This window comes from Centruroides sculpturatus, unplaced genomic scaffold, assembly GCF_000671375.1.
Source record: "Centruroides sculpturatus isolate CEXI.00-Female unplaced genomic scaffold, Cexi_2.0 scaffold252, whole genome shotgun sequence".
In the NCBI taxonomy this organism is placed as follows: Eukaryota; Metazoa; Arthropoda; class Arachnida; order Scorpiones; family Buthidae; genus Centruroides; species Centruroides sculpturatus.
In genome coordinates this window covers 526,270-670,448 of record NW_019384463.1, presented here as the reverse complement: position 1 = coordinate 670,448, position 144,179 = coordinate 526,270, and the positions used below count along the sequence as shown (strand labels likewise).

Genomic DNA, 144,179 nt, shown 5'->3' with positions numbered 1-144,179 from the left:
ATTGCAGTTCTGACTACAATGCACAGAATGTAATGAGGTTTCTCTTGATTTAAATGTAATTCAATGAATATATATTTCCTACTGATTTTTAGTTCTGAAATCAATAATCTTATGCATAATATCAATAAATCATCTGTAGTTTTGCACAGCGCTTTTTTTGTCATAGAATGCAATGGAACGACGTTCCAACACTTTTTTTCAATATATATTAAAAGTTTTAAGAGAATTTTTGAAAATTGACATTTGGTCTGCGTTGAATCTCTCTAAATCGGCAACAAAATTGTTAAGACAGTCCTGCTCCTGCTTGTGTGCCAAATCTTGTGTACGATGCATGTAATATATTTTTAACAATGAGTTGAGTGTTTTACCTCTTTTTTTCCCCCCCAAAAAAGCACTGGTCTTGCATTAAATCATGTCATTACCTTTCCTTTTACTGCCCACAGAGCATAAAATGTGAAAAACTAAAAAGTATAATAATAAAACGCATCATTGTGTCTCATCGTATACTTTTTAATACATACATTTAAATTCTTTAGATCCTTTAGAATTTATGCTTAAGAAGAATTTACCATAAGCGAAATGCAATTCTGAATTACTTTACAAATTTATAATTGATGACAACCATTAAAATAGTTAAGGCATCAGCCTACTAATATGGGACTCACAATTATATCTGGGTGGGAAAACTCAGGAATTTTTAATGGGTGGTCTGTCCCAAATATGTTAAACTTATTCCTCACCATTGTTTGCTCCATTGTAAGTCTGATCAAACTGATTATGGGCATAGAAAAAGATTTATTTAGTGTCCAGTGTGAAGAGAGTCAAAAATAAAAAGAAAAGTTGAAATTTTGGTATATATTTTTAATGTAACTGAAAATTTTATTTGGAATTATTAATATTGCCATTATCAAATTTAATAGTTTTGATATGGTATAATCACTGACAAATATTTTAGCTATTACAATCTGAAAATGATTGAATGACACAAACTTCTTCATTTTTATTTAATTAATTTTGTAATTTTTATAGTTGCATTTTATAATTTACTGTTTTTTTTTTGTTTTTTTACTTTAAGCTTTTTATTGCTAAAGAGTTTGGTGCTGCTGGATTAATTTTATTTCCTTATCAAGGAATATTAAATGCATCAATTAATAGTTCTGCAACAAAAGATGATCAAGTGCATTCTGGCCGTTGTAGTGAATTACTTCATATCAAAGAAATATCATATGAAGGTACAGTTAATTTTAATATTAGTTACTTAAATTGTAAATTATGACTTAAAAAGTGTGACAAAACTCAAACATAGAAATAAGAATAAGGTTTATCTTTTTTAACTGTTCAGCAAAAAAGAAAAATAAGTATAAATTATTATTATTGGTATCATTTTCAATAATAGTGCAAGAATGATAAGCATAATTAAAGAGCAGGTATTTTAACCACTCTGCAGAAAGGACTATTGGGAAAATCACAATTAAATTTGATATATATATACTTGTCTTGAGCATTTGGTTTTGATTTTTGAGAAAAATTTCCTTATTGTATACTGGCACGATGAAGTGACCGTTTAACCAACACTTGGCAAGTTTTCCATTTTTATTTAGTTAGAATATCCCTTATTTAGTTAGAATATAGGGATATTCTAACTAAATAAAGATGGAAAACTTTGCCAAGTGTTGGTTAAACGGTCACTTCATCATGCCAGTATACAATACATAAATAACAACACGGTTTCAATAACAACAAAAATTTCCTATTTGTCTTTGGATGACGATATATAGAGACACTACCATTGTGGCATAAAGTTAAGAGTGGGAACTCTTGGATTTGAAAAAAATAATAATAACTTGTTAATTTAATTACACATAAAAAGTATTTTAAAATAACAGGGTGTTAATTTTCACAAGTGACATACAGACTGGAAATTTTGTCTGTTAAATCCAAAGTTTATTAGATCGAGGTCCGTTAAATTGAATTTCTACTGTAATTAAAAAAACTAAACGTGCATTATAATTATTTGTGTGTGAAGACTGTTGTTTACATTATTTTCACATTTTTGTTAATTTTAAAATGAAATATTTGTATAGCATTTACAATTTTGAAAATAACTCAGGTTTGTTATATACATATAAATTTTATCATGTTAAATATAAATTTATTTATCTATTCTATAGAAGATGGGCAACTTAAGACATCTTTTCAGATGATTCCGGTTTTTCTTATTTCATTTGAAGATGCTACTAATTTTTTAAGGTAAAAGATATAATAAGTATTATTTTTAATATTTTACTCATAAATAAATTACAATACAATAATTTGATTTAGTTGTACATTCATAATAGTATACCAGTGTATAAGCTGAATTTCTAATCCTGAAAAAAATCTCTCCAAAACTTTGGGAGATTATTTTTCCACGATTAGAAATTCAGCTTATACACTAGTATAAACAGTATATAAATATTAGTTTATATCGTAATATATGTTATTGTGTTAATTGAGCCTATATAAAACAAAACTAATATGTATATAAAAATCAGTGTGCAAAAAATACACAAATTAACCAACAGTTTTTAATTGTTAATTGAAAAACTGAATTTTCATTTAAACAAATTGCATAGATTCTTATAAGATTTCCTTGAAGAGCAGAACTATAAATTTTCATGTGTGTGTCAAGATGTGTGTACAAAAAAAAAATCTATTACTGAAGGGTATAAGATTAATTTAAACATAGAAAAATATCATTAACAAATAAATTTTAACATCAAAACATTATTTTAATAATTAGTTTTTGGGGTTAACATTGTTTTAAAATATTGATAATTATGTAAATACAGGTAACCCCCGTATAACACGGCACTTCTATAGCACAGATTCACTCTAACACGGTTAGAGAATTGGTACCATCCCCCATATAACACGGCACTTTTATAGCACGGATTCACTCTGACACGGTTCGAGAATTGGGTAAAACCCTCGTACAACAGGAAATGTAATAAACTTTTACATACTTAAGTACTAATAGTTCACGAAAATTATTATTTTTGTGAACTATTAGTACTTAAGTATGTAAATTTTCTCTTCTCGCCTTCTGTCGATACACATGGTCCTTCTCGAAACTTGTTTCAATGTTGCCAGATCGCGACGCTTCTGCTTCTGATGTTGCCGAATGTTTTTCCCTTATTCCATACTTGCTTTATTCTTCATAAGTGCTTAGCACCATGTAAGGAAATTTATAAAGACCTTTTAACTAGAAGCAAGCAATCTAAAATTACATACTTTTTGCAAAAGGTAAGCATGGATCTGAAAATAATGCAGAAAAATGCTCAGAGGATAAGGATAACTTACCAAAAAGAAAATGCTCTTGGTTAATTAATAGTGTTTTTAGTGATGATGAAGAAAACATTGTTTAATTTATATTAATATGTATCACTTAAAAAAATTTTAATGAAGATAATTATCTTGATTATGAAAATATACTAGCATGTTTTTTTAATTTTTGGAACCTAACCCTCCTTTTCGTATTAATTCTTTGTTTCGTATAACACGGATTCGCATAACACGGCAATTTTTTGGAACGTAACTACCGTGTTATACGGGGGTTACCTGTAAAATATTTTTTTAAACACCTATTATTTATTTAATACAAATATACTTTATTACATGTTTGTAGAATATTAAATGCTTATTGTTAAGACCTATTATTTATTTTACAAGGAAAAAAAGGCTCTGTATAAAAAATATGAATTCAATAGCTTTCATACAGCTTTACAATTATTTCTGTTGTAAAATAAAGCATTTGGTAATAAATATAAAATTACTTATTTCAGACAAATGGTGGGGCCAAAGTTTCCTGATAATTGGATAATTAATGATACATTTTCTTATAAACTTGGACCAGGATTTGAAAATAAGAACAAGTAAGTAAAATAATAAATAAAACAAATTTAATAAATTGAGCAAAGTGAGAAAAATATTAATTTTAAAAAGAAAATTTAACATTTAAATAAATCAAGAAGATAATTAAATTAACCAAATTTTTTCCATATTCAATGAATATTAATTAATTAAGATAAATTGTGAGGAAATTTAAAAATTTAACAAAATTATTTAACAAGTTCAATAATTTTTTATAAACTAAGAAAAAAATGTTTTTAAAGTATGAAGAGTCTAATATTTTATAGCTTACACTCATTTTTAAGAATGCCAAAACAATTAAATTAATTTTATTTATATACAATATCACACTAGTGGCTGAGAAAGTTAAGTATCTCAGTTTGTTTTATCATATTTGACAATTTTTATATTTATTATATTTAAATAAATCTTATTAGTTCATGAAATAATAAATTAAACTAAATATTCATGATCAAAGAAATGGGAATTTAATTTCAGAAGTAAAAAATCCAGCAACATTTAAAATTTTGGTATCGCCATCAGTTATGATATTTTATTTTAAAAATGTTTTATATTTTTAATTATTATAAAATGGCAAAAACCTTAATTTTGAGGGTAGGGAAGGGTTTTATAAAATATTATAAATACTAATAATGAGTACATCATCATTCATAAGTCCAACCGTACTTGAGATATGACATACAACCCCCCTTTATTTCTCCAACCCCGCGACCTTTAACCACCGAAATTTAATATCATCGTTCTCCTTAATACACAAAACTTCCTGAGAAATTTAAGAAATTTTCAACAAAAAGAAAAACACACAGGAATTGTCAAGCTTCAGAGAGGGCAAACAAAATCCTGCCCACTATACACATTTACCTACAGACATACATTCATACATACAGAAAAAAATCCCCAAAAAAATTTCTTCACATTTCAAGGTCCCGAGGCCATAAATGCAAAAATCTTGGGGGGTCATTTTTTTGACTGATTGCCATACTTTCCCTCTGTTATATTGATATATAACGGAGCCAGGGAAGTAAAAATACTTTTTAAAAAATAAATATAAGTTACTAAATTTTTTCAGCATTTGGAAGATGTACAGGTACTTTGTCATAAACATCATATATTTTAGCTGCTCTTTAAATATATTACATTGTTTTTTTACATATTGTTTTATTATAATTTAGCTTATAATGAATAAACCATTAACATGTAATAAATCAGATTTTTTTTAAAATAAAAGAATAAAACTGGAAATTAAAATTGAAAATGACAGAAATCAAACTGATTATATTATTATTGGAAAAATTTTTGGAGGAAGAGAAACAGGTAACAAGAATTAAATGAATAAATCATTAGTATTAAATATTAAAATATTATGTTTATTAAAAATATTTCTTAATTTTTATTTAAGATCGATCAGTGATGATAGGAATGTCAAAACAGTTTGGACAATTAAGAGGAATTTCTACTTTATTAGAAATTGCACGCATCTTTGGAAACTCAATAAAGAATGGTGAGTTTTAAAAATTATATCAGTAAATTTTTATTCTAAAGTGTGACTAAATATTACTTATCAATTAAAATTATTGAAATTAGTTTGTATAATGACGTAATATTTTAAATTTTCCATCAGCTAATTAAACAATTAAAAACAATATGCTTAAGAAATTCTTAGAATCACAACTATATATGGAAAAAAGTTATTGAGATAAGAGTTTAATACTTTCCAATTTGTGATTTTAAAATTTTAGACTGTAATCAATAATGTTTTTAAACATTTCAAAAGGAAATGTTTAAAAAAAGATCATTAATTGAGGCATTTGATAGAAATAACATGTCTAAGATTACTTTGGTCCCTTACTTGTTTGTTAATTTTTTTGATTTTCTTGAGTGGGTTTCATGGTTGGTTGTTTTCTCCCATAAAACAAGTGACACACATTTTCCATTATTCTTTACTAATTTGTTAACATACATTACTAAATAGTGTTAATTTTGAACATGGTCTCTATAAAATGCATTCAACTTTGTGTAAAAGAATTTTTTACTAAAACAATATGGATTCTTTTAATAATAAGGGTGAAATTAAAAACAAATGGGAAAGAAAACACCTCATAATCCAAGTTTTTGGAAAGATAATGAAAGAAACTGGAAAGAAAAATTTAGGGAAGTCTTTCATAGGAAAGGAGGTTTCTGGAAAGGAATTAAGAGAAAGTAAATTAAAGCTTGTTGTAAAAAGAAATTCTTCTATTTATTTCTTGAATGGGACATTACAGTATGCATATTTGACTGTAATATTTCTTTCCTTTAAAGTTTATTTGTACATTAACCAATTTCAATAATTTTTGTTAAGTTTGAAAATAAAAAATAAATTAAATAGAGTTATTTTGAACATAATTACATATTTAAAATTATTTCATAAAAATCTTGTTAGCATACATCTTAAACTTTTCACATTACTTATTCAGAAAAATATCAATTTTAACTTTGTTAAATATATTCTATTACACTACTTATAAAAAATTTTAGTTAATTAAAAAAAGTTATATTAATCTTGTCATCATCTTTAGAAAATAAATGGAATAATTAATTACGCATGTTTTAATTAACTGATGACAAATGAAAGAGCAGTATTTTTATCTTTTATCCATTTTTTATCCATCCATGTTGTTATTACATTCTTCTTGGGAGTTTGGAAACTGGTTCATTATTTCAGGCTTTTTACGTTTGAGCCTTTTCCCAAAGGAATCGGGTCTACATATCACTTCTCTTGGCAAAGTATACATTCTTCTTAATTGAAGTTTTTAGACTATTTACAAAAAATTAAAATTTTTCGACTCTATCTTTTAAATCCCTTATTGTTGTTGTTAAGTTCCATCGAGTCGTCGTCGACTCCTGGTGACTTCATGGACAAGTCTTCTCCATCTTGATCTTTCCCTTGTTGTTTCTCGTAGCTCCTCCAGCTTCATTTCTGTGACTTTTTCTATTTCTTCTATCCATCTTATCCGTTGCCTTCCCCTCTTCCTTCTACTTTCCACTTTTCCCAGCATAATAGTCTTCTCTAGGGAAACTTCTTTACGCATCACATGTCCAAAGTAGGTCAATTTTTGTTTTAAGATTCTTGACTCTAAGGAGAAGCTTGGCTTCACCACCTTCTAAATCCCTTATACACCACCACAGAAGTAACAGTTTTAAAAATTGCTTTTGAAGAAAACTTCTAATCAATGAAGAAAACGCTTCTAAAACAGGTAAAAATTGGTAGAAAAAGTCCACAAAGTTAAAAAAGATCAAGTGCCAGCCTTTTCTTTTAGGTTCTGACACTTTTTACATTAAAACCATGATGAATTCTTCATACCATCTTATTTTATCCACTTTTAAACTGCTTCTGGCCCTCTAGTGGTAGTTACGAGTAATCCACATTATTTGCATACAGTTACAATTTTCGTGATAACTCAGGATATATTTTTTCTTTTTAATTTTTCTTCTTTTTTTTTTTAACTTTGTGGACTTTTTCTACCAATTTTTACCTGTTTTAGAAGCGTTTTCTTCATTAGAAGTTTTCTTCAAAAGCAATTTTTAAAACTGTTACTTCTGTGGTGGTGTATAAGGGATTTAAAAGATAGATTCAAAAAATTTTAATTTTTTGTAAATAGTCTAAAAACTTCAATTAAGAAGAAAAAATATATCCTGAGTTATCACGAAAATTGTAAAAGTATACATTGTCATTTGAGTCAACAGTCTGTATATTTCTAATATACATTCATTTAAAAGAGAAAATATTACTTAGTATATACAGACTATTATACAGTACATAGATATTACATAACTAGCCATTTAGGACATTCCAATTCTTAACACTGACTGAACACTGACCTTGACGTTCGTTAAGTCTTTTTTTTTTTATTTCAACGTTGAAGTTGCGCTGTTTTCAACACTGACTCAGCACACTCAGCACTCAACAGATATGGTGACTGTTATTTTCCAATGAATTATGGGTAATTGGTATGACAATTGAATGAAATCCATCTTGCTGAGAATGGAATTATGGGAACTAAGCACTTCATACTTGAAGTTGGAACGCTGCTGATGACATCAAATTGTTGGTTTCAACACTCAACACTTGTGTTGAAAATTGGAATGTCCCGATTGCGTCTGTTGTCTTTTGTGTTCATATTTCTTATTTAAATCAGGTATTTGGACTAACAAAAGGTCAAGAACCATTCCATATGATTGAAAAAATCTTGCTGTTTTTGTTGTACAGATACTACAGACAAAAATTGCTGACAGACCAAGTAACTTGTGTTTGAATGGGTTATAGTGTTGTTTATATATCTATTGGCCTTCTAATAAAGAACTCAAAACTCTGCACTTTGTCTAAGTGAGGCTTAGCTTAATCATACAACCATCAATTAATAATGTTTAATCCCAACAATAACATTTAACTTTTCATTAACAATTTTCTAAATTATTTACTGCCCATTAGGAGAAGTTATAGTGTCTTTGTCCATTTAATGCTAAGAGTATATGTTCCTTTCTATTCTTCTCTTGCTATGTCTCTAAATTAAAACACTTTTTTTAATCTTAAAATGTTAAAATGTAATTATTTTATCGAGAAGAAATTAACTTTATTACAGAACATAATATTTAAATAATTTTGTTTAATAAAAATCTGTAATTTAATTTTAAATTTTATAGGAAGAAGACCTAGAAGAAATATCTTATTTTGTGTATGGGGTTTTTCTGATATAGAATCCTTTAGCTTTTACAAATGGATAATAGTAAGCATTGCTATTAAATTTTTAATAAAAATTTTATATTTTTAAATGTCATATAATAATATATAAAGTATATAAATGTAACATCTAGTAACTGAGTGGCTTAAATAACTAATTTTTATGGCTCTCAAACCCGCTTTTCTTGTGGATGGGTGTCAAAATGTGTTTCTGACATGGAACCTTGCATTAAATCCATTGTCNAATTTATAAAAATTTTATATTTTTTAATGTCAAATTTTAATATTTTAAAACTTTATTAACACTTTGATCATTATAATTATTTTTTTCTACTAAATATTAGATATAATTATTATATATATAGTTTGGAAAATATTTTAATAATGATAAAAATGATTACATTTGTTGAAAATGTTCATATTCTATAGCATTAATGTTATAATATGGTATCATTTATTCAACTGTGCTTATGATATTTTTATTAATGTACAATTGCATAATATAGTGAAAATCAATGTTGAAATTTTGTATGTTTAGAAATAAACGAATGAATATAAAAGTATATTTATAAATATTTGAGGAGCTTAGCGGAAAAATGGCATATTACAAAATGCAAAATTACAAAATAATGAGTTATTAACAAATTTGGATTTGTGCATCATTGATCCATCTTCTAAGAAATTTTTATGGTTCAGATGCATGCCCCGTAGGTTGTATAAATCATTAATAATACATTGCATATTAAATTTTTGTTGAATTCATCCTCAAATCTTCCTTTTTTTTCAAAAATTCGTAATGTGATATATGCCATTTTTCCACCAAGTGTCTCAATTTTAATAAACAAAACTGTTTATTTTTATTTCAGGAGAATCATAAGAAGTTAGAAGGTGAATTAGTTTCATATATAGATGTGTCATCTTTAAAATCTCCCAAAATAACAAGTTCACCATTACTGTATGAAAAAGTTTTAAATATTATAAATAAAGTAAGAGAATTTTTTTATATTTACACTGTTCAGAATTTCAGTACAGTAATACCTCGACTTACGCTACCCCGACTTACGCGAACCCGGAGTTACGCTATTTTCAAATCTCGTCGATTCCTCTTTTGTTTGAGCGCTACGCAACTCTCAATTACTCACTCCCCCCACACTATTGTTCGGCTTACATGTTCGGACGTGTCGCGCAGAATCGACATATAGCTACAATTTATTTTGTGTTATTTATTTCTGTATTTGTTATATTTACGGAGATTCGAGAGACTCTATGTGGTGATTTCTTGTAACCGTGAACGAATCAAAAGACGAGATAAGATTAACGAGAACATTTATTAGCTTACATACATCCGACTTGAATTTTACACAAATTGTGAAATTATACCCCGACTTACGCTGTTATCGCTCGGTCCCACCTATCGCGTAAGTTCGGGGTATTACTGTACATTATTTAAAATGTATACTTTGATTATCTGGGTAATGTGGACCAATGCTAGCTTGGATAACTAAAAACACAGATAAAATGAATATCTATGGCCATTTCAGCTTTAAAATTGAAAATATAAAAGATTTATATAGTAGCACTTTTAAGCTACTTTTTATACCTTATGTAAGAACAACATTTTTTTTACGTTATTTATTCTACAGCTTAAATATATAATAGTTTTAAGAATAACATGTATAACAACCTGATGCAAATAATATTGCCAAATGACACTCAGGATCAGTGGTGCACTCGGGATTTAATTTTGGGGAGCCAAGTTGAATAGATAAAAAATTTTTTAATACAAATTGAATAAAATTCCGGCCTTATGTGACTACTTATTCGCAAGTAGTTTAGAAATAGAAGACACCACAGAATATAACTAAAAAAATTAATTTAATTACTAGAAAATTTTCCAAAAACCTTTTCCTGTTTGTTTTCTAGTTTTCTTGCAGGATGCCAGGGCCCTAGGCCCCCTCTGTGTGCACCATTACTTTGAATTATCTAAATTAATTAACTAAGTAATAGCTCTGAAAACAAAGATGATACATTTGAATACAGGAGTGCCTCATACTTCATACAGTAGACCCCCCTATAACATGGGTTCATACAAGACAGATTTGTATAACACGGCGTCAGAATTGTGATAGTGTTCTTATAACTCACTAAAAGAGGCTCATATAACATGGTAAAAGAATGAGACAGATTGTCATGGCCAACTTGTGTCTCGACAGGATTGGTCGAATCTGGACCAATAGTGGACATTGCACAAACCATTGAGTTTAAACGAGCAACAGACCTACAAAAAACATTTATTATTCAATAGCCATAAAAGTTATATTTCTATTAATGAAAGTCTCCAAAGTTCAGCAAATTTTTCGCAGAAAGAATAACTTATCAGGAAACGCGCGTCTGCCGTTTGATGAGCCACTCTGTGACGAAAACAAGCTTAAGCAATGGCGTCTTCGAACGGTGCGCACTCAGTAAGTAATGCTATAATTTTTTGTTTATAGCATAGTTTATATGGATTATTCTCAAAAATTTATACATGTTTTGGAAATGTTGAGTCAAATTAGTCTAGAATTGATTAATTTTATGGAAGAAAACCTTTCAAACAGCCATACCCCCCTAAACTGCACAAGTGCCGGGCTATGAACGGCTCATGTATTTGTAAAATCTAAGTGATTCATACAACACGGAATGTATCTACCGTGTTATAGGGGTTCTACTGTATTTAATTCACTCCAGGAGCTGTTTGAACTCTGAATTGTTCAAAGTCCAAATCAATTTAACCCATTGGAAATAATGGAAAGCGAATTAATCTATTCTCAGACCCTAAACAATACACCTTTCAATAAACATAAACAGCAAATACACATAATTTAAGGTAAAAATAACACAATTAAATGCTATGAATAATAACTTAAACCATGAACACAATAAATAAAATACATAACTACTGTATAATAAAATAAAAATTGCATTTATTGGTCACACACTGGCAACTGTGGCATCTTAAACATGGCCATCAGATCTCCACATGTGTACTGCTTTCTTGCTTTGTGGTAAGTTCCTTTTACACCTCAATCATCAATACTACAACCTTCAAAGATAGGATTATATATATGATCAAACATATAAAAAGTAAAGAGAAAAAAGCAATGAAAACATATGAGCATGTTGTGCATCCAAGCGTGAGAGATAACTTGGATTCACAACAGATGATGTTTATGCAGCAAGTACATTTTTCACTGTATTTTCAAATGTAAAATCAGCATTTGAAATCTGAAATGTTCAAAGTTAGAATCATTTAAAGTATGAGGTACCATTTGTACATATCAAAAAACGTTCGAATTGTATAAATATAATGTAAATATTATATAAATTGTTTCATTTATATATTAACACCAAGAAATTGTATTTTAAAACCATTGAACTAGTTCTGTTATCTTGGAATACTTTTCATGACATAATATCAAATTAAATTCATACTTTTTAAACTCTTATGCTTATATTTCAATAATAACTATAAAAATATTCCCTGAGATATATTGGAGTGTCTTTACAGCTGCATACTTATATAAAGAAATGTTGTCAATGGTCATATTTTTATATCACTTTGTCATAAAATCTGTTTTCTTTATAAATTATAATTTAAAAATACAGCTAATGAGACAAATTTTTCTATTTATGATGATAATATATTTATAAATTAGTTTTATTCTTAAAGATATCCAAAATAAACAAAATAACAAAAGAAAAAAATTCAAGATGGCTGAAGAAGATTAATGATGATATACCAGAGTAAGTGTAAAATTTTATTTAATTAATGTTTTAATATTTAAAGTTAGGCCCTAATTATAGTTTATATAAAGACTAAATGTTCGTGAAATCTACAGTTAAGGTTTATACATAAATTAAATTAATATTTCTATTTAATTTTTTATTTTAATCAAACTTATTTTTAAAATAATTTTGCATTTATATTCAAAATTATTTGTCGAAAGCAATGTCATAGCATATTTATATTAGAGTATATTTGCTGGTATATTTTTGAATGTTTTGTTGGTGTTATTTAAAAAAAAATTAAAAACTTTTGTGTGCGCTTGTACTTGAGCAGCATCATGAATTATCTTTTTGTCAACTGTTTTTCTAATCTTTTACTTGCAATTAGTCATACCAAAGTATCCACGATGTAACTGATGCATTTAACTAATTGTATAATTGTAATAGTTTTTCTTATCAAGGGCAAATGCTTAAAATATTTGGTTAGATTTACCTTAGGTAGCCAACATGGTCGCGCTTCCGACGGGACTCCTCCCAGACGGGAGCTGCTGGCAGGCCGCTGAGTGACAAACGTCACTAGTTATTGATTCACAATAGTTCTTGAACAAAATAAAAAAAAAAAAGGGAAACGTCTACTAAAAATGTAGCTAATCTAACCGAAACAAACCTAACCGAAGCGCCGCCATTTTGGTTACCTAAAGTAAATTTGGCCCAAACAATAAGTAAATGTAATAATAGAACAGAAAAATTTACAATGTTGCAGTTATTTTTCTTTCAGTCCTGAAAAACAGTAAGAAGGGTTTTTTTCCTTGCTCATTATGGGTGTGACCAGGTCCGAATATACTATTCTATTGTAGCCAGGTTATTAATGACTTGACATATCTTTGCCAAGATATGCCATGTCATTTCATAAGTGGTTTTACCTGACCAACCATGAAAATTTTCAGAATGATTTCCATATTAATATATTGATGTACTGATGGTTGAGGTAGCAAAGGCAATAATTATCTTATATAATAAAATATCAATAATTAAATATTCATGCAGTGCATTATTTGATATATTGAATTTTAATAAAATTATTACTATTATAATTACTAAAATTTATGTGTAATTTTTGTATTTTTTTTTTGTAGAAATTGCATTGAAGGAAATAGTTTTGATCCACTTTATTTTAAATTTGGAATTTCAACTATTCATTTTAAATTCAACTGGAATTTGGTAAGTTCAAATTTTATATTTCATAATAAAAATATATTTAATTAAATTATACTCAAAATTTTTAAATCTATGTTTGATATCTTTAAAAATTATTATTATTATTATTATTTAATGATTTTTTTGTAAATATAAAAAATGCATCTTAGACTTTCAGTATAAATTATTACCTGAAGCAGCTCTATAAATTAGGTTGAAAATGTAAGCAGAAAAGATTAAATGTTTGCTGGAAGTCTAAGGTATTTTTTTTTTTATTATTATTTGAGATTTTATCCAGTTTTTGTAATTTATAATTTTTTGTATAAAATAATGCTTTTATTTAAAATTACATTAAATATTATATACTGATTTTTTTTTTGAATATATAAATAAATTTCTAATCTATCATTTTAAATGTTTATTGATTTTACATTAAACTCATTTAAAGAAATAATGAACATTCTTAATTTCTTTGTGTAACTAAAATTAAATGCTTCTTCAATGAATGAATGTTGTTTGGAAGGAAAAAGTTCAAAATAAATAAACATATTCAAACAAAGAAATTAATTTTTAAAGACTGAACCGAGTTTCAGAAACATTGTTTCATGTTTTCTTAATTAAAAGTTGTATAAGTTCTCTGTTGCAAAAGTTATACAACTTTTAAAAACTTGTTTGAAAAGTAGTGGTAATTAATCCAATGGAGCTGATAGGATATTTCAATTCCTATCAGCACCATTCATTTTACAACACATCCTAGAAAGGATGTGCCAGACTTTCATCTTGGCTCCTAGTAGATAGACTCTTCAGATCATTAATAATCTGAAAACTACATTTTGGCATGCTATTTTAATAATTTAACCATTCAAAATGACTGTAGCTTTAGAACTGTAAATGCTAACCATATCATGGCAGGTGATGTTAAATCTAACACTGCAACCAGATTAGAAATTGAACAAAACACTCAGAAGCTATACCCGAAAGCATTACCTATTGGATTCTGTTAAAAATGCAAATAATAAATTGTTTTTACTTAAATATTTTTATTTTGAAATAATAAGATACTGTAAAAAAACATCTGGAATTATGTTTACCGTGAGTTTTTCCAATCAAATTCATTTTGTTTGACAATGAGTTATATTCAAAAACAACCAGGTTTTTGAATTGAAGACACCCTGAAACAATGCTTAGATTTGATTTTACATAAACAGTTTTAATGCAATAAATCAAAGGCCTAAACATCTAAAGGCCTGATTTTTGATTAAAACCGAACAATTGCCAAATTATATCAGGCAATTAATATAGCCTGATATAATCCAAAAATCATTTGGCTTTAATACTAGTTAATCCCGTAACAGTATTGTAAGAGTTCATTTACCAAGTTTCATATAAGAGCTAATTAATCTAATTAGACATTTAATGGAAAAACCATACTGAAGAGAGTTAAATGATCCCAAAAACATTAAATGGCAATTTATGAAATAGAGATGTTTGACAAACCGTTGTTTTGGCTAATTAGTTTTTATAGAAAAAACTTAGCAAACAATATATCATCTTTTTTATATTTTTATAGAATTAGGAAATTAAATAAATGAAATTTATAACCATAGTCAAAAGAATATATGTTTTTAGTTCTTATTTGTTTAAAAGAAGTAAGTAGCAAAAAAAAAGAAGGATGAGATCATATTTATTTTATTTTCTTATAAAATTATATATTAATGTACACATATATGCCTTTTAATTTTCAATTAAAAATTAAGAAATTCAAAAACAATTTTATGATTTTATTTCCTTCTGTTATTGAATTCATGTAACAAAAATCAAGAAGTTCCTCTTGATTTTTAATGATAAAATGATTGTGTATTTTAAAATATTAGACAAAATTATTACAGAGAGAAAAACATTAAGCAATTTTACTATTGTCAAGTGTTTCTGTTTTGAATATTTAATGGCTTTAAGTGCTTTAAACTTGTAACTGCCTCATTATTTTTCTTTAATTATGAAAATGTTGTGATTTTAATATAAAATCTGTGTTGTAGAAAACTTATCCTTATATTGGTTGTTTGCTCATAGTTATAGATTTGTACAGGTATTGGCACAGTAGCTAAACAAGCTGCAGTTTAGGAACTGTGCTATGAGTCTATTATGGTGAACATGTGGATGAACAATACAATACAAGGTTGTACACAATAAAATATTTTATTAACTGTTCATGCAGTTCTATATACACTAGATTCTTTGGGATCCTAACTATGCAACACCAATATATATATAAGATTTTTCTTTGATAGATCTTTGTATGAATAAAGGAGGGTGACACGTTTTCGTGACAATGGTTTTTTCCTGTTGAGATATCTTCCCGAAATATTATAACTAACTTAAACTATCTTAAACTAACTTATATTCTAAAGGAGAATTAGAGAAGGAAAGGATGAAATGAGATGTAAGAACAATAAGAAAAGAAAAGAATGCTGGTGGGATACCCGGGTTTTTCCTTTGTTTGATCTTCACTCTTCTCAAAACGAGGACTTGCACCGAATTCACTTCTCACCATCTTTTTCTCTATCTCAGATCTGATGATTCCTAAGTATTCAGCAAACTTTCAATTTTAATGTCTGTCTATTTCATTCGTTTCCCTGCAGATGATCCAAGATCTCTACGTCTCACTCAGCGACGACACCTTAACCTTTTTCTTTTTCCATCTGCTTCTTCTGAACGCTAGCTCAAGTATGCTTATCTCTCTCCCCGACTCACCTCAGGGTTTTTACATACTATTGTTTTTTGGTGTAAGTTCTCCGAAAACATGTTACCACCAGCAGGAAGGAAAGACCATTAGAAAGTTCGAGAAAAAGATATAGAACAAAAGACTAGGAAAACTTAATATTAGGCTTAACACTAAAGACATATACAAAATTATGGTGTATCACCACACTATACCTTAGAACTTCACACTTCTACACGTATCATTATTTGGTGGAGGGAAAAGGCCTGTTATGTTATAGCTTAGTCTTAAGTCTAGTCCTACATGTGTATAGTTAATCTTAGATGGAATTTATCACCTAAAGATCCATCGCAATTGCTGTTGTTGAATAGGAATGTTAAAGAGGTCCCTAAAGAGTTAGAATTTCAGAATTCAATGCTAAGCATATGCAAACTCCATCTAAGACTAAACATCTATGAGAATAATAGTAAACAAATTATTTACTCACTCTAAATTGTAACTAATGAAGAGAAGAATGGAGCACCAAATCAATATATTTTCTTTTTTTAGGCTGTAGAGAGAGAGGAGAATTATCTAAAATATGTTAATTTTAATTGATTATTTTCATATTATTATTTAATCTTGTAACATTTTCAAAATTGTTATTCTAAATATTGTATTACATTTTTTATTAAATATTATTTTGTAGTATAATGTGATATCGGGACAGATTTTGTTAGAAACAATTCAATCATTATCTGACGATTCAGTCCTTTCTTTTACTTATGAAGAATACATTTCTTATTTTAAAAATGCAACACATTATCTCAAGAAGCAATATAAAAATTTTTTTAAAGAAAATGGAATAGCATTAAGTGAGTGTGCTAAATAATAACTTATTTTAAATCATTTATAAATTGTTTAAATATGTTTCATTCTTTAATTAATTTTTTAAGATTCCCTTGAATTGGCTATTAAAGAATTTGTTCAAGTAGAAGAAATATTTATGAAAAATTTAAAAGTTAACTCTAAAAAGTAAGAACATTAAATTAATATATATTTGTTATTTATTTTTTAGAGCATATGTAATTGATTTAAACTTGATTTAAATTTTTATACCTACAAAAATCTAGGAATAGTAGGTCTTTAATACATATAGTAGACTTGGAAAATCTATAGGAAAATATCCTTTGAGAAATATTAAGATAATAATACAGTATATGCTGTTATATAGAAACAAGAAGAACTACAAGTATTAATTTTGAAAGTATGTAAATGAATAAAATTGAATGGAATAAGACTGTTAAAAAATTTCTAAATTAAAATTCTATTAAAATAGATGGCTTGGTCTTGTATGGGAAGTACCATGTGGGAGGCCATAGTCTATGACTGACTGAAAGTTAGCAAAAATATAGAATGGAGAGTTTGTTTAGAAGATATGATCTGGAAATTTTTCCACAGAATTCCTCCACACATAGTCAATCCCTTGGTAGTTTTGTTTATGTGGTGCTTGAAGATAAGTTTATTGTCGGAAGATGATACCAAGATCACTGACGTTATCAACAATAGCCAGATTATCATTATTTATTTTAAAAACAAAGTTATAGTTAGTTCTAATTAGCAGGAAATATATTGAAACAGTTTTATTGATGATAATTCTTAAGTTAAACTTCTGTAGATTGTGTGTCAAAGTATCAAGAATGTATTTTAAAGTGGGTGGGTTATTATTTATCTTGATGTCATCTGCATAAGTGATTGTAAGAGAGTAGATGTATTAATAATATCATTAATATAAACTATTAACAAGATACTACTAAGGATGGAGCCCTGTTGGATGCCTGAAAGGGGTAAAAAGTTCTAAAAAAGATATGCATTAATTCTAATTATGTATTGTTTTTAGTAGATAGTAGTTATTAAGTCAAGGTGTTATCATGGGATTCAGAATTAACAGATTATTGTGAGGTGGGGTAAAAAATCAGAGTCAATATTTAAAAACTTATATTCAGAAAATAAAGAAATAACATTACATATAGTTCTCTATTTTTTTTTTTTGATAGAGAATTAGGCAGATTTAGAATGAAATTTAAGGTTAGACATGTGAAATTTAGAGGACTTTTGAATAGACAGGAAAATAAAAAAAAGGACACCAAAAGAGAATCAAAGTTTCTACATGAGAGCAGAAGGGCTATATAGATATTCTGGGAAGATTAGGGAAATACTTAATAACAACCAGTTAGTGAGAAGGAAGGGGCATCAAGGAATTGAGTGATGAATTCCTGATGGCAAGCTTAGTTTAACTTAAAAAAAGGACTGTATTTGTTAAAGACACTGGAGAGAGAAAAAGTTACATTATTTATTTATTTAGAAATTAAATATACTTTAAACAGAAATTGTTTTTAGCCCTAGGTATGATTAAATTAATTAAAATATCTATAACCGTGAGGCAGATAATAGTAAGGGCTTATCACACTAATGATACGTGTGTAATACTTTAAACAGTTTATATATAAAAAGCAAATTAATATAATTATGATAAAATGAATTATATATAAAACCCAATACATGTTAATAATCAAACGATACAGCTGGATTTGTATTGAACTATAATACAGCTAATTCATCGTTAAGATAATAAATAATTTACACCAGAAATTGGCAGTCAAGCTGTCATCTCTCATATTAAATTTATCATTAGAAATATATAAATTTTAATTTAGAATATTCTGGAAGAAGAGATCAGCTTGGAGTAGGACTTGAACCCACAACTCCAGTCTATTGTGCCAGATGCATCATCAGTTATGCCAATATTATAGTCTAATAAGAATCCAGCTATATATTTTACTGTAAATTTAAATTATAAACTTGTAAAATATTCTATTTCAATTGTATTTAAATTAGAAATTTACTCCTTTTTAGATTATAAATTTACTATTTATTACTAGTTCTATTCAGATCAAAATAATTATAAAAAAACTGTATTAAGTTAATGTATCCGAGATGGAATTTCTATGACTTTAGCATCATCTGAAATGACCACAACTTAAGAATATAATATAAAAGATGTAGATTCAAGGATTAAAAGAAACATTTTTTATAATTATTCTAATAAATATATTGTATATAAATTATTTTAATATTAAAATAATTCCAAAACTTTTTCTTGCACATATATTTTCATTAATATGATAAAACTTAAATTGATAATAATTTATTTCTAATAGTTCTGATGAAATAAGAAGTATTAATGATATATTAATGAAGACTGAAAGGACAATGATCGGTTTTAATCATTTTCCACTAAGAAATGACTATAGGTAAGATGTGTTTTATTTATTAAATAATTAATTTAATATATATATATATATTTAAACAATTTTAGTTATCTGTATTAATTGTTAACAATGTATTAATTGATTTCTGAAGAAAGTCTTGACTGTATGTTTAGTAATTGGCTTAAATTATCATATAAAAATAACTGAATGGCTCTTACTAAGAATATTTTATATTTAAATTTGAAAATAGAATTTAATTCCAAACAATTTTAAATATGCTGAAAAGTTATGAAGAAAAAGTTGAAGGTTTCTTAAAAATTTCTTTAAAAGATAAAAAATTTTTTGGCTCAGACAAATCTTATTTTAAAATAAATATTATGTTAATATTAAGCCAGCTCCACATGTTCAGTATTTGCTGATTGTTAAACAATTGTCTATTTGTCCCTTTGGCAAATTGATTTGGCAAAATATACCAACAAGGAGTGGGAAATGGCAAATACTTCATATTAGTCATAAGTAAATCATATGCATTACTTGGTACTAGCCAGATGTTTACTCAGCATTTAGCAAATATTGAATGTGTGTGGCATTATCTAAGGAATTATGCCATGTTATTTTATTGTTTTTAAAGAAAAATTGAAAGTTTTATGGATTTGTAATTTTCAGATTTGATAAAAATTAGAAAATGAATTGATTATGTTGATATTCTATCATTTGGCCTTCATTCGAAATCATATTTCAGATTCAGTCTCCAATTAGTTTTAGAGTTCATTCAGACTGCTTAGTCCTGATCTAAATTAATGAATGTGGCTAGTATAATATTAAAAATATAAATCATTAATCACCTTATAATTAAATTATAATTATTAAATTTAATATGAGATGGTGTCTAACGCCTTGTCTAGTCCTACATGTGTATAGTTAATCTTAGATGGAATTTATCACCTAAAGATCCATCGCAATTGCTGTTGTTGAATAGGAATGTTAAAGAGGTCCCTAAAGAGTTAGAATTTCAGAANAGTGAATGAGTTAATTATGCTTTCTATTTGCAAAACTCCTCAACCTTAACACAAAATAAGAAAAAAAGTGAATTTTTAAGAAATTTGCGGGATTTCCCGGGATAAGAAAAATTTCCCGGGATATTTCCCGGGTTAAAAAAACAACCGGGATCCCGGAATCCCGTTTCAGAAACCCTAATAAACATCTACTGAAACCCAATGCTTAGCAAATAGACACCTACGATTGCCATAAATAATCGGGCTATAATTTGGAAATATTAATTATGAATTACGAATACATTTGGCACTAGAGGGGGGTGTTAAGCGTCATCTCATATTAAATTTAACAATTATAATAACTGCATAACTGGCAACGCATCCGCATGGTAAGTGGGAGTTGCGGGTTCGAGTCCCGCTTCGGGCCATTTCTTTTCTTCCAGTTTATTTTAAATTAATTAATTAAATATTATAATTATTAAATTTAATATGAGATGGTGTCTAACGCCTTCCTCTAAGGACAAATTAATCAGTAATTCAAATTATCATCACTGAAATATAGCCCGATAGTATATGGCAGTTGGTATGCTCATTTATGCTCATAATTAGCAACGTTTTAGATTTATATAGTTATGTTTCCTGAAAAATAATTTAAAACATAAATGTATTTAATCATATCGATATTCCAGTGATTTCAGAAAAGGAAAATAAAAACAAAGACCTTTTATTTAATATTGTAATAAATCTGAAGATTCAAAATATACTGAGCATTTATCTTCAGAGATGTTTTAAGGATATAATAAAAGTTTAATACTGACGACAGACTCTGAAGATGAGTTTATAAACTCAAAAAAAAGTAAAGAATGAATTATTACGATGACAATGTAACCAATGATGTGCTAATGCCTTATGTCCGCAAACAGTCATTCTCTGAAGATGACATGTTTGTAGTAGACGATGAAAAGATCAATAATATATTTGTTTACAGCTATAGAATACTTGAAGTTATTAGAATATAAATCTGTATGTTTTTCATCTTTCAGTGTAAAAAATTATCATCAAATTCCAGTTTTTAAAACTTATTTAAATATATCAGAGTTAATTTTGAAAAACAAGTATTAGAATCATTACATATTGATGACTAAAAATTTTAAAATCTAATAAATCTAATCAATAAAAATATTTCAAATATATATGATCATTGACATACCAATAAAAATCTGTTAAAAATTAATTTACAACAGAGAAATTCTATGAAATAATATATAAAGTATATAAATGTAACATCTAGTAACTGAGTGGCTTAAATAACTAATTTTTATGGCTCTCAAACCCGCTTTTCTTGTGGATGGGTGTCAAAATGTGTTTCTGACATGGAACCTTGCATTAAATCCATTGTCCCGCAATATGTTTCTTATAGTTTTATCTCGAAAAACTCAAATTTAAATGTTTTTAAACTTCGTAAAACTTTCTGTTATTTGCTCGAGATATCACAAAATTATTTTAATTTATAATTCGGGGATAAACTCCAAAAAAGAGGACATATTAATGCTCGGCTTGAGATGCTACAGACAGAGGACAGAGTGCTGAAAAGATGGACATCTGGCCACCTTAATTTCTAACGTCTTAGAATAATTATACTAAAAATTTGAATTTTAAGTTTATTCTGTTCATCTGGAAAACTAGATATATGGTTAATATCCTGGTTCTAGATTGAATAATGAGGAAGTCAATTTTGTTTGTTTGAAAATATTTAACTTTATCAAATTAAATTTTTATATATTTATGTCTTTTCTGCTAAAAACCTGCTTTCTAATATACTTAATGTAATATTTTTCCAGACATATATTGTTTGGGACAAATATATCCAATATTTGTAACGTAATCAGTTTTCCTGGAATAGACAATTTGTATTTTGAAAGTAAAATTAAACCTGGAAAGTCTTTTCAAGATGATATAACAAAACACATTGCTACAATTGCATTTCACATTGAAAGCCTCGCAAAAATATTACATGGAGGTTTGTGGTACATGTCTTTCGTTGAGATGTGACAAGGTAAGTTATGATTAAAATTATATAAATTAAAAAATATTAATTAAATAAATTGCTTTTTGTAATTTTAAAGATGATATTAAGCATATTAATAGTAAATCAAATTCAAATTTACACTAAAAGACAGAATACACGCAAAACACTATAATTGCTCTTTTTACTATTGATAATTAATTTTTATAGCAGTATCTAATGGTGAATTCATATACAGAAATGTTGCAATGGGTTCTTGGAAACTGTGACGCTAAATAAAATGACATGTAACAAAACCTATTTTATCACAAGCTAATTGACAGAAACAAGATATAATTCAGTTAATATTATTCAATTGGATTATGTTCGCAACCTCCAGCATTTATTTCTCACCTCATGCTTTTAGAATCAGTTTTACCATTTATAAATAAAATTTGACAATAATAATTGTATACGATTTCAAATGTGCTTATATCTCCTCATTGATATTAATTGAGGACTCGCTGTATACTAAGGCTTCAATTATATGATCTACAAAATGAAAATTTCATAAAATCAAGATGAAATTATCTTTATATTTTATTAATCATCCATTTCTAGGAATTGTGAGGCTAATTTGATTTACAGTCGACCCCCTTATAACACGGGTTCCTATAGTTCGGATTCCTATATGATGGCGGTATCCGTACAAACATGGTAAAAAAAACTCCTATAATTCGGTAAAACGTCATTGGGCAGTCGAATTACTTTCCGCCGTCCAGCACCACGCTACGGAGAGTTTAGGCGGGTAAATTGAGTTTACTATCGTCTGTACAGTATGTAAATTAGGTACTGTAAGTCTAATACAGCACTAATTTTATACATTTCTTGTGAAAGAAACATTTCTTATTCAACGGCCATAAAAATTATTTATATTAATGATGTCTCCAAAGTTCAACGAAGTTTTCGCAGAAAAATAACTTATCAGAAATCGCGGCCGCCGTTTGGTGCGCTGCTCCGCGACGAAAACAAGCTTAAGCAATGGCGACGTCGAACGGTGCACACTCGGTAAGTAATCCTACAATTTTTTGTTTATAGCATAGTTTATATGGATTATTCCCAAAAAAAATATACGTATTTTGGAAATGTTGAGTCGAATTAGTCTAGGAATTGATTAATTTTATGGAAGAAAACCTTTCAAACAGCCGTAGTCCGTAAAGTGCATACGTGCCGGGCTGTGATTTGCAAGGACTCGTACAAAATGGATTCATAAAGAACGGAACGTGTCTACCGTGTTATAGGGGGGGTCGACTGTACTTATCAGCTACCGTCAAATTAAAATCATGTGCAAATAATGATACTGTATATCTATTAGAGACTAATTGTGACATGACGACATCCAAGCTTTGACATCCTGGATTTTGCTGAAATTTTAATACATTTTAGTACACCTCTTTCACCAATGCATGCGCAATAATGTAACTGATCCCAATGAGCAGTAGTTTATGAGAAATCATTGTTTAAACTTTTCCATGTGCATTATATATCAAGTTCTATTAATTAATTGTAATGAGTAGACCTGGACCAGTGAGTAAAGCATCAGGCTCAACATTGTGGTCCTGCTTTTTTCTAATTTTTCTGAAGTGTGCAGTCTAGTGAATTATTAGAAAATATATTTGGTCTAAAAATACTGCTTTGTAATGATTAAATCACTTATATATTTTTAAACCAACAACTGTAAGAAAAATATTGATTCACTATTCACAGTTGCATTAGTGGAAGGAGTGTATTAATAATTTCATCAAAATCCAGGTTATTTTAGGCCACGTTAATGTAAGGCAGCGAAGTGACCTATACTTCATGCAGATGACAAAGTGTCAGCATTCCTGTAATCGATATAATGCTATCTACTGTAGTCTTTGTAGTTTTCTAAAGCTTCTAAGTATACACGATTCTTGCCGGATTTACAAGGTGTCTTTTTATTTATTGCTTAGTCTTATTCAGTTTTTCACAATTATATCACATTGCTTTGGATTAGGATATCATTTCCTATTGCTAATTCATGTTGATTGATTCCATTGTGAGTTATGCTCTCTTGTAATGATGTTGAGACTTAATGAACTGAAGCCTTGTGCAGGTAAATTACTTTAATTGGGATCCAATAAATATACGTAAACATATGAAAGTTACCTACTTACATACAATCTAAGAAAATAAAATAACTTTTAATAATAATTTATATAGAGATCTTTAAATAAGTGTTAGAAATATATTATTTTAATATGATTCTAATATTTATTACAGAATGAAATAATTTATAACCAAGATTTCAAAAGTGAAGATCTGCTTAAAGTATGTTCGTCACTTTGTCGCAAAAAAAAAATCTAAGATTAATTTTTATACTTTAAGAACAACTTTTATATACTTAAACATATTTTACACAATAATAAATAAATATTTTTAAGAAACATCTCATTTATTTGTAAATTAATTTTGGAAAATATCATTCGTTAATATATTTTATTATCGATATGACTATTGCTTAATATTTTACAATTAAGAACTTACAAACATATTATTATCATTTGTAATTAACTTGATATTGATAGAAATATTTATGTACAGTATTAAGACTTTTATATAAATATTTTTATAATTTATTGTCTGTCTTTACTTAATTTCCGCTAAATAACAGCAGCCGAGTTCTGCTTTCTGGGCGTTTCATGAACGATTCAAACATTCATATTTGTGTTGCAGAATAAATATAAATGATTCTAAACCAAGTTAAAAGAACTTTAATTTACTAAAAGTTATTTTTTATACTGGTCTTCCACATTTCCGTAAACAATATTAGTTCAGAACATCAGTCGATCACTAATTTTCTGGTACTTCATGGTCCAGCACCTCTGTTAATCTAAATAGAATTATACAAGGGTACTTAAAATTCCCATGACTGCAGACTAGTTTATTAAAATGGACACAAATGATATTCCATGTACTATACATTCACTTGAATTATCTACACTGCAGTTGTCAATTTCTCTCTACTTTGTGTGACTTTCTCTCATTTTACTTTGAAACTATAGCTATTGTTATGTGTACTAAAAAGGATATAATTGGTAGGAATATTGAATGTAAGTATGATTTCACATTTAATATATGTTTAATTCAAATTTTTAAAAGTCTACAGTGCATTAGAGACATTAGACATACATAAGTATGGTCCAGTAAATACCGTTTATTATTATTTACCTCAATTGGTTTTGAAAAAACCATTTATCTGGCAAGGACTTACAATTAGTAAACGCATCATAATTAAATTATCAGTTTGCTTGAATGATTTCAATGGCGCAATTAATTTGCTCTCATACAAATTCTTAATTAATCACGCAATTCCAGTAGCTTGACCAGATCTGACAAAAGCAGGATCCAATTTAATATGAATCGTTACGCATTTTAATAAATTAATACTTATATATAATGGATTATAATAAACATAGACTATATAAATTACTAAATCAGTAATTAACTCCACAATTAAATTATTTTTTTATATTTAACATTTCCATTACAAAGAGGAGAGGGCGTCTAATCTTCTCTCTGCTTACACCAATGGGTAATTTCTATTTAAAGTGAAGAGGACTTCTCGAAATCCTCTTCACTTTAAAATAATTGGATTGAATTATCTTTTAAAAAGTTTCTTCCAAATTTAAAAACATTGAGTTTGAATAATGTATGAAATGTGCCGAATGTAGTTATTAATATTAGTTTTATTTTTATAGTAAGTTGCTGCAATAATGCTAAATTCATCCACACATAAATTAATTATCTTGTTAGCCTATACTTTGCACTTATTCCTGGCATATAAAGTAAAAAAACACTACAACTTTTTTCATACTGTGTTTAGGAAAATTGACTTCATTGTATCAATACAATTTTTTTCTTCTTGTGTACAACAATTATCTTTAATACATTGAAAAATAAAAACAGGTGAGAAATTTTGTTTGTTTATAGTACATTTCTACTTTAATATCCTGCAAAATTTTAGAGTTTTTTAAATCCTTAATTCTTTTTCTAATCTAATACACTGACCCCATTGTTTTCCCATTAAATGACCCAAATTCGAACAATGATATATTATTATTTAGGCCATTTCATGGAAAAATTTCATGTCCTAATGATAAAATTATCAATCAAATTACATAGTCATCATGAAATTTTTTTTCTTTCTTTCTTTTTATAATAAAGAAATGTATCATTTCATCCCAAGTATAACAGAACTTTGAGAGATACTTGTAACTATAGGGCCCATTCTTATAGTACCTTAACGCTGGAAATTAACAAAAGTATAAGCACATACATTATAATACACGTCGGTAAGTAAGATTTTTAAAATTCGGAAGTACAACCTATCGAAAATTCGATATATCAATACATACACCTGTCAAAACATCTCGATTTTCAGTACTTTGATGGAGTGTTCACTTAGGAAACTTCCCAATCATCGTTCATCTGTTTGACAGTTATTATTGATTTTTTTTTTCCAAAGAGAAAACAAAGTTTCCGCTTCGATTTGTTTCTAATTTTAGAATTTTGAGAGTTCTAACGCAAAATTCGAGGTCTTTTATGGCGAACTGGCCCCTATTTAGTTGTTACTAACGTGAGTAGGGGGGATTTTGGGGGATTTGTGTCGTGACTATTCACTAAAATATCTTTCTGAATAATCTCTTCCTGAAGAATGTCAAAACTCCCATAAAAATGAAGAAATCCTGAAAATAATGAGGACCAAAGCTCGATCCTTACCATCGTTTTCAGAAGGATCAAAGATCAAAATCACTAATTTTATATTCTTTACCTTTGACCCTCTCGGAATACACTTTTATACCTTTGATTTCCCCTTATTTTTGGCTCTTCCCCCGTGGAACAGAGGGCCTTTTTCAAACCCATTTTAAATTAGGCCGGGCCCACTCTTAATTTTTCGATTGCTTTATTTTATTTTATTTTTTTCTAAAAAAAATCAAACTTATTTATAATAAAACATTATTATATTTAGAAAGTGTTAGTCGGCCCGTATACGTTTCTTCGCAGTTGTCTCTAGTGTAATCCACAAGGACGAGAATTATGGAGAAAGTAAAATTCTAAGTAATTTTTTTTCCTATATTATTATTAATTAAAAAGATATATTTCTAAATAAGTGTTGTGCGTGGGAAAACATACTTTTACTATTAGGTGACACGTGCATAAACACGTGCTTTTCACGGATAACTGGACACAATACATTAGGATCATTAGATGAATAATAGTATCTCGAATGACTTGCAAATTTTTATTACTGTAACATACATACAAAAAGAAAAAAGAAACAAATATTAAATAAAAGGATTTCCTGTTGTTATACAAGGAAATTTTAATACACGATACGAAAAAAATGTGAGAATTCCGAGAAAATATGTGGGTGTGTACGGTAGATCATAAGGTAACTTATAACGTACAGCGTAACTACTGTATATTTATAGATATTTTGCAATAAACTGCAATACATCACGTAAAAAAATCATTTCTATACGGGAATTTTAATCTTTAAACTGTTGACTGACTTTTGAGCCATCTTGTGTATCGACAAGATTTACCTTTGGAAGATATTCAATCTTTACAATGGTTTAACTGACTTTTGGGCTTCTTCGTTAATTATAATAACTTTGAAAATCATAAAAAAATCCTCCCTACTTTTTAATTTAATTTAATTTAAGGGAAAAAAAATTAACGAGTGTTTTCTTAAATTAAATTAAAATCCTTAAGTTACGTAATGTTGGATTTATGCCAATTTAAATTAAGGATTGTCCGTCAACGTTCCTGGTTCACTCCGCCTAAAAGGAACGGTGGGAAATGTCCGGCTGACGTCACACGAGCTATATAAAAGCGCTCGTGTTGCATCTGTCTTCAGACTAGGAGCCATGAGTAAGAGGAACTTCTACGAATTTAGCGCTAGATTATTGAACGGAGAAACTGTTAATTTCTCACAATACCGTGGGAAAGTGGTCCTGATCGAAAATGTAGCATCCCTATGAGGTACAACTGTACGGGATTATACCCAAATGAACGAACTTCTCGATAAATTCGGGGATAAGTTAGAAATTTTGGGTTTCCCGTGCAATCAGTTTGGTCATCAGGTGAGCCATTCTTTTTTTTAAGTTTAAAAATAAACAGTTTTGTGTTAAGGATACGTCGAATAAGTAAACAAATTTATATTATATTTTAAGTCTATTATTTAGGAATATGATTCAACGACCTTTGAGGTTATTCTACATAACAATATATTTAATTTCGTGACTCTAAGAATACATTTATTCGATTTCTTGAATAAATTTCGTTTCCACAAATGCGAAATATTGCGGAGTACGCGTATTATTATCGATTTTACTTTATTTAGAACGTGTGAAAGGTAAGTTACTTCGTGACCTAGTTATGCAGTGTGACTTCTTATCGACGGAGGGATGGGATATATTTCATCCTGATAATTATTTTATCGTTAAGTATCGGAGCCAGTAGCTTAACTTAAGTAGAACTGATATTAGAGAGAACCGAATAAGAACGTGAACCCCCCCACACCATTGTGAATGTATTTAGCAACAAGCTCTGTACTTGAAGAGTAAATATATAAGTGTGACGTTAGTGTATGGTTTATAAAGCATTACCACCTTTCATTTACAAAGATAAAGCTCTCTCTGGTCAGAGCGTTGTCTTCTTAGATCGCTTCTATTAGACTAAATGCTAACAGATGCAGTTTTCTTTTGTCCTTATCCAATATCCATTATCCTTTTTGAATCAAATTCCTAAATACCATTCGGATGACACTCGAATCGAACTCTTGAACTCCATTCGGGAGTTCAAGAGTTAGATTCGAGTGTCATCCGACTTGTAGTGTGTCAATTGTCTTGAACTCCATTCGGGAGTTCAAGACAATTGACACACTACAAGTCTGATTATAGAGTTCAAGATTTAAATTGAAAACTTAATGTATATATTTTTTAATTTCAATCTTTAAAGGAAAATGGAAGCAAGGAAGAGATTACGAATTCCTTAAAATACGTGCGACCCGGTAACGGCTTCGAGACCAAAGTCACTCTGTTCGAAAAAGTCGATGTGAACGGATCAAGCACTCATCCCGTCTATCAATTTCTTAAAAGAGCACTTCCACATCCCAGTGACGATTCCGAATCTTTGATGTCCAATCCACTCTTCATCACGTGGTCACCCGTATGCCGTAATGACATCAGCTGGAATTTCGAAAAGTTTCTTATAAGCAAGGACGGAACACCTTTCCGTAGATACAGCAGAAATTATTTGACTAGCGATATTGCTAGTGACATACAATTGCTTCTGAAGTAAGATTTCTTTTTCTTTTTTTGGAAAATCGATTTCGATTATCGGAATGGTCCGAAACTCGAAATGATATCAAGACCAAAAATTTCTGGGTTTTGATTGATGACACCCGAGAAGGACCCGACGATAATTTCGATCGATTATTTTCAAAAAAATTATGTGAAATAAATGATTATTTTTATTAGAAAATAAAAACTTAGATGGTGATTTTATGCTTGTGTCGTCTTGTTGATGCGCTCGTTCACCTTGACCTAATTGCCTGGGGATGAAATTTCGAAAGAGCTGTTTGTTGAGGAAGAGTTTACACGTAATTTTATATACACTGCACTTTGAACTTGGATAGTATATCGTACAATTCAGTGTAATGTATTCGTTACTAACTTGCAATACGAATACGATAAGCATGTAAATTTATAACGGTCTTGATCTCTATAAGACAGTTATAAATTTACACTTTGGATATAAAAGACAGGGAGGGTTTCTCAACCTTTTTAAACACAAGAATCAACAAAAGGCCTGAAAAAATTCTACGGAGAACTAACAAATTACGTAGGACTAATTTTTTAACGCGTGTGGGTATTACCAACATTTGTGACATACTGTGCCATTTATTATATAATAAATCTAAAGGTATGTTTGGAATACACGCGACTGAATACTAAATACTCGACTGAAGGCGTGGATAGTGTCTCGAAGGCCAATTTTGACCTCCCAAACCTACAACAACCTCCCAGATGGTTCCCCTCGGTTATTGTCCTCCAAAGTGAAACGAGGTTAATGAATATACACGAATACAAAAAATAACAATTCGACATCCTTAATGACATCATTGTAAACTGTGTCTGCCTGAAAAGACTATTGTGAGGTCTGTGCGGAGGTGGAGATTGACATACTCGATCCCCATTCACCCGAATATTAAAGAGAACGGTCGCGGCTTCAATTAGGTCAGCGACAATTCTCAATGGTTTTTAATACAATTATATTTTTAATGTTTTAGAATTAAATTCACAGTATTAATAAATAAGACGTGTAACTTCCTGTTTGCATAAATTGTTATTTTATTTATTGTAGTAAATGCTACGCAATTTCTTTTAGTTATTTTTTAAGTGGCGGCCGATAAAAGTTTACACCCGGATGGCAAATACCCTTGGCCGCGCCCCCGAATTCGGGGATGCTAAAATATAGTTACAGCATCACTTGTGTTTAAATAAATGAAATTATACACGAGGAATTATTTAAAATTATTATTTTTGCGGCCAATTACGTTAATTACGTCATTTCGGCAATAAAAAACATAAATTAAGTTACTTTGGTGGCAATAAACGTAACTTACGTAACTTTGGAAGCCATTAGCGTCTGTTATGTCACTACAAATTTCTATACTACATGTGAGAATAATGATGTAAAATATGTACAGTAGTACCTCAGAATACGAAATTACAGTCGACCCCCTATAACACTATTGATAATTCCGTTTTATAAGAATTCCGTGTTGTACGAGTCACTTAGATTTTACAAATACATGAGCCGCGCACAGAACGGCACACGTATTTGTAAAATCTAAGTGGCTCGTACAACACGGAATTCTTATAAAACGGAATTATCAATAGTGTTATAGGGGGTCGACTGTAATCCCGTTCCGAAACTGAGATCGTATCACGAAAATGTCGTAAGGTGAATCGTTTATCCCCATACGATTACATATATAATATTATTATTTGGTTTTATATAACAGAGGGAAAGTGTAGCGCTCGGTCAAAAAAATAACCCTTCCCAAATTTTTACATTTTTGGAATCGGGACACCTCGAAATTTCGAGATATGCAAAAGATTCGAGGTTTTTTTCTATATGTGTGGATGTTAGACTGTGTGTGGGGGAGACATGATTTTGTTCACCCTGTTTGAAGCCTAATAATTTCTGTGGTCAGAATCGGAGTCAGTTATTAAGCGTCAAAGTGGTTGAACTAAATCGTGTCCCCATGCACATTCTAACATCTTAGGCAACAACATCTTAACGGGTTTTACTGTACTATTATAAAATGACAAAAAAGTTTACTTTGAGGGTAGAGACGAGTTTTATTTATTTACTTTTTTAATTTTGAACGCTAATAACGAGTAAAATATTCATTAAGACATATGACACATGATCCCTTTTATGTCTTCACCCTGTCGATCTTTAATTAAGAACCAAAATTTAATAGTATTAATGCCCATTTATACGCGAGCTACAGTGCCACATTTTGTTTTTTAAACTTTACCCATTCCGAGATATTAAACAAAGAAATTAAACAAATTAGATGCCAACACGCGCGCGAATTTTCCCCCTGTTGTTGACTTTTTTGAGAGGTTTGGGAGGTCTCCAAACGTGTAAATTTGCAAGAAAAAAAGTAGGAGGGTCAAATTTGACGCGATTCCAATACTTTTCCGTTTTATATACATAACAAATTGGGAAGTAAAAAGTAGTCGGGGTCGGCGGATTTTTTGACAACTCCGACTCCGATTAAAACACCGAATTCTTTGCAAAAGGAATAAGTTATCGGGAACACGCCGGAGATGAGTAGTCACGTGACCGAAATAGCACCGACAAATGTCACGTGACACGCTTCGTACGCGTCCGATGTGATGCTCCGCGACGAAAACAAGCTTAAGCAATGGCGTCTTCGAACGGGTACACTCGATAAGTATTCCGACAATTTTTTCTTCATAGCATATTTTATATCGATCAAATCCAACATATTATATACGTTTTTTGGAAATATTCGAGTGAAGTTAGTCTAGATTTGATTAATTTTATGGAAGAAAACCTCTCAAATAGCCGTACCCCCTAATCAGCACTAGTGCCACTTTTTTAAAAAAACATTGCTTGTATTACATTCATTTATATATTTTAATTAATATGTTTTCATTTTAGAGAATTATTAAGTTTTAGTTTTAAAGTTATATTCATTTCTTTGGATTTTCCNCAATGGAGGTATTTTTTTTTCTAATTTCAAAAAGAACAAACCTTTTCAATGAAAGCTGTTGAACAATATGCCATATCAAGATTTTCAAAAAGTTTATAATTTTATTTACAAGCTGACGAATAAGTTAGGCAAGATCTTGAACAGGATTTTAATCAGGGCTGTGGAGTCGGTAGATTTTTACGCGACTCCACAGCCCTGGCAGGGCTGTAGGTGAAGGGCCTAGATGATATCTTTTAATTTATATTAGTATAGATAAAACATCTGTAGGTTTGATTAGTGGTAAACATTCTGGGGATCATAAAGATGCTACAGTTAAAATTTGGTAACGATTGGTTCAGTAGTTTTCACGGTTAGTGGTCACAAACGAAAAATGCATTGTCTCTTTATATAGTAATAAAATAATATAGATATACATATAGAAATATAATATAGATATAGATTTTTCAAAATACGTTTAAATAATTAAAAATATTCGCGATAAATGGCAGGTCATTATTCTTAATAAAAACATGATAATTATTTTTATAAAATATAAATGACTATTTTAAACAAAAGATGGCGCTGTAGGGAATTCAAACTTGCATAGAACTGAACTGTACTGTCTTCTTTCGTATATAAAGATTTTATATTTCTTTTTATAAATGTTTCAAATGCCTTATTTTTTTAACAAACGCCATGCAAGTTACGATATGTTTGTATTAAATTATATAAAAAACGTTTTTAATCATATTATTATCAATGCGGAATTGGCTCTATAATTATAATAATTACGTGTCGTTGTTATTTTGTTAGAATGTTAGCGAGTTTCTTAATAAAAATAAATTTTATTTACGATTTTTTCGAAGTACGTTTAAATATTTCTAAATATTTGCGATAGATGGCGGGACATTATAATTTTTGATAATTCATTTTATAAAATACTAGCTTACCCGTTGCGCATTGCTGCCATCTCAGAAAAAAGGAAATTCAAGCAAACTCGTTATGATAAAATTCAATTTACATTTTATCATTTTTATTGAAAATTATTATTATTATTATTNACGTAAAATATATTTAAGAGTTTACAACCACTGTGCTGGGTGAGACGTTGTTGAAACAAAAAAAGTTATGCATTTCATCACGTACATAAACAGTGTCGTAATTCAAGTGCAAATAAGCAAATTCGTAAAATTTTTGTTTATTTTGAACAATCCGGATAATCGAAAATCCGGATAATAGAGGTCCGGATAATCGAGGTTCTACTGTATATATATATACCGATGTATTTAATTAATTTGTATTTCTTTAGTAACAGTGTAATATTTTCAGTATTAAATAATCAAAATTTCAAATTCACTTAATTTGTTACGATACAGTAAATAATAATTTATCATCTATTAAATTATATTTTTTCATATTAGGTCCAATATGGATTTCTACAACTCAGTAGTAACATGACAGATTATTTATATTCACTAGGAAGTTTGAAGTCTGCTGACATGTATTATGATTATCGTAAAGGTATTTTAAATGGCCTAATCTCTCGTGTCGTAAACAAAATTGTATAATATTTATTTATGAATTTATAGAATACAATTAATTAATATTAAATATTGCACGTGTGGAAGTATTCAAAAAGAGAATATTTCGAAAGCATTTATTATAACTCGGAAAATAACAGTAAAAGGCATGCATAAATGCAAGGGGACTTAGGTTTACCATTGGTTTAAAAGTTTATAGTTTAAAAGTTTGCCATAATTTATACATTAGTGTACAGTGGCACATATCAATTACACCCTAATAAGATATTTATTTAATAATTTCGATAGTGATACCCAACCTATAACAAGTAATTATTAAGGCATTATAATTTTTGCATTTGTATATATTTTATAGTTTTATTTTTACAAAAGTTGGATAAACTGTGCGATAAACATTTCTAATTATCCACAACCGTCAGGCAGATCTGATTAGCCCGCACAATTATCTGCCTACTAATGTAGAATATTATATTGTAGAATATATAACTGTTAAGTTTAGTTGTAACATGTCAGGTGTGTGGATGTCAGCAAGTGGTGATGGACAGTCCACAGCTTGGTCACACGTGTCAGGTGGGTGAGGTAACAGTATCCCCAAGAATGTGGGGGAGATTGTCCCCCCTAGAGAGGGAGAAATGGTGAGAGAGGGAAAATTTGTGCGCTTCCCTTTTTGGGTGTGTGTAGAGTCAGTGTGGTGTGTGGCTGGTCAAGAACCAGTATTGTAATACCAATAATTGTGGGGTGCCCGAGTGTTGCTCGATTGTGGAGTGCCAGAGAGTCACTCGCTGATTTGGAGACATTAAAGTGTCATTGTATTGTTATTGTTACAAAGGAAGCGTGTACTGTGTTCTTTTAGACCGTGTAAACGGGAACATTTCATACCACCATCATCACAACATCAATTTTGTATACAACAATAATAATCAATAAATTTTTTTAATAGATTAAACAGTATGAAAATAAATATAGGAACTATTCTACTCTCAGCACTGGGGTGAAATCGACGGGTATGTAAATATGAAAATAAAGTGGAAGGTAAAACATGCTCCAAATACTTGTAGAAATTTTGCTGAACTTGTGAGGTATATTAATCCTAATATGCTAAGAATTAAAATAAAACATTCGTAAAGATTTATTAAAATTTTTAATGTTTGAAGTCTACACCTCACGGTTGTGGATAATTTAATTAATATACTGTAGTTTTATTTTGACTTCAACCTTCTATCCTTCCCTTCCTGTTTCTTTGTCCTATTGTTTTTCTTGTGTGGAATGTTCCTTTTCGAAAATGTTTTCTTTATTTGGTCATTGAGAGTATCCTAGAACAAAGGAAGGGTGTGCCACGCCTTAGGGGATGATTAAGAGGGGAGAGGGCAGATGGGATTCGGACTCGAGGTGAGAGGCTGGTGATAGGAGCTTTCTGGTGCGTTTTTATTAAGTTTTGGTAAAAGGATAAACTTTTACCAATAATAATTATAAAATTGTATCTGAAGCAATGAAAATAGAATCAGACGTTGATATCAATAAACTTCTTCACATATGTACCCCAAATATTTACCTCTAACCAGTCTGCTAGTGTCCTAGTAATAGTTATGAGTAGTCTTACAAATCTTTTATAAAATTCTTGTACACTTATACATGTTTTTAAATCATATAAAGTGTCTAATAACTGTATTATAACATATAACTGTATAATAAAGTAAATAAATAAATAAACTAAAAAACATTTACTTTTTTATATAATTTATATCAAAAATTTAAGAAAAGTGAATACATTTATCTATTTCTATAACAATTATAACCTGGAAAGTAATTACATAGCTATTTGGTTTCAAAATTTAACTGAATACAATATAACAATTGTTAGTAACAATTTATAACAATTGTTAGTAATAATTATAGATTATAGGTATTTACATTTAAATACCCGTAAATATATGGTAATATAGTAATATACCCGTAATATAGTGTGGCTACACGCCATATTTAAATCGTATATTTTATATATATTTTTTGCTTCACCTCTGTCTGTCCTATTTGTTTATCCTTACTGTAATGTTCTCGTTTTTCCATTGACTTTGGTGTGTGGGTGGACTAACCTGAGAAGCAATGAAACGTTCTCGTTTTCCATTGACTTTGGTGTGTGGGTGGACTAACCTGAGAAGCAATGAAAGGAAGGCAGCTCTGAGAGGAGGGGTTGTTTACCCTGACTGGAATGTTCTCGTTTTTCCCTGGGCTTTTGGGGGATGTGAGTGGACTAAATGGAGAAGAGGGGAGGACTGGGAGGAGAAAACCCGAAGGAGAGAGCGAGAGGAAGTCTTCCCAGTAGGTTTAGCATCGTATGGTCGAGACGAGAACTTTGGAAGGGAGAAAGAAAAGGAACTTAATTGAGAGGAACCAGACGGATCGACCCTTTGGACTAATATCTTAAAGAGAAACAAAAAGGGAGCTAATCAGTCTCCAACCCGATGAGGAACCTCATCCACGAGCCCACACAAGCAGCATACATCATCAAGTTTTGGGTACCCTCTTTCCTTATTCCTTACTTTCATTTTCTAAATCTTCGAATAAGCCAGCTCTGTTCAATAGTTTTAAGTAGTAATAGGAACCTAGTATTAAGATAATCTTAAGTAATCGGATAATCGGGTCGGATAAAGGACTACGCGCGTGCAATCTTTGTCGGGAGACCATATTGTGCGGTGCCCGAATAATTAACTGTGTGGATTATTCGGTGGGAGTAGCATTGTTGGTATCCTTAGAAACCTGTATCTTAAAGAGCGAGTAAATAAAATAATTGTGTTTCATTTTATCTACTAATATTGTAATATAGTCTACTAATAACACTTGTTAGTTTTTATTGCTTTTTTCAAGGTCAATTGATGACTGTTTAATGATTCAAGCAGCATTCCTAGTCTATGAATTTATCAAACAAAAAGATTGCACTTAAGCTCATAAGTGTTATTTAAAATTTACTTTAAAATTAATCTTTTATTAAAGTTTTATTCTACATAGCTTAGAAATGTTTGTTTTAAACATGTAAGTAGAGTTCTGCTACTCATTAGCAACCCTCCCCATAAACTCCACATCTGTAATGGTCAAGAATTTGGAGAACTGAGGTGGTCACTAAAAGGGAGATGGGGAGCTAAAAGTTAAATTACTATGTCCCTTGTGTGCCATGCCATGTCTGCTTTTGTTCCAAATAGTTTACCTTATTTGGTAATGTTAAATTGCTAGCCTATAACAAAGAAAGGGTGTGAACCTTTTAGAAATTGAATAGGAGGAAAAGGCAGACAGGATTCAGACCACCAAGTGAAATTGTGGTGATACAAGCATTCTGGTGCGTTTTTAATTAATTTTTAAATTTAATTTAATTAAAAAAGAAGGAATTAATTTGTTATTTAAACTAATTTCAATTGTATTAGATTAACATTATAATTATCATAAGTTATATATTTTATTTTAGTTAAGTAGGAGGGGCATCAAAAATTGTTTCCATTTAAAATGAATTTTAAAAAATTATAAATTTCTAAAAATATTTTTGATTTAATTTCTGATTAAGATCTAATACTGTACTGATTGAAGTTTCATACATTTACTTTCAATTCAGACTATGATAAGATGCTATAATAGTACAGCCAGGGCCAGATTTAGGGATGTAAACAGGATACAGGGCACAGGTACATTGCATTTCCCTTCTGAAGTTTTTTATAAATATAAAGTTAAAAATTAAAGTTCTTTTTTATAAATAAAATATAAAGAAAGGTAATCTTTGTTTATTAGGAATGTATAGAAACAAAAATAGTCTACTACTGAAATAGTGTACTTACTACATAGAATTCTATGTATTTTTAGGCATTTGGGCCATTCATCATCCTGCCAGTGGTTATATTCAAGGAATGAATGATCTTGTAACGCCATTTATTGTTGTCTTTTTACACGAAGTTGTTTCTGCAGGTAATAAATAAATATTATCTAATATATTAAGAACTAATTCAGGAGCATAGTTAAATAAAATTGGATATCTTTTTAAAAATTTATCTTTATTTTATAAAATAATAATTATAAAATTGTATCTGAAGCAATGATAATAGAATTGGATGTTAATAAATATAATAGGTTGACTACTGGTGGACTCCTTGGACTTTGTGCAGTAACGATAGTTTGGATATTGCAGCTTATGCGCGCTATACGGAGTTGTTTGGAAGATAAAGTGGAAGGTAAGACATGCTCGAAATATTTGTAGAAATTTTGCTGAACTTGCGAGTTATATTAATCCTAATAAAACATTCGTAAAGATTTATTAAAATTTTTAGTTTTTGAAGTCTAGAACTTTGCTTGCTATTATATGGGTACTTTCACTAATCATATTGATAAAGTTACATAAGTATAAATTTTAAATAGATAATTAATGTAAGAAAAGTGAATACATTTATGCAGGGCCGTGCCGTGCTATGATGCAGCGAAATCAAAATATTATTTGAACCATTCAATAATTAAAAATTTTTACGCAACTCTTTTCGGTATTGCTCTTATGTTATTCCGATGTTGATGTATACTATTAATGATTTATCGCACGCCTCTGCTTAAGTGCTTTCGTTATCCTTTGATTTCGGTTTATGGTGCAAATGCATTGTTGGAGAGCGGCAGTCAAAAGGCTTTTGACAAGACAGCGCAAAGCTATTGTTTTTGTTTGTAATATACCGCGCGACTCTCTAAAAGCTGAGGTGGCAATTATCATAAAAGACAATTGCACGTGTAGCGTGTTGATAGTTCTGCTTTGACCTTAAATTATTTACAATATTTGGCTTTAACGTTAAGGCTGCTATACACCATACTACTATTTACACCATAGACTTCTATGCATACTTTTTTCCCGCGAGTTTTAATAGAATTTGTTGCCAATAAACATCAGTGGCGTAATAATAAACACAATGGCGTAGCGAACATAACTGCACCCGGGCCGCGACACTATATTGGTACCCCCTCCCCCTCCAGAAACAAATTTTGTTATTCTTGGAAACCATTAGGCTCCCCTCTGCCAGTGGCGCCCGGGGCAAGCTGCCAAGCTGCCCCCACCCTCTGCTGAGAGGTTTTCTTCATTTTTGGGCGATAGGAAATTCGGAAGTTCCTCAAGGCCAGGCAGTCAGTTTGTCTCTATAAGCAGTGAGTGTCTGTGCTTAAATCAGTGAATCAGATATATATCTGTATCAGTATAATATTTTTGTATTTTTACTAGTTCAGTTTTTTGTGTTTAAAAAGTAGATCAGGTAAGAGAATTATTATTTTTTACAGCAATTTAAGTTACTTATTATCATTGAAAAGGATTATGTTGTGACAATAAGAACTCGAATTAAAAAGTAGCATTTGCATGAACTGGGTATATATCAGGTGCGGAACGTGTGCCTGTGTGTGATAGAGAGTTATTTAGGTAATATTGGACTACTTTTAAATTCTGTATGTGATAATTTCCAAAAATTCCTTCTTAGCGTGCATTCTCGAGGCGCATCTTACTAAAACGCAGTCAAAAACGCAAAAAATTGATTAAAATCATTATTGAATTTTAATAGAATAAATCTTCAGTATTCAAAAAGAATTTTTATTTAATTACTTTGTATCCGAATACTGTTGTAGCCCTGAGAATTTTATTAACAGTCTCTGTAGCTAGTGGGGAAAGAAGTTTTTCCAAATTAAGATGAATAAAACGCTACTTAAGAAGTTCAATAAGCCAAACAAAACTTTGAAATCTATCATTGGCTGCCACTCTACATTACTATTCCCTAATTAATGAATTTGCTAAAGTTAGAAGGGTAAAACTGTAGTAGATTCTTGTAGTTGATACTTGATATCATTATTTTAAAGTAATTTTTATTTTCAAGATAAAAATACCATAGTTTAATAATAGCTTTGTAATTACAGGTTTGTTTAGTTCATATCAAGTCTGTTTAATTAAAATTATAAAATATTAGGTGTCATTATTATATAATGTATTTGATATTTTCAGTCTTTTTTATTTATTTATGCCTTTAATGATTTTAATAATTCAAGGGTGAACCAGGAGAGAGGGGGACCTCCAAGACCAGCTGGACCACCAGGGTTTGATGGAACAGTAGGTTTACCTGGAGAATCAGTAAGTTCAATGTTCAACTTTTTTTTTGAGAATATTATAAATTACACTTCATTTAAAATTATACTAATATGAATGATTCTATTAATCTACTATATATATAAAATTATTAATTATTACTATTATATGGTATGTTAATTATTACTAGCTGTATGTATATGTCTATCTTTAAGTATTTAGAAAAGAAAGAAATATAGTCAATAAATTTTTTCTTATGAATTCCAAATGTAAACTTAGACAATATTATCTAATGCAGATTTGATTTCATTAAAAGTTTTTTCAAAAAGTATCCTTAAATGTATAAAACATTAATATATTTATTGGCAAATGCTCATTTTTAAAATGTTTTAAGAAGTATCTTTAAGTATCATATTATAGTTTGAAGTTTGGGTTGTTAGAATACCAAATCAAACTGTACATTCAAACTATACATTCTGGAATAAATTTATTCCTTCTGTAGACAAGTTTTGAAGATGAAACTGAAAAGTTTTCAGAAATGTTAAAACAATAAAATTTGTTTATAAATAAAACATTAAAATAAAGCATCTTGCTGTTGTTTTAATAGATTTTACAATAGATTTTTTACATTATATTTATAAAAAGTTCAGAAGGGAAATGCAATGTAAAAAATCTATTGTAAAATCTATTAGCTATTTGGTTTCAAAATTTAATTGAATATAATATTTATAACAATTGTTAATAATAATTATAGATTAGATTATAGATTATTTCTTTAGTTCTTAATTATTATTAATTTCTTGGAACCTTTACAATAATCATAATACATGTCATTGGAATTTCAGATAAGAGATTGTATCTATACCAGTGTATCTTTAATCAGAAATCTAATTTTTAATATGTAGACTAGTATATACATTGGAATATAATGCCTCGCCAAATCATTAAATTCTCCATAAAGGTCCTTGCACTTATTTTAGGACTAATAACAGCTTACTAATTCTTTCTATATCTAATATTAAAAAATCAGCTCAGAGATTTAATCTGGATTCATTGTAAAAGAAAACTCCTTTTAATCTTGAGTATAATCACAATTTTGATCTTATTTCAGTATTTAAGATATACTTACCCGGTTTAAAACAAATCAAATCAGGTCTGTTCATTGATTTCTTATAACATAAAAATACATCAGAACCCATCTATGAAAATTTTATTAATATACTAATTAAAGTTTTGTGTCTTAATGTATACTAACAAGTTTTAAAAAATATACTCACCACGCCTTTGTTTAAATTTTTATTTATTTGGCAAAATGCGTGTGGTGATTATTAGTATTTTGATTTTATGTTCAGATGTTTGTGTTAAGATGAATTTATTCTTTTTAACTAGTCTGTAGTGTTTTTAATGTATTGACATAATAGTGAGGTTGCGGCCGAAGTTTTTAACGCAAAAATGTGAACGTCAGACGTTCAGCGCCACCATCCTGTAAGCATAGAAATTTGACAATGGCATTTGGAATGTTGAGCATGATTATGCTGATGTTCCGAACGCCATTGTCAAANACAAAAAAAGCCGAATTATTTAAAACAGGAGGAGGAAACCAATTCGTTCTAATAGGTTTCTTACGCTCTCTTTTGGCAAACGATATCGACATAGAAAGTCGTAATCGTCCAATTGTTCGAGGTCATTTCTTCTTGGAGAAATAATCCGCCGACTTCTTCGTTCCATACGATCTATATAATCTAAATATTTCAGATTTTCTAGCTCTCGGCTTCGTCTTCGTCGAATGTCGCCATTTTTCTCTGAAATAGACCGCTTTGCGCAGGCGTCAAACCTAGAGTTATCGTCTACTCGCCGATTTTCTAGAGTTAGAGTTAAAGTTAGGGTTATTGTGTTTGACTCGAGATTCGGAGTTGGTGAATACCAATTTACCAGTAACTCGAGAGTTAACCCTAACTCTAACTCTAACTCGTGTTGGTGAATACGGGGGTAAGTATCATATTATAGTTTGAAGTTTGGGTTGTTAGAATACCAAATCAAACTGTACATTCAAACTATACATTCTGGAATAAATTTATTCCTTCTGTAGACAAGTTTTGAAGATGAAACTGAAAAGTTTTCAGAAATGTTAAAACAATAAAATTTGTTTATAAATAAAACATTAAAATAAAGCATCTTGCTGTTGTTTTAATAGATTTTACAATAGATTTTTTACATTATATTTATAAAAAGTTCAGAAGGGAAATGCAATGTAAAAAATATATTGTAAAATCTATTAGCTATTTGGTTTCAAAATTTAATTGAATATAATATTTATAACAATTGTTAATAATAATTATAGATTAGATTATAGATTATTTCTTTAGTTCTTAATTATTATTAATTTCTTGGAACCTTTACAATAATCATAATACATGTCATTGGAATTTCAGATAAGAGATTGTATCTATACCAGTGTATCTTTAATCAGAAATCTAATTTTTAATATGTAGACTAGTATATACATTGGAATATAATGCCTCGCCAAATCATTAAATTCTCCATAAAGGTCCTTGCACTTATTTTAGGACTAATAACAGCTTACTAATTCTTTCTATATCTAATATTAAAAAATCAGCTCAGAGATTTAATCTGGATTCATTGTAAAAGAAAACTCCTTTTAATCTTGAGTATAATCACAATTTTGATCTTATTTCAGTATTTAAGATATACTTACCCGGTTTAAAACAAATCAAATCAGGTCTGTTCATTGATTTCTTATAACATAAAAATACATCAGAACCCATCTATGAAAATTTTATTAATATACTAATTAAAGTTTTGTGTCTTAATGTATACTAACAGTAAGTTTTAAAAAATATACTCACCACACCTTTCTTTAAATTTTTATTTATTTGACAAAATGCATGTGGTGGAGTTTTCCCGTAAATACATTAATTTTTATACAGTTTAATGTATTAAACTGTTTATAATGATTTTATTATTGTTTTGTGACTTTCTTTTAATATCACCGCAAACCCAGGTTGAGAAATGCTGTCATAAAGGAATGATTTGACATTTAATAAAAATACTTACTTGTATGGGGTTTACAAACAGATGAGTAAAAAGTCAATAATTATAAATAAATGAAAATATTTTAATAATTCATTATAATCAGTTTTGTTTATTAATTTAATAGTTAGACCGGAGTAATAGAAGAAAAGCCTGCGCCCCAAACAAAGTTGAAAAGCATATAAAAAGACCTAAGAATTCCTTCATGGTCTGGAATCAAATGTACCGGAAGAGTTTTTGTCAAAGATGGCCCCACTTGCCGAATACAGAAGTAAATTGATGGGTCAGAGCTGGAAACTCCTCTCGGAAGATGAGCGCCAGACATTTATAGAAAAGGCAAAAGAACTGCGTAAAGTGCATAAACTGAATTATCCAAGAAGTCCACCAATAGTCAGCCTACCCCGCCTGCCAAAGTTCCTTGCTCCCCAAAGAGTGCTAACATCAGCCTGCAAGATAATGGTGCCATGTTCATTCCGCAAGTGTCGGTCGCATCAGACAGAGGAGGCAGACTTTAAATTCATACATGAATTTTTGAAAGTGCAGTTTGAGAAGAGTATACTATATTATGTACTAGAATTATCAAAAGTGACTACTGATTTTTTTATAATAAAAAAAAAACAAACAATAGTGTTTATGACCTATTTCTTTCTACTCAAAGAGCACTAAAAGAGCATGGCTACACTGATCAATAAATGATGAAAGATAATATTTTATATTATATTACATTTTAAAATAATAATAGTGAAGATAAAAATTATTAAGAATTTCAATGGAGGTATTTTTTTTTCTAATTTCAAAAAGAACAAACCTTTTCAATGAAAGCTGTTGAACAATATGCCATATCAAGATTTTCAAAAAGTTTATAATTTTATTTACAAGCTGACGAATAAGTTAGGCAAGATCTTGAACAGGATTTTAATCAGGGCTGTAGGTGAAGGGCCTAGATGATATCTTTTAATTTATATTAGTATAGATAAAACATCTGTAGGTTTGATTAGTGGTAAACATTCTGGGGATCATAAAGATTATGGTAAAATTTGGTAACGATTGGTTCAGTAGTTTTCACGGTTAGTGGTCACAAACGAAAAATGCATTGTCTCTTTATATAGTAATAAAATAATATAGATATACATATAGAAATATAATATAGATATAGATTAGCAGACCTCGCCACGCGTTGTGGCTCAAAACGTATCTATTATAAATGTATAACACTTCCCCCCGTGGGAGTGGAAAATTTTTCGAAAAATTCCTCAGTGTACATTCTCTTGACGTACCCTATTAAAACGCAAAAAACCGCATCTAAAATAGTATAAATGGAAGTAGAGTTCTTTACGGTAAGCCTTAATCCTGTCCATCTCCCCCGGGGGAATTTCAAAGGATCGGTAGGAAAAAACGAACATTACACTTTTATTTATATAGATNACCCGGTTTAAAACAAATCAAATCAGGTCTGTTCATTGATTTCTTATAACATAAAAATACATCAGAACCCATCTATGAAAATTTTATTAATATACTAATTAAAGTTTTGTGTCTTAATGTATACTAACAGTAAGTTTTAAAAAATATACTCACCACACCTTTCTTTAAATTTTTATTTATTTGACAAAATGCATGTGGTGGAGTTTTCCCGTAAATACATTAATTTTTATACAGTTTAATGTATTAAACTGTTTATAATGATTTTATTATTGTTTTGTGACTTTCTTTTAATATCACCGCAAACCCAGGTTGAGAAATGCTGTCATAAAGGAATGATTTGACATTTAATAAAAATACTTACTTGTATGGGGTTTAGAAACAGATGAGTAAAAAGTCAATAATTATAAATAAATGAAAATATTTTAATAATTCATTATAATCAGTTTTGTTTATTAATTTAATAGTTAGACCGGAGTAATAGAAGAAAAGCCTGCGCCCCAAACAAAGTTGAAAAGCATATAAAAAGACCTAAGAATTCCTTCATGGTCTGGAATCAAATGTACCGGAAGAGTTTTTGTCAAAGATGGCCCCACTTGCCGAATACAGAAGTAAATTGATGGGTCAGAGCTGGAAACTCCTCTCGGAAGATGAGCGCCAGACATTTATAGAAAAGGCAAAAGAACTGCGTAAAGTGCATAAACTGAATTATCCAAGAAGTCCACCAATAGTCAGCCTACCCCGCCTGCCAAAGTTCCTTGCTCCCCAAAGAGTGCTAACATCAGCCTGCAAGATAATGGTGCCATGTTCATTCCGCAAGTGTCGGTCGCATCAGACAGAGGAGGCAGACTTTAAATTCATACATGAATTTTTGAAAGTGCAGTTTGAGAAGAGTATACTATATTATGTACTAGAATTATCAAAAGTGACTACTGATTTTTTTATAATAAAAAAAAAACAAACAATAGTGTTTATGACCTATTTCTTTCTACTCAAAGAGCACTAAAAGAGCATGGCTACACTGATCAATAAATGATGAAAGATAATATTTTATATTATATTACATTTTAAAATAATAATAGTGAAGATAAAAATTATTAAGAATTTCAATGGAGGTATTTTTTTTTCTAATTTCAAAAAGAACAAACCTTTTCAATGAAAGCTGTTGAACAATATGCCATATCAAGATTTTCAAAAAGTTTATAATTTTATTTACAAGCTGACGAATAAGTTAGGCAAGATCTTGAACAGGATTTTAATCAGGGCTGTAGGTGAAGGGCCTAGATGATATCTTTTAATTTATATTAGTATAGATAAAACATCTGTAGGTTTGATTAGTGGTAAACATTCTGGGGATCATAAAGATTATGGTAAAATTTGGTAACGATTGGTTCAGTAGTTTTCACGGTTAGTGGTCACAAACGAAAAATGCATTGTCTCTTTATATAGTAATAAAATAATATAGATATACATATAGAAATATAATATAGATATAGATTAGCAGACCTCGCCACGCGTTGTGGCTCAAAACGTATCTATTATAAATGTATAACACTTCCCCCCGTGGGAGTGGAAAATTTTTCGAAAAATTCCTCAGTGTACATTCTCTTGACGTACCCTATTAAAACGCAAAAAACCGCATCTAAAATAGTATAAATGGAAGTAGAGTTCTTTACGGTAAGCCTTAATCCTGTCCATCTCCCCCGGGGGAATTTCAAAGGATCGGTAGGAAAAAACGAACATTACACTTTTATTTATATAGATCAGGGTTTTTCAATCTGGGGGTCGCAAAGCCTTACACGGGGGTCGCGGGGCATCTTTAATTCCAAGTTTTTTTTTTTTTTTTTTTGCAAATTACACGTTTGGAGACTTCCCGAACCCCACAAAAAAGTCAATAAAAGGGGAAAAATTCGCGCGCGTGTGTTGGCGTCTAAATTGTTTAATTTCTTTATTTTCTGTTTTGACTTGTGAGATTAAACAATATCTCGGAATATGTAAAGTTTAAGAAACGAAATTTGGCACTGTAGTTCGCGTATAAAGGGGCATTAATACTATTAAATTTTGGTTCTTAATTAAAGGTCGACAGGGTAAAGACATAAAGGGGTCATGTGTCATATCTCTTAATGAATCTTTTGCATATCTCGAAATTTGGGAAAGATTTGACAGGTATAAGAACATCGCATACGATCGTTAAAGTTCTAAAATGACCTATAGCAAAAACAAAGTGCTAAATTACGAACGCACGGCTTATAGGTTTATTAAGTAGTTGGTGGCGATTTAAGCACCGATTGGCATTTATTTACAATTAAAAATGATTTGTATGTATTTAAATGCGAAATTATACCCCAACTTACGCGAATTCCCACCTATCGCGTAAGTTCGGGGTATTACTGTATTTTAAATGTTTGCTAAAAACGGAAAAATCAACAGTGTTATAGAGGGGTCGACTGGTAGTAAAGTTCAAATTAAAGTTCAGTGGTCGTCCAATACAGTTGGTGATATAATAACGTCTTTCCGTACATATTTTGCACACTATTTAGCCATTTCTACTAAGCAAAACGCCAATTTTTTAATTAATAATTAATTAAATTCATACTAAAACAAGTATTCTATTGTATGGGAATATAAGACTTTTGAGAAAGGGTTGACAGCGGATATTGCCACCAGGGCGGCGCGCGACTCCGGTGCCCCTAGAGTCCTCTATAAACAGAGTATGGTCAACTGGGGGTCAAAATATGATTGGATACTGCCGATCACGTGGTTTATGGACGCCATTATGAGGCCAGCTTCCTATCCGCTTATGACAAGCGAATGTCAATCAGCTATTTATTACGATAAATAACAGAATTGGAAACTTTATATACCAGGTCATTTCGATCTAATATAGATTCTAAACATCGAGTTAGTTCTTACTTTACTAAAATGCTCTGGACCAAAAAACAGGGCATAGAAACAATTGTGAGCGTATAGATCCGACCTTGGACCACAGTTATGCTACAAATTTATTTCCTATGACATATATGCAGCCTACTAAGGTATATTTATAATATAAATTTAAAATATCCTTATTAAATATTCTATTTTTTCTTATTGCATACTTTGTTTCTTTTTGAAGAAAATGGTGATGACTGTAAAAGCACGAATGGAGACGAAGATAATGAGACATCTGGTCCAGTATTTCGGGACTCCGGTAATCTCGTTAGCCAGCCACTGTCACCAAAATCAAAACAGATTAATGAACTGAAATCTCAATCGCATAATGCGTTACATAGAGTTAAAAGAGTGCAGAAAAGTAAGGAGGATCTCTACGAAGAGATAAGAAAATTAAAAGTCTAGAGTCAACACACAGAGTACAAACATAAAATTAATTTTCAATCCCGATCAAATGAAAACCCTTGGTAACGTGTCAACACGAGGAATAAAATGGCAAAATAATACGATAAGAAAGGCTCTGCAGTTAAAATCTGCTTGTGGAAGATCAGGCTATGAATAAACAATATTTAGTGATTATGGGTGACTTTCAGTGGCATGCCATGGCATTTGATGATAGGAAGCTGTGTTTCTATAAGAAGCTGACTTCCAGGGGCAATCAGTTAATTCTTTCTTTAATAATGTTTTCTTTTTCATTATATGATCTCGAGCTAAAACTTTTTTAAAATAAATTTTCAATATTGCAATTACATTCCGAATCGCTAGCCACGATATAAGGACTAAAATTAAAAAATAAAATTATAAAAACTTACTCGGTGAAATAAAACGAGTGGTGGATATACATACCTGGTACAAAACCTTCTTCAATTGTATGAATATACTTTTAAAGAAAATTATAATTAAATATGACTTTGTAATGAAACGTACATGAAAATAACATAAAATATTCGTTACTCTTTAAATCTTAATCAAATCTTAGTCAAATAGCTCCCTACGAGTGGAATCGGAGACGATCCTGCTAGGTGGGCGGCGTGTACTGTTTAAGTAATACAATAGAGCCTCGATTATCCGACCACCGCTTAACCGTCACCTCGGTTAACCGACCGTCCTAGTCGGCGAATTTCAAATGTTTGCTAGTGATGTGGCGCTACGATATTTGGCTATGTCTCGGCTACTTTAATATTATTTTTACGTGTTTTAGCTGGCAACACTGGATCGACCATGAAATGGAACCAGTATTTAAACGAGGCTTACTTTTCTAGTTTTTAACGATACAAGAGCGACAATTATTATTTTAAAAAATTTTTATTACGCTTAACATCGATGAAAATTCAACGTGAAGTAGGTTGATAGCGATATACTAATATACTAATTACATGGGATATAACAATATACTACACTAATAATGGATTTTTTCATATTTTTCGGTTATCCGACTTTTCAATTATCCGACCAACCCCAGTCCCCAATTGAGTCGGATAATCGAGGCTCTACTGTATTCGGCTCTTTCATCACGGTTTTGTTTACGTCCCGAATTCCCTAATCGCTTAATTATTTAACTACTTCTTAAGTAGAAATAAGTCGAAACCGGTTACTTTCTACTCGAATATTTGTAGTCTCGGGAAAAAATGGAAAGACAAATTTTTATGACAAACAGATACATAAATCGTAAATTAAAGGAAAATAAATTATAGAGCCTTTTCTGTACCTGGTGCATCTCTCTCATTCATTAAATTTAGTCGTAAGTGACGCTATCGAAGTAACGGTTAATTTTTTAACATTGTACAAGAATTGTACACGTTTTTTTCTAAATCCCCTTAGAGATGGGACATATCGCTGGTTTAACATTGAAATCAGCGAGTAATATAAAATCGGAGAGCGGAATAAAAATATCAAATATTTTAATGGATTTTTTAAACTTTCGTCAACTATACAGAACTATCGTAAAAACACACCGGTAAATTCTTATGGGTTGGGTTAAGTTATAACTCTACTCGTTATTCACGTAATTAGCCAAATATCTAGCGGGTGGGCGGGCGGCTAACAGTCCAGAACCGAATAGAATTGGAAGCGTTATATGTGTAGATCAACCCGAGGTCGTAGGCTTCCACCGTCTAAACCGGGTGAGGTTGGTGCTCTGTAAAGTGCATGCGCAAATCTGGCTTTTTGGAATCTGACAATACAGAGATTCAACTCCGCCACTAATATTTGAATATAAATAGCAATCTTATTTTTTTTTACGTGTAGTATAAAAATTTGTAATAAGATACATAATGTGATTATAATTGTGCGATTATTTTCATATAATTAAAATTAATGTGTATTTATTTTTTTAGAAAATACAAGGAAAGCGGCGCGTCCACCGCTTCTAATGACGGTACGCTACTGGTTTATCAATACTATGATGTTTGTCACTCATATACTCTCGATAGCGATCTGCCGCAAGAGCCGGTTTGAGGAATTTGAGGAAAATATGAAAACTCAGTTTTACGATTTAGATTTATACTTATGTGGCGACTGACTTTAGTTTATTTTTACACTTATAAACAAATGAGTTTCAATTGTTCGAAAATGAATATTAGTAACTGGTCCAGCAAGAGGATGCAACTTCTTCCTCGCAAGTTGCAACCTCCGGCTACGACACTGTCCACGCAGAAAATGATTGGAGCGAAACCTTTATAATCAACATCTATGGAACAATAGCTACTCCGTAGGCACAAGTTTCGTAATTGCAATTTAAAATCGGCATATAATCAGCATTATTTTAAAATGCCTTTAAACACCGATAACCCGTAGGTAAATCGCGCGAAAATACGGTACGTAACACTGCCCCACACAGACAAAAATTGGCTTCAGTAACACAAACTTAAGTCCGAGGTCAAAACATTCTACTGACACACCGGCAAAAACTTTTCCTTTTTTGCCGGTCCGTTGCGATAATTCGGATAGCTCATCTCTCTTTAAACACATCTAGACCACATGAGAGCGCTCTGGCACTCCACATTTCGTCACTTCCTGTGTTATTTGTCGTGGTCCGGTGGTTTTTACCCGCCTCTCTCCCGCCAGACCGCATGAGAGGAGACCGCATGAGAGGGTCGTGTCCAGTGGTTTGTACTTGCCTCTCTCCCGCCAGACCGCATGAGAGGATTTTTCCTGTGTTATTTTGTCTGAGAGGGTTTTTTCTACCTCCGCTTTCGGGCAATTTTATTGGTAAGTGGGATAGTTATATATCACTTGATTTAGTTTTTAAATTTCTTTCTAACTCTGCTTTCGGAATTCCTTTGTGTTTAAGTTTGTACGAGTTTTTGTTATCTGGTTGGGGCCTAATTGCGGGTCTGTCGTGTTTCTTTTGTGGTAGTGCTTTCACAAGCACTTTTATCCTTCTGAGAACTTTCTACAGTGTAAATCTCATTATTTTATTTCTTTTCGTTTGTATAATATAAGCGTTCTTGCTTTCGGTACAAACAAAGAAACTTTAGGTCTACGTTAACACGTGGTCGGTCTTACACGTGGTTGACCTTTCGCCCCCACCTGACCCTAATTCGGCAATTTCTTCGCTGTTTTTCGGGTCTAGTCTGGGCAGATCCTAGCGTTTACTCTTCATTATTTCATGTTATTTGTTACTTTTCGCTGGTTTTCTGGATAAGTAGGCTGCGGGCCGCTTTTCGGGCCGTCGTTCTCAGCCTCGTCAGTCCATCGTGATTGTTTTCTCAACCGCCTCTTTGGCTCGTGGTCATTTTGTTGTTTATCGGCTGGTCGGTATCCATTTTCTCCTTGTGGGCACTTCGCAATGGAGCCGTCTGAGTCAACCCCGAATTTAGATCTGCCTGTTACTTCATTCGAGGCTGATCGCCCCTTTGAGGACACTATCCTCAGCGAGGCGAGCCGGCATTTGAGAAGAATCATGGATCTCATTCCTGCGAAGTGGAAGAATGGCCCAAATTTGGAGGATCGGAAAGAAGTTAAGGATAGGGCGCTGCAATTACACTGTTGTGTTAGTCAAATGTACGGTGTCCTGCGCGAACTATGGGCTAGCCACACAGCTACTCAGGACCAGGAACCGGCAACTATGGAAAAATCCTACGCCCAAGCAGCGAGCGCGAATTTAAATGTAAGACCCAGTCGGGCCACAAAGACTATATCTGATTCACTTCGCACCAAGGTGCAAACCATGGGGGTTGGGGGTACCCATGCGGTCCTCTTGTACCCCACGGTTACAGACGAGGACAAGAGGCCAAACATGGACGAGGTTACGACCAAAATCATTGAGGAAATCAAACCAGAAAAGCTAAGGATAACAGTCAAAGCAATTAGAAAGGTTAAGGCAGACGGAGTGTGTGTTCGTGTTGGCAGCGAACAGGACGGTAAAGTACTGAAAGAGGCGATAGATGCCATTCCAGAATTACAACAAACTATCAACTGCAAAATTTCAGAAGGGAGAAGACCTAGGGTCATCCTCCTCAATGTCCCGAATTACATTGCGGAGGACGAGATAATCAAAATAATGGTAGAACAAAATAAGATCTGGGGCACCATGAAGCCTGAAGAAGTGACAGCGTCCTGTAAGATCAGTACAATTCTAAATCATGGAAGAATTAAAGAGAATTGTAGGAATATAGTACTATCTGTCACCCCTGGAGTAAGAAACGTGCTTGTACACCACAGACATATCTCCATGTCCTGGTCCACAATCTATGTTGACGACTTTATACCGGTGGTGAGATGCTTTCGATGCTGTGGTTTCGACCACTACGCACGTGACTGTTCAAACGACAGCAGATGCAGCCACTGTTCCAAAGGACATACCTACAAAGAATGTGACCGTCGGCAAAAAAATCCAACCTGTATTAACTGCAAAAAAGCAAATGAAAGTCTCCCAGAAAGTAAAAGATACTCTGTCCACCACAATGCATTCAGCATATACTGTCCAATACTTCAGCGACTGAAACAGCAGACGATCAATAAAACCAATTATGGCCTATAGTCAACTTACAAATATTAATCAGAATACCAACACCGACGGTCAACAGACCAGGGACTTCATCGACAACAACCACAACCATAAGGTCACAACTATCAAGATCCTGCAGCTGAATGCTCAGAAAAGTAAGGCAGCCAGCTCCCTACTTATCAAAACGGCAAACGACACCAACAGTGATATAATCACGATTCAAGAGCCCTATACGATTGGAAATATGATCGTCAGGTTTGGAAACTGGCGGGTCCTAGCGGGCCACAGCAACACCAGACCAAAGTGTGGAATTGTTGTTTGTAATGGCGAGCTGGACATCGCACTTATCCCTCACCTCTGTTCGGACAGGATCTGCACTGCAGTTATTCAGCAACCCAGGCCGATTTACATCATTAGTGCCTACTTTCCTCCGGACGATGAGGATGAGGAATGTATTAATGAGTTGGCTACCACAATCAGGAAAATTGATAGTAAAAACATTATTGTCTCTGGCGATCTCAATGCCAAATCGCCCATATGGTTCCACACTCGGGAGGACAAAAGAGGACGACTGGTGGCCGACCTCATGGATGCAGATGGCTTGATATCTACAAATATGACCACTCATCCTACCTTCCATACTCCATATGCAGAGGGATGGACTGATGTCTGCTTGGTGTCCACGGAACTTAGCCACCGCATCATAAATTGCGAAACCTTGTTGGTCACATCGGCCAGTGACCACCGTTATATTCTCACTCAGTTATCGGATTTTGTCACCCACATATATCCGACTAGGTACCGGGTCGTTCACACCAACTGGGAGCTATTTCGGGAGATCTTCGGTCAGCAATGGAGAAACCACAACTTCCCCCCTATTAAAACCCAGAAGAACCTAGACGACTATGCCAACTATATTACAGACGCAATATATTCAGCAAGGGAGCAGGCAATTATTACTACAAGGACCAGGAAAAAAATACCCACTGGTGGACCTAAAAATTAACCATCCTGAAAAAGAGGACCAACAAAACTCGTAAGAAAATGATTAGACCAACAACGAGGATGATAGAATCAAGTTACAGAAAGAATACAAAATCGCACTGAAAGACTATAAAAAGCACATTAACAAGACTAGGACCAAAGCATGGAGAGAATTTTGTAGCAAAAATAGCAATAACGGGCCATGGGATACCCCTTACTATGTAGTATACAAGAAAAGACCAAAACTAAACCTCCCGGATATTCTAACTTTGGACCAACCTGATAATGAGGAAATCCCTGACATTGAAAACAACATCAAGGAGATTTTGGACTACCACTTCCCAATGGATCTTACCGAGGACGATACACCAATCCATCAGAGCATACGAAACGAGTGTAGGGACTTTCCAACTACCAACAATGACAAGCTATTCTCTTTTCGAGAGGTGGAGAAAGCAGTTATGTCTCTTACGAATAAAAAAGCACCAGGGTTGGATGGTGTCACACCGGAAATGGCAAAGGAGGCATTCAAGGCGATTCCAATGGCCATAGTTCACCTCTTCAACAAGTGCCTGGAAACAGGCCTATTTCCCAGTAATTGGAAAGTGGGAAACATCAAACTGATCCCAAAAGAGGATACACCGTCCAAGCCTAGTCATTACAGACCAATAAGCCTTCTCCCAGTACTGGGGAAAGCTCTGGATGGTCTATTAATTGGTAGAATTAACTGGCACCTAAACCACAACAACCATCAGAGCCCAAACCAATATGGATTTAGACAGGGGAAATCTACGACAGACGCGGCCCTGCAAGTTAAGTCCTTTGTCACAAAGGCATGGGAAAAGAATAACCATGCTATACTTGTTAGCATAGACTTTCGAAAGGCATTCGACCACTTGTGGTGGCCGAGTGTTCTCAAGAGGTTAAAGGACACCAACTGCCCACGAAACATCCTTAGGCTCACAAAAAGCTATCTGTCAAACAGGAGTGTGGTCTTTCATTCAAATACCATCAATATCAGGAAACATATCAACAGAGAATATCCACAGGGATCCAGATGTGGGCCAGGGATGTGGAAACTGGTTTTCGATGACCTCCTTAATTGATTTACCAACACTGAGGAGGCAGCCATCCAGGCATTCGCTGATGACCTGCTGCTGTTGGTGGCACACAGGAGCTGCGACAAGTTAGCAGACAACACAAACAACCACCTGAAATTTATTCACGAATGGAGCAGCAAGAACAAACTGCCAATAAACTTTGAGAAATGCCAGGCGCTGGTTTGCACTAGACGGAGAATTGGCGGCCGGCTGAAGAGGGCGCCTGATATTTTTATAGCAAAAACCAAAGTAAAAGTTACTAAGGAATTAAAATATCTCGGCATATATTTCGACGAAAATTTGAACTGGCACCATCATATCAAGATGCTCTACCAACAGACTATTCAAAAAGCAAACATTTTAAAATGGATCACTGGAAAATATTGGGGACTAAGTTATAAGAACAGTAGAATGATCTACAAGGCTGCAATGGAACCAGCCCTGCTGTATGCCAGCCCTGTTTGGCACGAGGCTCTATCCAACATTAAGGTTAGACGGCAGCTTCTTTCAATCCAGCGCAGGTTCACTATCCAAATCTGCCGCTCTTATCGTACTGCGCCAACTAATGCTCTCCTGGTACTAGCCGGCCTTACCCCAATCCACATTCAAGCCAGGTACACCGCCTGGTACTGGTTCATCTCTAGGGGCAAACTCCCCTGGCCCTGCTACGCCACAAACCAAAACAAAAATAACGACGATGTTACCAAAGGCTTGTCGGACATCATGGCCAACATCCAGGCAAATGGTCTGGATGGGACAAGGGAGAATAATGTCGACCTTAACCACCCACACGAGAGGCTGGCATACACAGTCAACCAGGCCCCTGGAGAAGACGACAACTCCTGGGCGACCTGGANTCGCTTAATTATTTAACTACTTCTTAAGTAGAAATAAGTCGAAACCGGTTACTTTGTACTCGAATATTTGTAGTCTCGGGAAAAAGTGGAAAGACAAATTTTTATGACAAACGGATACATAAATCGTAAATTTAAGGAAAATAAATTCTAGAGCTTTTTCTGTACCTGGTGCATCTCTCTCATTCATTAAATTTAGTTGTAAATGATGCTACAAAAGTAACGGTTAATTTTTTAACATTATACGAGAATTGTACACGTTTTTTTCTACATCCCCTTAAACATGGGACGTACGAAATTGTAATATCACCGGTTTAACATCGAAATCCGTGAGTAATATAAAATCGGAAAGCGGAATAAATATATCAAATATTTTAATGGATTTTTTAAACTTCGTCAACTATACAGAACTATCGTAAAAACATACCAGTAAATTTTTATCGGTTGGGTTAAGTTATAAATCTACTCGTTATTCACGTAATCGGCCAAATATCTAGCGGGCGGGCGGCTAACAGCCCGGAACCGGTCCCGGATAGAATTGGAAGCGTTATATGGGTAGCATCAACCCATAGTCGTAGGCTTCCACCGGCTAAACCGGGTGAGGTTGGTGCTCTGTAAAGTGCATGCGCAAATCTGGCTTTTTGGAATCTGACAATACAGAGATTCCACTCCGCCACTTATATTCGAATATAAATAGCAATCTTATTTTTTTTTCACGTGTAGTATAAAAATTTGTAATCAGATACACAATGCGGTTATAATAAAATATTGTGCGATTATTTTCATATAATTAAAATTAATATGTATTTATTTTTTTAGAAAATACGAGGGAAGCGGCGCGTCCACCGCTTCTAATGACGGCACGCTACTGGTTTATCAATACTACGATGTTTGTCACTCATATACTTTCGATAGCGATCTGCCGCAAGAGCCGGTTTGAGAAATTTGAGGAAAATATGAAAACTCAGTTTTACGATTTAGATTTATACTTATGTGGCGACTGACTTTAGTTTATTTTTACACTTATATACAGATGAGTTTCAATTGTTCGAAAATGAATATTAGTAACTGGTCAAGCAAGAGGATGCAACTTCTTCCTCTCAAGTTGCAACCTCCGGCTACGACACCGTCCACGCAGAAACCTTTATAATCAACATCTATGGAACAATAGCTACTCCGTAGGCACAAGTTTCGTAATTGCAATTTAAAATCGGAATATAATCCGCATCATTTTAAAATTCCTTTAATTAAACACCGATAACCCGTAGGTAAATCGCGCGAAAATACGGTACGTAACATTATATTAACTTGTCGTCCATCCGGCCTTGGGTTATAAATGATCGAGACATCTGGCAATATAAAGCCGTTAAATATAAATCTAAAAAAATTGTTATAAAACTTTCTTATTTATTTAGTTTGATTTTCTTTATTTGACAATAAATAAAAAATTTTTAATAATACGCGAATATTCCAAAAATTAACGATTAATTCCGACACCGAGATGGCGCTTCGATCGCCGTGTCGGAGGTGTTTCCCGACTAAATGATTAGTCGTCTGAATATATGGGATGATTGCACGGAATCTTTTTTCTAATAAAAGTGTTGTGTTTGTCCGAATTTGTTGATTGCGTTTATTTTCGTTCTGGAGTAAATGGAAGAAGTAGATAATATCGTGATTCACACGCTTCGACAGATCGGCTGGTAAGTTGTTAGTCGATTCACTTAATAACGATAAGACTAACTGTATGTCACCAATGTCGGTTACTTATCATTTTTTATAAAGTTTCTGAGCATTTTTATGCGCGCAGAAACGATGGGTCCGTGTGACGTTTATTTTGGATACAATTACAGCTTTGAGTGAGTCGCTCGGGACCTTGTCAGAACTGTACACCATACCCACGGGAGCAAAAACGTCAAAGGAACCATACCTCCATGTGCGACCCTTCGCCAGATACGGCCCCCCTAAATTTGGTCTATTTCTGGGTTGCGTGCGATTGGGATTGGTGTCGTTTTGCTAAGCCCGCACGAATATTCCGGTTTTGAGTGGACCGCTCGACCGTTCGTGGAATACTTGACGTTGTATAGTTTCGGAGGGTGCGGGTGCCGAGGCGCGAGCGACGGTTAGCGCCGAAGTGCACGACTATGCGAGACGAGCAATGGTCGGCCTCGACCGATGTGAAACTTGGAGAGTGAGCGGTAGTGCCGTTTTGCCATTTTGACATTCGAAGGCTAATATCTTGCAGAGTTGCCTGTATAAGTATTAATTATTTAAATTAGTGGAATTATGGTACGATTATTTAGGTGATCGTTTCGTGATGTTTCTATATACTTATTGGGCTTTGCATTGTTTGTTATATTTAATGTAAGAACTTACATTAATGCTAAACAATACAAAATGTGATTATAATGTTATATATTTTCTAACAAGTATATATGGAGTGATCAAAATAAAAAATAAATTTTCAATGACTAAAAACTGTGCATAACAAATTGAATTAACAATAAGATTAAATTATAAATGTAAAAAAAAATATCAGACATGGGATTCAAACCCATATAGTAATGCTCTCCACACAGATTAACTAATTACGCATGCACCTTAACTAATTAGACCAAACCATATACACGTGAATGTTGCTTCTCATACATATTAATAGTTCTAGAAAAACTTTGATTGTGATTTTTCAAGAATGCCCGACTAGTGGGTCCTCCGGCTTTGGCAGAGTTTAAGTAGGGAGTAAATACTACACGTCCCCAAAATTTCATCGAAATCGGTGATGACGACCTCCCGGGCTCCCCTTGTTGGTACAAAGCTTTAAAGACTGAAGAACCACAGAATTTTGCCAGTAGTATTGATAAATCAAAAAAGAATTATATGTGTACAGTACATTGTATGTGTTTTTTCATGATCTTATTTGTGTGTAGCAACTTAATGAACTTCAATTAGTAGTTCCAATACTTGATGTATGTATATTAGCTTCCAAATTTCCATGATCTAGTAAACTGCAAATTGCTACATTAGTTCATCTCAACTTCACCTAACATATCTCTTACATACTGTAACTTCTATGGCTTCAATTATTTCCCCAGAACACCATTTATTAACAGATTTTATAAAAAGTCCTTATATATTTACCAGTGGTGTGCGGTGACATTTGATGATAGGGAAGTTGTGCCGGCCCTGGATAGAATCATTGGAAGCATTATACGGTATTTTGGTGTAGCATTCATGAGCTAAACTGTGTGATGTTGGTGCTTTGTAAAGTGCATGCACAAATGTTTGTAATCTGGCTGCTTTACACGATTCAAATATTTTGGCTGTGGAAGTTGCCCCGTATTCGATAATACAGCACTTCCATTGGGAATATGCATGTACGAATTTATATTCGAATATACAATAGCAATCTTATTGTTTTTTTCACATGTAATATAGAAATTTGTAATATACATAATGTGGTTATAACAAAATAAGTAATTTTAAGTAATTCAAAGTACATTAAAATATGAAAATAATTGCACAATATGTATTTATATTTTAGAAAATAAAAGGGAAGCTGCACTTTCACAGCTTCCATGGACAGTACACCACTGATATTTACAAGTATTGTTGGAGATGATGGAAATGGGAGCATTCACTTTTGTTCTTAACTTGAAAAAAAATGAAATCAAAAGAATATTGCATACATTACAAATGCTATATTGCAGACTTATCTCCTTTGAAAATTTTATCATAGATTGAATCATGACTTATCTTAATGATGCCTAAAGATGATTATTCGTGCAGTGCATCTTAGAATTGAATATGCAGGTAAAGGTTCTTTTGGAAGCTTTCCAGGAATATTGAAGTGCCTGTGTGAGAAAAATGGATGTAAGCAAAAGTCCCCTTAGCTTCAAAGTGCCAATAGAAGCAATCATCTTCAGAAATTATAGAAAGCATCACAAATAAAAAACATCTATAAGCCTGATAGTTATATTATTTATTTATTGTAATTACAATTGGAAAAGTCTGAGTAAGACAAAATATTTCCATTTCCACATAACAATAAATCCCATGACAATAAAATAAATAATAAATAAATAAAAATATTGTCAAACAATTCCAGATTTCATCAGGCTCTATTATTGCTACTATTAATAATTAAGGTATTAAGTAATTTGGCCTAGTGCATAATCTTTTATTAAATTTAATACAATAAGATCCCACTTAATGCTGATTCAATATAACGTGGTCTGCTCGAAGCCTAAAAAAAGCTCAAAATTTATGCTGATTTAAATTATTGCACATTTCGTTGATTCATATATAATACGATTCTTAGTGAACACAAACTAATCAGCAGAAAATAGCAAAAAGGTGTACTTTCTTTAAATCTGTTTGTTTGGTATAATTTTGGAAAAATATAACATCATGGATGCCATAGGCAATAACAGCTTTGCTTGGCAAGAATTAACTGATATATGCGCGAACAAAGTGTGGAAGAAGTTATGGCTGAAGGTATCCAAGAATTCTCAACGAGAAGAGCCTATCACTGTATTGTTAGGTTGATCAAACTCAACCTAATCAATACAGCAGGACTAGGAGATGTAGACAAACAGGATATTGAGGGAGTTATAGCAGGTTTCTGGTGAGAGTCTTATCAACAACGACCTTCAAGAACTGGCAGAACAAGGAATCCATGTAGAACTGGAAAATAGTGATTCTGAAAACGAAGAACCCAAAAAATTTCTCTACAGATTTCCTTAGTAAAAGTTTGGTAACGATAACCAAAATCATTGATCAAATTGTAGCAAATGATCTAGATTTTGAAAGGAGTGTAAAAGAAAAAGGAGGTGTTTTGGATGCGATCTTCTGCTACTGACATTTGCTTAAGGAAAGAAAAAAGCGACAAATGAAACTTCACGACTTTATTGCAAAAAAACAAGAATTTCAGAAAAGTCAGGACCTTTGTCACAAAAAATGAACTTTTACACTTTTTGTGTGCTTATGTTTATGTATTATTTAACATATATTATTATACAAATTAATATAAAAATAACTTAAAGTAAAATTTGTTGATTTTTGGTTTCGTGTTCCCCTATTTATGTTCCCCCTATGTTTCCCTATTTATTCTATGTTAAAATGACCACGTTTAACACTGTTTTGCTTAGTGCTTTGTTGTCTAGGAATGCATCCCCCACATTAAGCAGGGTTGTACTGTAATTGTAATTAATTTAGAAGGTTATGGAGGAAAAAGGCTCAGAGTAGGACTCAAACCTCAAACTCCTATATACCATATGGTTGTATTGCCAATTATTTAATTTGATAAGGATGACACCTAATTACTACCTCTAGGCCAAATTATTGATACATAGCATTTTAATTATTAATAGTAGCAGTAATATAGTGAGATCAAGTCCAGCAATTGTTTGGCTTTAATATAACTAGTGGGTTTATAGATATTTATATTTGTATATATATGTACAGTGCAATGCTGGGATAAAATGATAGCTGACTGAATGCCAGAGTGGGAGTTATGTTGTGGATGCTGAGTCATCCCCACTTAGTGCCATTACTAACTGGTATGGTTATATGTAAATTAAATTAATAGCTCTGGAGGTGAAGATTGGACAGAGGTCTGGATAGTATAACTGGCAATGAAGCTAATTCTTAAATTTAGTAAGAAGTGGTGCCTAACATCTACCTCTAGATCAAATTATTTAGTATTTTAATTTTTAATAGTAGTAGTAATATAGTTTGATGTAATCAGATAATTGTTTGGCTTTAAGCATGACAATACTTGATCAAGGCAATAAGGAAGTGGATATGATGAGGATGATAACCAGATTTCCTTTGTGGACTTAGACAAATCCAGGATGGCATGAAAAAAGGACAAAATGGAAAGTTATACTATAGTTAAATATGCACAGAATTTTATAACTTTCATGTTTGCATTTGAAATATCAATAGATGAAGCAGTTATTCTATAGAATAATCTTGTAACATTTTGATATGTTAGAAATGTATTAAGTAGATGTTTTGATACATGTTTTATATTAATATGTCTCTTAAAAATGTTTTTTCAAAGATGTTAATATAAAAGTGTGTCCAAAAAATACATATCAAACTGAAATATAAATGATAAAATTATGATATTAAAATTAAGGAAATAAAGATAGAAGTTGTTGACAATTAAAATGAGCACATTTTTCTTGCAACAATATGTATTTTAAGAGTTTGAAACACTGACATTTTTTAATTTGAATTGCCATTGATTTTTAGAACATGACTTTTTTCTGTAGACATTATAACAAGACTTGCTACTGTAAAAGAATCTGAAAGTAAGAAAGAAAATCATTAGTATCAGCAATACAGAAAATAAATCATTTTGCATTAAAATAAGTGTATTGTGTGTTTCTTTCTTAGTTTTGGTTGTTTTTTCAGACCAAATTAAGGTTAAATGAATTATGTTTTAAATTAAGCTCATTTATTTAAGATGTGTTAAAAATAATTTATAAAATCTGATGTTTATTGAAGATCCAGATCCTACTATGCTCTTAAATATTTGTGGATTGCATTTATCTTATGATGAAACATAGTTTTAGAACATAAATACAATATATAAGATAATAGTTTTGTTTGAGTTCCTAAAATTTGATAATATGTTTATATATTTGCCTTATTCTTGAAATTAATTGCATTAGTTCTGTTATCATTTTAAAGTATGAAAATCTGAAACTAATTGCAGCAGTTTTTAATTTTAAACAAGCAATTATTTATTGTGGCATTGTCTCGATGCAAGGATGCAATTTTTAATCATATTTTTAATTTATATAACTTAAAATATATGCTCTCCATCTCAAATTAATAGTGTTTTTTCCTGTACATCATACTTTTCCTTTAACAATAAAGTTGTGCCAGTCATCTTTCAGGAAAAAATGTTTGAATTGAAATAACATGACAAAAATAGTACAAACTTATAGTGCAAACTGGAAATAACATGATTTCCAGTTTGCACTATAAGTTTGTATATAGTTAATTGGAGCCTCGTACCACTAAGGTTTCCATATCTGGTCTTGTCTTTCATCTATTTAACTCCATTCTTGAGATTAAGGAAAGACGGATGGACGACTGTGGGAATTTATAGGTTTACAATTTTTTTCAAATTGCAGGCCAAAAAAGTTTCAGATACTGCCATTATGTTTATATTCAGAAAAATATTAGTGTTGGATTTTTATTATTTATATTTTCTGTTAACAATTTGTTTTATTCTTTTTAAGTAATTTTAATAGTTGAATATTTGAATCATCTTTCAAATATATATATAATTTTCCCTCTAATTAATACTTGGATATTGGTTAAAGACTACACATATTTGTTCTATATGACCTGGTGTGGGAGAAATCCTTGATTACTGTAATTCTTATCCAAGAAGTATGCGACCTACACCAAATGATAGAGTACCATCCAATTTTCATTGCCCATCTGCATTTGAACATCTTGTTATCTACTAGTGCTAGGAAGTGCTGTAGACAAAAATATCAACTCCACAACAGAGAAAGCATTTTCATTCTGCAGTTTGCAAATCAGAATCAGTCATTGTGCAACAGGAATAATCTGAAGGAGCTTTTTTTTTTTTTTTTCATTTTGGTAATCATCATTTCCCCAATGGGGATCAGCATCACCCTTGTCCCACTATCCGTATAACAAGGGAGACTTTTCTTTATTCAATTTATCTTGTATATCTTGTACAATTATAACAATAAATAAAATAAAATAACAAATATATACAAAAGGCTCTTGCCTTAAACCTAGTACACTTGATTACAATACCAGGATACAACTCGTATCCCTTTCACGACAATATTCTCCGCGTGAAGTTCTGCAATTCCCGCACTAAGTCCCTGTGTCTGAGGCACATATAAAGGTCTATCTCACTTGTATGAATGACGTCTTTCGCTTGCAGCTGAAATTGCAGACGTTCCTGTTCGTACTTACTGCACTCTTCCAGAAGATGCTCCAGACTATGCATCCCGTTTCCGCACACACATAAGGTATCCTGCACTTTATTGATTCTTTTGAGATAATCTTTCGTATTGCAGTGATTCGTCAGAAGCTGAGTTAAATAGAAGTTTGGTGTTAGCCATCTAAGTTCTCTAGTCCGTTCTTCAACACTGGGAAGCAACCAAAAAGTATGTCTACCATTCCTCCCATTACTCCATTCTTCTTGCCATATTTCTACTGTACTTTGTCTTAATCTCCTTTTTACATATGATATTGGGATTTTACTGTACGTAATCTCTTCTAGCTGTGTAGCTTCCTTAGCTAACTCGTCTGCTCTTTCATTTCCTCTAATGCCACTATGGGCCTTAACCCATCTGAACTTAATCTGTAAATGATTTACCCTTATTAGGGTCTTCATCTCTAGAGCCATTTGGTTTGTATCTGTAAATTGTTGCAATGTTTGCAGGGCCGCCCTGCTATCTGTATTTATTATTATAGAGCTTAAGTTTTGACTACTGGCACACCATTTTACTGCTTGTAACAAAGCCAATAATTCCGCCTGGTAAACCGAGCAGCGGTTATCCAACCGGAACTGCTCGTAATGTATAATTTTATCCTCTTTTTCGACCAAGAAGGAAGCTCCTACTCGGTCTTCAACCTTCGACCCGTCCGTATAAATGTTTATTTCACTACTTTCCCCTTCTGCTGCTGTCATTATGGCCATTCTATGATATAACTTGGGTAGCATTGTAGCCTTTGGTTTTGTCTCGTATTCCATACTTTCCATCTGGTCATCTAGTATCAGAGGTAATCCTCTTCTCCACCTATAACAATTTGCCTTCTCCTTTAACACCAGGTCTATGGGTGGCGTTCCAGCAATTACTAGTAACGCATCTGTTGACACCGTTCTAAAGCTTCTTGTCAACCTCAACAGAGCCATCCTTTGCGCACTCCGTACTTGTTTCTTAATTACAACCTTCTGTGCTGCCGCATACCACACCCCAGCAGCATACGTTATCTTGGGGATAAATGCCCCTTCATATATTGTGGCTAAAGCATTTGTGCTTAGGCCCCAATGAGCCTTAGCAACCCTTGCCAATGCATTAAATAAGTTTGTTGTTACATTCCTCATAGCTTTAACATGTGGTAGCCATGTCAGACGGTGATCTAGTATCACCCCCAGATACTTCATCTGCTTTTCCACCTTGATGCTTTCGCCTTCCATCTTTAGGGTAGGTGTGCGCTTATAAAGATCCGGGATAGATCCCTTTGAGAAAACAATCGCTACTGTCTTTCTGGGGTTATAGTGGAGTTTAAGCTCCCTTCCCCTACTTGAGATCAGGTTCAATAGTATGTTTCCTTGGTTCTCAATGTCCCTTCTCGAATTCGCTCCAAAAAGGACTATTGTATCGTCCGCGTATGCGAACTCGGCTATATCGTTACCCTTGTCAGTTTTTAGGTAGCTGTCATATGCAATGTTCCAGAAGAGGGGTCCGGAATTAGATCCTTGCGGACACCCTCGACTTAAATTGTATTCAATGCATGATTCACCTGCTTGATATTCCACTTTCCTATCCTTAAAATAGTCCTTCACAATTTCATAGATATTACTCGGACATCCCGCTCTTCTTAGCGTACTCAAAACAAGGGGCCACCATGTATGGTCGAATGCCCCTTGTATATCTAAACTTATTGCGCAACAATACTTCTTATTATTTAGCTTAGTTGTTATGGTCTCAACAACCTTGTAAATTACATCGTCTGTACTTTTATCCGGTAAAAACCCAAACTGTTTTGGGCTCATAAACTCTCTCTGTTCCAGATATTGCAATATTCGTTGACTAACCATAAAGTCCAAAACTTTGCCCATTGTTGGCAGCAGGCTTATTGGGCGGTAACTTTTCCTTAAGCTCTTATCTACCTTATCGCCCTTAGGTATAATCACAAGTTTTGCGATTTTCCATACCTTTGGGAAGGTTCCGAACTTTAAACACAAGTTATATAAGTCCTGGATAAACCCAGGGCCAGTTTCCCAGATTTTGTATAGTATTTCGGCCACTATTTTATCTTTGCCTGGTGCTTTCCCCGGCTTAATCCGGTGGATAGCGTTATTCACCTCTTCTCTTGTAAACTCTGGGTCTAGCTGTCCTAGATACTGACTCTGTACTTCTTCTCGCATCCTCCTCTGTTCCTCTGTATCCTCGTCTGGGTTATCCTCAGGGAAAAACCCATTCATTAGTGTCATAATTGTGCCCTCAATTCCCTCTGTATAAGTGGTTCCATCCTTTATCGTTGTTAAGTATTGTGGCTGTCTAATTTTATTGATACAAGCTTTATAAATGTAGCCCCAAGGCTTATTCGAGCTTTGGGTACAGAAATCTTGCCAGGATTTGATCTTCGCTTCTTTAATCTTTGCCTTATACTTCCTACTATGTTCCAAATATTCACTCTTACTTTTCTGTCGTATTTCTTCCCTCCTGTTTCTTTGATATCGGCGTCTCAGCCGGTTATTTGTTTTCCGCCACTCTCCCAATTCACTGGTCCACCACGGGACCTTCTTCCGTCCCTTCTTCTTTTTAGGGATGGTTTCCTCACATATCTGAACCACTTTATTATTAAATTCTGTAATTATCATTTCCGCCCTTTCCTTTGTCATTATGATATCGAGGCTTGTGCTCTGCATAACCTCTTCCAGTCTTTCCTGAAACAGAGTCCAATTGGCATGTCTAACTGCATACTGCATTGTATCTTCTTCCACTATCCTGTCTTGATGTCCTATATCTATGTAAATGTAACCATGGTCACTTAGACTACTGACCGGCGCAACTGTCCACTGTGATACTCTGCTTAAAGCTCTTTCATTGCATACAGTCACATCTATCCAACTTCTTCCTGTTTGAGCATCGAAAGTTGGAGGTGACTCTGGATCATTAAGTAGGTGTAACTGGTTGGAACTGACAAAATCCAAAAATAATTCTGCTCTGTCATCATTATTTGTGTCACCCCATAGTTGGGAATGCGCATTAATGTCACCCCCTATTATTACTTGCTTATGTGCAAAAGTTGTAATCACTTCATCTAAATTCGAAAGAAGGGGACCTAAGTCCTCAGTTATCGGGCAATATATACTCACTAATACCATGCTTTCACTACCACTTCCTATCTCGAAACAAGTCATGCTATCATTGCTCCAGTTACCATAGAATAACACTGGTATTGACGTATTGTTCACTATAGCCATTGTTCTTGGTCTTACTCCTTCATCTACATTATATAGAGTTCTATATGATGTTCTTAAATAGCCTGGTACACCCCTGTAACAATAGGGCTCCTGCACCAAAGCTATATCAAGTTTTTCCATCGTTTTAGTCAGTGCCAATGTAGCCCCTATCGATCTTTGCACGTTCACTTGAACCATTTTAATCTTTATATTTCTATTATTGACTGCCATAATCGATCTTAGCAATTATGAGTCGACGTACCTTTTGCACTAAAGGGCATTTCTTATCAAAGGCATTATGGCTCACTTCTCTTAATTTCTCTCGTTTACAATTGCAACATTCCACTCTATGTTTATTGGGACAATCCCGATACTTGTGGTTATTACCACATTGACTACATACTATGTCCTTCTCAGGACAATTTTTGGCAATGTGTCCTATTTTGCAACATTTGAAGCATTGTGCCACATTGATATAATCTTCAATGCCACAGCGTGACCAACCTAGATTGATCTTTTTCCTTGGCAACAACATCTGTCTCACTTTTGGAGTGACCTCAATCACCCAATTTACTGTTCTTTTCTCTCTACTTCCAAATTGGAACTTTAACTCAATCTCCTTGGCATACTCCTCCATTGTCATACCTGTGCTCAAAACTTCATTCTGTTCATAAAGACAATCCAGTATTTCTTCTTTCGGAGTGTCCTTAGCCACCCCATAGATGATTAGTCTTGGTCGCTTCTTCGCGGGCTCCCTTGTCCTAAGGCCCGTCTTTTCTTCTATTTCTTTACGAAGTTTATTCTTGTCTTCAACACTATTAAGTTCAATGGCAATCCCTCCCTTACGCAGTTTACGGACTGCCTGTATACCGACTCCTATCTTCTTTGGATCCACTTTCTTCTTTAACTGTTCTTTTGTATATTCAGGATCATCTCCTTCTTTCGACGGTTCCACCAAAATAACCTCTTTAGGTTTACTTGTCTTCTTAGGTGCAGTAACCTGTGCATAACTTTGCGGAAAAGAAGTCTGTTTATTCAAAACTTGATCCAGCTTTTTGCTGATGTTTTCCATTGCGGCTTGCAACGGTACCGCTTCTTCTTTGTGGCGAAATAAGTCTATTAATTTATCGATTTGTTCAACCACGTAGCTCACGTGGCTTTTGGAGTTTATCCGACTTTTGCCACTGTTCAGCATATACTCCTCTATATTATCTCTGATTCCTTCTGCCGTTATAATTCGTTCATCATGCAGGGAAACTTCCATTTCCTGCGACGACACCTCGTCGTCTGTATCAGAGGTTTTCTGTCTCTTTGCCATAGTCCTTAAAAGGACTGTTTTTTAATAGTAAGAAACGCAGTAACTGTTTAGTTTCGCCCACGAGGGGCTACTTGCGGGCAGGACCACTTGGAGGTACAGTTACTACTTCCCCTTGGTTTCGTTATCGCACTTACAAGGAGAGCAAATTTGCAAGGCAAAACTGACGCCAAAGATGCACGAAATAGCTCACTATAAAGCACAACGATACAATTGGGGCACCCTGCCCAATCTGAAGGAGCTATAGAATTGTGGCTGCCATGGGTGGCGTGACAACAGATACGCCATAGCAAGCTTAGGAAGAATTTGAGTATTGGTTGGATGTGTGCCATTTTGACACAAAATGTATGCATTGAAAAACTGCAATGGGCAAATGTCAAACTTGGACAGTTTTCCAATGTTTTAATGTATGTTGCAATGTTTTCAGATAATAATTAACATAATTACAATAATTTAAAATGGTAGCATTATTTTCAGAAGACCCTGTATAAACAAATAAAAACAGTTGAATGGAATAGATTTATGTTAAAAACAAATTGTGGGATAAATAATTATAAAACTTATGCATTATTGCTGAGTAGCAACTACTAGTTTATATAATAAAAAAAAAAATATATATATATACCATTAAAATGAATTAACAATGTTTTAAACTGAGAAATGTTTAGTTTGTTTTCTAAATATTCTAATTTTTATTTATATGNCTTATTTAGAAGCACTGTTCTAGATTACATATACAATATCTCAATAATATGTATTATTAAAGATGTTAATATACGCACATATATATATATTTTTTTTTTATTACATAAACTAGTAGTTGCTACTCAGCAATAATGCATCCAGGAGTGGTCAAGCACCCTACCTTTGTAAATTGATAAATGGTTAAGAAACCAATTAAGTGCAGGAAAAAACATTTGAATGCATCAACACACATACAAATGTATATGCAATATCTAAAAGTTACTCTTCATCTACAGTTCTAGTGGCTACATCCATGGTAATATGGGGTGGATGTAACATTGCACAGTTTAACTCTGGTACCCCAATATTGGTTCTAGTTACATTACTTTTACTTAGCATTCCCACATTAGATGGCTATGAGCCACCACTACATGTTTGTTATCTTTTATATTGCCAACTGGTATTATTTTTTATTATATTGCATAGAAAAGGAAAAATTTGTTAGAATGATAAAGGTTTTTATGTTCTAAAAAGAGCCCCGAACCTATATAAAATTTTAAGAAATGACAAGGATAGCATTAGGAAGGAAGAAAAAGCAGGTGTGTATAGGATACCATATGAAAACCTGCAGCTGGGGATTAAGAAAGATTATATCGGTGTTACAACAAGGAATTTGAGTGTAAGGCTAAAGGAGCACAAGTATAACATCAAAAAAAGTTCAAACGCGACAGTACTATCCCAGATGGCTCAGGCACAAAGTTCGGTAGTTAAATGGGATGATGTGGACATTATCAAACCAGTGAAATCCCCAACATTAGCAAAGACCTCTGAGAAAATAGAGATTTATAAGAGCAAATTAAAGGAGACTTGTATTAATGCGAGGGACGTGGAAGGCCTTCCATCGGCCTGGAAATATATTGTTAAAAAATCTGCTGGAAACTCAATTTACACTTTAATTTTATTGTATTAATTGATACTTATATTTAGTAGTATTTCTGAGTTTGTTTTTATTTTATTCCTTGTTTTTATTATATTTTTTATACATTACTAGTATATTATTTTTTTAATCCGTTGTCAGTTTTTTGAAATTTGAATATTTGTATTCGATCCTGTGGAATGAAATCTTCCAATTATCAGTTTTAAACTTGATGATGGCCTATGGAATAGGTTGAAAACATTTGTTTTAATTAAATTTTCTCAGCAACAATAAAGGTGTTTGGTTATTAATTAATTACTCTTTAGGTTAATCTTCCAGAAAATCCTAAATTTTATTTAATTCTATTATATTAATAATTACATTAATTTTATTTAGTATAAGGTAATTATTTAATTATCTCACTTTAGGCCAAATTATGTAGTTCAGTCATTTAATTAATAGGACTAATGTAGACAGAATAAAAATAATGGTAGAGCCAACAAAAATATATGTAATGTCTTTAATTTCAGTGATATAGAAGATGAAGTCAGCAGCTTGAAAGAATTTAACACAGAATTGGTAATTGAGGGGGTCGTGAGATGTCTGCAGCAAATCAATTCCTCTCTGGATTTGCCGAGGCATGTTCCGCCAAGCATGGCGGCTCGATATCGACTGGGCACGGCTTTAGCTACAAATTGTACGGTAAGATATTAGATCAGTGACTCTTTCCATCTTCTGATATTGTGACGCAATATTTTACCTGAATTATTTTCTGAATGTCGATGTTTAGGAACTTGGATATAATGGCGAAATTGGATATCAAACTTTTCTTTATTCTAATGAAACTGAACTTAGAAGAATATTTGTCTTCCTGATTGAAAAGTTACCAAAAGAAAGTGAAAAAGTTTCTGAGGAACCAATAGGTAAATGTTTGACATTTTAATTAATAGATAACTTTTTAGATTAAAAATGAAATTTGGATAATATTAAAAGAGATGTGAAACTTTTCAGGCAAGGCAGCACTCATCAGTCGAGCCATCGAGGCAGAACTATCTCGTCTGTTAAAATTACCTTGGCTTCCTAATTATTGTAAAACTAATGGTATTCGTTGGAACGATCATAATTTATGGCATTATGAGGTATTTTATACTGATATGTTCTGTTATATGAACTTTTCTCAATTTTTAAATGCTTTTGGTGATGACTTTCCAACAGAAAGGGGCAATTTGTAACTCTCAGCAGTCTTTGTACAAAGTGCCACAATGATTTGTTCTTTATTTATTTTGAAACAATTAGCAATGTTTCTTGTGATGCTGCTAGCATTTTTGACAGAAGAAACTTAACATTTAAATCCATTTCATCCGAATTGTAGCCTCGTTCAGGAGTAATATTTTCCTTCTACATAATGTCTAAACATTTTTCAGAAAATTTTTAATTATAGTATCTTGATCTGCTGAAAACTTCTTGCCACAAACACCTAGGTAATGAATTTTACAATGGAAAAAGTGCCATGGAAGCCTTTCCTTGTTGGCTAAGGATTTTTCTGCATAACTTTCTTATGTAGGCTGCAGGTGTACTGCCTTTTCCTTCAAAATTGGATCAGATACGAGGAGTTCCTCATTGTTCTTCTTGCACAAATTGTATCCATAGTGCATTTTCATGTCTACTGAAGTTTTAAAAGTATTTTCAATTTCTCTAACAATCATTCACCATACTTTTTCTGACATCTGTTTTACAGGTTCTCTATTATGAAAATATTCCAACATGTTTTAATAGTTAACACATTCCAATTTTGCTTGTTTGAGCCTATCATCATAAATTAAAGTAATAAAAAAATTAACAACAAAAGTATGCACATATGGAATAACTGCAATCACAATAGCACAGATAACAAAGACTGATCAAAGTGAAAAATGTATATGATTGTCAACAGCATTTATTTCCATGATTGATTGGAAATTGATTTGCAGTGAGAAATCTCAACAAAAATATGGTCAGTTAAAGCAAGATTGCATTAGAGAGAATCTACTGTATTATAAGCAAATTTGACATTTATAATTAAAGCCAAACAATCTGCCATGTTTTAGGACTATAATAATAATATTGAATTTGCAGATTGTTTATACAATAGTACTAATATAAAAGCCATTGTGTATGTGTGTGAATTCCTTATAACTCTTGCAAGTTTTGTCCAGCCCAGATGAAATTTTGGTTATATTCATTTTATGGACTGAAAGAAAGTATAGTCTACTTACTTTGTTGAAATATTAGCTAGAGAATAAATATTATCAATTTCGGATCAGTGATCGCACTTATGTTGCAGTGACATCAGTGACCACGTGATGTTCATGTTTGATGAGGGAATTTTCCTTAAGTTGCATTTTTTGCATTTTTAAATATTTTGGCAAATGGCATATTTTAAACTTATTTCATTAAATTTAAAATTTAAACAAAGATAGCAGCATCGTGTCACTTCTATAACAAATTAAAAAAAAAAATCTTTCCATAGTGACCATGTGATGGTCAATTGGAAGTAACAGTCTAATGAGCCTGTTATTTAAAATGTGTTATTGTGCTTTAATTATGTATTAATGAACAGTATACACTATTGAACTTGTAGCAATATTAGTTACTCTTCTTGAATTTCTTGAAATTGTACTCTTCTCAATTCTTTAATCTCTACTTTTTCATAGAAAGTAGTCTGTCATACTTGACGGGAGAATTTCTAGTATATTTATAATTAAGGATGAGAAGCTAGAGATTTCTGAAAACATTACGAGTATTTAAATTTAAATAGATGGCAGATGTATTGGATGAATCTAAATTAATCATAAATTTTGAGTATTCAAACTCGGTACAGTAATATATTTAATTTATAATAATTGTAAAGTACTAAAACAGTTTGAGAAGTTTGGAATTTATTTAGACAAAGCTTTTTTAAGGCAATTGTCTCGTCAGATCATAATTTGATGTACACTACATTACTTTTCTTGTCGATGCCACAATTAAGTTGAAAATGATCTTATCAAAATTGTTTAAAAAGTTTATTTGATTTTGTTTGATGGTCAAAAATACTTATATTTTTTTCAACTGTCTCATCATCCAGTCTAATAATCTAAATAAATCCCAAACTATTTGAATTGTTTTCAAGCATTTTATGGTTAATATGGGAATATTCAATTTAGTTGACTGACTTATTACTTTATATATTTATAGATTAGCTGATAAATTTTGAATGGTATGTTTGAAAGCAATATGAACAACGAATTGTGATTGTATCTAGTAATTTTATAAAATCTTATATTTCTACACACTATATAATCACCAGAAACTGTTATGATAGACAGTAACTGTCATACAACCTTTGAACAACAGTAAAAAATATTTAATGATTAATGTTTTTGGCCATTTTTAAAGACCATACTCAGGTTACATACAATAAATCAAATGATTTAGGAATGCAACAAAAATATTTTAGAACATAAAATGCCAAACAATTTTAAATTAAAATTAAAATAGAAAATAAAATACAAAGAATAGATATGTTAAGAAGCTGTAAGGGTAAAAAATTCATATATATTTATAAGCCTTTTTGTATCCTTACAGCTAACATTTTTATTTATCAATTCTGTTTGTCATTTATTTGTGTTATCTCTATCCATAAATGAGAATTTTTATTTGTTTGCTATACACTTCTAGGCTATTTGACCAATTGCTATAAAACTTGGCAGTTCTGTTAACATACTAATAACTTAGACAATGTGATATATATATTACACACCCAAAACTATTTATGGATTTGTATATATCAATTAACTTTTGTATATGTTGGTTTTACTGGATTTACATGTATCACCATCTATTAGCAAAAAAATTTTAAAATATAATAAACTAAACATAATTAATACAGAAAAGGATATAATTTAAAAACAAATACAGTGGAACCCCGGTTAACGAACTATTATTTTGCAAAAATTTTGTCTCAGATAACGAACAAAATTCGGATAACGAACTTAACGGCTTTTTGTGTCAAATTTGTAAGCTTGCCGACTTTTAGGGAAAGTCAGTTAATCGTGTGTCGGTGATGATCTAGGGTCCATTTGTACGTTGGTGGTGGCGGAGGAGACAAAGATGACAAGTATTTTACAGTGAAAATCATTTATTAGAACGGGAAGATGCTTACATATTTGAGGTAGTTGGAAATGGCTTATCTACAGTATTTTCTCTCGGCACTGAGGAGTGGCATATCGCTGGTCCTACAATAGAGCAAGCTGATCAGTCGTAGCCCCAGAGCGGACGAGATGGGTTCGCTTGGTCACAGAAGCGATGGTAGGTGACAGAGCTGCAATGACTGGAGCGGTCTGCGAACACAACACAAATTTTAGCGGGCACAACTTCAGGCTTAATCCAGATGAAGATGACACAGATTAATCACCATAGAATTTTTAGGAAAACTGCGTTTTGACCTTGAGATTCGGGGTTTTTATAGTATTTTTTCCTTGAATCTCACCTTATGATTAGTCCTGCGTCCCATTCCTCGCTTCCTCGTGATTGTTTACTTCTTTGTCTCCAGGTGAAAACCGAAACCAGATCAGGTCACGAGAAAGGTTTGTTCCGAGGAGTTTATTTGACACCTGTTTGTCGACTCTGATCAGAGATTGTTGATAAACCTATAAGCCTTTCGCTCATAATTTAGCCTATTGTTTCTGCTATCTGTCATTTTAAAACTTTAACGATCGTGTGGGATGTTTTTATACCCGTCAAATCTTTCCCCTTATCCGAAAATTTAACCTAGATCGACTGTTTATGAGCACGTTTTCCTATATTTTCATTAAAGAAAACCCATTTTACAAATAAAATTACAAAAATACTGACGGCTAGAACGGATTAATTGTATTTGCATTAATTTCTATGGGAAAAATTGCTTCGGTTAACGAACGGACTCGTGGAACAGATTATGTTCGTTAACCGGGGTTCCACTGTATTATAGTTTATTCATGTAATTTACTGTAACAATGATATAGAACAAAGTAGACACACTATATTATTACTTTGATGAGTAGTACTTTGCATTCACCTGCATGGAGTCAAAACTGTTACACTGGTAGTTAGTCATACATTGCCATCAGAATGGCCATGTGGAGTTTTCTGGGTTTTCTTCAAGTTAGTAACTTTGAAATAGGGGCCAGTTTCCCGGGAGGCACCCTTCTTGGTAGATCGCCATGTCATGTTGCCATAACCAAATAAATCAAACTAATTGTAATTTTCTATAAACTTGCTATTTATGAGGGCATACTTCTCACATAGTTTTTATGGGCATTCTGATCATTCTTAAATGGATTTTGCCACATACATTTTTGACATTTACAATTAATAATGTCAGGTGTAACAATTACTGTGAGGGGTACTTTATAAACGCAGGTGAAGCATGGTTTAACAAGCTGGTTTTATTATATAGCTATTTCTTGTATTTATTTTTTATTTTAATTTAAAATTGTTTGGTATTTTATGTTCTAAAATATTTCTGTTGCATTCCTAAATAGTTTGATTTATTGTATTGTATGTAACTCAAGGATGATCTTTAAAAATGACCAAAAGTGTTAATCATTAAAAATTTTTTGCTGCTGCGTAAAGAATTGTGTGACTTATATTTCTACATATTGTGCAGTGGGGCCATGAATACATAAACTTAGCAGAAAATTCAGTTATGTATTTTTTTTTAAATTTAATTTTGTCTAAAATTACTTTTTAAGTATATTTTGTTAAATAAAACTGCATGAACAAAAACTGATTATTTAAGTAAAAATCTGGCAACATACTCGGCTTTTTACTTTGTACCTGTTAATAACAGATTTACAAAATACTAAATTTACAGAATATGCTAAATTTACAGTATGTTAATGAGTTAATAACTGATACAATAATTCAAAATTTAATACATTTCATCTTCAGACATAGCTCTTTACTAACATAGAATGTAACCTATGGTCTAAAATTTCTTCCTCTGCATATACAATATTTGGACATTTTGGTGTTTCCATAGCTTCTTGGAAAAACCCTTTTCTTTTGGTTACTTTTATGCCCTGCATAAGTTGAATCTTCAAAAGAATGATTAGCGGAAAATTCTTCATTTTTTCATCGTTTTTGTTTAGAACTTTTGACAAAATTTTATTTTTCTATAAAATTTTGAATAACATGGAGAAGATATTGAATTTTCAAGCTGTCTTGTGTTTTTTTGTGATAAAACTGTCCTTTTCTTATTGTATTTTTAATCATCTTTTTAAAATTCCAATTTAAAGTGTTAGTGACTAATAGAGATTGAGAAGAAACTCTTCTGGACACAATATCCATTTTTCAATATATTTTTTTGAATATTCAGTTTGATTGACTAATGCAACTCAGTCTGATTTTACACATTGTATCAAATAATTCTCTCTCTGAAAGAAATAAGTTGAATTCCATCCTGTAAAGAATGAAACAAATTCATAACATCAGAATTTGGTTTGTTAAAATTGAAGTGCAAATAAAAGCTATTAAAAATGAATGACAATAAAAGGCAAAGGTGCACTGTTTTTCGTTTGGTCCCGAATGGCTAATACCAAATAATCACCAAATTTGAAGTCCAGGAGAAATATTAAATATCAACAAAATTTAGATTTATGATAAATCATTTTAATACTTATTATGATAATGATAAATGTGTGTTTAATGAGTATTTAATTAATATAAGTAAAGATGTTGTTGCCGTGTCAGAAAGAATTTGAGAAAAACAAATTTCACTAAATGATAGTGTAATATTCACTAAACGTGTATATTTTCACTTTTTTATAACTAAAACATCTGATCGAAAGTGTACTTTTCACCAACACTCAACATTAATAGTGTATTGAAATTTCAAATATATAACAGAAATATACATATGTATGTGTGTAGTATTTAAGTACATATATATTAAATGTATTCTTAGAGATTTTGATATCACTGACCCCACTGTGCATTGTTTTAAATAAATTTTTTTCAGTGCTTCTCATGAAATTATATAAATAAGAATTGAAAAATTTTTTTTAAATGTATTTATTATGTTAGTATTTATGCATAGTATAAAGAAAACGTTTTAACTTGTGTTTGTTTGTTTGTTTGTGTGTGTGGATTTATCTCTAATCACATATTTAAAATTAATATGCATAACGTATGAATAATTAAATTAACAGGGATATCCAAATGCCATGCCATTTCACACTTCTAAGTTGATTGGTCCTCGTGAGAATTATTTCAAATTGTCTAAAGGTTGTATATTTTATAATAATTAGAAAAAAATATTTATACCGTAATAAATATATTTATTAATATCAAAATTTATTTCTTCTAGGATTAAAACAGTATTACAACAAGTATGTTCCGTTAGTAACCAAACAAGTGCCTTTACCCCATCAACTTGTACCTTCTGTCTTTGAAAATAATACTTTATCTGTGGTGTATTCATTAGAATGGGATAATGAATGGAATCAAAATGGATTACCATCCAGATTGACAGAACAGGTGAGAATTTTGTTATTAACCAAAATATTTTTTACTTTTAGATTTATTGAATAATGTATTTTGTTTCTTATTCTGATGTTTAATTAGAGTTTTATTTGACTCTGTATTCTGTAAGTAGTTATGTTAAGTAGGAAATATTTTATTCTTAGCTGTAAATGTCTGAAACTTGGTCTAATCCAATCAGAAAGCTTTCAAGATGTGAAAAATAATTTAAATTTCAGTTCAAATAACTGAATGCTTACTAAAAATATATATATTTTTTTAATATTTAAAATTTTAAAACATGAAAAAAAACTTTTTTAACTTTAGGAATATAGAAAAAGGAAAGCAGATAGGTTGCAAAAGCGAATTGCCGAGCAGTTGAGACACTCCGTACAAAGTGCGGAAGCCATAATTCAAGAAATGAGTAATTTTAAAGCACTGGCAACGTCTGAGAAGAAAAATTTAAGACAGAAGGGATCGAGATTCACCCATTCGGAAAAACTGCAATTTACGCAGGTAACAGAAATTCTTGAAATTAAAATAATTTGCTTTTAAATTTTTAAGAAAATACAACAAAGATAAATTTTATAGGATGAAATATCAAACGATCAGTCAAAAAGCATTGCTCCGGTTGTGAGCTCGGAAGAGGAAGTGAAGAAGAGTCAAGAAGAGCAGATTTCGGATCTTAGGAACAGAGTCGACGAACTGACAGAAACGTTGGAGCAGAAGGAAATAGACGCAAAACATCTCAATGCATCCATTCAACAGGTTTGCCATTTTTCAAATTAAGGAGTTTCTTTTAAGTTTAGAATAAAAACTGGTAATTTTTCAGAGTTTAAATTTGTCAGAAATTGATTTATTGCATTCATCAAAATTTGGTTATTTGACTTTTAATTGTGCATTTGTATTTAAAATATTCTCTATACAAGTAAATGTTACAAATTATTTTTAGACATTGTACACTAGATGCTTCAATTTAAGCCTTAAAGTACTTTAATATTTCATGTCAACAAATGCTTAGTAAAATATTTAGGTTAATCGCAATGTCTTAAAATATTTTGTCGTTATAAAAGTTGTCAGAATGGCCCAGGAGATACAATAAAAAGGAAAATGACTCAAGAGACAAACTGTCACTACTAGCATATGCAGATGACATTGTCATAATTGGAGAATCTCAAGAGGAGGTGATGAGATTAATGCCAAAATTAGCAATAGTTGCCAAGAGCATGGGTCTGACCATCAATGCAGAGAAGACTAAATACATGGTTATTTCTAAAAAGGGAGAATCCCACGAAAAACATCTAACCGTAGACAATATAACATTCAGCACTATGGAATCCTTCAAGTACTTAGGGATTGACATAAACAGAAACAATGACATCAAGAAGGAGATAGGGACTCACTTGCTACAGGGAAACAAAATCTACTTCGGGCTCACAAACATACTAAAAAGCAGACTCCTTAGTTAAAAGACGAAGCTAACTGTATATGAGTCACTGATTCTGCAATTCTGTATGGATGTGAAACATGGCCAATGACAAAGCAGGAGGAACTACAACTACAGAGATTTGAAAACAAAATACTAAGGAAAATCTTCGGACCTGTGGAAGACTTTGATGATAATGGTATCATGGTCAACTGAGAACCAATATTGAGAAGAACAAACAGAAACTGCAGACAACCTACAACAAGCCCATGATCACACAAGTAATTAAGGCCAGAAGATTACAGTGGCTAGGTCATGTCATAAGGCTTGCTATAATGGCAACGGCTTCACGAGGGTTCCACTATCGGGAAAGGGAAGAGGCTAAGAGGCTGTCCCAAAAGAAGGTGGATAGATGGAGTCACTGAAGATCGGCAGAGGCAGGTTATAGACCGAATGATATGGAAAAGGATTGTAACTGCAGCCAAGGGCCTCCAAGGCCTATAATGCAGAGAGAAGAATAAAAGCTGTTCCTTTAAAAATTTCTAAGTATAATAGTAAATAAAATTTGACAGTTTATAAGTAGAACGTATTTGAAAATATGTCAAATAATAATAATAATATCAAAACAAAGTTTCATTTGTTATAAACATTTTTCCTTTAAAATAAATATATCTTCAAAAACAATTCCTTTCCCTTTCATCATTAATGCTTCTCTATACCTCATTTCGTGATAAGAATTTAGTCTGCGTAGACAATTAGTGGACAGTATTGTCTGTTTGTCAAGAGATGTCTTCCAAGGATAGAGGGCAATTCCCACTCCATTTTCCTTTTTTACATTGATTCCAATTGGCCCAAGGCATTAGTCATGTGCATAAGCATGGTCGGTGGTGGCCCAGTTTTGTTTCATTTATTTTTATCATGTCTGTCACCAGACTTCTCACCTTGAACATACAGAAATTTTTTTCACCAAGTGGCTGCTGCTGCTGCTATATACTAACTTTTGATACTTTTATGTAAGCCATACCAGTATGTTCTGGCTGAAAAATAGCCCTGGTGATCAGAATATAGATCATCATGCAGTATTCCCATCTCATTATGAGGTATCTAGATTCTCATGATTTCTGAGGGTAATTTGAATTTCATGTTGGATATTTGTTCCTTGCCATGTGAATTGACTTTTATTTTGAATTGGATCCACATAATGGGAAAAGCCAGTTTACTATATATCCTCTATGTGCAGGTTGCTTGAAATGGGATGTTCTTTTTCTAATTACTGAAATATTTTTGATCAATCTTGCAGAGTCTTGCTGTTTAAATTGACATTTATGAATGATATACACAAAAAGGCATATTCAAGATGAAAGTTGTTTTCAAGTAATTTTGTTTATTTAAACTGAAACATTAAATTTTGGTCTTTTTAGATAGCAGAACAAATCATTTCCCAAGAAAAGAAAATTGAAGAATTTCAGGAAGCGTACCGAGTGAAGAAGCGCACGTTCGACCTCTTGCCGGATGCGGACAACAACCTGCAGAAACTCCAGACGATGGTCGAGGCGAACGGCCAGAAACTGGTGTCTCTGGCTGGCCAGTGGGAGAGTCACCGGGCTCCTCTTGTAGAAGAATATCGCCAGTTAAAAGAACTCAGCTCCCAAAGGCTAGTAGGTAGTATATTTCATATTATTTTTGAAGTTTTTGCAGTGATTTTTTAATGACATTTACATAATATAATACTTTAAATTTACTCTTTTTTTTTTTAGAGCGAAACGCAACGAAAACTGGAAGAAATAAAAATAATTCAGGAAAAAGTGAAAGAAATCAAAGACGATGTGCATAATAAAGAAGAGCTTCATAAACAGTTGGTAAGATGAAATGTGACCTTTAGAAAATTTACTATACTATTATGTAATCAGTTAACCATTATAAGAACTGTATTAATAGAGCAACAAAATTCAGTTAATGATTTGGTTAAGTTTAGATGAAAAATCTAATGTATTTATTTATTAATGTATTTTTGAGTAATGATATCCCTCATCACTTTCCAATTGGTCCACCCTTGTCTTTGGGTGACAGTTCGAGACCTTTTGGGTTGCGGGAGGGGTCACCATCAATGCTCAACCAAATACCGATCGGATAGTATTTATCCAAAGTTTGAAACACTCCCTTGTAATTCCAGCCTTTTGTTTACATTTTTGACAAAGAATCTTTAATAGTCTTCACAAGATGATGTGTCATTTTTATTTTTGAAGAGTGAGAGTTTAACTGTCCTGTTGGATATTCATTAAAATGTTAACACACAATTTCAAATTCTGTTTGGGACCTCACAATTACAATGTATATATTAAAGACACAAAAATGTCAAAAAAAAATATTTGACATTTTTGTGTCTTTAATATATAAACATAAACTTATTTGAAAGTGTAAACAAATAAATATTCAGCTTCAAGAAATTATTGTGTTTACCTTTTCGTACCAATGCATTTTTTTTTTTTTTTTTAAAACAGATTGACGTGGCTGCTATTAGGATTGCATTACTGGTAAGCATGTTGGAAAAATAGTCAACATTTAAGTAGTTATAAAACTTTCTACTGTACATAAAATGATAAATTACACAGGAAATTTATTTGTGAGATTAATACTATGATGATAAACAGTGCTTTTTTGGGGGGAAAAAAAGGCAGTGGAACACTCATCTCATTACTAAAAATGTATTACATACATCTCGCACAAGCAGGAGCAGGACCGTCTTAATAATTTTGTTGCCGATCTTCTATGCTCAACAGAGCGATTCAACGCGGACCAAACATCAAATTTTCAAAAATTCTCTTAAGTTTTAAAATATATTGAAAAAAGGTGGTGGAATGCCGTTCCATTGTGTTGTATAAGAAAAAAAAGCGCTGATGATAAGATTCTATTATGGAATTTTTGAATAATTGTAAAAAGTTTGCTACGCTTCAAAAATGCACATATAAAAAAAGTGTACTTTAGCAGACTGATTTTCTAATTGTTGTTCTCAGGAGTTACCTTCTGATTAGTAAGGTTTACTTGGTTCCATAAACTTCTATCCAATGCTCCTAACCCATTTTCCCTTGTATGAGAAAGGCTTGGAAATATTATTAGAGAAACTTTTCTATGAACATCACACTGTGTCCATACCATATATTGTTTTCCATATATGAAATCCATTAAACACAATGTTTCTTCTTCCCTCTTTTAATGGAGGGAAGAAAAAGGTTTAGTGACTCCCCCAATCATTGCCTATGGTTACTGTTCAAGTACCTTGCCTCCAGCACCCACCTAGATTTACTCACCACTCATGGGGGCGGTAGTGCCCACTTTGGGAACCAAAAATGGGGGGAAAGTTCTGTGGATATGATATGTATGCAAGTATGTGTGTGTGATGGCATCTATTTTAATGTCTCAGGATGGAGTAACAATGATGAAATGAAATTTTGCACAGTGGTAGCTTGTGTATAAGGGGCATTGATGCTAATAAATTTTGGTTTTGAAAGGTCGAGAGAGACGAGTCATATCTCGTGTGGAGTCGGATGTAATCTAGATTTTATTTGTTATTGGCATTTAGTTTACTTTTTAAAACACATCTCCTCTTCCCTGAAAATTATGTTTTTTGCCATATTCCACACATTGCTTGACTAGGACACATGTTTATATAATGAAAAGTTGCAAAATTTGACTTAAATTTACACGGATCCAAAAGTTCCTTTCCCTGCAACATTGTAGACTTTTCCCATGGATGTCCCATGCTCAAAAATTTCTGATTACATCTCTACTATAGTAATTTGAATTGCTATTGTAGAATATTGCATGAAATGTGTCAGAATTTTTTACTCTTTTTCCAGATAAATGAATATGAAAGAATATCTAAAGATGTCAATCGTTCCTCGTATACCAGGAGAATCATAGAGATTGTTGGAAACATCAAAAAGCAGAAGGCAGAAATAGACAAGGTGAGATTTGTACACACTCAATGATTTTATATATATGTACCAGTATATGATTATTTTATGCTGCTATCAATTTAGGTTTTGTGTGATACGAAAGTGGTGCAGAAAGAAATCAATCAGCTGGCTGGAAAATTAGACAGGACTTTCACCGTGACGGACGAACTCATATTCAAGGTAGTTTTATTCTGTTTTAGTTTGCTGCCATTCTTGTTGTTTGTATATTTAAATGGGCCATAATTGCGTGCCAAACAGGATGCAAAGAAAGACGAAGGGGTCAGAAGAGCGTACAAACATCTTGCTGCCTTACACGAGGTACGTATATAAATTACTAGAAAAAAAAATTATATTGCATTGCTAAACTACGTAATTTTTCCAGAATTGTAGCCAGCTAATGCAGACAGTAGAGGAGACTGGTGCTATCATGAGAGAAATTAGAGATTTAGAAGATCAGGTATTCAGTTTTGTATTTTTTTTTAATGAAATCTGGCTTGTCTGCATGACAAAAGTTTAAGAAAATCTGTTTAATTTTCAATGTTACTTGTAGATCGAACAAGAGAGCCAAAAGAAAGTGGCTGCAAATTTGGAGAGAATTACAGCAGACTACAAACAGATGAAACAGGAAAACGAGACACTGATGAGCCAGTTAAAGGAACACTGATAGGCGGATTCGGTTTAAGGGGACTTGTCATATAAAAAATAATTTTATCAGTATTTTTTGATAAAATTAAGCTATAACAATGAACAATTCATTAATCTGTAGTAATTATTTAAACGAACTCATTCTTAAAAATCATGGCCATAAAGATCCTTGCAATAATTGTCTGGCGTTTTCAAAGGATTGTAATAAAGCAATGTTTAAATTTCTGTACAATGTAATTGTCTCAAATAAACGATTTTTCGTCTGGCATTTATTATAAAGGAACTTTCGGCGAATGGATCATTTACAAATCTCCAATTATACGACGATTTTCCCCCCTCACTCTTCTGCAAAAAGTTTGTGTAATAAAATGTCTGCACCCGTTCCGGGAGTCAGGATGCCATCGGTCACCTTCTTCTCTGTCTCGTCTATGTAAGGACTCACTCTGGGATGCTGTCTGAAGTAGAGCTTGAGATGGTACTCGATGTGGTTCCACATCCAGACCCGATACTGACGTCTCCGTTTTGCCTCTAGTTCTCCCGCCTCCAGTGTTTCGTCCCAGAAGTCTTGCATCTCTTTCCATACTTTATCTAAACCTTCTTTCTTAATTGATGACACTCTCATAACCTACAAAGATAAAAAACATTCAGAACCTAGATATAATTCCAACAATTCATTACTCCATTACAGTACTAAGAATAAGACAATATTTAAGCACTCGTGTAATTTTTATTGTCTGTTCTTTATTTAGGAAAATTCAAGCATAATTCTTGGGTCAGCATGCCACTCTGTGACTATCAAGAACAAATCCACAGAGCAAGTGAAGAATATACTCATTTGCTAGAACAGAGTACTTAATGCTAGCTTCAGTGCTGAGCAAAGACAACCAATCACTCTGAACCCTACTGGTTCTGATACGGCATTGGCAAGTGCCTATCCTTCATTTGTATGTAGAAGTATTGAAGCCACGGTATGATGTCCTTGTACTTCTAATTTTGAATGGATTTGTATCTTTTCTACAAAATTATTGCCTAGCATTTACAACACTGGAGCAATATTTGCAAGAAATTTATTAGAGTCTGCAGGTAAATTTCACAATACATGTAGGAAGATTTGGTTTGACAATGCAACACAGGTGAGTGACCCAGGGATGTTTCCCAGGAAGACATTCTATGGAAAACTGACCCTTATTTGGGTGTGATACATACAAAGAAACCCAGAAAACTCCATGCGACTAGCCCATCCATTGGGTACAAACCCGCAACAGACTACGGAGGTTTGGCAGCTTTATCCTCTCGGCCGCCACCGGGCTCCTCAGAACAAGGAATTAGCTCCTACTCTTAAATACTCTTGACTGAAGAGGAACAGCAACTTGTAATTAAGAAGCATTTGCTTACTTACAAGTTGCTGTTACTCTTCAGTCAAGAGTATTTAAGAGTAGGAGCTAATTCCATGTTCAGAAACAATATGTACAAAATCAGAAGCCTCTTTTTCAACAATTGGCAAAATGCCATCCATTCCACATCACTGGTAATCTTGTAATTTTCAAACCAGTAATGTTGAAAAATGTTTCCTGGGCATTCCAGCCATTTGAGTGCCTAGCAGAAAACACTGGTGATAAGTTATTCGGGAGACAATGTTTGACTGTAAAGGTTTGTTTTTTTTAACACACAAAAAAGAAAGTTCAAACCACAAACTTTCTGACCAACCCAATACGGTACTTCAAACAACTCTAAAGTCCGAAATTAAGTTTCAAATACTAAACTGTAGACGCACTGAAAAAATGTGCTGTAAGCATAAATGCAATCTGTTGTTTGCTTAAGTCATCTCTCACTCATTACACTCGTGTTTTTTGGTGTTTGGGTTAAAAATTGGCGAAAACACAATATGTATAATTACTACCACTCATGATCTTTCAGCATCGCATACATTTTGTATCCTTTACATTAAAAAGTTTGTTTGGGAAATTTCAAACCACACGAGCATCTCGGTACACATTGCAAAAAATATTCATAAAAGATATAATTCCATATACTCATCATCTTGAGATATTTTGATTCATTTTTATTCACACAAAACGTAAATAAAAAGCTTCTAAACAAAAAATATTAAACTTAAATATTTATTCTCTCACACAACCATTATAATCAAATTATTAGTTTAAAAGAGCTGCAATCAATTAAAATAATTTATTGTTTTAATAACAGACTGATTCCTAAATATTTAATTATAATGAAAACAAATTCCTTCCGAGCTGCAACGTGTATTATAATATAAACACGACATACCCTTATTGTAACTAGTTTCTTTTGGCAATAGTTTTATAATTCTTGGATACAGAATTATAACTATTTAATAACACATTTACTTTTTAAAAAGAGAATTCGATCAGAACATAAGATGCGGTAAATATGTTGGAAAATCCGAGGAGGGAGATGGCAAAAGATAATTAGTTGACATCAAAATTAAATTACGAATAGACGGGGCAAAGACATCCGCACAGCCGGACCGGCGGAATAGAACGAGAGGAGAAGAGGAAAAAATGCCACCCGAGAATAATTATACGGACAAGTTTTTTTCCTGCTGCACAATCAATATAGTTTATCCCAATTGTATCACTCACTTTTAATTTTTATTTCTTATTTAAAATGGATCCTTGCCACCATAAATTTGAGAGAAACTGCAAAAAGAAAAGTTGTCCGATTTGATTACAAAATATTGAAGCAAGAAACAAAAAATAAAACCATTTAGTCAGGCATTACAGCATGGCTTGTGTCAATACATAAATAGCCTCTGTTTTTGTTAAACCCTTTTTCTCTCAACAATGCAGATGTCACAGAGTTAAATGTCATTTTTACTGTCTTTCGGAGGATTTTGTCATACTCACTTGGCTCTTTTATGTCTAATGTTAACCCAGTAGCAGTCGGTCATCCCGTAGTAAGGTGGCACTTGTTCTTTGACCTTTTATGGTAGAACTTTGACATCTGAGTCGTCGTCGTAGCAGTTATCATCGGGAGATTCTTTACTAAAATTGGTTGCGCTACTCTTTGGCAGTCACATTGGAAGTCTTAGCATGATACATTCTCCGTTTGTTTACTACTTTACCAACGTCTTTGTGAGAAAAATGTTTTAATTCAAATGCAATCTGCATACCGTTTCTGTTCCGATCTTTGGTCACTACGGCCATCGGTAAAAATGTAGTAGTCTTTTTAATTGGTAACATTCACAGTAGATTCATTCAGACATGGCCACAATGTAAAAACATTTTGCATGAGAAAAAAAATCAGAGTGAAAAGGATGCTCTATTTCAAAAGAGATTCCAGAGAGAGAGAAAATTTATAATCTGTATACTACTTTTTCTCTGGTAGTTTGAACAAAAAGAACTTAGGCAAAGCCAGAAACCACTTGGCAAGATATGCAGTGGAGTTTGCTAGGGTCAACCAACAAGATGACACAAAATGCAATCAGATATCCCCTACTTGCACTCTCTTATAACCCTCCCTGATGGAAGGAAAATACTGAATAAACAAAATGTCTACAGCCAAAGTTTTGGTGTTTGTTGAAAAGATTGTTACATTTGATTCATAGGTCAAAATCATTAACTAAGTTGCAAGTGTCTGTGTATGTATAAAAGTGTTATTGCATCTTGGTTTACACATTTTTCACACTTAACACTAAGGGAATGTGGCCTTTTATACGTATATATATGTATGTATAAATCATGTTATTCTAAAATTGCATAGTCTATTTTGTTGTAACAAATACAAACATTTATATAAAAAATAAGTTCAGTTCTCATATCCTCAAGGGAGCAATATTAAGGAAAAGATGGGAGAACCAAGGGAATAAAAGGTTGTTAAGAGATTGAATGGAATCTGGCAGAATGCCAAAGTCTCAAAAGAAAGTAAGAATGCAATATTTTTTTGTGCAGATATATTGTTAGGACTTTATGCAAAAGTTTTACTTAACTCGCACCAGTACAGATCTGAAATTTCTAAAGGAAAGCTATTTGTTATGAAGTATTTAAATGTACTTAAATCTCAAGTTACAAAATTGATAGAGCCACCCTATTGTAGTTTGAAATCAGATACTAGTTGTTGCATAACTTATATATTCCATATTCTTGACTTTTATTGAAAATTGATATTTTTTATGGATAATGCTATCATAAAGCAGAAAAGAAGATACGTGTATTCAAAACGGATGTGTCAAGAAGATCGTGTAGAATGTTACATACGACAGAGTATAAAATGAAAGAAATGACAAAATAAAGAAGAGAGATAATATGGTATGGCTATACAAGGAAAATGTTATAGATTTTCTTTTGTGACTTTCATTTTGGCAAAGTCATTGGAGGCAAAGAAATGCATACAAATAAACTGAAAACTGGAAGATATATGTGAGCATGGAGTGTGATAATTACTTATCGATTGAAAGCATATCCATAGTCTGTAAATAATCATTGCCAACAGATTTGGTGGCCCACCAGTGGCCAAGAGGTTCCGTTCCCCGAACACCGGGAGTTCGGTTGTGGGTTCGCGCCTTGCCAGGACAGGCTGGCCACATGGATTTTCCAAGTTTTCTCTGTCTGTAATGCCTGAATAGGGGCAGTTACCCTTAAAAAGACCTCCCAGAAGGCATTACCCTAGGCAGATTGCCCAAGTGTTGCATTTGCATTGCTGTAACTTAACAAAACAAACAAACCAACAGATTTGGAATAAAACAATGCCACAAAACTTACCTTCGGTCTCCAAACGTTGGATCTACTACGAACGTACTTCAGGGCACTCGTGTATTCCGTCTGACTGAGGCGGGCATCCTTGACCAGATTTCCGTCGGCCTTGTTAATTATAATCAGATCGGCCAGTTCCACCACTCCCCTCTTTATGCCCTGGAGCTCGTCGCCGGCTACGGGCGGCAGTAGCAGCGTGAATAGGTCCACCATGTCGGCAGCCGCATATTCGGACTGGCCCACCCCTGAAATAAAGTTTAATAAAGGAAGGGTTAGTCGAGGGAGATGAAAGAGCTAGAAATTATTATGACTTAAAAATTATCGTCAATAGACTATTAATTAAAGTAAATGTGCGACAATTTTCCTCGCAGATAGTTAACTGTAATGAGACAAGCCAGAAAGCAAATCCAGTAGAAAAGTCCCAAGCTGCCAAACAGCAGACAGTAAACAATATTCTGATGGAAGAACAATCAAAAATTTCTAATTCATCTTAAAACTAAGTGAATTATTTTTATATTCATTTTAACTACTAAAATGTTGCATTTTTGTCTAAATTTGGTTTTATCATTTGTGAATATTTCTTTTTAAAATAGCATAATGATTAGCAATATGAGATAAAAAGCAGGAACTACATAATACACTGATGGACTTATACTTTTATCAGCTGTTTATCAGTTAATAATTTGCATTGTTCTAATTTTTAGATAAAAACTCTAAAATATAAATTTTCTGTTGTTCTTCAAGCACCTGATGGTCTGGGACCTCTTAATCTGGACAGAATTACAAGATGTCACTTAAAATTGTCATACTGCCAGACTCATTCATTGGATGGCATTGCGTGTAGTGAGTGTTTTGTCACATTCCCAATAGCTGAGCATAGACAATCCATCTATACCAGCACTTCTCAACCTTTTTTGACTCATGCACCCTTTGCCAGCCCATTTTCCTAAGTTTTATTTCACGTGTTTGTCAAATAATGGTGCCGTACAATTATGTGTAAAAAAAATATTTCTTAATTGAAAATTGTGACAAAGGACACAGATAAATATAATTGTATTTTTATTTAAAACTAAGCATCAAGTGCTGTGATGTTGCCAAAGGCCTCAATGCAGAATCTGAATATTCTTATAGTATATCTGCCATCATTAATTTTTGTGTTTCACATACCTCTAAACCACTGAGTGCATATCCCTGATCTACACCATACAAGTTTAGTTCATTTTATTTTCTGCTTTTTTAGAAGTCATATGTGGTAGTCTAGGGTTAAATGTAAAGTTTCTAAGATTATAATGCTTTAGAGACACAACAGACATATAATTAAGGGATTAGGGACTTGTCGTCGAGTCAATAATTTTGCCAGATGAACCGAGGTTGCATAATAATTCAATAATAAGGCTCCAAAACTAAGCATGCCAAAAAATTGGTGGTCAACTAATATTAAAAAAGAGCTCTTTAAAAGGAATAATGGTATGCAATATTGCTAATTCTTTCTTGAGATCGTATACAAACTTGCCTGTTAACTGGCAATAAATCTCAGAAATTCTATGTATATTTCTTTTATGAAGAAAATGCCCAAAGCCACTGTCTAAAATAAACAAGTTACAATATAATTATTTAAGTAGAAAGACAGTCTGAGTACAAATGAAAACAGTAGCAGTTAGCATTGAAATATCTGAGTTTTTATCACAAGAATCCAAAAGAAAAATTTTGTAGTAAGCTTTTTAGTTTATACATAAAATTATCAATACACACATACAACTAAGTACAGGTAATCTTTGATGTACTCGTATACAGTCAATTAGTTCCACAAGTATATTGCATATATCGAAATTAGACACATTAAAGCACTGCATAAAAAAATTAAGGTTCACTTTTTCTAGTAACTAACAGCCAGCAGGAGTGGAAAGAGGTAATTGGTTTATTGCCACTAGCTTAGAGTCAAACTTCCCTCGGAATGGACCCACACAAACCAAAATTGCATTAGACATGTATATTTAATTTTGAAAAATGTAGGGATTACAACAAAGCCGACCTTTTAGGCAATTTTTAATCAGATTTTTTGCACAGATCATTACGTTATCTGTTTATCGATAAAAAGTTGCCTACGTTACATGGTTTTAGCTCTCAATAACGTACAAATTCTAGAAGAAAGTATCACCTACCCACAGTTTCCACGATTATCACGTCATATCCGGCCGACTCGCAAAGCAGAACGGAATCATTGGTGCTCCTGGCCACCCCTCCAGCGTACGTGCCGGCCGGAGAGGGTCGGATATAAGCATTCGGATCCCTCGAAAGTTCCAGCATCCTTGTTCTGTCTCCCAGCAACGAACCTATGAGATCAAGAAATTTTTCTTTAGTTATTATTCAATAAATTTTATTACCGATGTAAAGACTGTCAAATTTATTAATAATGTTTCAGTATCATTCTTATTAACTGTTCTCTGTCATGCTGGCCACTCTCAATAAATATGTATCTAATAAAAAGCAAGATTTACATTCTTCCACACCATCTTCAATCTCAATCTAGCTCCTGCAGATTTTTTAAGAATCAAAGAAAACAGAAAAGATAAAAGAGAGACAGGTCAGATTCAGCGTTAAAGATGGTACAAAAGAAAAAATATATATTTTAAGAGTGTATTTGATAAGTGTTACAGGTGTTGGCAAAGGTAATTATTTTGATGATTGTGTGCAAAAGTTTGTTTTGTTTACATAATAAAACTCATTAGAAATTGTGTTAGAATGTTTTGACTAAATCTCGTATATTATTATTTATGCTTAACTTACAAACTTACTTTTAAAAATTCTTACTAAAAGTGTCTTGTAAAAATAAACTTTAAATAAATATAAACAGAAAAAAATCATTACCTCACCTCCGGTAGTCGAGGAAGAAGGATCTACGGCCAAAACTGCCACCCTGTGTCCCGCACTTGTCAGCATTTTCCCAAAAGCTTCTATAAATGTTGATTTTCCAGAACCGGGAGGACCGGTGAGCCCTGGAAAATTTATAAATTGATTAATTACAACATTTCAATGATAAAATTCTTGGTTCTAATGTGTGTTATTGTTAGAATTAGAAAAATTTCTGTTTCTTTTTCCATTTACTTTTAAGGTTCTATCCACCTTATTCTCCAACATTAGACATTGCTAGTAGACATAATGTATTTTTTGAGGATTTGGACATGATGTGCATTGAACAGAGTTTCTTATTTGGCATTTGCTTTTCCTTTTATTTTAGATTATTTTTCCTTTTAGATTAATTTTTTCTTATAAAAATGGAAGTTTTAAACAAGAGTAAGATTTGAGTTTTGTGGAAATTAACTTTGTGTTTGGACTATTACTGTTGCAAGTTTGTGACACACAATACTGTAGTGTGTGTGCAAGGGAAATGCAAGGGAATGCACATGCATTACATTATTAAGTTAATGAAGTTGCATTTACAAAATACTGTATGCATATATTAATACATTATTATGAAACAAACAGTTTATAGATATCTATATAAAGCTTTATAAATATTACATTTTTGTCCAAATAATAAGCATAGCCATTAATTTGCCATATATCCTAATAATTAATGGTTAAAACAGGGTGAAAGTTAACATGCATGCAATTATTGTATGCAACAAAACATTTAAAAAACAAAAATATTGTAAATTATGTCAAATTAAACTGGAAAAGTACTAAGCATTGTCATTAATCTTTCTGTACAGAAAATTATTAACATGAAATGTGGATGCCTTCTGTGCACACACATACCTTACAGCACATGCATGCAGAAGGCATTACGACTGTTCATTCCAGTCATTAATGTTTATTGACTCTGTTGAGAGCAAAGTCCATTTTTAAACAAGAAAATTTTGAAATTTCTGGAGTGTTTTTATTGGTGGCTGATGGGATGCAACCCATATCTCTAGACCACGTCATATGTATTTTATAGGATTTAGGTCTGGTGATCTTGCTGACTGTTCCATGTGATGAATATCTCCACTGCCAAGAAAATCATTGACAAATGCCATCTTGTGAAAATGAAATTTGCACCTGTGGCACTTTGGAAAAAGTTTCACATGAAGTTCTAAAACCTTACTTATGTACGTACCTTCTTGTGGAAATGGCACCCTTTGCAAAAATATGAAGCTTGGTGCAGTTGTTATGCATAATGCCACCACCTCCAAATTGGTCTCTTTTCATGATGTTTAAGGGGCTGTATCAGATTCCCTTCTCTGTCCAGATCTAATAGAATGAGAATCATTCTGCGACTGTACTTGTACCCGTCAGCAAACAGACCAACCCCATCCATTCAAAGCCCAACGTCAAGGTTTTTGACATCATATTAAATGGGCTCTTCTATGCATGGGAATCAATGAAATGCAACATACTGCGTGTCTGACAGAAAGATTACTTGCCTGTACAGCTCGTCATAAAACTCTAAAGCTTGATTCGAGCAGAATGTAAGCCACCAACACCTGTCACATAAAATTGTCGTACATGACTAAAATTATTGTACTTCCATCTATTGATACATCTGTATACATGCAACCATGTTGCAAATAATCAAAGAACTTGATTATTCTTTTTTCAAAACAATTACATGCAAGGTCTTTTAACAATAATGGTCATCCTCCTTTATAACAACTATATAACAAACCCCAATAAAATAAAAAAATAAAATAGTAACAAACACACAACGAGATACAATATATTCAGTGAAAATATAATATTTTTTTGCAATGAGATTTAAAACTAATAAAACCAAGATATAGTTTATCTTCTATTGAATTAGCAGATTTATGATAACATTAAAATAAAATAGTTTTTTTTCCGTTAAGGCAACAGAAAGAAATATGGATACACGAAAGCCAATGCGTATTAACGGAAGGTATACAGATGTTAGAATAATGGGAAGAAAGTAAACCATTAAAATATTTTTAAGTAAAAGTCTGGTCAAAATAGTCTCTGCACTTAAAAAAATCAGGTAAGCTCAAACAGGATTGAGCAACTTGAGAATTAGTGAATAGTAAGTGAGAAAGTTTATTAAAAAAAATGAAAATCTTGCCAATTTCATTGTCGAGTTTAATTAAGAGGGAATGTGAGGCTAATGTCCAAACTGGCAATGCTATGAGCAACTGAATATTGGCAAAAAATATAGCACGTGAAATGTTTTTATTAGATACGGTTTTGAGATTGCACCAAATCATTCCACAAAGTATAGATACTTTTTTAATCAAATTATCAATATGCAATTTAAATGTAAGTTTAGAATCAAAAGTAATACCAAGATCGAGGACAGAACTGACAAAGTTTAGTAGTTGATTTTCAATATAAAAATTAATGTTACTAGGCAATCTGACAAGACCATAGACTTTTAGTTTTTTTAGTATTTAATGAAAGGTTCAGCAATTTTAGAGAATTATGAAGAGTTACGATGTCAGATTGTAGCGTAATCGGGCAGTGATTAGCAATTTTGATGTCATCATCATAGGCATTGATAAATGGGGAAGATATAAGAGAAAGCAATCTGTTTAAGAATGCAATAAAAAGCAAATTACTGAGAATAGAACCTTGAGGAATGCCAATTAATGAGAAAAATTGCTGGAAAAAAAATCTGAAATTTATAGTTTATACATATGCATTATGAAATGATTATTAAGGCAAGATAAAATATGATTTATCAATGTCAATATTCAAAAGTTAATCATTAAGTCAGAATTGAAGGCATTGGTGATATCTAATAAACAACAGAAGTAGGAAGTTTTAATTCAAAGTTATATATGATATAAAAAGTATTAAAAAAAAGGTATTTATGAATCCTCACCAAGAAGTTATATTTTGCATTCTACTTTTGACAAATTTTCATTACATTTAAACAAATCAACTTGCATCAATTATATTAAATTCTTTTTTATGTATTAGAACAAATAAAATTAAAATGAAAGTATCTCAGACATCAATTTTCTCAGGACTGTTTAATTTTAAGTGAATTTAACACTAGATATATGCATCCTTTTCAAATGTGATGCTTGCAAGCTTTCAAGATCACTTTTGGATTATCAAAAAAACAGTTTCAAATCCACTGAATACACTTAAAGTAAATATTTAAGCAGCTGATGGTGGGCTTATGCACAATATGATGTTGGCTGCTTATGATTCATTTAAAAGCAGTGGCCACAGACAGGGACGGCCAAAGGGTGGTGAGAATGGTGCGATAGCACAAAGCCCCGCAATCCTGCATGATATAACTCTTGCAAAATTTAAAAATTAATCATTTCATTATTCGCTAAATTAGATAACTTTCACTAATCTATTTAATGGATGGTATGTTTACTATTAAAATATTATTTTGTTGTTTGAAACGGCTATTTTTTATTAATAGGCACAGCAAGACAATGTTGCACCGGGCGCCGCTATTTCTCGGGATGGCCCTGGCCACAGACATTCTTCTATAACAATGACCTGTTAACATCAAATAGTGATCCCGTTGAGGAATCCACTCCTCGGTTGACATCCAAAATCTCCCCTTCTGAAATCTGGCCCAAAGTCTAGAAATGAAGCTCTGCAGCCTATATACTTCTAAACACATCTGTCTATAATTGTCCTGCTTCTGGACTTCCAATAATACACCCTTTCCTAAAATTGTCTATGTGGCATTATCACCATCAGTATAATACAGTAAAACAGTAATAATTTAAAATAAATGCTCTCTGCCTCAAAATAGTATATTGCTCCTATACATCATACTTTTCCTGTTAGATAGATGACTGGCATGACACTATCGCTAACTCCTTTCGGAGAAAAAATTTTTGAATTGAAATACAGTAGAGCCTCGATTATCCGACCCCAATTAACTGCCACCTCGGTTAACCGACCGTCCTAGTCGGCAAATTTCAAATGTCCGCTAGTGATGTGGCGCTACAATATTTGGCTATGTCTGGCTACTTTAATATTATTTTTACGTGTTTTAGCTGGCAACACTCATTCGACCATGAAAGGAAGCCAGTATTTAAACGAGGCTTAATTTTCTAATTTTTAACGATACAATAGCGACGATTATTATTTTAAAAAATTTTTGTTAGGCTTAACATCGATGAAAATTCAACGCGAAGTAGGTTAATAGCGATATACTAATATACTAATTACATGGGATATAATAATATACTACACTAATAATGGATTTTTTCATACTTTTCGGTTATCCGACTTTTCAATTATCCGACCAACCCCAGTCCCCAATTGGGTCGGATAATCGAGGCTCTACTGTAATGTGACTTCCAGTTTGTGTTGGAAGTTTGTATATAGTTAATTGGGGCCTCTGCCCCTAAGTCTTTCAAATCTGATCTCGGCTTACGTCTATCTAACTCTGTTCTCAAGATGAAGGAAGGACGAACAGACAGACGACTGGAAATTTATAGGTCTACAATTTTTTGAAATTGCAGCCCAACAAACTGACCTTGACAATTAAACTGCAATGTATTTATGAAGTCTGAATACTTTGTATAAATTTGTGCTTACTAACAAAATATTTAACTAGATCCTTGGTATTTTATTGTCTGAAAATAAACACAATTTTTTTGCTCTATCTACTGATTGAATTATGCCTATTTTTTGGATTTAAGTGTTGTATTTTATTCAGTGAAAACTTTAAAAAATTTGCTACCAAGAATAATGAAGATCAAAGGTTTTGTACAGAAATGGCAATATTTTGTTAAAAGTAATTATAAAACTAACAGCTGCTTAAATCTGATATATTTACTCTGAAATAACAATTTTGTTTTGCAAAATTGTCTTGCAAGGGATCAATTTTATTTTAGAAATGTTTTATGGCATTTACTGTAAATTGTAAATTATTACTGGCTTTAGTGTTGTCACTGCACCCAACTTGAAGGCATTTACAATTAGAATGTTGGAATTAAAGACATATCTAATTAAGTTATACAAGAAATATGACTGGATATACTCTACTGAAGTGTCCTTTTAATGTTTATGTCCCAAGCATTCGAGTCTTTCTGGATCATCTTTAAGAACTTTTGACTCATCTCAGAAATTTTAAGGTGGTAGGAGGCACATTTCTCCCTAAAGACATGCCAGGTCAGCTTGGTAACAAGGATGTAATTCTTAAAAGAACTATTCTGACAAATATCTGGTTGTATCTCTCATGTGAAAAAAATTATTCTTTGTGTTTTCTCCCTCTCAATCAACTATTAAAACTTTCAATTACAGGCAAGTTACACAAAATGATTTTTACAGTATTTTATATTCTTTTAACACCAGTTTTGTTTAGTTAATTTTACTACAAATATGCAACTATGTGGCTGAAAACATCTTATATGGCTTACATAAAGTTATAAGGCACTTACCAATTCTGAAACTTAATGATTTCTGGCCTAGCTTTTGATATTTGTTTTCTGCATTCTTCAGTATTAACGACAACAACTCATTAGCTTGCGCCTTCTTCTTGGGATGGTGAGATTCTACCAAGGTTATACTTTCAGCAAGAGAGACTCTGTCTCTGTTTAACAATCCCACATACAGCTGATGAACTCTAGGGTCACCTTCCGTTTCTCCTACACTGATTGGGAATACGTACGGCACATTTGACAGTTTCTTGTAAAATTTTGAGTCAAACTTACAAATAGATTTGCACAAGAATCGTGAATGACGTCCAATTTTCCTGAATATTCCATATTTCGTACATATCATTTTATTATTTTTCTTCCTTCCTGAAACAAAATAAACCATTTTAAATATTTTGATTAAATTAAAACTTAAAGAAATTATACAAAATAATAATAATGTGTGTACATATATACATAAAGAGCCTTAAAAATCTCTCTCTTATTTGTAGTTAGTTTAATTATAATTAATACTTTCAAATGATAAAAGCATTAATGTAAATTATCAATTTTAAATTTTTCAGTAAAGGTTAGACATTTTTAAAATAAATGATAACTTTATTGTTTTTTAAATAAGCAACATAATACTTTGAGATGAAAATATTCAATAAGATAGAGATTCAATGTAAAAATAACTGACAGGAACAACACATACACCAGTGAGAAAACCAGATTCTGTTCAAAGATATAATCTAAAGTAGAAAGATTTAGAATAAAATGTAGAAGATGACAACACAAAGTTTAAAATCTGAAATCCTAGAACAGATAATCTTATTGCTCTACAATTTATAGATCAATTTTGGATGACTTGGGTGTAAAATGCATTTAAAACTTTAGATTTAGATACTGGAAGTGCAAAATTTGAATGGTACCATTGCCAAACATTTCTGGAGTTCTGATGCAATTATTTCTGGAAATACTGCACCAAGTAGAAAACCAAACAGACTGATTGACAGATAGCATTAAGACAACCAAGAACATATTTAACTCGTTTTGCCATATTGAAGACGACCCTAAAAATCAATCTTAAGGTGAGTCTGCTAGCCAAAGTTACCAGAGTCTTATCTACTATGACATAGACAGTATTATCAACAAGAACAGATACCAAACTTCATTTTCATTATAAGCAATTTCCTTTATTTTTATAAATACACCAAGCTTCAGAAATAACAGTCTAAATCTGCTTGTTCAGAGGCATAAGCTGTAGTGGAAATACAGTATGCCAAGTTGACCCATCAATGCACAAATGATCGTCAGATGGCTCATTGTCAAGTTATTCCTTATGTCAATGCATAAGTATAGTGTTTGTTTTGCCCATATTTACAATAATATAAGCTGTTTGCATTTCTTATCAAACTATATAAAGTTTGTTTCATAGACCATGGTATCTTTGGATACCAGGTTATTAGACCATTACTTCCTCCAGTTAGTTCATTTATATTGTGTATTGGTGGTATTATCATAACTATGTGTTAACTTATTACTATACAATAAACTAATTATGATATATTACTCAACAATATTAGTTAATTGACTTAATCAAATAACTGATACCTAAATGCGATTTCCAACACACAATAAACAAAAGAATTTACTGCTGAAATGTTTTCGACAATCATTTAGAGGCCCTCATCAGGATTGAATATATAAAAAACAGTTCTATCATTCAAACTTAAAACTTAACATTTAAGTTCGAATTGCTCGGGGTCTGAAAGTGAAGAATTTGCTCGGGGGTTTTTTATCAAACATTTAAAAAGATGTTTTTAATTGACTTATTCCGAAACAGTGTCTTCTTTAATTTATTATTCTATACTTCACAATTGGGTACATGGGTAGACACTGAGCATCTTTAACATCTCTATCACTCCTCAATAAAGAGTGATGTTAAAGATGCCCAGTGTCTACCTATGCACCCAGTTGTGAAGTATAGAATAGTTATTAGTTAATGCCAAATGATACCATAATGCATAAATGCCAGAGTGGATGATTATAAGGTCGTGAGCATAGGAGTCGTCCCCAGTCGGCACCGTGAGTAACCACGAATAGTTACAGTATATTTAAGATTAAAATGTCTGGAAGTGAAGAATTGCTCGGGGGTCTGGGTAGCGTAACAGGCAACACATCTGCACAGTAAGTGGGAGTTGTGGGTTAGAGTCCCAATCCAGGATGATTCTTTTCTTCAGAAAATTAATATCTAATAAATAATAATTTAGAATAATTAAATTGCAATTATTAAATTAAATTAGATATGGTGCCTAACATCTACCTATAGTAACAAATTAATAATTAAAATTTTACAATAATGTAGTTGAAAAATAGCCTAATGTATTACGGTATCATTTGGTATTAATTAACAAAAGAAAATGATTTAAATAAAAAATTAAAATGATAAATAAAAAGACAAAAATAAAAATATACTCTTAAGTATAGTTTTACTATCATAAAACTATACCAAAGAGTATATACAGAAAAATATTAAGAACACAAGTAGTACCCAATTAATATGGTAGGTACAAGTGGTGCACTCGGGATTTTATTTCGGGGAGCAGAGCCGAACCGATAAAGGACATTTCTTTTAATAAAAATTCAATAAAATTCCCCATTATGTGACTGCTAATTGGTAAGTAATGTAGAAATAGACGACATCACACAATATAAATATAAAAATCAATTTTAATTGGGAAAAGATTTTAGGAAAATTTACTAGAGTTTTTTTCCTTTTTTACTTTGGGGATGCCTGGGTGTACAGGGGGCCCCCTCTGGGCGAGCCACTGATAGATACATTTATCGAAGAGAGCACACTAAGCAAACTTTCCATAAGAACTTCTTCGGAAATATATATCCCGGAGAAGCCGACTTAAAATATCAAAACATAAATCACAAAGCAGAACAAACGTATAAAGAACACATCTTTCATTTAAATCTTACACATTTCACCATCGGATACCATCAAAATTCAATCGTAACGATCAAATGCCATTCATATTAATTACGCAAAACCGAAAGAAAAATTGTCCTCGCGTGGAATAAATTTATTTGAAGTTTTTTAAAAAATATCTAGCAGTTAATATATCAAATATTAGCATTTTCCACAGATACACATCGACCATATTTTTTAACATTTGTTAGAAGAACGAAAACAATAACATAAATTATTTCCATGTTTATCAGGCAGACCGAGGAGGCGCGATCCATAACACCGACGGACCGGTTTCGAACCTGTATCGGAAGCGTAGAAAATCCGCCAGAGTAATCCGCACGGATCCCGGTTTCTTGCCCCGAGGTCAACTCCATCCGGGGCCAAGCCGATCCGTAACGGAAAATTAAGGCCCTCCGTACGATTCTTAGCAGGCGGCACCAACGCGCTAACAAAGTGCCAGGCCAAATACTTGTTTTATATTTAAATTCCCACTCAAATGGCCCGAAATGTTAAAACTCTCCACAGCATCACTCGCATTAGAGTCAATTTGAGTTTAGAGCATAAAAACTATTTTGGATAGAATTTTAAACAAGTCTTCTAGACAACATTACTTTCTGGAACTAAATTATTAGCAATAAAATTAAATAAGACGGATCAATTTAAATGAATAATTATGCATTTAAAGTGACGATAAACACTCTAGAACCCAGTTTTGACTCACGTGCGCAGGTAAAAATCACCATTATTTACGATAACCATCGATTTTATCTACAATTTTACCTGCGTGACGTATTTCCGGTGTGGTTCCTCGCCGAGAACAAGATTCGAGCCAATAAGATTCAAATTAATTCCCAAATTTGATCGATTTCGCTCGCGAATTCTCTTTCATCTACAATTCGACCGCCAGCGCCTCTATCGGCAATTACGGACGATTGTCGGATCGACTAATCGGAATGACGAGTTTTTGACGTCTCGTTGTTTACAATTACTGTATTTGTGACGTGTAATTCGACCGAATTACACGTCACAAATAATTGTATTGGATGATGAAGATTTGAATGGGAGAAGGAAGATTGAGATAAGAAAAAAGTGCGTGCCCCAATGTACGGTGCCCCTGGTACTTGGTATCAGAGCCGGCCCTACCATAGGGCGAAAGGAGCAACCGCTCCAGGCGCTAAGTCCTAGGGGGCGCCTCAGTGGTAAAGAAAATTAAAGGGTATAAATTTGGGGCAACCAAGGGCAGTGGCGTAGCGAGGGGGTGCAAGGGGGTGTATCAAGCACCGGGCGCTACTCGCAGAGGGGCGCCCAAATGGTCTCCAAGACGTACTATATGTGTTTCTGGAGGGTGCGCCAATAAAGTGTCGTGCCCCGAGCGCCAGTTATGTTCGCTACGCTACTGACCAAAGGGGCGCCATAATAGGATCTCGCTCCATCCTAAAACTTGCCTCGGGCCGGCACTGCTTGGTATAGATTTATACAGAATTTACTATAACTGAACTTTATGTAATTGTCTTTATATGAAACATTACACGGTATACTGTAATTGTAATATTGTAGATACATACTGTAAGGGTTGGAAGTAACTAGGCATTGAGAAATCACTATAGTTTCTATATTCCTAAAGCAATGGTGATGAAATTTATTCGATGCATACTTTATTAAACGGAAATACGGATGCATACCTTAAAGGACAATGTAGGCACAGGCGTCATCCACCTACGACACGTTTTCCTCGAATCGCGATATGGCTGGACGGGCACACTTCCGTGCGTCCGCAACCGAATCCGATTCTTTCCGAACGGATCGTGGCACGACGTCCCTTCTCCATATGCCTATTTCTGCAAAGAAACCACCGATTTCCACACTTCGTAGCGTGCAACAATTTGCACCTACGAACAGATAGGCAGTCGGCCATTTTTTTTTTTTTTTTGCCTTTGCGCGTGTGGTCTCTCTCGATCACTGTCACACCTCCGATGCGGGAATAATAAAATTCAACTGATTGATGTACACGAGCATGCGCATTTTTATTATGATTACACGATTATTACGAAAATTATAGCGATTTCTCAATGCCTAGTTACTTTCCACCCGCCAAGTATATCGTAATGACGCTTCGTAGAATTTGACACAGACACGGAACAATTTCTCCTATTATAATAGAAAAAATTGTTCTGAACAAACTAAATGATCTAAACATCCACACCGTACCGAGTTGTATACAGTCAACCGATTTATTGTCGTATAATACAAAAATACGAAAGACTAAATTACAAATGAGAGGTAATACGTCAAAAGAAAATAGCATCGTAATCCTTATTCAGCATCTTATTGTACCAAATCATCTCAGATAATTACTCCAAATAATATTTAAATAAATAAATATATATTAACAAGTGTCATTCATTGACACCCAAATAAAGTTTTTGTATATGTCACAATTTATTTCGAAGGACACCCAAACATATAATGTAAGAATTTCGTAATTAATTAAAAAAGAAAAGATACTTTTAGGAAAAATAGTTATTGTTTTACTACTGGGGCACCCTACCGTGCGACCCAAATGGTAAAACTATTAAGGATACGCACTTTCTGTATAATTACCGCATCAATATCAAGTAACGACTGCAATTACGTGTCCCTTGTTGGTATTAAGAAGGCCTCATAAAGCTTATTGCTTAGAAGCACTGGTGTATTTGTTCTTGATAACGATGGTTAGGCCGGTGTTCTCCACGTGCCTAACACCTAAACGAGTACCAATTTATCGGTAGGAAGTTCTCTCGGAAGGCCCCTTCTGGAAGAAGTTTTAGTCGCATCATTCTAAGTCGAGGTGCATTAAAGGCTCAATTGTTGGACGGCGGATGGCCTAAATAAAGGCGTTTCTCGAAATGCCGTTAGGAAATGTGGTAACCGTAACAGTTACTACACTTCCTAAAAGTGGAATTTAATAAAGACCATTTATAAATATTTATTGCCGCACAACAGAAATTGATAGTAAGGAATTAAACAAGATCTAGACACCAAACGAAATTTCAAGTGGGTACGAGCACACCCGCGGGAGTGCTCGTGGTGCTGCGGGACTCTCTCGATATCAGCAATCAATTTTGTAACTAAGGTAATTCTAAGGTAATCGAATAAAATCCTCCGCAAACAGGGAGTGCCCATTGTCTTAAAATTCGGATACAGACATATTCCGGGGTGCCTCGAAAGATGTGACTTCCAAGAATCGTGTTCTCAAAATCCTGAATATGTTCTGTTTCAAATATTAAAAATGTGTCCCAAATCGAAAATAGGTCTCCAAGAAACTTGGAAACCTTCCCCCTCCCCAAAACAGTAATAATTTGGACTTCTCGTGAGCAAAAAATGAGTTAAAATGTGAGATTCGTCAACTGAAGTTGTTTTTCTTCTAGTTCAAACACCACTTTTCTAAAACGAAAGTCTATTTAAACACCTTTTGAAAATTATTTACTTTAGCAAAACTATTTTTAACTCTTGTTTAAACTTCTTATAAAATAATACGTGGTTCGGAGAGTCGGGGGTGGAAAGACCTTCGAATTACTTGTGGGCCCACCAGTGCCCGAGTGGATAAACCTACCGAACATTCGGTGACGAATACAAACAAATAAAACCAAACCAAACCTAGTGTGGAGCTGGCCCAACCCGTAGTAAAACAGACGGGCCCTAAAAAAGGCCCTCTTAGTGCCCACGAGAGTTTAAAAAAAAATCAAAATACCATAAATATATTTAAATCGGAAGAGGCCACCGAGAAATCGACACTAAGATGTGAGGCCTCCGCGATAGGGCCTCGCTATAAACTGCATTTAATTAATACGTAACACAGGATGCTCTAACACATCTATCTGGTTTTTTTAAAAACAGATAGATGTGTTTACTTTCTATTACAGTATATAAAAATGTATAAAAATGTACAGTATACATATGTATTAGGTGTGACGCTGACAAATCGCTGTAACGTCCAATAGCGTGTTACCGATACGGGCAATTTGTAAACACAGTTTTTAAGATAATAATACAATATATTATTTAAAATTCAAAGTAACCGAAAACACAGTTACGTGTTATCGAATCGAATCGGTTTTACGATCGAAGATTGCAACACGAGTTACGTGTTAAGGAGGGATTATACAATTTCCTGGAAAGCAAACGCACATTTTCCTCCCTTTCCTGACGTTTTGTTTTTATTCCACAATGGACGAACACAAAAAAAGGTCGGTTCTAATTATAATTCGTTTTAATTACGTTTAAGTGTTATATAATTGAGTCGAGTTATAACTTGTGGGAAGGAAGTCATCGAAACCGAGGCCCCAAAGGCCCGTTCGTGACGGGGTGGAAGACTGATACATCTGACACACCGCTATATACAGGTGAATGGGGAATTTAATCACAGGAAGGGGTGGATTTTGCATGTTTTAAATTCAGTTTTACGCTTTTAAATCAAAGAACAAAAAAGGCATAGGTACAGTACTCCAGACTTTTGCCTAGGACATTACCAGTATTATCAGTTCACTCTTTAGAAGCGTGGACTGATAGGGCCCTTTTTAAGTATTCGTATTAAGTATCCGTAACGGACTTCAAATTGTATAAATTTACATTTAAAAGGGGGAAGAGTGACGAGTCGCAGTTTGTAAAGGGCATCGCACAATTAAAAAAAACCCCAATTACTTAATTTTATTTAAAAAGATTTGTAATACGCAAGAACTATAACGGAATGAATAATTTGTAACAATCGTATTTGAAGCTCTTGTAAATTTGATGGTTTTCTATCGCAGGAGATCAGCAGGGTCACATCACACGATTTATGAGGATTACAGTGGGCCTCAAGAATTACGAAGATCACTGGGATAAAGAACCCTGTCACGAGGGATCAGTAGAGTCCTTTCACGGGATTTACGAGGATAGCAGACCTCGCATTACAGGATTTTTAGGAAAATCACAAGGCCCTTTTGTGATAGGGCCCTTCAGTAAAGTAAGGGTTTTACAATTTGTTTATTTTTTTATTAAATAAAATAATTATTTAATCTGTTTTTATAGGAAAAATCAGCTTCATTCACATACATCACATACATTCAAGTCATAAACACAATAGTTGTATTGTAGGACACTATAACATTTTACTAATGTCAAGATGCACGGATAATCCGCAAACCGAATTATCCGCGAGTCTTGATACAATATATTCATAAACAAAAGATGGCCCAAAATTCAGTTAACCGCTATACAGCCGCATGCCGCGTCATTCGTTTCGTTGGAAGCGAACTATTCGATACAAATCTCGGTTAACTAATTTTTGGGCCACCCTCTACATCTAGAACTAATATTAACAATTAGACTATTGCATTCATACTTCAATAGACAGGACCATATTTAAGATCCAAGCCTAACAACTATTATAAAATTCCACTCGTTTTTTTTATTCGAGCAATTTCCTAATATCGAGTGACGCGTTATCACGGGGTTCGAGATTATTCAATTATCTTAATGTCTTCTCGACAATTTTCTATCCTTTATATTATATTCCGAGTAAAACGAATGGAGAGTAACAGTTGAATATTCTTAGTCATCGTGCGATAACCCGCTTACAGCGCTCCCCCCGTTTAGCGCTACACATAAAGTAGACCTTACGTTTAATATACAAAACGGACTAAAATTTAGTTAACCGCGATTTATTCGTAACTCGATAACAATAGCCGCGACCGATGCGAGTCTCGGTTAACCGACTTTTTGGCCAGCCCTCCCCGCTTTTAGCGTTGAACTCTTCCGGATTTCGTCGATAGATTCTTTATCAGTTGCGCAAACTTTTGATTGAGAATATTTATCTATGTAAATCCGTAAAAATAAACGCGAATTATTTCGCAATTGAATTACAAAATATTCTTTTGAAATTTTCATTCACCGATCCAAGAAATTTGAAATTATTTAATTACTAGACAAACTGAAATTTAGAATAAATAAAACAAAGTTTTAGAGGGGGAGAAATACGGAAAATATACATTATATAAAATTGGGTCTTGTGGGAGGTGAGATGGGGCCCACGTGGAGTTTTTCCTAGCTTTCTTCGCGTGTCTTACACTTAAATAGGGGTGGTTTTCTCGTAGTGTCCTCCCCTTCGCGGATTGCCCGAGTGTCGTGTTGCCTCATCCCACCAGTCCAACTTTCCTATATTTATAATGAAGTTGTTCATTGTCCATCGATTAAATTCTGCTTAAGTCATGAAATAGGCGTTATCTTTTCTATTATTATTGGGTGGAATTGTTTTAGAATATGACAAATTATCCAGTCTTTTATTGTATAACTCTATATATTATCTTATTTAGAGTCATACAATAAAAGACAATATCTTATTACGTAATCATACAAACGGGTCTTACGAGAGGGGGTGGAACCCCTCTCGTAGAGCCCGTTTGACAGCCCATTTCATTATGTTATTTGTATAAGCAGAGTCTCCGAAAGGAGACCCAAAATGGTTATTGTACCGACAGTTCTTTCTCTCGGACCCTGAAGACAGGTAAACATTTTACATTGTTAACATTCAACGTTGGCTTTTGTATTTTATAAATTAATTACTTTTTGATTGTATACAAATGAGCCAGTGTCGAATTAAAGATGCACCCTTAAGAGAAGTTTGCGACTGGCCTTATAGCCTTAACTGTATGAAATTAATTACATAAATTAACTTACTTGTTGATTATAAACTTGTTGTACACGCGGAGAATTCGGGTTCAAACCCCCTAATTTAGCACGAGTCATTAAGGTGAGGTATTCTCCATTCCTCATACGTATTTCGGATTAGATCCGCTCATAATGGGTTTAATTGTGGATGGCAGTATAATCTAAAGGTGTTCATTTGTGTGTATGACTATTAGATAATAGATAATACACTAAATTATTAATAATTACATTTAATTTTTAATATATATTTGCAGATGATGAAACTGAAATCCGAAGCGATCAGTTGCGTGATTATTTTAGGGCATATCATCAATATCAAGTCTTCCATAACTAATTCCAGCTCGCAGCATATTGAGTCCACTACTGTTAACACCGAAACTTGCCTCCAAAATGTCGATATTAATATATTTCAGCACATAAGTAATTCCATTTTGTATTTATGCATATCCAATTCACCCCATTTTCAGCTAACCGAAAACAGTTTCCTTAATTTCACAAGGATAAACACTTTGCTTCTATTGAACGTTTCCATCACCGAACTACCCCCCACCGTGTTCGAGCAACTTCGAACCTTAACTGAACTAGATTTAAGTGACAATCAACTAAAAACTTTGCCCCCTTTCGTCTTCTCCGACTGTATTCGCCTGAAAGTATTAATTCTGAAGAACAATAGGTTCGATGCATTATCATCACTCCATCAAGCTTTACTTCCTCTACACAACTTGTACTATTTAGACCTGAGCGGCAACAATTTTTCGAGTATAGAACCTGAAGATTTGGTCCTGGGAAACTTGGAAACGTTAAAATTAGGAAACTGTGGATTAAAAAAGGTTAATTTGACATCGTTGGCGAGTCTAAGGAGATTAGATCTGAACAACAATCAGTTGAAATCGGAGACTTTAAGTCTAAAAATGGAGAAATCACAACTGCAAGAACTGTACTTGGGTAACGAGGAAGACAATGGGGACTTTGGTCAAAATGTTTTTTCAACGATTGACGAAAATCTTTTTGATTCCTTACATAATCTGACACTACTAGACTTGAGAAGAAGCTCAGTTTCAACCATAGCCCCGAGTGCATTTCAAGTGTTTACCCAACTGAAAACGTTAAATCTATCAGCAAACAATCTATTAACGGTGCCCTCGACAGTTTTGAGGATGGAAACGTTGCGAGAGTTGGACATGTCGTACAATGGCTACAAAAATGAAATTTTCGATTTAAGAGAGATTAAATTCAATATAATGGTATCTCTACAAGTAATGGATTTGTCAAATAACAATATTGTCGAATTGAAATCTCACACTTTTGTAGGATTGGTGGAATTGAAGTATTTGGCTTTAAAAAACGCACAATTGGAAACAATAGAGCCATATTCATTCAGTGGTTTGCATTCCTTGCTCCGTCTAGATCTGTCTACCAATTTCCTGTCTGAAATTGTGAACGACACGTTTGCAGAATTGTTTTCTCTTGTTTACATCAATTTATCTCGCAACAACATCAAAATTTATCCGCACAATCATCCATTTTTATCTCTGCACAACTTGCAGATAATTGAATTCCAATACAATTCACTCTGCGAGATTTGGCCATGGTTAATTATCGATTTATCGAATTTAACGTACATGGACATGAGTTATAATAAAATTGTGGGGTGGAGATGGCGAGCATTTCCCAAATCTAACAGTTTAAAGACGGTTTATTTTCAAAACAATGAGATTAAGACAATAAGTACGCCCATGTTACAAGATCTACTAACCTTAGACTATGGCGACTTCAGCAATAATCCTTACAATTGCTCCGACTGCGAGATAATTAATTTGCAAGATTGGATACAGCATTTCAATGTAGGGGTTGAGGAATACAAGTGTCTGTATACGTTCCGAGGTGAACCGTACGTTGTAAACAGTTCCGTACCATTAAGATGCCAGGAGAATAGTTCCTTTAATTATGTACCATTGGGGGTTGCCTTAGGGATATTATTTATTTTAATTGTTACCGCGAGCTGGTTTATTTATAACTTTAGGTGGTATTTAAGGTATCGATGGTACGTCACGCGATGCCATCTAAAAAACTGGAACAAACCCTTACAAAGAAAGAAATTCCATTTGTACGATGCATTTATATCCTATTGTGACAAGGATTGTTACTGGGTTAAGAAGGAACTTATACCCCGATTAGAGACCAGATTTCGGTTTTGTGTACACGAAAGAGACTTCGAAGCCGGGAAAAATATCACAGATAATATTTTCGAGGGAATTGACAAGAGTAAAATGTTTATCGCCATCTTAACCGAAGATTTTCTTCAGAGTCAGTGGTGCATGTGGGAACTCAACATGGCCATTAGTAAGATGGCGGTCGAACAGCAGGATAATCTCTTGATCATTAAATTACACACAATTTCCAAAGAAAAGATGTCGAGGATTGTTCAGTATCTGCTCAAAACGAAAACCTACTTGAGTTGGGCGGTTACACCCGCGGGACAACGTTTATTTTGGGAGAGGTTAATACATATTTTAGAAAAGAACGTGTCTTCTTCGACTTCACAAAGTCAACAGATTCCTTCTTGAGATATTACTAAATTACGGCCAGAACTTCGATTTAGTGCCGCCATTCGTTCCAATCTGAAATCGGCTGTAAATCCATTGAGTGTATATAGTAACGAGGTCCACACAAAAGTCCGGCAGTTTGGATCATGTATCTTGTGATTACAATAAACGTACAATTAGTAATTCGCGTTTAATATTTATGAGGAAGATCCGTTCGTAATTAGCCTACACTCTGGCGCTATATCGAGATTTGTTTGTTGTAATTATTGGAATTTATTCTTAACGCCCGAAGAGGGGCGAGTTTCCCCTAAAAGACCACCATAGAGAACCGCAAGGATCTTCGGGCCACGTGAATATATTCGTTTAAATTAAAAAAAGAACTATTTTCTGAAAATATCGAGCACGTCGCGTGCAAAACGCGTAAAACTTTGGTGCGAAATGGCCTTTATAGATAATTTCTACAATAACACCTTATCTCTATATCCTGTATAGATAAAATAAATCGATTACAAAATTCTTTAGTTCACAACTGGGTGCATAGGTAGACACTGGGCGTCTTTGACATCGCTCTCTATTCGGGAATATCTTATACCCACACGCCCCTTTTCCGTCGGCTACGTAATACAATACGAACACGTATTATCTATATTAGGGGACGGTCGGGTAGGATCGGACACCCGAGCTTCTCCTATATTATAAAATATTTTTACACTCAGTAGGACAAGATTACACGCCATACAAAACTTCACTGTTCTGTAAAAACACCCGTTAAAACTCATTTTTCTAAGATAAAAATATTAATCATATTTTACACTTTTTACAGTCATTATATTTTTATCAATTTTACTCGTGGAGGATTGTATCGGACGTCGGATCGTGATGAAATTAACGATTCAATTATTAATTGTAATCGACGAAATGGACCGCTATCTTCCGTTAAAATGTATTCGGAATCTGTTATACCGACAAATGATAATTTTACATTTTAGAATGAGAGGATAACTTTGCCATTGTTATAATAAAATACGTTTAGTCGAACACGAGCAGCCATCTTGCAAATCGTACGACGAGACGAAAACAACGACGTCACTAGTAGAAGTTAGCGTAGATAAAAGAAGTTACCGAGCCCACCGGTGGCCGAGTGGACTCCGTCCGCTCTCGTAGAGGCGATAACCAGACCCTAACTGCTGGAAGTTCAGTTGTGGGTTCGCGCCTCGATTGAACAGGCTGGCAGCTCGAAGTTTTCCGGCTTTTCTCTTCGCGGACGACGCCCAAATAGGGGCCAATTTCCTATAAAAGTCCTTCCGAAAGGCATTTTTTCCCGCACGCGATTAGGCTATTTTATGCCAGCTCTTCGGTCGCGTAGCCATCACCCACCAGTCTCTCGTAATAAAGGTGCGTAGTCGTAAAACTCCACACGAACTACCGACGAAAGAAAGAAGGTTAAGTGCCGTTCTGTGCACTGTCTGAGAATTTTAATTGTAAATATATACATTTTAAAAAATAATGTGTATTAGTTAGCGCCTCATTATTAAACGCGTTAAAGAAAAAGGTACATTGTAATTTATCATTATATAAAAAATTTTGTAATATAGAAAGTAGGTGTTCATATTTTATTATGTAGCCGACGGGAAAGGGTGGTATGCCCGAAACGCGTGTGGGTGGGTAAGATATTCCTGAATAGAGAATGAAGCTGGCCAGTGTCTACCTATGCACCCGGTTGTGAAGTAAAGAATAACAGGGGCGTGCCGTGACATTTGATGATAGGGAAGCTGTGTTTCTGTAAGAAGCCGACATCCAGGGGCAATCAGTCAATCGCGNTACAAAATGTTAAAACTTTGGGACTTGCACGAAATTGTATACAAATATATATTTTTTTAAATAAAATAAATCGTATTTTCAAGAAATGTAAAAAGCATATAAAAATTTTATTGTTAAAGACATTTTTATTTAAAAAATTTTGAAAATTTAAAATTGTAAAACAGTAAAACCTGTGTAAACTGGAATCGCACGATATCGAATATTTTTTCCTTTTCGAACGGGTTCTTTTTTAACATAGAAAATCGCTTCGTTCCGAACAAGTTTTTCCGTTTAGACAGTTTTTCTTTATTCGGGCTTCGTTTCGGACAGGTTTTACTGTAATAATTCGTAAAGCATTTAGTATGTGCTAAACAAACGCCTCGGATACATATACATTTAAAATCATTGATCCGAAACTATTGATCCCCGTATAAGGGAAGAGTGGGAGGAATGGGACTTTTGGGAAAAGTATGCCATAAACATAAGCAAAGAAAAATCTCGAATCTTTCTTTTTTAGCTTGTTAGTTTGAACCATCCCTGTCCCCTGAAAAGTATTGGAAGTTTCAATGCTAACATTTGGTAGAAAAATTATAAGTTTTGTATGCTGTGACGAGTGTCCCACTCCTCTCTAATAAAAGGGAAAAGTGGGACAGTAAATGGGAGAATGAGACAGTTCATAAAAGGATAACAAAGTCACAGAATTTGTATTAAAATACTTATCCCACTCCTCCTAGTCCCTTGTCTCCCCTAAAAAACGAACTGTAGCGATCTGATCGATCTCTATCCACGTATACAAACGTTATCTAGTATCGACTAGAATAGGGGTGCGTATACTTTTCGTCTCAGAGGGATCGATCCCAAACGAAAAGTAAGATCGGATCAGTCTTTGTCGTGTGTTTTAGTTGGCGGAAACTATACAAGTAGGATCGAATCGCATTTGTTCTGTGAATGAAATTGCTCACAAAACGGCAAAATGGGGGAGCGTACGCCACGCATTCTTGTCGTACAATCTCACAAAATTGTCTCTTAATACATATTTTTTTCTTTTTTTTTAAATCTTAGTTTATCGGATATTTTAGTAATAATGTTTTTACTTACCATTTATAAGTCTGTTAAACATATTTCTTTGCTCTCAGCTATAAGCTTGCCTTTAACCATGGAGACGCCATCTTTAATCTTTTTTTATCCGATCCAAACGGTCCTACCCACATAAAACTCGTCTTTATCCTCAAAATTAAACTTTTTGCCATTTATAATAATTAAAAATATAAAAAGTTTTTAAAATAAAATATCATAACAGATGGCGACACACGCAGTCTCGAATGTTGTTGCCGAGAAAGTTACGCAACTCGTTTCTGGATTTTTTCTTATTCGAATGCACCATTCCGCTGGTTGGATAGAAATAAGGCTTGTTGCGAGAGAGGGGTTGAAGTTAATTGGACCAAAAGTAGTGGTTGACCTTTTCTCGGATGACGGGATGGTTCCTGAAAAGTTTCATTGCATTTGTTCAAATCTTGTCGAAATGTATAAAGTACAAACTAAATAACAAACTTCTTTATATATCAGATTTTGACCCCAATCTGTCAGCTAATTGACTTTTTCTTCCTTCCATTTCTCCAAATGTTCGGTTATTATTGTCTTTATGAGGAATATGGTTTGAATTCGATCTCTATCTCCTAGGATCGCGATTTTCAACGGTGTGCCGCAATGACACTTCAGGAGTGCCACGAAATAAACTAATGAGCAATACCACGTGTACTAAAAGTTATTGTATATTCGTATGTAATTAAAATAATGTATTATTTAACATTTTTATAATGATTTTATTGAAAATACTGTATACAATTAAAACTAATTGTACACGTAATTTAATACGCATTACAAAGAAGTAGGAGTGTTGCAAGAAGAAATTACCGAGTTTGGGTGCCATTATTAAAAAGAAAAGATTGAAAAACGCTGTTCTAAAATTGGTCATGTAACTTTTTATAGAATCTAATTAAATTTAAAGATAAATGTTTACGTTATGAAAAATAGCAATTTCGTTGCTTCATACAAATAATAGTTTAAACTTGATGGACTCCCCTACCTTACATCGTATCATATTAAATTAACCATCCTTCGAACGAATACACACGAAAATATACAGAAGTATGTAAATCCTAATTTAAATATATACAGGGTGTACATAAAAGAATATAGCAGTTTTAAAAGTGTTTAATTACACTTTAAAGTTAACGAAGAATAACAAACCAAACGTGAAAAGAAAGAGTAACATCTCCAGTTTACCTTATACGTGTTCAATGTGAGCTCCGTTTGTCACGCGACACACATCCACCCTGTAGGCTAATTCTTAACCAGCATTTCTTGGGTGATGGTAACAACAGCTTTTTCAATCCTATGTCTCAACTCGGACAGGTTAGTAGGCTTCGGGGGCACGTATATTCGGTCTTTTACAGAATCCCCTAAAAATCACAGGGGGTGAGATCGGATTATATTGGAGGTCGTGCGAAATAAGTCCTGTCATCGAGCCCATGGCAACCAATCCAACGGTCAGCACAATATCATTTAACCAATCTCGTACAAACAACTAAAACTGTTTTCCTCGCTCTCACCTTCTAGCCTATAACCAACTTTGCACACCTAATGCAAGTGATACTACGTAGACCCCCTATAACACTAGATAATTCCGTGTTATAAGAATTCCATGTTGTACGAGTCACTTAGATTTTACAAATACGTGAGCCGTTCACAGCCCGGCACACGTATTTGTAAAATCTAAGTGATTCGTACAACACGGAATTCATATAACACGGAATTATCTACAGTGTTATAGGGGGTCTACTGTATAACGAATTCAAACTTCTATATTCTTTTACGTACACCAATCAGTCATTTGCACATAAATTACAGTTTAGGGCCTCGAGCGATGATGCCACAGTTTAGGCTTCGCGTTTCGATTAACGTGGGAAATACTTTAAGTAACTTAGAACCAGAGCACGTGTTTTATACCATTTTGAACCATGTTTTATATTTATATATATAGAGCAACCGGTCTTTCTCTATATAAATATAAAACATATTGCACATACCATCATCTTAGCTTGAAAAATATTTTTCACGAAAACTTTTATTTACAATATAAATTAATATTATATTTAAATAATAAATCGTAAAAAAATTAACAAAACGAAAATAAAATTTAATTATGTCTTAATAGATTAAACCGGAAATTCCACTTTAATACAAAAAAAAATTAATTAATTAAACGATAAATTTAATAATGAATTTATTTGAAAAATTTAATTTCTAAGAAATTTTATTTATTAATAAAGTAAAAACTTCATTTAAATCTCTATTTATTTAAAAGTAGTGTCGATTAAGTGTAGTAAGAAAAAATGCGAACAATTAAATAATGAAGTCATTTGTCACGTGAACGAAAATAGCCCAAAGTATTTGTTAATAATCAATTTGGCATCAATTCCTCGTATGATGTCATTTGGTGAGGTCACAGTTATTTACTTTTATCTTATTAAAATAATATCGTATATTGTTTTATAGTGGAATATAATGAATTTATAATTCGAAATGCCAAAGAATAAGATGGTGACAAAGCCATGTCCCAAGTGTAAACAGCAGGTGAGTTTCGTTGATTAATTTCTCATTAACTGTCATCCCGATAACTATTTTATATTAAGTCTTCCCATTGGCTTAGAGAAATTCGATTAATTTGAATATGGCCAATCGCCTTACTTTTAAGACAAAATGTCAAAAATAAGTGTATGTGACAGCCATAAAAGGAAAAGTAGTTAACTAAGTGATATTTGGAATGAAATTTTTTTTGTTTTAATTAAAGATGTATTATTAAATCGTTATAAATATTTCTTTTAATTTCAATACACGGTAATTAATTATCATCTTATGATGATGATGATGATGTAGCGTCGTGATGATCATTGAGCTGTTTCCCTAAAGGAATTCCATAATTGCAATTACTTCCGTGATTAAATCAAGCGAAATAATAATAAATTTCAAAATTAAAGTTATATTTTATTAAATTTTCAAATTTTCCATTATATAAAATGAGTAGGAAATTTGTATATAAATACATCTACTGTACTGTACATATAAATTACCCATAATAAAGTACTACTACTACTACAAGACAATATATAATTTGCATAATTATAAAATTTCCACATTTTTTAAATATTAAGTTATTTATTAACTTTTTAAAAGATCAATGTGTTCTTTAAGTAGCTGTGTTTTAATGAACATTTAGTAAAAAATAATTGGATTAAAAAATTGTCGTGCGTGAAAGGATTTGGTAGTTGTTTGGTTATAACTATTCAAGGTCTATAAGTGTCTGCCAATTTCTTTTGTTTTGTTTTTTAAACTTTTTGACCTGTGGGAACTAAGAAAGGCTTTTATTGAGCCCATTGTGGGTTTTGCCTGGCCTGGGCCTGACGTATCCGGATGGATGCCTCTCGAAAAATTCCTGGAGTTTTGACTCGCCTGGATTCAGTCCCGCAGATCGGTGGGCTGCCACCCAAACCGTTCGGCCGTCTGGCCGGTGTCTGTCGTCGTTTAGTTGTAATGTTGTTCTATACTTATATTTGAAAACAAACTGTAATATAGTTATAATTTATTTTGTTTTTCTTCCATTTTATATAATGAAAATTTTATCAGTTTCTTTTTATTTTAAATTTTTTTATATTTTAATGAATCGGTTAAATCAGATTATATGAAAGATCTTCGGTAGTCCGGATTTTGATCAAAACACCTGGATTAAAAAAATAAATTGGATTTACCTCAATTTCTTTTGGGTTTTGCTGTTTGTTGTCAGGAAATTAATTAAATTTCTGAAAATGGGTGATATAAATCTGATATATTGTATTTTGCTCTGGACAAAGCATGAATAAAATGAATTCAATCATAATGTAGAGGACGTGGTTGCTGTATCATCAAATGCAGTGTGTAGCACTGCATTTGAATTCAATCAGTTGCTGTCTAAAATTTTTCTATTTATAATAAACAGTACTATTAGAATGTATTATAAATAGGTTTCATTGCATATTATGCAGAGAATTGCATTAAATTTTGAATTGAGATAGATAATAAAAATGTTATAAAAATCCATTAGCTAATATAGGACACATTTTTAAAATATAAACAATTATTTCTAATTTTGTTATCTTGCATTTAACCTATGATCCAATTTTTTATTTTTTGATATGTAACTTGAGAATTATAATATATTTTCATACATATACTGTAACTGCTTTTATTCAACAATACCTATATAATGATTATGGGTTTGATTTGATTTTTTCCAAATTTTCTTTATATTTATCAGTGGCATGCCATCCGTGGAAGCTGTGAAAGCACTACTTTCCTTGTATTTTCTAAAATATAAATACGTATTGTGCAATTATTTTCACATTTTAACATACTTTGAATTAATTAAAATTAATATTTCCTTATAACTGCATTATATATCTTATTACAAATTTATATACATGTGAAAAACAATGATAAGATTACTATTGTATATTTGAATATAAATTCGTACATGCATATTTCCAATGGAAGCGCTGTATTGTCGAATACGGGATAGCTTCCGTGGCAAAAATATGTGAATCGTGTAAAGCAGCCAGATTACAGGCATTCGCACATGTGCTTTACAGACCACCACCTTCACGTGGTTTAGCTCGGCACCAAAATATCGTACAATGCTTCCAATGATTCTATCTGGGGCCAGCATGGCTTCCCTATCATCAAATGTCACCGCACGCTACTGATGTTTATCTAAACTACAAGTTTTAGGCTTTTAAACTGTTCAAAGACTATTTAAAGTCATCAATTTTTATTTATTATTATTTCAATAATAATCTTCAATTTTTTATTGTTTGTGCTATATAGCACAAACATTTTGATAAATTTTATATAAAATTTATCAAAATGTTAAATAAATTAGGAATGTCAAATCCGCAATTTTATTATCAATAATTAAATAATGCCATTCTAATCTTATTTTTCTCTAGATATTTCTAAAGGTTGAATTAATTAAAAATGAAGTTCTGATTTTTGAAGGTTGCATGAGATGGAAACTTTCCTTGTCAAATTTCTGTATTACTAAATGTTATTGAAATAATCAATCATTAAAATTAGCCTTATTGATTATCAAACTATATTTAAAAAGGAATTTATTATTCAGATAAATTTAGTAATATGACAGTGTTTCTCACAAAATGCATAGAATAGCAATATTACTGATATTAATGGCTGTTAGTCAGCTTGAATAAACTTTGAATTGGCATTTAAAAGTGAAAAACTGTTCTTTTTCTTTAACTTGCCGAGAAGTTTAATATTTATTCCTAGAAGTAAGCTAATAGATTATCTTTGCATATTAATTAATGGTGATGTAATAATCTAACCTGTTTTTTAGGTTTTAAATTATAAATGAGAAAATGAAACTAAACTCATGTTTGATTAAAATCAAAATCAGTAAAAGTACTTAAATGTAATTAATTTTTATTGTATTTACAATTAACAATTGAAAAATAGGTTATATATATGTGATTAATCATAAATGACGTATAGGAATCATAATGGTATGCTGGTTGTTTTCAAAATAATTTTTTTTGTTTTTTTGTTAATAGTCTCATGTATTACTATCACTTATTTAGAAATTGGCATCCTTTAAGTTTTGTATTTTATTAGTTTAAAATATATATACAAGTATGTGTGTATATATACAGGCTATGTAATACTGAATACATATTTAATAAATGATATGGAATATCTTGATAAAAAGGCAGAATAATATAATTATTAATGTATTGATAGGTACATTTTCATAACTTAGTTTAACTATCATTTTTCACAAATATTAATTAAATTATGGAATATGCCCTATAGACAGTCTGTCATCTTTTGTTACTTAGGCCACCATATTGTGTTGAATTTTAATTGATTAAATTCTGTAATTTAATCAGTTAAAAGTTAGTTTAAATGCAGTGTGAAATTCTGGTACTTTAGATTTAATTGATTAATTACATTTTTGGTTATTGTTTATATTATATTGATGTATATTAATATTAATAAAGTTAGTTTTATAAATTAGTTATATTGTTAAAGTTATAATTTTTAATAAGCTATTATTATTTAAAATTGTTTTAAAATGAAGTACCATATTGACTTAAATCTAAGAGACGCCGTAATTTCTACATGCTCACCTGAAATAGACAACTTGAATCAAATTTATGTCAACAGAAATTTTCAGTATTTATTTCAAGTAATGTAAGTTATATATCATTATGTATAACTTACTTTTTTGAAAACCCCTTTACTTTCTGAATCAACCCTAATGTTGTTTTAGTCATGTTCCTGAGTATTAGTTTTAATTGTTATATAGGCATGTAGTTGTAGTTTTAGTAAACTAAAATCTATGCTTATCAACATTAGATTCAATGTTCATATTGGATTCAATTTATGCAATCATACTAAGGTTTGTTTAGTGTCAGAAATACAACATTTTTCGAAAAACCAGCGCATAACTTTTACTAGGATTTTCATTATAGTACTTGCAATGTTACTGTAATAGACTAACAAGATTGTTCAAAGTTAGCCTCTTAAATATTCTCTGTTATGAATACTAATGTAATAAAATCATTAAAATGATGCCATAGAATTAGTGACAGAGAAATAAGATGCATGGTTCTAGAGATTATTAATTATGACATATTACTTTGAAATCGAGAAGCACCTTATTTTCAGAGATGATTAAACCTGAAAAGTGTCTTACATTTCAGTAAACATGGTAATTTTAATTTAATTGCTTTATTATAAGTTAATTTTTAAAAGTTTAATCATATTTTTGTGAGTATAATTTGCAATGGCATATCAGATATATAGTGCCATTGCCCTATAGGTGCAAGTTTGTGATTGCAATTTAAAATTGTTCTTTAATCTGACTTGTTACATAACCTTCCCTTTTAAATGTATTTCTTAGAGCCCACAGCTTATCTGTGTTTATGTACAAAAATATGGTAATTGAAAATTTGTTCATAGATATTAATTTGGTAAGTTTTAAAAATGATTCAAAGTATTAAATTTGTGTCTGTTCTTAATATAAAAATGGCATATTATGTTTTAACTTGATAAAACATTTTATTTTATTTTTTCTTTTAAGAGCATCAACATAAATAGGCTTAGGCCTTTAGATTTCTAGCATACCAGATCTAAGTTCACCTTTCCTACCATCATCTCACATATAAAACAAGAAATATGTAAACTATTGTAGTGCAAGCAAATAGTGATTAAGATGATAAACATTTAACATTTAAGGCACTTATTAAGATAATAATAGTTCACACTTTGTTAGTTGTATATTCATACAGCTAACAAAGTGATAGAAAGATAGTTTAAAAATGTGAAAAATATCATTAATCACTGCAAAAACTGGATGCACAAAGTATAAAAGTACAAAGTTTGTTTAAACGCCATCCTCAGGTTTCTAAGGATGACCTTTAAACAAGGTCAAAAATATTAGTTCAGTTAATAAATTGTTTTTGTAACTGGATTTAGATATTTTTAGGAATTGATTACTCTTAAAAATATCTGTTTATCTAAAGATAATGATAACTGTTACTTACTCCAGTTAGAATAAACAGTTTTATAAATGTATTTTAACCTATATGCTTTGGAACTTGCAATAGATGATGATGTAAATGATAACAATAAACAGATTCCACTGTATTTGAATCACTTCAAAGAGAACAAGCACAATTCTACTTGAACAATTATTTAAAAATAATAATTGTTCAAAAAGAATTGTTTGCATTTCTGAAAAACAATATTCTATCATTCCTTTAGTTTATGAAAAGGATTGGCAAAAATTCACTTATGTTGTATTTATTCAGCTTTGTTGAATAATTAATTTTAAGATAAATTATTTTTCATTATTTTAAAAGTATAAAAAGTTAGGATATTGAAATTATATGTGCGTCAATTAAAAGAATAAGAAAAATACAGTTATCAAATTATTAAATTTATTGACATGTTTTATTGAATATTATAAAGATTAAGATAAATGCTTTGAAAGTAGGCAGAAACTAATGCCTTTGAAATATTTGATTTGTATTTATTGCATCAGGTTCCTGTTGCATGTAAGGCCTGTCCCTGCGGTCATGTGTTTTTTGTCGCCCGTCGTGCCGTCAGTATTCATAAAATAGGTGCACGACGCGGTTCAGATGAAGGTGGCGAAGGAGACAGAGAAATAAAGAGAAGGAGAACAGAAAGGATAAGAAGAGAAAGACCTAATTATTTTAATGCATTACAAATAGAAAATCAATTAAAGTCGTTTCAGAGGAAATCTCGTCAACGAACTGGAAACAGTACCAGTAGTAGCGCTAATGATTTGGAAGGCGAAGGCTCTAATAGCGAAGAAGGAGGTACTGTTGCATCAAAAAAGAGAGGAAGACCAAAAGGATCCAAAGGATTAGATAAGGGAGATATTAAATGTCTTAATAAAATTAATAATAATCTCATAAAATTAACACAAACAGTTATTTCAAAAATACTTCATTATTCTTTTAGCTCATAACAATCTCTTACCAATCTTAATTCAATATGGCGATTTCCAGTGTTATGCACTGTTGCTCCTAATGAATTGTCTATCAACTCGGCAAATGCATATGCTGTAATTACAAAAAAATTTTATTAGATAAACCAGTTTAAAATAACAGGATAATTCTTCACTTATAAAATTCATAGTAAATAAACCTTATTCACTAATACAATATTTATAAGAACAGTTAAAACAACATTCCTAAATTAACTATCATGTGAAATTAAAATATAGAAATGCATTTTATAACCTGATCAAAATTAAATAATAACAATTGATTAGTTATTAATAACTAAAAACAAAGAAGAAATAATACAGAAAAAATGTCCTCAAAGAATAGCTTTATATAAAATTTCTAATAATTCAAAAGATTGCATATTACTACAGAAATAAAGTTCAAAATGTTATAAAATCATACTAAACAAATATTTTTGAAAAGAAGTTTTAAAAATCCAAAATCACTTATATAAATTGATATATAATAATTTTTGAAAAAAAATAAAGGAAAAGAATATATCTTAAAAACATTACTTCTAAGAATAGATTTAATATAATCAAATTAATTTAAGAAGTTTTTAACAAATTTTCAGAAATATAATACTTTATTGGGTTAAAAAAAATGAACTTCAGGTGTTTGCAATTCAAATTTAAATTAACTTTTGAAACTAAATTAACATTTTTAACATTTTAAACAAGAAATTTGAAAAATTTTCAGTTTAAAACTTTTAAAGCCTGATTTAAATTTGAGTTATATCCACTACAGATTATTTGATCTGAAAATATTTGTGATTTTCATAATTTTTCAACTTTAATACAATAGTTAATTCTGAATGCAAAATTTTCAGTGAAATTGGCATATGTGGTAAAAGTTATTTCTTAAGTATCAGAAACAAACACAAACATATGATTGCATAATATATAAAATGTTATTTACAGAAAAAATACAGCACATATTCAATNTTAAATAAAATAAATCGTATTTTCAAGAAATGTAAAAAGCATATAAAAATTTTATTGTTAAAGACATTTTTATTTAAAAAATTTTGAAAATTTAAAATTGTAAAACAGTAAAACCTGTGTAAACTGGAATCGCACGATATCGAATATTTTTTCCTTTTCGAACGGGTTCTTTTTTAACATAGAAAATCGCTTCGTTCCGAACAAGTTTTTCCGTTTAGACAGTTTTTCTTTATTCGGACTTCGTTTCGGACAGGTTTTACTGTAATAATTCGTAAAGCATTTAGTATGTGCTAAACAAACGCCTCGGATACATATACATTTAAAATCATTGATCCGAAACTATTGATCCCCGTATAAGGGAAGAGTGGGAGGAATGGGACTTTTGGGAAAAGTATGCCATAAACATAAGCAAAGAAAAATCTCGAATCTTTCTTTTTTAGCTTGTTAGTTTGAACCATCCCTGTCCCCTGAAAAGTATTGGAAGTTTCAATGCTAACATTTGGTAGAAAAATTATAAGTTTTGTATGCTGTGACGAGTGTCCCACTCCTCTCTAATAAAAGGGAAAAGTGGGACAGTAAATGGGAGAATGAGACAGTTCATAAAAGGATAACAAAGTCACAGAATTTGTATTAAAATACTTATCCCACTCCTCCTAGTCCCTTGTCTCCCCTAAAAAACGAACTGTAGCGATCTGATCGATCTCTATCCACGTATACAAACGTTATCTAGTATCGACTAGAATAGGGGTGCGTATACTTTTCGTCTCAGAGGGATCGATCCCAAACGAAAAGTAAGATCGGATCAGTCTTTGTCGTGTGTTTTAGTTGGCGGAAACTATACAAGTAGGATCGAATCGCATTTGTTCTGTGAATGAAATTGCTCACAAAACGGCAAAATGGGGGAGCTTACGCCACGCATTCTTGTCGTACAATCTCACAAAATTGTCTCTTAATACATATTTTTTTCTTTTTTTTTAAATCTTAGTTTATCGGATATTTTAGTAATAATGTTTTTACTTACCATTTATAAGTCTGTTAAACATATTTCTTTGCTCTCAGCTATAAGCTTGCCTTTAACCATGGAGACGCCATCTTTAATCTTTTTTTATCCGATCCAAACGGTCCTACCCACATAAAACTCGTCTTTATCCTCAAAATTAAACTTTTTGCCATTTATAATAATTAAAAATATAAAAAGTTTTTAAAATAAAATATCATAACAGATGGCGACACACGCAGTCTCGAATGTTGTTGCCGAGAAAGTTACGCAACTCGTTTCTGGATTTTTTCTTATTCGAATGCACCATTCCGCTGGTTGGATAGAAATAAGGCTTGTTGCGAGAGAGGGGTTGAAGTTAATTGGACCAAAAGTAGTGGTTGACCTTTTCTCGGATGACGGGATGGTTCCTGAAAAGTTTCATTGCATTTGTTCAAATCTTGTCGAAATGTATAAAGTACAAACTAAATAACAAACTTCTTTATATATCAGATTTTGACCCCAATCTGTCAGCTAATTGACTTTTTCTTCCTTCCATTTCTCCAAATGTTCGGTTATTATTGTCTTTATGAGGAATATGGTTTGAATTCGATCTCTATCTCCTAGGATCGCGATTTTCAACGGTGTGCCGCAATGACACTTCAGGAGTGCCACGAAATAAACTAATGAGCAATACCACGTGTACTAAAAGTTATTGTATATTCGTATGTAATTAAAATAATGTATTATTTAACATTTTTATAATGATTTTATTGAAAATACTGTATACAATTAAAACTAATTGTACAAGTAATTTAATACGCATTACAAAGAAGTAGGAGTGTTGCAAGAAGAAATTACCGAGTTTGGGTGCCATTATTAAAAAGAAAAGATTGAAAAACGCTGTTCTAAAATTGGTCATGTAACTTTTTATAGAATCTAATTAAATTTAAAGATAAATGTTTACGTTATGAAAAATAGCAATTTCGTTGCTTCATACAAATAATAGTTTAAACTTGATGGACTCCCCTACCTTACATCGTATCATATTAAATTAACCATCCTTCGAACGAATACACACGAAAATATACAGAAGTATGTAAATCCTAATTTAAATATATACAGGGTGTACATAAAAGAATATAGCAGTTTTAAAAGTGTTTAATTACACTTTAAAGTTAACGAAGAATAACAAACCAAACGTGAAAAGAAAGAGTAACATCTCCAGTTTACCTTATACGTGTTCAATGTGAGCTCCGTTTGTCACGCGACACACATCCACCCTGTAGGCTAATTCTTAACCAGCATTTCTTGGGTGATGGTAACAACAGCTTTTTCAATCCTATGTCTCAACTCGGACAGGTTAGTAGGCTTCGGGGGCACGTATATTCGGTCTTTTACAGAATCCCCTAAAAATCACAGGGGGTGAGATCGGATTATATTGGAGGTCGTGCGAAATAAGTCCTGTCATCGAGCCCATGGCAACCAATCCAACGGTCAGCACAATATCATTTAACCAATCTCGTACAAACAACTAAAACTGTTTTCCTCGCTCTCACCTTCTAGCCTATAACCAACTTTGCACACCTAATGCAAGTGATACTACGTAGACCCCCTATAACACTAGATAATTCCGTGTTATAAGAATTCCATGTTGTACGAGTCACTTAGATTTTACAAATACGTGAGCCGTTCACAGCCCGGCACACGTATTTGTAAAATCTAAGTGATTCGTACAACACGGAATTCATATAACACGGAATTATCTACAGTGTTATAGGGGGTCTACTGTATAACGAATTCAAACTTCTATATTCTTTTACGTACACCAATCAGTCATTTGCACATAAATTACAGTTTAGGGCCTCGAGCGATGATGCCACAGTTTAGGCTTCGCGTTTCGATTAACGTGGGAAATACTTTAAGTAACTTAGAACCAGAGCACGTGTTTTATACCATTTTGAACCATGTTTTATATTTATATATATAGAGCAACCGGTCTTTCTCTATATAAATATAAAACATATTGCACATACCATCATCTTAGCTTGAAAAATATTTTTCACGAAAACTTTTATTTACAATATAAATTAATATTATATTTAAATAATAAATCGTAAAAAAATTAACAAAACGAAAATAAAATTTAATTATGTCTTAATAGATTAAACCGGAAATTCCACTTTAATACAAAAAAAAATTAATTAATTAAACGATAAATTTAATAATGAATTTATTTGAAAAATTTAATTTCTAAGAAATTTTATTTATTAATAAAGTAAAAACTTCATTTAAATCTCTATTTATTTAAAAGTAGTGTCGATTAAGTGTAGTAAGAAAAAATGCGAACAATTAAATAATGAAGTCATTTGTCACGTGAACGAAAATAGCCCAAAGTATTTGTTAATAATCAATTTGGCATCAATTCCTCGTATGATGTCATTTGGTGAGGTCACAGTTATTTACTTTTATCTTATTAAAATAATATCGTATATTGTTTTATAGTGGAATATAATGAATTTATAATTCGAAATGCCAAAGAATAAGATGGTGACAAAGCCATGTCCCAAGTGTAAACAGCAGGTGAGTTTCGTTGATTAATTTCTCATTAACTGTCATCCCGATAACTATTTTATATTAAGTCTTCCCATTGGCTTAGAGAAATTCGATTAATTTGAATATGGCCAATCGCCTTACTTTTAAGACAAAATGTCAAAAATAAGTGTATGTGACAGCCATAAAAGGAAAAGTAGTTAACTAAGTGATATTTGGAATGAAATTTTTTTTGTTTTAATTAAAGATGTATTATTAAATCGTTATAAATATTTCTTTTAATTTCAATACACGGTAATTAATTATCATCTTATGATGATGATGATGATGTAGCGTCGTGATGATCATTGAGCTGTTTCCCTAAAGGAATTCCATAATTGCAATTACTTCCGTGATTAAATCAAGCGAAATAATAATAAATTTCAAAATTAAAGTTATATTTTATTAAATTTTCAAATTTTCCATTATATAAAATGAGTAGGAAATTTGTATATAAATACATCTACTGTACTGTACATATAAATTACCCATAATAAAGTACTACTACTACTACAAGACAATATATAATTTGCATAATTATAAAATTTCCACATTTTTTAAATATTAAGTTATTTATTAACTTTTTAAAAGATCAATGTGTTCTTTAAGTAGCTGTGTTTTAATGAACATTTAGTAAAAAATAATTGGATTAAAAAATTGTCGTGCGTGAAAGGATTTGGTAGTTGTTTGGTTATAACTATTCAAGGTCTATAAGTGTCTGCCAATTTCTTTTGTTTTGTTTTTTAAACTTTTTGACCTGTGGGAACTAAGAAAGGCTTTTATTGAGCCCATTGTGGGTTTTGCCTGGCCTGGGCCTGACGTATCCGGATGGATGCCTCTCGAAAAATTCCTGGAGTTTTGACTCGCCTGGATTCAGTCCCGCAGATCGGTGGGCTGCCACCCAAACCGTTCGGCCGTCTGGCCGGTGTCTGTCGTCGTTTAGTTGTAATGTTGTTCTATACTTATATTTGAAAACAAACTGTAATATAGTTATAATTTATTTTGTTTTTCTTCCATTTTATATAATGAAAATTTTATCAGTTTCTTTTTATTTTAAATTTTTTTATATTTTAATGAATCGGTTAAATCAGATTATATGAAAGATCTTCGGTAGTCCGGATTTTGATCAAAACACCTGGATTAAAAAAATAAATTGGATTTACCTCAATTTCTTTTGGGTTTTGCTGTTTGTTGTCAGGAAATTAATTAAATTTCTGAAAATGGGTGATATAAATCTGATATATTGTATTTTGCTCTGGACAAAGCATGAATAAAATGAATTCAATCATAATGTAGAGGACGTGGTTGCTGTATCATCAAATGCAGTGTGTAGCACTGCATTTGAATTCAATCAGTTGCTGTCTAAAATTTTTCTATTTATAATAAACAGTACTATTAGAATGTATTATAAATAGGTTTCATTGCATATTATGCAGAGAATTGCATTAAATTTTGAATTGAGATAGATAATAAAAATGTTATAAAAATCCATTAGCTAATATAGGACACATTTTTAAAATATAAACAATTATTTCTAATTTTGTTATCTTGCATTTAACCTATGATCCAATTTTTTATTTTTTGATATGTAACTTGAGAATTATAATATATTTTCATACATATACTGTAACTGCTTTTATTCAACAATACCTATATAATGATTATGGGTTTGATTTGATTTTTTCCAAATTTTCTTTATATTTATCAGTGGCATGCCATCCGTGGAAGCTGTGAAAGCACTACTTTCCTTGTATTTTCTAAAATATAAATACGTATTGTGCAATTATTTTCACATTTTAACATACTTTGAATTAATTAAAATTAATATTTCCTTATAACTGCATTATATATCTTATTACAAATTTATATACATGTGAAAAACAATGATAAGATTACTATTGTATATTTGAATATAAATTCGTACATGCATATTTCCAATGGAAGCGCTGTATTGTCGAATACGGGATAGCTTCCGTGGCAAAAATATGTGAATCGTGTAAAGCAGCCAGATTACAGGCATTCGCACATGTGCTTTACAGACCACCACCTTCACGTGGTTTAGCTCGGCACCAAAATATCGTACAATGCTTCCAATGATTCTATCTGGGGCCAGCATGGCTTCCCTATCATCAAATGTCACCGCACGCTACTGATGTTTATCTAAACTACAAGTTTTAGGCTTTTAAACTGTTCAAAGACTATTTAAAGTCATCAATTTTTATTTATTATTATTTCAATAATAATCTTCAATTTTTTATTGTTTGTGCTATATAGCACAAACATTTTGATAAATTTTATATAAAATTTATCAAAATGTTAAATAAATTAGGAATGTCAAATCCGCAATTTTATTATCAATAATTAAATAATGCCATTCTAATCTTATTTTTCTCTAGATATTTCTAAAGGTTGAATTAATTAAAAATGAAGTTCTGATTTTTGAAGGTTGCATGAGATGGAAACTTTCCTTGTCAAATTTCTGTATTACTAAATGTTATTGAAATAATCAATCATTAAAATTAGCCTTATTGATTATCAAACTATATTTAAAAAGGAATTTATTATTCAGATAAATTTAGTAATATGACAGTGTTTCTCACAAAATGCATAGAATAGCAATATTACTGATATTAATGGCTGTTAGTCAGCTTGAATAAACTTTGAATTGGCATTTAAAAGTGAAAAACTGTTCTTTTTCTTTAACTTGCCGAGAAGTTTAATATTTATTCCTAGAAGTAAGCTAATAGATTATCTTTGCATATTAATTAATGGTGATGTAATAATCTAACCTGTTTTTTAGGTTTTAAATTATAAATGAGAAAATGAAACTAAACTCATGTTTGATTAAAATCAAAATCAGTAAAAGTACTTAAATGTAATTAATTTTTATTGTATTTACAATTAACAATTGAAAAATAGGTTATATATATGTGATTAATCATAAATGACATATAGGAATCATAATGGTATGCTGGTTGTTTTCAAAATAATTTTTTTTGTTTTTTTGTTAATAGTCTCATGTATTACTATCACTTATTTAGAAATTGGCATCCTTTAAGTTTTGTATTTTATTAGTTTAAAATATATATACAAGTATGTGTGTATATATACAGGCTATGTAATACTGAATACATATTTAATAAATGATATGGAATATCTTGATAAAAAGGCAGAATAATATAATTATTAATGTATTGATAGGTACATTTTCATAACTTAGTTTAACTATCATTTTTCACAAATATTAATTAAATTATGGAATATGCCCTATAGACAGTCTGTCATCTTTTGTTACTTAGGCCACCATATTGTGTTGAATTTTAATTGATTAAATTCTGTAATTTAATCAGTTAAAAGTTAGTTTAAATGCAGTGTGAAATTCTGGTACTTTAGATTTAATTGATTAATTACATTTTTGGTTATTGTTTATATTATATTGATGTATATTAATATTAATAAAGTTAGTTTTATAAATTAGTTATATTGTTAAAGTTATAATTTTTAATAAGCTATTATTATTTAAAATTGTTTTAAAATGAAGTACCATATTGACTTAAATCTAAGAGACGCCGTAATTTCTACATGCTCACCTGAAATAGACAACTTGAATCAAATTTATGTCAACAGAAATTTTCAGTATTTATTTCAAGTAATGTAAGTTATATATCATTATGTATAACTTACTTTTTTGAAAACCCCTTTACTTTCTGAATCAACCCTAATGTTGTTTTAGTCATGTTCCTGAGTATTAGTTTTAATTGTTATATAGGCATGTAGTTGTAGTTTTAGTAAACTAAAATCTATGCTTATCAACATTAGATTCAATGTTCATATTGGATTCAATTTATGCAATCATACTAAGGTTTGTTTAGTGTCAGAAATACAACATTTTTCGAAAAACCAGCGCATAACTTTTACTAGGATTTTCATTATAGTACTTGCAATGTTACTGTAATAGACTAACAAGATTGTTCAAAGTTAGCCTCTTAAATATTCTCTGTTATGAATACTAATGTAATAAAATCATTAAAATGATGCCATAGAATTAGTGACAGAGAAATAAGATGCATGGTTCTAGAGATTATTAATTATGACATATTACTTTGAAATCGAGAAGCACCTTATTTTCAGAGATGATTAAACCTGAAAAGTGTCTTACATTTCAGTAAACATGGTAATTTTAATTTAATTGCTTTATTATAAGTTAATTTTTAAAAGTTTAATCATATTTTTGTGAGTATAATTTGCAATGGCATATCAGATATATAGTGCCATTGCCCTATAGGTGCAAGTTTGTGATTGCAATTTAAAATTGTTCTTTAATCTGACTTGTTACATAACCTTCCCTTTTAAATGTATTTCTTAGAGCCCACAGCTTATCTGTGTTTATGTACAAAAATATGGTAATTGAAAATTTGTTCATAGATATTAATTTGGTAAGTTTTAAAAATGATTCAAAGTATTAAATTTGTGTCTGTTCTTAATATAAAAATGGCATATTATGTTTTAACTTGATAAAACATTTTATTTTATTTTTTCTTTTAAGAGCATCAACATAAATAGGCTTAGGCCTTTAGATTTCTAGCATACCAGATCTAAGTTCACCTTTCCTACCATCATCTCACATATAAAACAAGAAATATGTAAACTATTGTAGTGCAAGCAAATAGTGATTAAGATGATAAACATTTAACATTTAAGGCACTTATTAAGATAATAATAGTTCACACTTTGTTAGTTGTATATTCATACAGCTAACAAAGTGATAGAAAGATAGTTTAAAAATGTGAAAAATATCATTAATCACTGCAAAAACTGGATGCACAAAGTATAAAAGTACAAAGTTTGTTTAAACGCCATCCTCAGGTTTCTAAGGATGACCTTTAAACAAGGTCAAAAATATTAGTTCAGTTAATAAATTGTTTTTGTAACTGGATTTAGATATTTTTAGGAATTGATTACTCTTAAAAATATCTGTTTATCTAAAGATAATGATAACTGTTACTTACTCCAGTTAGAATAAACAGTTTTATAAATGTATTTTAACCTATATGCTTTGGAACTTGCAATAGATGATGATGTAAATGATAACAATAAACAGATTCCACTGTATTTGAATCACTTCAAAGAGAACAAGCACAATTCTACTTGAACAATTATTTAAAAATAATAATTGTTCAAAAAGAATTGTTTGCATTTCTGAAAAACAATATTCTATCATTCCTTTAGTTTATGAAAAGGATTGGCAAAAATTCACTTATGTTGTATTTATTCAGCTTTGTTGAATAATTAATTTTAAGATAAATTATTTTTCATTATTTTAAAAGTATAAAAAGTTAGGATATTGAAATTATATGTGCGTCAATTAAAAGAATAAGAAAAATACAGTTATCAAATTATTAAATTTATTGACATGTTTTATTGAATATTATAAAGATTAAGATAAATGCTTTGAAAGTAGGCAGAAACTAATGCCTTTGAAATATTTGATTTGTATTTATTGCATCAGGTTCCTGTTGCATGTAAGGCCTGTCCCTGCGGTCATGTGTTTTTTGTCGCCCGTCGTGCCGTCAGTATTCATAAAATAGGTGCACGACGCGGTTCAGATGAAGGTGGCGAAGGAGACAGAGAAATAAAGAGAAGGAGAACAGAAAGGATAAGAAGAGAAAGACCTAATTATTTTAATGCATTACAAATAGAAAATCAATTAAAGTCGTTTCAGAGGAAATCTCGTCAACGAACTGGAAACAGTACCAGTAGTAGCGCTAATGATTTGGAAGGCGAAGGCTCTAATAGCGAAGAAGGAGGTACTGTTGCATCAAAAAAGAGAGGAAGACCAAAAGGATCCAAAGGATTAGATAAGGGAGATATTAAATCAGGTAATAAAATTAATAATAATCATGTTTTTTAAATTAATTCTAAAAAAATTTTTGAGCTCAAAAATAAATGTATGAATTTATTAACTATTATTAAATTGAATCTCAATAATAGAATTAATTGGTAGCCTACAAAGTTATTGATTCTTTCAATAAAAAGCAATATAGAAATCTTAAAAATTCCTAAAGATTTTACATTGATGTTTCTACCGGTGTGGTAATTGCAGAAATTGCTTTTTAATGTGAACAAAAAGAGATTAATAAGTAGTTGTCAAATTTTCTATTATAAAGACGGACAATTTTAGTTTTATTTCATTCTTCATTTCACCAAAATAAAGCTTTTAGTTTCATTCTTGTATTATTGCAAGAATGAAACTAAAAGCTTTATTTTGATAAGTGAAAAATTTTCCTTCAAAAGAAAAAGATCTGTAGACATACGTTGATATCATAGATTAGTCAATCTATGTGTTCTTGGTATAAATTTAGTCTGTAAAAGAGTCTATCTCATTATTTTTGTATATACAGTGTTTTTATATTAAGTAAACAAATAAACTATAATTATTTCTAAATGAATTACACTTTTAATTTAATAATAAAATAATATATTTCAGTGGAAAAAGAAGAAGACATGTTTGCTAATATATCTGCCGAGAAAGCTTTGCAATATTCTGTCATTTTAGCAGAAATAAATAGAAAATTCTGTGCTCAACAATTTAAAGTATGACATGTTTTATATTATTTAATTAAAAATAAATGAATTTAATTAGAGCATTTTATAATATACCATTTCTGCTTTATGGAATTTTATTATATCAGTTTCTATTTGCAAAGACAATATAAAAAGTAATTAAATAATGTAAATTGAATTGCTTTAAAATGAAAATTAAAAAAAAAAAAAAAGATTTTATTGTTATCTTTTCTAATATTCTTATGATTTAATCATGTATATATATATATTTGTATATATGTGTACACTGTATATACGTATACGTGTGTATATTGTGATTTTAAGTAAATTTAGGAAGAATAACGTTGAATGTAAGATATTCCATAATGCTACATTAAAATAATCAATTGTTGTTGATGATATTTTACAAAGATCTTAATGGACCTTTAGATAAGATAAATTAGATAGATTTATGATATTTGGACATAAAGAATGATTTAAAATTCCTAAATTTACATTCCTAATTAAAGAAAAATGCTAAACAAATAAATTAAAATTAGCAATATTCTTGAATAAAATCAAATTCTGTAACAAATAAACTTAACTTTGTTAGTATTAATTTGAATTAATCTTATGTTTACAATATTTAACATTTATAATTTGATGCTATTTTATGGAATTAATGGTGTCAAGAGCTATTTCATCTTAAATGTCTAATCGAGGCTTCAGGATCTATGAAAATTTTTTAAATTTACAATACACTAATTATAAGTTTTGAATTAATAATTCACATCCTATTAAATTGATTAAAAGCTTTAATAATTAATATTTTTGGGTAATCATACAGCTGTCATCAGATTTTATAATTATGTAAGTAGCCAAAAATTGGTTTAATAAGTTATGGATTGCTATTACTATTATTTACAGTATGTAAACGTAAATTTGGCCATATTTTGTGGTGGTTCAATCAAAAGTACAGGCTACATGCCAAAAGACATTTCATAGGTTGATAGAGTTACTATTAAACGGATGTATCTTGCCGAAATGTTTTAAAGATGACAGATTCAAATCATGTGTACGATATTTACGAATTGATCTGTATGTGGAATTCGTAAATTTTTCACATTTATTATTGTATGTATTTAAATCAAATATTTTGATATGTATAAAAAAATTAAATATATACATAAGCATAATAAAGCAAATAAATATGAAAGATTATTCCTAATTGTTGAGAAATTTATTTTTATATAATAATAACCACATTAATAATTTAGAAAAATTTGTTTTGACAACATGTTTTATTTATATCTTATCCCAATTTCCTCTGTCTGAGAGATCAACTACTATGTTCATTTTATAATTTGATGGTAATGAAGTTCATGGTTGAAGTCTATGGCAATGTTCCTTTTAAGATGATTACAGAGATTGTCCTGTTACATCTAGTAGTATCGTCTTCTGTGCCATTGTCATCAACATTACACTCATATATCACATTTGACATTTCAGTTTTTGAAAACAGAGATGGTATACCTCTTAATGGAAACCCCAGTATGACTTTTGGGTTGATAGGCAATTATGGTGCTTATTTTACAGACAAGGCACCTCCTCATTATTATTCATTAGTGAGAACTGCTTGTTTTGCAGCTGTACTCATCTAGAAGAGCATTCTGCTACTGGTGCATCTGATGGCAAATGGCTTAAAAGTCCATTTATTTATGCATTGTACTTTTGAGGAGAAAATCTGTTCAATTTGTACATTACATTTTTTATTTTCGTTGTTTGTTGGAACCCTATTTATCCAGCTCAAATGGAGCCTGGTCTGATTTGGATGACCAAAAATCTGGAAAATTCATTAACAACATAAATAACACAGTTTTTAAACTTTTTATTTTATATTTCTGTAGTCTTCTGCAACATAACAACCACTTTCTTTCCTTTAAATGTCATTTCTGTGGTGTTTACTTTATTTCACAAATGTTTGAAAATGAGTGAAACCAAGCAAAACAATAGAGGCTTTAGAGTGTTGAGTGAATAATAACTCGCATGATTACAAACAATAAACTTATTAATTAACATGTTGACTGCTATGAGAAGCAAAGAATTTTTATTCAATAGGAAAGTTGGAATGCATAACAATGAACATCATATGCCAATTCATAGGAAACAAGTGTATTCTTATTACACTCAGGCAAGATTGTAATTAGGAGTTTGATTTTTTGCATTTATAAGTTTTCTGTATGTCTTTCTGAGACAGGGATTGTGTTTTATAATCTGGATTAACAGGATTTGGATAAATGGAGTTCCACTGTATTTTGAGATTCAATTGAAATAATATTAACTAGTCAATTGCCAAATTTTATATTAATTTCCATGTTTAAGGACAAAATAATTTTTTATTTTATCTTCTATTGTTTTTGTAACAGCTCAGTAAAATTTCCATATTCATTCTGAATAATTGATTTCTCAGTTTCAAAAGTTTGACATTTTTTACCTCTTGGCTCTCTATCAAATACCAGTTCTAGATGTTGGCATAATAAATATTTACATAACTGATATTCATGACATTTATTATACATAAATACTTAACTGTCAAAATTTGAAAGGTCACATAAGTCATTATGTATCTAGAATAATTTAATATAATAATCTAATATGTATTCATGTATATTCAGAAATGATTGTTCTGGTTTTTGATATTGTAAATTAATTGCCAGTTAGTTGATAATTTTGAACAACTGATTGTCTAAACTTTTGTATATTATGATAATAGTTTTACATCAGAATATCTGTTGAAATATTTTTCATCATTATCCATGATTATCCACTGCAGGGGATATAGGCTTGTCCAGTGCTACTTCTGACAATGTCATTCACTACTACCAAAGTATTCTGTCAGGATAATCCCACCATCTTTCCAGTCTTCTGTTTAATTTCACAACTCCCAGTGTATCCTGCCAATCTCCATTTAATCTCTGTTAGAATGCTATAAATTATACATTGAACATGGACTGTCTGATCTTAAACTAATTTGTTAGAAAAACTGCAATGAAGCTGCATTTAGAAAGGTTGACTGATTTTTGGATCATCACGTGTAATATATTCGCGTGTAAAATATCCTGAAAAAGAACCCTTTTTGAAGTCTCATTATAATTTATTCGGTAAATTTTAAGTGAATATTTTTTAAAACAATCGAAAATTTACATTGTACCAAGTTGAAATGCTTTACTGAAACACGTGTAGCTTATATCACGCAAGTATTATTTAAAAACTATAGCAATTAATTGCGTAATTTCCCGACTGTTATGAGATTTTATTTTAAAATAGAGAGGTTGCGGACGACGGTTTCATCGCTGCCTTCCTGTAAGCCTAGAAGTTTGACAATGGCGTTTGGAACGTCAGTGGAATCATGCTCGACGTACCAAACGCCGTTGTCAAACTTCTAGGCTTATAGGAAGGCGGCGCTGAACGTCCGACGTACACGTTTTCGCGATGAAAGCGTCGGCCTCAACCATTACTCATAATAAATAAAATTATTACGAGATTTTTCTACAAAAATTACATAATTACTTATTATGAAATGGCAAAAGATTTAATTTTGAAGGTTGCAACGAGTTTTATAAAAAGAAAAAAACATTGTAATCGTTAATAACGAGTAAAATCTTCATTACGTCCGACTCCTCTCGATTTTGTTTAATATTTTTAGCTGAGGATAATCATTAAGAAGCGAAATTTGTGTGTAAAGGGCATTGACGCTATTAAATTTTGGTGGTTAAAGGTCGAAAGGGTGGGGATATAGATGGATGTCAGGTCTGGAGAGGGGCCTGACTTGATGTTATTCGTTATTAGCATTTAGAATTTCTCAAAATTGAGCTTTTCGCCATCCGATAATAATAAAAAATATAGAAGATTTTTTAAATGGTGCCACACACAATTTTATTTATTATATTGTAATTAAAAATATAAAAGTTATTTTTAAAATAAAATTTCATAACGCCGGGAAAGTTACGCGACTCGTTGCTGGATTTTTTAAAAATTTCCGGTCGCATAATACCAAGAATACTGTGAAAGCTGAAAAAATACTTGGTATAAACATCTGGAATCAGGATCATCGAGTGAGGAGGAGCTGGGAAATATTCCCCGGGCCTCGAGACAGTTACAGCCGATTGCAGAGAGAGAGTTTAGAGGCCGACGGCTGTTTACAGATCGGGTAGACCGCTGTTCAGAAAAATTTCATTGCAGAGACTGCGTTTCTCGCCTGCCACAATGTAGACAGCGATTAGAAACAAGTTATTCGACCTACTTTCTAGACTCACTCGACAGCAGGTTTAGAGGGCTTTTCAATTTGAGTGGTAGCTTTGTTCGTGGAAAAGTTTAGATAAAAACAGATATCGTTCCTTTGATAAATGTTGTAAACGGTACGAATCGACAAAATTATTCATTAATTAATTGCTTGGAGCAAAAATAACAAAATTAAATACTTTAAATTTGTTTTAAATGTTCCAATTCCAATATTCAAATGGGTGAAGACTTAAAACTACAATTAATTTAAATCAGATGCATTTATCATTTGTCATTAATTGACAAACAATGGTTTTGACGGCCTTAAGATTTTATTTCTGGAAGCTTTCGGAATATAGCTGGCGACCATTTCTGTCGTCACAAACAAATAACCCGATTGGCCGAATGACTCCTAAAACAGGGGAGTAATAGCGAAGTAAGTAAGAGCCAATGTTTTGCCGAAGTTCGTTTAGAGAAGGGTCAGAAATAGACGATCGTCGTCTTTGCAATGCATTTTAAACCGCGGTTCAGCCAGCCAACGTCTACAGGCCGCTCTGTTGATAAACGTCGTTTAACGTAAACTCTGTCTCTGCAATCGGCTGTTAGGGTTTGGGTTTTATTCGATTACGGCAACGCGACACATAGGCGATGTACCTAGGGCGAATACCTCCCGGGAAGTCTTTTGCGGGAAACTGGCCTCTGTTTAGGCGTTGCTGACGTGAAAAAAACCCCGAAAAACCACGTGGCCAGTCCGTTGGTCAGGCGCGAACCCACGAACTACCAGTATTCGGTGGTTCCATCCACTCACCACTGGTTGGCGTCACCGTTCGAGCACGAAATTTGCAACTTGAAATTTATGAGGTGTCATTTTAAACCGAATACCATGCAGACACGAGCTAATATAACTAAATCCACTTTACAGACGACCGTAACAACTAACATATCACGAAAAGTCGAGAACTTCGCGGCTCCCACAACTACGCTCACAGCTAATCGTTTGCAATTTCTCTCCGTTATTTAAGCGTGCAAAAAAAATTCACTTGACTGTATTAAAAATTGACGGCATCCCGTTCTTATTTCTGATCCAACTTAATATTCGTCGCTCTTCCGGAACTTCAGTAATAAACATATGTAAAAGGTAAGCGTTTTGAGAAAAATATATGAACGGGTAGCGATATCTGTTTACAAAATAAATACTAAATAGTGAAGAGCTAAGTAATGTGAGCCAATGTTAATATATTAGACCGAGATAAATGAAAAGTTTAAAAAGTTTTTTACTCGTGAAAATCTCCATTATTAACGTTTTATTTTCCGAAAACTTATATCACGAATTTTACAGATATAGGAAGATATTTCGCTTTAGCTCCTCCTCAAATATTTTTTTAATTAAAAATTTTAAAGTTAAAAAATATTTATATACGTATTAGAGTTTTTAATAAAATTAATATTATAAATAAATAAATAAGAAATTATTTTTTGGCTATTTTTGGGTCGGAAAATTAAAAAAAAAATAGAACATTTCGCAATATACGTATTCAGTTTTTATGTTGTTATGGCAACAGTATATCAAGTAGTTATCAGTTTCGTGGGGTACGTTGTTTGCCAATAGATAAATATTTAATCGAATGTCGAATTACGCCTCGTTAAGAGGCAGAAAGCAGCTAGTAAATTAATTAAAAAGGCCTCAAAAGTTGCGAGAAGTTGTGCCTTAAATAATGCTTAAAGGTAAAAATGACAATTTTTAATTGAATAATTCATTTAATTTATTTTTATTCAAAAGAACGTAATTTATTAAATTAGTTTCAGTTTCGTTTTAAATAATTTGTTAATAAATGAATAAATTATTAATTTAAAAGGTGCATTTAATTATCAATTAAAAACTTAATTGTTAATTATCTTAACATTGATTAAATATATTATTTTAGATTTTTATACATTAAATTAAATATTTAATAGAAATTTAGATTAAAAATCATGTAATTAGTGCTTCTACATTTATACAAATGATTTAAAACTAATTACTGTCATCTTTCAAATAATAATAATAATGAATAAATAAATAAATCATATTGCTTTATTGAAATTAATGTGTTTGCCGTAATACGGCAGGATACTCTTCGCTTTACGAATCCGTCGTCGTGGGTTATATAAGGGTGGTTCGCCTTATATCTGGAATTCCGGTAATGGCAATGGAACTGTATGTAAACAACTGTATATTTAATGAATAGAAGGGAACTACACAAATATCCGGCACAAAAAGTATGTGTTACATAAACTCGCATTGTTTCCTTTGCTAGTTATTCCCCTTCCACGTGCTGACGCTTCTGTTGTTCTGTCAATGATGCCTGCGGAATAAGTCTTTTGATATAAACAAATCCAAATAACAAGAGAAACAGGTAACAGAAAAGAAGCCATCGTTCTTAATTCCAACATGTTCTCTTTACACATGTTCTTCAATTACAAAATTTAAGATTGGACTAAAATTAAATCTTAATTTTTGTAATTATATCCTAATTCTTATTCTATTCTTCTAGCAGCTGATGAAAATCTATCAATCTACATCAAAAACGTTTTTATCATTAAATTGATTTGCTGAAATTAAGAAAGGTGGTTTCTTTTTGTCAAGTCTTTTGACTGGTATTGGAGCATAGCCCTGTTCATGTTGGAGGCAATCGACAGACGGTTGGAAAATTTTGCATTGCCCAGTTTACAGTTTGGATCTGTCATTGTGCAATTATTAGTGTTTAGTCCATTGAAGGAAGCCTTAGTAGACAGGAGATGCTGAAATTGGAAAGTTTGTCGTTCGATGACGCCAACACCGACCAAAAGACTTCTGTTCTACAAGCATAGCATTGTTGCCAAAATGATGGAAAAAGTGTCAGTGTATGGAAAGGGTGTACCTCCCTACAGAAAGAAATGTAAATTGGGACTATGTAACATATACAGTTCTATCAGCATTACTGAAATTTCAGACACAGAAGTTAAGCTATTCTTGTAGATTAAGCTCTAAAAATTATTCTAATGGTTAATAAACTTCTTGTGCAATCCTTGAAGATGAGCTAAGAATTTGAAAACATTTGAATACAATGGGTATTCAAACAAAACTAAAGCCATATTACTTGAACTAGAATTATGTCAATTATTAATGTGTGGACATGGTGGCTTAACCATCTATCTTAGATCAGTTTTTATAATTTAAGAAATTGTAAGCTTAATTCTATCCTGAAAGTAATTTTGCTTTAGATGTTTGGCTATTAAAAATTGGGCTATGGTGTATATTTATGTAATGTGTTTATATAAAATCATATATATCAATAATACATAATGTGTTTCAATAAAATCAATAATTGCTTTTACATTTACATTTTATACATTGATACATTAAAATTTAAACCATTAAATTTTGTAAAATCAATGTCAATATCATTGATACTATCTTGACAGAGTTTAATAATAGATTGATCAATTATTTTAATTCTCATTGCTCATCCACTGTTTTAGAGTTGTATTAGATCAGTTGGGCAAGTCTATTTTTAATTAACTAAAAATTCTGATAGTGGAAAGTTCATAAGACTTTCCTGCATAGTAACTCTTCACCTTTTAAATTTTAATGTTAGAAGTTTAATAAATTTACTTTTTAATGTCTTATATTTTTGAATGTGTGTCAACTTATGAATTTATTACTGTAAAATTTATTAGTCAAATGATCTTTGCCAATATTATTGGGCTACTTTAATAATTAGTAATTAATTCAACTAGACATAGGTAGGGTACCACCTCATATTAATTTTAATATAATAAATTAATTTAATTTAGAAACTTCTGGAAGAAAAGAATCAGCCCAGAGCGGGGCTTGAACCCACAACTCTCGCTTACTGTGTGGATGTGTTGCCAGTTACACTACCTAGACCTCTGTATTATTTTTTCTTCTGAATTGATTAGTAATTATTAATGTAGCCCATTAATTTTGTCAAAGATCATTTGGCCTTAATTAAAATTATGCTGAATTGTTTATGTAAAATTTCTGGATTGTATTTGTTAAAAACGAATATAATAGTAACAATAGATTAATTTAAACTGTTTATAGATATATATAAATCTGTTTTGGATGCAGTTTATGCTGTTTGTAATGTTTATCAGACCTACTGTTTTTTCTGGAAATATAAAACATTTGTAACTACTTTCACCTCCACAGCAGTTTACTTACAAATATAATCAAACACCAAACAATTTGCTGAGCTTATTATTAATTTACTGTTCAAACGTTTTCAGCCTACTTCTAATAGGCCATTCTCAAGACATTACTGTTCTACAATCAAATACAAAACTTTTGTACAAAGTTTTGTATTTGATTGTAGAACAGTAGTCTTGAGAATGGCCTATTAGAAGTAGGCTGAAAACGTTTGAACAGTAAATTAATAATAAGCTCAGCAAATTGTTTGGTGTTTGATTATATTTATTTTGAAAACATTTGTATTTAATTTAAAACAAATTAATTTTGCTGTTTTTTCCATTACTGAAAAAACATGTTTATTATAAGGGATTGAGAAAGAATTTATAATTGTTTTTCATTAACAAATCTTACAAATTTAATATTAATAATTTAAATTATTAATATTAAAAAAATAATAATATCTGGCTTCAAAATGCAATATTTGTTACATATACATGTTTCAGTTTGTTTAAATATTTTTTTAGACTCTGATTTAAAAAAAATAGATAAATAAACCACAACTGAATGAAACAAGTATTAAAACTATCACCATGAAAATTCCAGCAAATTTATTTAAAAGTGTTTTCAACCATATTTATTCTTTATTCTGTGTTCTCTTACATATCTGACGTTCTATTTAGAATTGTATGATGACAACCTTAAAGGCTGTCATCATACAAATCTAAATAGAATGTCAGATATGTAAGAGAATGTCTAAATAGAATGTCAGATATGTAAGAGAACACAGAATAAAGAATAGATAAATTTAAAATGTTTGTCACAAGTGAAATGCATTATATAATAAAAATAAGAAAAAAACATGTGCATCAAAAATAAGTAAACATTGCAAGTTATGGCATCTCATAGATAATCTTCAGCCATTGGAAATGCTTTTGACATCTTTTGTATCTTTTGTTCTTTTTCTGTGTTCTCTTACATATATGGTGCTGTATTTAGAACTGCCTGATGAAGACCTTTAATTATATTTGAGAACATTTGCAAGTAAATTTGCTTTGCTGGCATTTTGATGGTGATAGTTTTACAAGAAAAATGTATATACAGTAAAACTTTTCTAACTCAAATATTTCTTTAACTCAAAGAAAACAAAGCACTTGGTGGGACTTGATGGAATAGCATAGGGCCAGGGTGGCCAAGCTCCTTGATAGTCCGAGCCATTTTTCAAAATTTGAAATTTTTCGCGAGCCGCAATTAAATACGTATTAAAAAGGTATGCGAAAAATTCCAGATTAGGAATTATATCCATAGCAAAAGTGATACAAATTGTTTCCTCCAGAGCACAATGTCAACTGTCCATTGCAATGACAGTTTACAAATTCAAAATCGGTCTGGAGTCGGTCGATAATGGACGATTACGCCACTGTTTATGTTCGTTCGCGCAGTTTTCGATGAGTATATCATTCTTAACTTGGACGGAAATGAAATTTGTTACAACGTTGCACTTAGTCTTTCATATTTGTTGTTAGTAATTTAAGACATTTTGAAACACATACGGAACGATAATAATTTTTTAAAATATAATAACACAAAAATGAAAAGGGAACTCGGGTACATTTATCGAGAGCCACAAATAATCCTTCAAAGAGCAGCAGGTTGGTCACCCCTGGCATAGGGATATAATATCTCCAGCTTTGATTTCTTAACTTGAATTTTCTCCAAGTTTTTCAGACCCACGACACTGATTTATATTACTTTCAACTTCCCCGATTTGAATTTTAGTATTTATTCTATCCAAAGTGATCCTAATTATTGGATTTTCATGAAATTTTCAGACAGTTGGTTGTATCTACTCTCCAACACTAATTTTCAGACAAAATTCCAGTCCAAAGTGAGAAGTCTTCTCACTTTATCTCAAGATGTATAATTGTTCAGTTCCATTAGTTACATTGAACATTTTGCTGTAAAACATTTCATGGGCTGTTTAAAACAAAAAGAATAAAAAATAACTATCGAAGATTCTTTATATAACAAGCCAACAACTACTGGATTATATGAGGCTATTATATCACAATTATTTTAAATTAATTACTAAATAATTTGTCACTAGTGGTTACATATGGTTCCCAGCTGGTGCTGTATGTAACCGAGGATGGTTATCTCGTGTTTAAATATATCTGGAAGAGGAGATCGGACTGGAGTAACTGTAGTGTAACTGGTAACTCATCCACATGGTAAGCAGCAGTTGCAAGTTTGAGTCCCGCTCCATGCTGATTCTTTTCTTCCAGAATTTTCTAAATTATTTAATTAAATTATAATTACTAAATCTAATAAGAGATTATACCTAATGCCTTCCTCTAATGACAAATTATTTAGTAATTAATTTAAAATAATCATGATATAATACCCTGATATAATCCGGTAGTTGTTGGCTTGTTACATATGTACTGTACATTGGGTTTGTAGATGTTGATTTATGATTCTTTATATAATGCAAGAGAGGTAAAAGTATAAATCTATTCAGAATCAGAATTTTTTACTTAATTGTTCTCTAACTCTAATCATCTGTAACTCAAAGGTTTTTCCTGCTTCTTGGAGCTTTGAGTTAGAGAAATTTTACTGTACTGTACATTAAAAAAAGAATGTGCTATGTAAAATTCTAAATTTTGGATTTTTATCAGATATAAATATGAAAAAAAGAGAAATAAAATAAAGGTAAATATGAGTAGTTATTTAAATTGATATAATTTTAGTTAACACCAATTTACATATAAAACTTTCCAGATTTCTGTGTGGGTTTTAATAAACAGTTTTTTAAGTGAAGCTGTGCATAAGGCAACTAAACATTTGAATATAGCGAACATCATTGTTAGTTAACTAGATCTATAAAGAGAGATACTTTTTATGTTGAATGATTGAATTTGACACTAAAGGAAGAAATGGAATTAAAATTAATGTATAGATTCAAAATTTGACTATTTGACATAACTATACTTGACAGGCTTTCTCACCTGATGTACCCAACACAACCAGATGCTTTTGTGGAACATTTTTAATTATGTATAAATTTTTGTCAAATACTATTCATATTGCATTCACATTTACTGATTACCATGCATTATTGTATTGTAATAAGAATTTTAATAATGATGAATAGTTTCAAGCTATTATTTTAATAATAATCTAACTTCTTGTCAAAGTGAAAATTGTAATTCACAGAAATAAACAAATAGATAAAATTTATTCATAGTTTAGTAATATATTTTTCCTTAAAATACATTAATTTATATGCTTCCTAATTGTGACAGATGACTAATACCTGAGTTTCAAAATCATAAATTAAATTTGTTGGGTAATGATAGTAACCAATAAGAAATGATGTGGTTTCTAAATATATTAGTGATTTTATCCTTGGTGTGATCATGTCACAAGAAAATGATTAAATCAGATAATTTAAAAATAAATAACAATGATAAAAGAAAACAGAAGCAAGTATTTGTTGTATAATTCATTAAAATTATGTACATATATAAATTGGATCATAATTAACCTGTAATTTTTAAAGTAGGTAAGTATGTCAGAATTGTTCAATAATTGTTACATAAATCTATATAAATGTTGTGTATATGTGTATGAGCTTAAATATTTTAAATTAAAAATTAATTATCATCTCATTTTGAAATATAAATAATGTTTAAACCGATGAAAGAAAGATTTATATATCCTATTTTAAAGTTAAATGTAATCAAAACATGCATCTCTTTAGTGATTAAACAGGAAATATTAAATGAATATTCAGTTATAAAACTTCTTAAGCAATTTCGTATTTAGTAAATATAAATATTTTCTGTTAAAAAGTTTATAATAATCAAACATTAGGAAATTTTCTTCATAGAAATAATTTCAGATTTCTCATACTGTATCTTTATATTAATTTTCTAATGCTGTATCTGAAAAATTTGTGCTGTATTTCGTATTAAGGGAAGGAACAGTGTTTTTGTTTTTAAATTCATACTCAAAAATATATATTTATTTATAAAATATAAAAGTTCTGTTTTATTGCAAAACTTAAAAACTTAATAGAAAATGTCTATTGTCTTTATCATATGACCTAGAAAATGTTGCTTTTTAGAAATTAAGCTGAAAGTGTTTGGAACCATAGTGAGAGACCTCAATATAACATCCTTCTGTATTGGATGATCCATTTATAATGTCCCTGATACATATATTGTAAAATACGCATCCAGTTAAAAAATTTATTAAAATAAAAGTTATTTATAGTTGAGAGACATTTTCAATTTCATAAAAATTAAGCCATCCCATTCCCCTTATAGGCGGAGTAACACTAGAATTTCAAATGGGTCCACCTCATTTGTTTTTTCTGTTCTTTGGATTCTCAATTAAATAATAATAATAATCTTTTATTTGAAACATTTTTAGAAAAAATGTTAATTTCAAAAGTTGTGAATGTTTTTATGGGTTCATAACGTTATCACAAATCAT

General features: G+C 31.8%; 8 protein-coding genes and 1 long non-coding RNA gene across 13 annotated transcripts in view; 8 read left to right on the top strand and 1 right to left on the bottom strand.

Annotated features, from left to right (window-relative positions):
* Positions 1 to 25,024, top strand: part of LOC111620947 (N-acetylated-alpha-linked acidic dipeptidase 2-like) — a 26,041-nt gene extending 1,017 nt beyond the window's left edge. Inside the window, exons 2-15 of the mRNA XM_023362971.1 lie at positions 1,076 to 1,232; positions 2,172 to 2,250; positions 3,825 to 3,914; positions 5,141 to 5,226; positions 5,312 to 5,413; positions 8,593 to 8,675; positions 9,496 to 9,615; positions 12,339 to 12,412; positions 13,531 to 13,615; positions 16,999 to 17,164; positions 17,246 to 17,324; positions 19,511 to 19,603; positions 22,398 to 22,612; positions 24,866 to 25,024. Of these exons, the coding sequence (XP_023218739.1) occupies positions 1,076 to 1,232; positions 2,172 to 2,250; positions 3,825 to 3,914; positions 5,141 to 5,226; positions 5,312 to 5,413; positions 8,593 to 8,675; positions 9,496 to 9,615; positions 12,339 to 12,412; positions 13,531 to 13,615; positions 16,999 to 17,164; positions 17,246 to 17,324; positions 19,511 to 19,603; positions 22,398 to 22,608 (1,425 nt within the window). The 3' untranslated portion in view covers positions 22,609 to 22,612; positions 24,866 to 25,024. The remainder of the gene's footprint in view (positions 1 to 1,075; positions 1,233 to 2,171; positions 2,251 to 3,824; positions 3,915 to 5,140; positions 5,227 to 5,311; positions 5,414 to 8,592; positions 8,676 to 9,495; positions 9,616 to 12,338; positions 12,413 to 13,530; positions 13,616 to 16,998; positions 17,165 to 17,245; positions 17,325 to 19,510; positions 19,604 to 22,397; positions 22,613 to 24,865) is intronic.
* A 3,401-nt stretch (positions 25,025 to 28,425) lies between these two features.
* Positions 28,426 to 30,156, top strand: LOC111620975 (glutathione peroxidase 1-like). The gene is made up of 2 exons (XM_023363001.1): positions 28,426 to 28,731; positions 29,609 to 30,156. Exons 1-2 carry the CDS (start codon positions 28,516 to 28,518, stop codon positions 29,948 to 29,950), a joined length of 558 nt encoding a protein of 185 aa, XP_023218769.1. The 5' UTR covers positions 28,426 to 28,515; the 3' UTR covers positions 29,951 to 30,156.
* A 4,188-nt stretch (positions 30,157 to 34,344) lies between these two features.
* Positions 34,345 to 43,980, top strand: LOC111620974. Of its 3 annotated transcripts, none has more exons than XR_002755991.1 (6): positions 34,345 to 34,406; positions 38,028 to 38,097; positions 38,273 to 38,374; positions 38,537 to 38,637; positions 40,466 to 40,547; positions 43,681 to 43,980. It is a non-coding gene; the product is annotated as an uncharacterized LOC111620974 (long non-coding RNA). The 3 variants fall into 3 exon arrangements; XR_002755990.1 differs by lacking the exon at positions 34,345 to 34,406 and adding an exon at positions 37,420 to 37,757; XR_002755989.1 differs by lacking the exon at positions 34,345 to 34,406 and having other exon boundaries at positions 37,939 to 38,097.
* Positions 43,981 to 57,297: 13,317 nt separating this feature from the next.
* On the top strand, positions 57,298 to 83,503 carry LOC111620972 (coiled-coil domain-containing protein 22 homolog). The gene is made up of 15 exons (XM_023362998.1): positions 57,298 to 57,495; positions 70,438 to 70,609; positions 70,698 to 70,830; positions 70,919 to 71,046; positions 77,119 to 77,194; positions 77,277 to 77,446; positions 77,756 to 77,944; positions 78,020 to 78,196; positions 80,276 to 80,512; positions 80,612 to 80,713; positions 82,712 to 82,819; positions 82,895 to 82,990; positions 83,069 to 83,128; positions 83,193 to 83,267; positions 83,361 to 83,503. The coding sequence occupies exons 1-15, from the start codon at positions 57,446 to 57,448 to the stop codon at positions 83,472 to 83,474; spliced, it is 1,887 nt and encodes a 628-aa protein (XP_023218766.1). The 5' UTR covers positions 57,298 to 57,445; the 3' UTR covers positions 83,475 to 83,503.
* Positions 83,504 to 83,768: 265 nt separating this feature from the next.
* Positions 83,769 to 100,674, bottom strand: LOC111620973 (methylmalonic aciduria type A protein, mitochondrial-like). The gene is made up of 6 exons (XM_023363000.1): positions 100,276 to 100,674; positions 96,540 to 96,902; positions 91,059 to 91,181; positions 90,348 to 90,518; positions 88,195 to 88,430; positions 83,769 to 84,080 (listed from the first exon to the last, which is right to left on the bottom strand). The coding sequence occupies exons 2-6, from the start codon at positions 96,880 to 96,882 to the stop codon at positions 83,793 to 83,795; spliced, it is 1,161 nt and encodes a 386-aa protein (XP_023218768.1). The 5' UTR covers positions 96,883 to 96,902; positions 100,276 to 100,674; the 3' UTR covers positions 83,769 to 83,792.
* Positions 100,675 to 103,559: 2,885 nt separating this feature from the next.
* On the top strand, positions 103,560 to 108,911 carry LOC111620968 (protein artichoke-like). Of its 3 annotated transcripts, XM_023362995.1 has the most exons (3): positions 103,560 to 103,721; positions 104,283 to 104,479; positions 106,437 to 108,911. In XM_023362995.1, the coding sequence occupies exons 2-3, from the start codon at positions 104,312 to 104,314 to the stop codon at positions 108,747 to 108,749; spliced, it is 2,481 nt and encodes an 826-aa protein (XP_023218763.1). In that variant the 5' UTR covers positions 103,560 to 103,721; positions 104,283 to 104,311; the 3' UTR covers positions 108,750 to 108,911. The 3 variants fall into 3 exon arrangements, with proteins under 3 accessions (XP_023218763.1, XP_023218764.1, XP_023218765.1); XM_023362996.1 differs by lacking the exon at positions 103,560 to 103,721 and having other exon boundaries at positions 104,123 to 104,479; XM_023362997.1 differs by lacking the exons at positions 103,560 to 103,721; positions 104,283 to 104,479 and adding an exon at positions 104,534 to 106,018.
* A 5,057-nt stretch (positions 108,912 to 113,968) lies between these two features.
* LOC111620946 (UPF0547 protein C16orf87 homolog) lies at positions 113,969 to 120,232 on the top strand. Its single transcript, XM_023362970.1, has 3 exons — positions 113,969 to 114,164; positions 119,683 to 120,049; positions 120,126 to 120,232. Exons 1-3 carry the CDS (start codon positions 114,114 to 114,116, stop codon positions 120,230 to 120,232), a joined length of 525 nt encoding a protein of 174 aa, XP_023218738.1. The 5' UTR covers positions 113,969 to 114,113.
* A 4,249-nt stretch (positions 120,233 to 124,481) lies between these two features.
* Positions 124,482 to 132,201, top strand: LOC111620967 (UPF0547 protein C16orf87 homolog). Its single transcript, XM_023362994.1, has 3 exons — positions 124,482 to 124,675; positions 130,194 to 130,563; positions 131,172 to 132,201. The coding sequence occupies exons 1-3, from the start codon at positions 124,625 to 124,627 to the stop codon at positions 131,282 to 131,284; spliced, it is 534 nt and encodes a 177-aa protein (XP_023218762.1). The 5' UTR covers positions 124,482 to 124,624; the 3' UTR covers positions 131,285 to 132,201.
* A 4,835-nt stretch (positions 132,202 to 137,036) lies between these two features.
* The window catches only part of LOC111620966 (ras-related protein Rab-9B-like), a 28,296-nt gene continuing 21,153 nt past the window's right edge, over positions 137,037 to 144,179 (top strand). Inside the window, exon 1 of the mRNA XM_023362992.1 lies at positions 137,037 to 137,233. The gene's annotated coding sequence lies outside the window, so the exon portion shown is untranslated. The remainder of the gene's footprint in view (positions 137,234 to 144,179) is intronic.

Coding starts and splice junctions, on each gene's coding strand:
- LOC111620972 (XM_023362998.1), top strand. CDS start 57,446: ATGGAAGAAGTAGATAATATCGTGATTCACACGCTTCGACAGATCGGC. Junction 80,513..80,611: donor AACTCAGCTCCCAAAGGCTA/GTAGGTAGTATA, acceptor TTTTTTTTTTAG/AGCGAAACGCAACGAAAACT. Junction 82,820..82,894: donor AGAAGGCAGAAATAGACAAG/GTGAGATTTGTA, acceptor CTATCAATTTAG/GTTTTGTGTGATACGAAAGT.
- LOC111620973 (XM_023363000.1), bottom strand. CDS start 96,882: ATGATATGTACGAAATATGGAATATTCAGGAAAATTGGACGTCATTCA. Junction 91,182..96,539: donor ATCATTAAGTTTCAGAATTG/GTAAGTGCCTTA, acceptor TAAATTTTCCAG/GGCTCACCGGTCCTCCCGGT. Junction 90,519..91,058: donor TTCTTCCTCGACTACCGGAG/GTGAGGTAATGA, acceptor TTGATCTCATAG/GTTCGTTGCTGGGAGACAGA.
- LOC111620968 (XM_023362995.1), top strand. CDS start 104,312: ATGAGGATTACAGTGGGCCTCAAGAATTACGAAGATCACTGGGATAAA. Junction 104,480..106,436: donor TGATAGGGCCCTTCAGTAAA/GTAAGGGTTTTA, acceptor ATATATTTGCAG/ATGATGAAACTGAAATCCGA.
- LOC111620946 (XM_023362970.1), top strand. CDS start 114,114: ATGCCAAAGAATAAGATGGTGACAAAGCCATGTCCCAAGTGTAAACAG. Junction 114,165..119,682: donor GTCCCAAGTGTAAACAGCAG/GTGAGTTTCGTT, acceptor TTATTGCATCAG/GTTCCTGTTGCATGTAAGGC. Junction 120,050..120,125: donor AGATAAGGGAGATATTAAAT/GTCTTAATAAAA, acceptor TTATTCTTTTAG/CTCATAACAATCTCTTACCA.
- LOC111620967 (XM_023362994.1), top strand. CDS start 124,625: ATGCCAAAGAATAAGATGGTGACAAAGCCATGTCCCAAGTGTAAACAG. Junction 124,676..130,193: donor GTCCCAAGTGTAAACAGCAG/GTGAGTTTCGTT, acceptor TTATTGCATCAG/GTTCCTGTTGCATGTAAGGC. Junction 130,564..131,171: donor TAAGGGAGATATTAAATCAG/GTAATAAAATTA, acceptor AATATATTTCAG/TGGAAAAAGAAGAAGACATG.